The sequence below is a fragment of the Xenopus laevis genome, chromosome 3S (assembly GCF_017654675.1).
Source record: "Xenopus laevis strain J_2021 chromosome 3S, Xenopus_laevis_v10.1, whole genome shotgun sequence".
NCBI lineage: Eukaryota > Metazoa > Chordata > Amphibia > Anura > Pipidae > Xenopus > Xenopus laevis.
In genome coordinates, this window is record NC_054376.1 from 103,844,048 (window position 1) to 103,988,226 (window position 144,179).

Below are 144,179 nucleotides of genomic sequence, written 5' to 3' on the forward strand. Positions count from 1 at the left end.
ACTGTGCTGTCATTATCATTCAGTAAAACATTACTGGACAGTTTTCTCATTACAGGCTTTCTGGGCGGTCTATCGGAAATGACCCCTAATCTGGCATAGATGTGCAGAAGGTGAGGCGGTGCTGTCTGCATGGATGTCTAGCTTTAGGATTATAGCAAACCAGGCATGTTTACCATTGGCTTATTTCCACCTCAAGTTTACATTTGCCCAGTGTTAGAGTCCTGCGCGGGTCCATTTTTTGGAACTCGTACCCGACCAATACCCGCAACCTGCAATCCACAACCGGGACCCACAACCTGCATTCTTACCCGCTTGGACCCGCTACCCGACCCCCAAGTACCTCATCTGCAACCCGGACCCGCTGACCATCAAGAATCAGGAATTGCTGTCATTTTAAACCGGAATTGACATCGTCGGAAGTAGGCGTGATCGGGGGGGAAAGGAGTAAAACAGGAAGTGCTGTCGTAAAACCGGAAGTGACATCATCGGAAGTAGGCGTGATCAGAAAAAAGGAGTAAAAATCGCTATTGAGAAAACCCGCAGCCCGACCTGCAACCCGCAGCCCGACCTGCAACCCGCAGATCCGCCGACCTGCATCTGGAACTTCTACCCGCAACCCGCAGGGTACCACAGGTTTTTGCGGGTAACCCGTGGGTACCCGATCTGCTGCAGGACTCCATACCTCCCAACTGTCCCTTTTTCGGAGGGACAGTCCCTCTTTTGACAGCTCAACCTGCAGTCCCTCATTTGTACTGGGAAGTCCCTATTTTCTCTGCACTGAACTTTCAGAAAAATAAACGAAGTTTCTAACTTAATTGGCTTTTAGCAGAGAGCATATAACAGCTAACAGGTGTAAATAAGATACTTTGTAACAATTTTGAGACACAAAAAACTGTTCCAAAATGTTGGGAGGTATGGGACTCTACCCAGTGTTACTAAATAAAACCCAGTGAGTCCTGTAGCATTTGCAAGATTCCCTAGGCAAGTACCAGAAGATGAAAGAAAGATCTGCTCTGTACGGTAGATCCCCCTAAAGAAAAACAATCGATTTTTATTCTCCATATCCCCTAGACATTCGACCTTCTTCATATTGCAACATGAGCATATTGTACTATAAAACTGGCTGCCTAAAAAGCACTGTGCATACAGCAGTATGTAAACCAGAAGTGTTACCATTTTCATTATTTATATGAATAATATAGACAAGATCTAAAACTGGAATGTTGTTACACAGGCAGCGAAAAAAGTATGGAAACTAGATAAAACTAATCAGAATCGAGTTCAAGTTACTCCTGGGAAGGAGGGAGGGGGAAGCTCACATATTTGTCCCTAGAGAATTTACATCCTCCATGTAATTGAATTCTGGTGCACGGCTGTGATTCTAAGCAGGTGAGCTGCGGAATGTATGCTACTGTGTGTACGTTTAATATTATGGCATGATTATCCATGTATTTAGGCTGAGAAATATGTTTCTTTTCAAAGTGTGTCAACTCGATTCTCTTTAGCTGTAGCGGGGTTAACTCATAAGCAGGTCATATGGCTGCCATTTGGAATTACATGGAGATATTCATGTGTACAAAAAAACCTCTCACAAATGCAGTAATCTCTACTGGAATCTAGCACAGCCCCCCCCCCACCCCGCGTTCCTTCAGCCGTACAATTGCTTATTTGTCCCCACAACTTACATATAAAGATAATCACAGTTTGTGCTGTGTGATTACTAAATTGTTTGTCCCTATGACCACAGGAATCCTTTGGCAGAGGTGAAATAGTGACCCGTTGTTAAAGCTCCAGAAGATGTAATAGATCTAGAAGCAGAGAAGCAAAACCTTACTTGTAGAACAGTCACAAAAGCAAAACATTGTCCTTTTACAGTGGTTATTTTAGTTTATTTTTGTTTTTGTTTTTTAAAGCAAAGTCATTTTATTTCTGCATTTTATGCCTATTTAAAGAGCAGGGACATTTTTCAGCTCATTAATCACTACACTCATATACAGTACCTGAAGAGGTGAATATGATATAGGAAATGTGTGCTAGCCTTTCCACCTTTTCTTTGCCCAAACCTTATAATTATAAACTGTTACTGTATAACATAGGAGGATTAAAAGGCAGAGAGGGGACAGTAGAGATCAATGCCCCATGTGCCATATTCCTTAAAAGCACACTGAATAATTACCACCCCACCCCTGCTGTACTTGAGAAATCTTCTTTAAATGGCACAAGTCTTGTAGCAGCAATTTGGGCCTAAACTACTTCAAACCATCTGTGGTCGCTATTTGCTGAAGGTGCTGCACCCATATATACCAGGGTTCTCATACCTTCATACATGAGTGCAGTACAAAGTGCAAAATTCAGAGACAAATCATTATATTTTCTGCCCAAAATGCATTGTTTGTGCCAGAATTGTGTGCAGGTAGGAAGACAGAAGAGGTTTGTGCCCAGCGCTCCCCTTAAGTTGTGCCCTAGTCCTGCCGGACCTAGGGGTAGGCAGAAGAAACATATGTCTAGGCAGGGTCGGACTGGGCGGCCCGGGGCCCACCAAGCCGCTATTTTAAGGCCCCCCCTCTGACCCTCCTGCCCATACCATAAAGCCTCCTCTGGGCCCCTGCCAAGCATGCACCCCACCCCCCGCACACTAGTACCCCCCACGCGCACGTGTGCTCGCACCCTTTACCTAAAGCGACTGAGCCAGGAGGAGGTTCGGGGCATCAGTGAAAGGTAGTGGGTCTGGGCCTGTGGGCCCATGAGCCCAGTCTGACCCTGTGTCTAGGGAATATTTTGTGAATAGTGTCAATATAAATAGCAGAAGAGCTTCTTTAAGATTCCCCAACATTTTGGAAATAAATAGAGGGGTGAATTTTTTCAACCACGCCCATTTTTTGTGGACACACCCCCTAATTACCATGTCCATTTTACAAAATTTAGCAGGTTATGAAAGTTTGAACATATTTCTGTGTTTTTTTTTCCAGTTATTACAGTTTTGCTAATGAAGGTAAATTGCCCTTTAAGCTGTGAGTCTAACTTCTCCCAAGGGACCTCCTTATCTAAATTGTTACAATTACTTATTTGCTTATCTCAAAATTGTTACAAAAGTATCTTATCTGAACCTCGTGGCTGTTCTGGGCTCTCTGCCAAAAGGCAATTAAGTTAGAAACATTGTTTCTTTTTTTTTTTTTTAGCTGTTTAGTGCAGAGAAAATCAGGACTTTCAAATACAAACAGGGGTCTGCGGGTTGAGCTGTCAAAAGAGGGACTGTCCCGCTGAAAACGGGACAGTTGGGAGTTACAGAACTTTTGAATGTACCTGAAAGCCAAAATATGCATCACACTGAGCAGAGCTTTCTAACACAATCAGTTAAGAAATATAAGTCTGACCAATCCGTCAAATTATCGTGCAGTTAGTGGGATTCGAACGATTGTACATCTTACGATTTTTCGGCCGACATTTGTCCAAAAATTGATCGGCCAGGTTAAAAAATCTTTATGGGTCCCAGTGCAATCTATTTATGTTTGCAGGGACAAGCAGGCAGCTTTTCCTGGAAAATCGTCTTTTTATTTGATGGACAATTCGTACGATCATTTCGAGATTATCGTGGTCTCATGATGACGATCGGATCTTTTAAAAATTTTTACATCTATGGCCAGCTTTAGGAAACATCCCATCATGCATCACATTTGGTGCAGTCAAAGGTTGTGTTATGTAACTGCAGTAAGGGCAGGAGTGCAGAATGCCCTTAAATGGCAGCAAGGAATTAAAAGCCAGTGCGACCCATTTCACGTGGAGAAAGATAACACTGCTCTGTTTATTCCTGTTAACCTTTCTTGTGCCATTACTGTTTCACAATGTATGTGCCAAAAATCTGAGAAATCTGCTTTTATTAGTTACATGAGTTATACAGGCAGAAATAGGCAGACCATTCAAATACTTAACAATAATTATACAAATGAATTGGATATAATTGTCAATTATTTCTCAGGGGCAGATTTATCAAAGGTCGAATTTCAAGTTTATGGGAATTTCTAAAAACTCCCATCAACTCGAAATTCTGAAAAAAAAAACAACCAATCGAAATTTATTAAAAAAATCAAATTTTTTTAAAGGCGGGTAAATAGGATCGAGCTGCAAATTGGAATCGAATTCGAAATGTATTCAATTCAAATTTTTTCACCCAAAAAATGACTCCAAATTGATTGTAGGAGGTCCCTCATAGCCTAAAACACAAATCTGGTAGGTTTTAGATGGCAAATAGTCAAAATCAAATTCTTAAAGGGACAGTACATGATAAATTTCAAAATTCGAATTTCGAATTTTTTTAAATTCGAATCGAATTTGGACTATTCCCTAGTCGAATTACACTAAAATAAACTTAAATTTAGAATTTAAAAATATCAATTTTCAATTCGACCCTTAATAAATCTTCCCCTCAGTGTTTATACCAACATAACAATAAAGGAAAGTTTGAGGGGTACAGAATATACACTTTAGGGGGCAGATTTATCAAGGGTCGAATTTCAAGGTGATAGTTTTTTTAAACTCTCGTCAACTCGACATTCGAATAAAAAAACTAAATTTATTTTAAAAAAAACAAATATTCAACTTTGAGTGAATAGGCTGTACTCAATCATTCGGATCGTAGTCGATTGTTTTCGATTCAAAGTATTTAAAAAAAAACTTGGAGTCCAAAAATTACTCCAAATAGGTTTTAGGAGGTCCCCCACAGGCTAAAGCAGCAATTCGGGAGGTTTTAGATGACGAATAGGCGAAGTCAAATTTTTTAAGTGACAGTACATTTCAGCATTCGGATTTTCAATTTTTTTTCAATTTCAAATCGAATTTGGACTATTCCTATAGTCAAAGTACACTAAGGGGCAGATTTATCAAGGGTCGAATTTCAAAGTAATGGGAGTTTTTTTGGACTCCCAACCGAAATTTATAAAAAAAATCTTTTTTTTTGCGGGTGAATAGGCTGTATTTGATCATTCAAGACGATGTAAGATCGTATTCAATAAAATTAGATTCAAAGTATTTTCAAAAAAACCATAGATTTTTCAAAGTCCACAGGTACTGGGAGGTCTCCTATAGGCTAAAACAGCAATTTGGCAGGTTTTAGATGGCAATGGGTCGAAGTTGAATTTTTAAAGAGACAGTACATGATAAATTTCAATATTCAAATTTTCCAAATTTTCAAAGTACACAAAAATAGCTCGAAATTTGATTTTACTTCTAATTTTCAATTCGATCCTTGATAAATTTGCCCCTATAATTAGCTCAAAATTTTAATTTAAAAATTAGATTTTTCAATTCGACCCTTGATAAATCTACCCTCCTGTGTTAACCACAACCTGGAATACATTTTTGCAGTGATCTGCTGGAGTTCTCCTTCCATTTTTTTGTTTTTGTTTACTGGAGTTTCAAGTACAGAGCCACTACATGGAAGCTGAACATAACATTTAATTCAAATCGTGCAGACCACCACCAACCCCTTTGTTTTTTCCAAGTCCACTAATAACATTGTGCTGGGGAAATGACCCTCTGCTGATCCTATCATTTTAGAGCAGATACCAGGGAAGTAACAGCTATTGGATGATATTGGTAACTAGGCAACCAGAAAAAAGGGGAGGATGAACACCGAGAAGGGGACAGAAAATCATAGAAATAGGAGGAAATGTGAAATTCATTGCCCCTGTCTTAAAGGGAAAGATCACCCTAAAACTAATTGTTCTACATTGTAAGAAACATTAAATAAAAACAATTTGTAAATGGTCTGTATTTTTTGACAGATCTTAAATAGAAATTGCATTTCTATTCTGCTTCCATCTGTCCTGCCTTTCAGTTCAGCCTCACATACCTTTCAGTGTGTCATTCAATGCGCTTGCCTGGTTGCCAAAGCATTGTGCCTAGCAAACACTTAAAATCTTATATGCCAAAAAAACTTCACGGACACTCCGACTGCTTGAAAGGCGCTCAGATTCAGGGCGATTAGTCGCCAGTGACAAGACTGAAGGAAACAAGATTCAAATAATTTATATAGTGTAATTAAAGTTCATTTTGCTTGACTAATGTGATACTATAGGATTTTGAATAATTTTTTTGGGTGACGGGTCCCCTTTAATGTTTGGTTCACTCCTGTACTAAGGAAGATGGGGAGCATACATTTTACATTGTTTTAGAATCAATGTACAGTATTAGCTCCTTGCAAGGTTTATAAGGCAAATGCATTTTTAATCAATTAAAAACCATCTGCCTGCAAAACTAATAGAGGCATATTATTGCTTGGTTTATTTTTGTTATATTATATGAAGAGTATCTTCCTAAACACTTTGAACCATATACATACAATTATACCATCTTCTTTGCTACAGTGCCAGATATTAGCTGGATGAGTGGGGCTATATTTTTTTAATCTAACAGGGGGTATAGCCCCATCTTGACACTAATTTATATTTCAATATTGCCATAGATTTGTACAGCGAAACCTATATTTGTGACCTTTTTTAATTGAACTTTTTTTTCACAGTTTACACGGCATACTGGAATTGCCAGTTCTTTACTCTTTATTACATTTTAGTTTGTTGCCAATAAAGGTCTTTTGATTTTCTTTAGAGATACACATTTTTAATCTGCAAATACTATACGATTAATAATAGATCTATATATAGAACACAGCTTTGGCATCCAAATTTCAAGCATGTCATGTCACACTCTGTATCTGTAATGCCCGTAGGGGATTGCATTCTTAGCATCAAACCTGCTCATGTCTAGTCGTAATCTGAAAAAAGCCACCCAGATGTAGGTCATATTGCCATAGTAACCATGATAGTCAGACACAGCGAGAACTAATAATACCACATATGCTTTTTAAGAGGAATGTTCATGCTAAACATTAGAGAAATGTGTCCTAATTAATGGTAGGGCTTATCTTATTATTCCCTTAAAAAATATGACTGAGAGCACAGCATCTTTATAGGATACTTTTTATCTATTATTAATAATAATAATAATAATAATATGTTTTTTAAAGCACCTAAATATTCCACAGCGCTGTACAATAAATGGGTTTATACAAAGAACATACTGAATGACATACATAGCAACCACTAACCGATACAAACGTGAAGCGTGCCCTGCCCAAAATAGCTTACAATCTAAAACCCTGGTTTATTAATATTTGCATAAATGCAGCAGTACTAGTTGTTATACACAGAATACAAGATAGAATTGTTGTTGTCTAAGAACAGATATGATGTGCATACAGTGTCCTCATACTTAAAATCATATATATATATACCATGTTGTACAAAAACTACATTTTTCTTGGAAGCAGCATGTAGCATATTGAGACTGATGATACTGATGATACTGATGATTGAATTTTCATGGAGATTGTTGCTCCTCACACTATTCCCTTCCACTAACTGACCTATTGCTTCCTTTATAGCAATGTAATTTTTGTTCTACGCCTTAAGGTTGCACTGGAAGAATATTCTACTTTTAAGAACAAATTGTAAAGTGCAAAAAGTGGTGCCTAGTGTTATGCTTTGGTAGCCGAGGATGAGTAGAATATAACAGTGCTCTATTAGCAGGTTCATGCAGCCATTACACAACAGTAGCATGAACAGCAGTATGTCTTGAGTGACATCTACAGGCCATTTGTATAAACAACACACCTAGTGCCCCATTTTTTTAACCTTTCCCCCTTTTTTTATAATTAAAGGGGTTGTTCAACTTTGAGATAACTTTTAGTATGATGTAGAGAGTGGTTTTAATTTTTTATTATTGAAGGTTTTTGAGCTATTTAGCTTTTTATGCAGCAGCTCTTCAATTTGGATTTTAAGCAATCTGGTAACTAGGGTCCAAATTATCCTAGCAACCATGCATTGATTTAAACAAAAGACTGGAATGAATGAATAGGAGAGGGCCTGAATAGAAGGATCAGTAATAAAAAGTAACAAAACAATGCATTTGTAGCCTTACAGATAGGGTTGCCACAAGTCCGGACAGCCGGTATTTTGAAGAGCTGCCCAGGTCAAAACTGTCCGGTTTTCCAAATAAGGAAAACCGGACAGGATTCCCTTGAATGACACAGTGATCGGCCAATCACCGATCGCTAGCACCCCCTGATGTCGAGGCCCCGCCCCCCCGCCTGGTCTCCACCATTTCAAAAGGTGCCAGCCCTACTTACATTTGTTTTTTTAGATGGGAGTCATCGACACCCATTTGAAAGCTGCAAAGATTCAGAAGAAAAAGGCAAATAATTCTAAAACTATATAAAAACATTCGGCTTTTCGCTCTACTGCGCATGCACAGCTGCGCGAATAAAGAAGAAGACTGAGGAGGATCGCTCCGTGGTGCTCACTGGAAGAACCCTGGGTCGGTGCAGTTTTCTGCTGATAGGAGCACCGACCGGGGTTTCAGGTAAGTCAATACAATCACTTGGGGATACCTAACATTTGGCACCCCCAAGTGCAAGACGACTTTCTTTCTCCTTTAAGGCAGATGATGTGCTTAAATTTTTTGTTTAAAGGCCCAAGCATTTTCTCCAGCACTGTGCATAAAACTATGTACATAGTACATGGTGTATATTATTAAAATTTCGCTTTATCTCCAATTTCTATTTTCTTTGAATTTTTGTTGTTAACTAATAGCCTATACCAAGAAAAATCAAGCCCTTGCTTGACTGTCATTTTATAAGAAAATGAAAGGGGAACTATCAGCAATGTAGGATGTATTTATTTCAAGGGTTTTTATATCATATGGCTGACACTACAACAACATTTTGTAACTGACTTATAAAAGATTGCAGTTAGCACATCAACTGACACCCTTATTCCTCTCTACCCTTCTTTACTATTCTACATATACATAGGCACAAAAGTTATTTATATATATATATATATATATATATATATATATATATATATATATATATATATAAATATACATACATACATACATACATACATACATACATATATATATACATATATATAATATATATATATATTATATATATATATATATATATATATATATATATATATATATATATATATATATATATATATATATATATATATATATATATATATATATATCATTATTGACATAGTCAGATCCTTACTGACTAAACCAAAGAAGTTGCTTCCATTTATTTTACCAGTAGAAATACAGATTGTTAAGAAGTGGTTGACCCCTACACTAAGCTTAACAGAGGTCACTGCAAGCAGAGGACCATTTTAAAAACTGGAAACCCTAAAGGGAGAATCAGTTTCTTTCAACTACAATCTCTTGAGATTACAAAAATTGACAGAACACATCTTTGTACCTACAGTATTCCACATGTCCTTCAATCCCCGGAGAGAGAGGGATGGGGCTATTTGATGCACAAATTGAATCTTATTCCTGTACTTAGAGTTGTATTTAATTTTCCTTTTAATAATACATGCCTGGTTTCACATTACATATAATGATCAGAACATTTACAGTATAATGAGAATAGGATAATGCCCTCTCCACTAGATAATGTCCATTTCTTGGGAAAATGAATAATTTGATGTTTTAATCATTAAACTGTCAACACTATGGGGTAAAATTACTAAAGTGTGAATTTTCTCTTCATCTAACTTCACCAAAGTTCACCTCACTTCACTAGGGGGCAGACTTATCGAAAGTCAAATTTCGAGTTCATGGGAGTTATATAAAACTCAGATGAACTTGAAATTCAACCAACTGCAATTTATTTAAATAAAATTAATTTGGCAAACTCGGGTGAATAGGATCGACCAGAAAATTCTAATCGAATACTCAATTCGAGTTTTTTCCCTGAAAAAAACCTTGAATGTCTGCAAACAACTCCAAATTGATCCGAGGACGTCTTCCTTAGCCTAAAACAGCAATAGGCAGGTTTAAGTTGCCTAATAGTCGAATTCGAGTTCTTATAGGGCCAGTGTATGATAAATCTCGAAAATCAAATTTGAATTTTTAAAAAAACTGGAATCAAAATTTTAACAATTCCCTAGTCGAATTTCACAGTTTTGGCCATAAAAAAACAGGAACATCTGAATTAAAAATTTGAAATTTGAAAATTCAAATTTTCACTTCGACCCTTGATAAATCTGACAATAGATTAACTTTAACAACACATCTCACATTTAGTAAAAGCTGTAAGTTCACTTTTTCAAAAGAAATGTAGCGAACTTTCTCCTTTCATAAATTCTCTGTGAATATTCACCAGTTTTTTCCCCATATACAGTAATAGTAGTAGGGAATATTCTCGCTAGAGAATTTTCGCTAGAGAATTTTTCGCCATGGAGAAAATTATCATGGAAAGGGCAATGTTGATTGTGATTTAAAAGTAGCTGCTCTATCTTTACAATAGAACTTTGATAAATTAGTGGATTGGTGCTTCTTCGCCTGAGCGACAATTCGCCTGGTGAAAGGGAGCGAAAGGTCTCTAGCACTGAGGTTTTTTCGCTAGCTAAGTGTCTTATTCATCTTTTAGCAAATATCTCTCCTCATCAATCTGTCCCCACGGTCAGGATATGCCCTCACTATATACTGGGTTCAGTGAGTATATTTATCATGCTTTGCCGGTTGCCGTTATACAATATGTTCCAACATAACAGATTGTTTTGCAATTTAAGTCCTGACTTTTTCTTGCTGTCATAGATCAATTCATTACTGCAGACACAGCTTTTCGTGCAGCCTCTTACTAAAAATCTGGTGACTCTGCAGTCTTTTGTTTATGAACCAACTAGAACAGAAGTTTCTTCCTAAAAGAGAAGTTCGTCTTAGCGGGTTATTTATCAAAATGCAGATTTTTCAGATTTTTTTTTAAAAAAAAGTCAGACCAAACTAGAATCCACGATTTGACTTTATTTATTATTTAAAAAAAAACACGATTTAATCGGATCTGGGGAACACTCAATAAAATCAAGTGAAAACACGAAATTTTACAATTTTTTCGGAGGTTTTTCCCATAAAGTACAATTTATGAGCTAATTCCAGCGCAGACCACAGAAACTTGCAACTAGGACAGGGACCTCTCCCATTGACTTATATACAACCTCGGCAGGTCTGAGATGGCAGATTTTCGGATTCAGACTTTTTGCAGCACTTTAATAAATCCCGAATAGTCGAATTCTATATATATATTCAAGTTTGACATTTTTTTAAATAGCTTTGCACCAAAAAGCCCGACAGAACTTTAGTAAATAGCCCCCATCATGTGATGTCTAGAGTCAGTTTAAGAAGTCACAAATGGTCTTTGTTTTATTAAACGTTCAAATATATAGGGGCAGATTTATCAAAGGTCGAGGTGAATTTTCGAATGAAAAAATTAGAATTTTGAGCTATTTCTTTTGTGTAGTTTGACTAGGGAGTAGTCCAAATTAAATTCAAATTTGAAAAAAATTAAAGAATTCGAATATCAAAATGTATCATGTGATGTCTCTTTAAAAATTTGACTTTGACCATTGGCCATCTAAAACCTGCCGAATTGCTGTTTTAGCCTATGGGGGACCTCCTAGAACCTAATTGGAGTTAATTGGTGGACTTTGAAAAATCGAAGTTTTTCTGGGTTAAAACTTCGAATAGAATTCGATCGAATGCACTATTCCTTCGATTCGTGTGATTCGAATTCGGCTGATCAAAAATTGACCTATTAGACAAAAAAAAACTTCAACTTGATTTCAGTTGGTCTTTTTGAATTCGATTTTCCAAGTTTTTTTCAATTCGAAATTCGACCCTTGATAAATATGCCCCATAATATCTGATGCTATGATCCCTACTTCTAGCAAACCTGATATTTATATATGCAATTTAATAAATTTACATTTTAAATGTAATAATTTTAATTTAGTTTGGGTCAAAACTGACAATTAAAAAAAAAAATACTGACTAATATAAAAAACACTTCTCAGCTCAGAATTACACCCAGTTATTTTTTAATGTACAGGTATGGGATCCATTATCCGGAAACCCATTATCCGTAAACCTCTGAATTACGTATAGGCTGTCTCCCATACACTGCAAATAATCCAAGTTTTTAAAATGATTTCCTTTTCTCTAAAATAAAAAAACAGAAGCTTGTACTCAATCCAATCTAAGATATACCTAATCCTTATTGGAAGCAAACCCAGCCTATTGGGTTTTATTTAATGATACATGATTTTCTAGTAGACTTAAGGTATGAAGATCCAAATGTAATTATCTGGAAAGCCCCAGGTCCTGAGCATTCTGTAAAACCGGTCCCATACCTGTATTGACTACTGTTACTGTAGATCCTAAGATCACAATAGCCTTGGGTATTAAGAAATTATCCAAGCCACTTTTAAAGGCATTAATACAACTTGTCATCACATTATCATTCAGCAGAGATTTCCAAAACCTCACTGCCCTCATCGTGAAGAACCATGAATAATATGGAGTAGTGATGGGCGAATTTCTCCCGGAAAATAAGCGAATTTCTGTGGAAAATTCACGGAAAAATTGTAAAATCAGAAAGTTCACGGAAAAAACTTTGTGACAAAAAAATCGTGACATACAAACGTTTTCACCAAAAAACGTGAAATTCAAACATTTACACGAAAAAATCGTGAAAATCTGAAATTTTCACGAAAAATCTTGAATATCGGAAATTCATTCAGAAATTCGCTGCGAATTTGTGCCAGGCGAATTTATTCGCCTATCACTAATATGAAGTCATAACACATATAGGCATAATACATGCGCAAGCTGCATTGTATAGTTCAATAGCAGTTTATTATTATACTGGCTTGGACCAGCAGCTGGATCTCTATATAGATCAGTGGTGTTCAAACTGCGGCCCGAGGGCCACATGCAGCCCAGGATGCATATGAATGCGGCCCAGCTTGAAACTCTTGGTTCCCGAGGAAATAGGAGGAGGGGGGTCTCTGCCCATTGCCCAGTTAGTAATAATAATATAATAATACGTCTATTTATTATCCAGGTGTCCCATATTCCAGTGTATAGCTCTATCTGGTTATTCAACTGGCATTGTAGTTCTTTTCTTTGTATTTCCTTTACTTTTACAATTAAAAGTGTATTTTATGTGTGGCCCCAGACAATTTTCCTTTTTCCAATGTGGCCCGGCAAGCCAAAAGTTTGGACACCCCTGATATAGATTATCCAGCCATTGTTTTTTTTCATTTGGTTCTGCAAGGAAAGACATTTAGTTCTGCATTAGGCAGGCTGGAAGATATAAGGGTGGTAAAAAATGATCAAAAGAACAGCAATGAAAACCAGAGCAATTATAGAACAGAATAAAGTACGTTACATTTTTTCCAAGCTGAATCAAAGGTAGACAAGATAATAAGAAAGTAATGATAGGTTTCCTTTGAACTTTGCTGAAATTAAAAGGAAAATAAAATTCCTTGAATCCTTTTGGTAGCAAGCACCACTCATCTTTCTTCAACACTATGATGGCTCAGAATATATATATATATATATATATATATATATATATATATATATATATATATATATATATATATATATATATATATATATATATATATATATATATATATATATATATATATATACAGATATATATAAGACATGTACTGAGCTATATGCATATGTTAGTTTATACTTGCTACAGTATAATCATGTTTGTTTTGTGCATGGACACACAATCACAGATCATCTATGTTTCACGTATGTTTCATTAATACTGAGGGAGCTGCTTTCATTTCTAATTCACTTTAGGCGAGGTCATGTAAGTGTTGCTGGAGCTTTAGGGTGAAACCGATCCTCTCAGCTGCTGAAGATATTTTATTAAGTGCCGAGGGCCACTTTCAAGTTTCGTTTGGGAGATACAAGATGGCAAGCGCCTGAGGCTATTTTTAAAACTGGAAGTTTGGGTTGGTTAGTAACACATGTAACAATGAGGTATGTCCATGCTTAGTATATACAGAGGGGCTAATCTCATACAAACCTTTCAATTTATGCAAGGTCCATTTTAGACTGGAGAATAACAAATTAGCCTATTTCTATGGATCACTGTATACAAATGTATTGTCTTGGACCCATGGCTACAGGGAGGCACATTTATCAAAGGTTGAATTTCGAATTCATGTGATTTTTTCTTTTTAACTCTAATAAATCTGAATATACTCGAAATTTGATTGGGAGGTGATTTCATTAAAAAAATGGAATATTTAAAACTCGCATGAATGCGACTCAAAAACTCGAATTGACTTCGAATCGAATTTTATTAAACTCAATTCGAGTTTTTTTCTCCAAAAACAAAATCGAATGTCAAGGCTAGTAAAGTTTTTTCTCCAAAAACAAAATTGAATATCAAGAAGGCTAGTAACGTCCCTGTTTTTTTTAATAGTTAATTAAATATTATAATTATAATATAATTAATTCATTATTATAAGTAATTAGTCCCTGGAACTCTCCCATTGACTTATACATGAACTCGGCAGGTTATAGGTGGCGAATAGTCAAATTCGAATATTTAAAGGGCCAGAGTTTGATAAATCTCGAAATTCAAATTGAGTTTGGATAATTCACAATTCGAATTTGAGAGTTTTGACCATATAATTTTTTTTTAATTTTCAATTCTACCCTTAGGGGCATATTTATCAAGGGTCAAATAAAAAAAAACAAAAAACATTGAAATTCGAATTTTCGGGTGGAATTCTAATCGTACGAATCAAAGGAATAGTGCATTCAATCGAATTCTATTGGACGTTTTTCCCCAAAAAAACCTTACATTTTTCAAAGTCCACCAATTGACTCCAAATTGGTTCCCCATAGGCTCAAACAGCAATTCGGCTGGTTTTAGATGGTGAATGCTGGTAGTTGATTTTATAAAGAGACAGTACATGATAAATTTCGATATTCGGATTTTGAATATTTCAAGTGCCAGAATTTGATAAATCTCGAAAATTCAAATTCAATTTCGGATATTTCACAATTTTAATTTGAGAGTTTTGACCATAAACAAAAAAATAAAAAATTCGAATTTTCAATTCGACCCTTAATAAATCTGCCCCTTAATGTTGAGATGTATGACTTTAATGTAAGGAATTAAGTCACCAAAAGAAGGATTCTGTTCTATCATTTATCCGTCTCGTTATTTTATGATGCTTGCTAATACCAATGACCTTTGCTGGAAATTTCCATCCATGAAGGACACTGCATTTTATTTTTCCATAAACCAAGCACAGAGCAGATGTGCTGTTCAATACAGTGTATTTTAAGACCCCAAAGTGCTGCAGCCTTTTATTTGTAGCAAACGTGATCCCATGTGAGATATGCACAATTTTACAGTCTGTTTTATAGGAAGTATTCACCTTCCTATAGTCTGCATATACAGGAAGTTTAGTTGTTCTGTTCAGTACCCCACAGTGCAGATGAGTATCCCATGAAAGAAGCAGAGCCGATAAGAATATAATATTGTGCATACCCCCACACACAGTCTATCAGTTGCCAGCTCTGTCAAAGAATTTACGTGCAAAGAATGATTTTCAGTTCATCTGAAAAAAGCAAAATAATCTTGTAGAACAGAAGTGTAGTGTATGTTTGTATCAATTTAAAGCTACTTACTGAATATCCTTGAGATCAGTGCTTTAGCTGGACAATTTCAGCTGATTCAGTCTGCAGTGAGTCTCAGCAGGGTACTTCAATATGGCCGACAGATTAGAGCATTTGAGATTTATTTCTCAAACTGTAAGATTTGATTGCCAATGCAGACATGACTGATCTGGGCTCTTTTCTGGCTAAACTGGTGATATTTTAAAAAAAAAAAGAGAGAGAGAATTCCGGGTAACTTTATAATTGAGAACTAGTGCACTAGAGTAATGTAAGCTGCAATTGAGACACAGTCTTGCTTTCCTCTATTATTGGTCTCATTTGCAAAATCAGCCTGTGCTTGAAGGTTAGCGCAGGCATTAGGTTTCAAAGTTTAGCCCATTGTTACTTTTTTGCTGGGATCTGTTTCAGCAACAAAATGACATATTGGCTTCTGATCCCACAAATTAATGACAATGTGGCATTTTCAAGATAGCATGGCCTATTTATACAAATTAGGGATGCACCGAATCCAGGATTCTGTTCAGGATTCGGCCAGGATTCGGCCTTTTTCAGCAGGATTCGGATGCAGCCGAATCCTTCTGCCCAGCCGAACCTAACCTGAATCCTAATTTGCATATGCAAATTATGGGCGGGGGAGGGAAAACGCGTGACTTTTTGTCACAAAACAAGGAAGTAAAAAATGTTTCCCCCTTCCCATCCCTAATTTGCAAATGCAAATTAGGATTCGGTTTGGTATTCGGCCGAATCTTTAGCGAAGGATTCAGGGGTTCGGCCGAATCCAAAATAGTGCATCCCAAATACAAATGTTGTCAACCATGCCCTGCCATTATTAATCTTGTATGCTTTATTTATATAGCACTTTACAAAGATAATTCAGCTTAAAACCATTTTCCCTATTCACACAGGGTACTACAGTACATGCTTTTCCCACAACTACTTCTTTATAGTTCTTCTTGCATGACAAGTCATATGGGGCATCACTGGGGGAAATTACAAAGGGAGATTGTCTTTGGATTCTACAGTTTCCTAAGGCTCAACCTGAGTTTTCAATGAAATATTATCCATCATGTTGTACTGTTAATAGGGCATAGATTAGCAATTCATATTTTCAGATAAGATCTGTTGCTCCTATTCAATATATGCATGATTTCCATATGTATTTATATAGTGAACATTCTCATTCAAACATTACAGTTGTCGTGTATTTGATCTTAGTTTTGATGAACTAAAGCGATATCATGTAAATGATATATCCTGAATTTTTAGGTAGCATGTGTAGTAGACTGCTGGTTTTGTAAACCCACCATGTGTCACTCCTAAGGGCACAGGCACTTACTGTAAGTTGAGGACAAAATCATTTATGGAACTAGCTCCTCCTATGTTTTTTTCACCTAGCGATAATTCACCTGCAATTGCATATGTTACTGAGAGTGAGATTCAGGGGCACATTTACCTAGGGTCGAATATCGAGGGTTAACTAACCCTTGATATTCGACCGTCTAAGAAAAATCCTTCGACTTCGAATGATTTACCGCTATTCCTATGATCGAACTATCGAAGGAATAATCGCTCTATCGAACGATTAAATCCTTCATATCGAATGATTCGAAGGATTTTAATCCGTCGATCGAAGGATATTGCTTCGATCAGGAAATTGTTAGGAAGCCTATGGGGACCTTCCCCATAGGCTAACATTGGCCTCGGTAGGTTTTAGGTGGCGAACTAGGGGGTAGAAGTTTTTTTTAAAGAGACAGTACTATCGAATGGTTGAATAGTCGAACAATTTTTAGTTCGAATCGTTCGAAGTAGCCCATTCGATGGTCGACGTAGCCATATCCGACCATTCGAAATTCAAACTATTTTTCCTGTATTCCTTCACTCGAACTAAGTAAATGGGCCCTTCAGTGTGCAGAGGTGTAAAGAAAACCTGTTCAGGTATAGGATCCATTATTTGAAAACCTGTTACCCTGAAAGCTCCGAATTATAGAAAGACCACCTCCCATAGACTCAATTTTAATACAAAACTCAAAAATGATTGCCTTTTTCTCTCTAACAATACAACAGTACCTGTACTTGATCTCAACAAAGATATAATTAATCTTTTTGTGGAGGCAAAACAATCCTATTGAGTATAAGTAATGCTTTAATGATCTTTTTGTAGAATTAAGGTATGAAGATCCAAATTACGGAAAACCCCAGGTGCTGAGCGTTCTGGATAACGGGTCCCATACCTGTTCTTTACTACTAACGTTAAATAGATGTATAGGGATAGGGAATTATAGGGATACATTTGTGCATTGTACCCATAAGAACTATTTTTTGTCCCTGCAAATCTATATTCAATGGAGGGCTGTGTATGTATACACCCACACCTTGCTCAACAGACACACAACATTTTGCAAGTGCAATATGTGTAAGGTTTATGGATAGACACCAACTCTATTTACCATACCTCAAAAGATGCTGTGCAATGACTTTTAGTGGGAACAATTCTGGGAAAATGCTGCAATGGGGGAAGGATTATCAATTGGGCCAAGCTAAATGCCAATATTACATTTGTGAATTGTTCCCTGAACTGCCAGCTACTCAACTGTACTGTTTGTCCATGAAAAGTATCATATGAGAAAAATGTTTATTTTAATAGTGGCCTGCCTTCATTCTTCCCCGGTTAGCGTTTGATTGCTCGAACAGAAACCCAGGGTTTTCTTATATTGGCACCGTAAATCAGCAGTCTTGCATTTAGATCACGCAGTCTGCCTGCAGCCACACAGTGCCTATTCCAGGAACTCTACAGGAAGGATCGCGTGAGCAACCAACAGAGAATGAGAGAGACAAGATACAATGACGCAGTTGTGTTACAGCCTAGCAAACTGTGGGTGGAAGGCTGGAGTGAAAAGGTTCATTCCTGAAGGCTACCTCAATCCATACAAAATACCTCTTGCTTTTGCAGATGCCACACTGTCAGTAGATCCCCTGATAGCGTACAGTAGCTATTTATACTACAAAACTGGTGCTAACAGGCTAATCAGATGACCAGTGTATAAAAATTTGTCACTGGTCAAAGCTGTTTTCTTTTATCCTTGCTGCAGCAGAAAGAAGGGGCTATAAAATTACACAAAGCCAAGCCATTTACAGGTGCAGTTGCTAGTAATTAATGTTCAAATCAGTACCGCTTTAAGCAGCTTGTGACATTTATTTATACTGAAGGACAAGGAGTTCATTATTAAACATCACACTGCCCACAGCTTTTTTTCCCTTACTTAGCAACAACAGCACTGCAGCAAATTCCCACAGGCACCTTACCAAAGAAGGCTAAAACTCATTTACTAATACTAATACTACCGTTTTATTGCTGATTAAAGGGGCTGCATACCCACTTGTTCATCATGAGTGCAATGAATCGGGCTTGTGCCAAACATACTTTTTGCTTTTAAATCTATACATATATATAAAATCTAACAGGGAAACTGAAGCTACTCCATGTTTGATCCTTGTGATTTAGATAATTAAATTACAAATATATCACTCCCTCTCTTCCCATTTTGTTCTGACGATTTGTTATATAGGAGGGGCTATCTGTACACTGGTGATCTACTTTTGAGGCTAAATATTAGATTTGTTGAACTTCAACTTAAAACATAATTGCAATCCATTATTCATAAAGTGCCATATAAAGTAATGTTTGCAAAGAAAGGGGGAAAAATACACTAAAAGGATTTAGCAAGATTTCCAAAAGGCTTCTGTCATGCAGGTAACAAAGAGTGAAAGGAATTAAATGTCTTCCTATTAAAGCAAAGACATATTTATGAAAGGAATATATTTCATTTATTTTCCTAAAATGGACAGTAAAATATAAGAGCCAAACTGTTTAGGCACAGATAAGATGGTTCTATTGTTGTCAGCTCTTCATCAGGACAAGCTATTTGGCAGCTCCCATGCATATGTATAAATGCAAATATGCTGGAAATCACTATTCTTTACAAAATGGAAAGAAACCATACACTTTTATTTCATTGTAGGTTTTTGTAGGTTTTTCTGGCCTTCATATATCAAAGGGCACACCCTGACCTTACAAAAACAGGCTTATGCCTATTAAACCCTTCAGGCAAGTGTGTATATGAACAGAGGTCACTGCTCTTTATGGAGTTATGGTACAGTAGTTCTTTGCCACAGTAATTATAATTCTCATAATAAAAGTGGACTCGTATTTATTTGGGATTTTCCTCTTACTTTAAAAATATATATATAAATATATATATATATATATATATATATATATATATATATATATATATATAGGGGCATATTCACTAAAGGGCGAATTTTCGCCAGCATCAGCTTAGCACCACTTTGCCAGGCACAAATGCGCTACGAATGCGCTAATTCACTAAAATACAAAATTTTGTCCCGGGTGTTGAACGCTGGCAACTATTCGCTAGGGTTACTTTGGCAGTGCGAGCATTTGATAGCGAAGATGCTCTAGCGTTCATTTGTGCCTACCGAAAATTTGCTAGTGATCTTGCACTTAGGTCAATTTGCATACGGTGGGTAATTTAAAGTTGTATGGAAGTCTTTATTATAAATGTTGGTGCAAATGCTTGAAGTTACAGATTTTTATTACACATGTCCAGGGAACCTTATTAAAGACAAGAGAGTTAATATAATGCCCTACACATGAGCCCACTGTAAAATTAATGTTCCATATGTTAGGAAATGTATAGAGAAAACTGGTTACCTAAAAAAAGTCTAAGTTAGGACTTTTGCAGCCAATCCCGCTTAAAAAAAAGGAAAATTCACCAGCATTTTTTGAACTTTAATGCATTTTCGGCACACAGGATATGATGTAAGTGACAGAAGATCGAGGAAGATCTAACTTATTTTTAGCACTTCGTCTGGCCTGGCGAAGTCAACTCTGGTGAAAGAGGTAAGTAACGTTCAGTAAAATTCGCACTTGAATTGCAGAGTAACGATCGTCCACCAGAGCGAAAAGTCGCCTGGCGATAGAGTGCAAATGAACGCTAGCGACGGTCCCTGCGCCTGTTAGTGAATTGGAGATATCCCTGCCAGTGGCAATGCTGGCGAAAAGTCACTAGCGTTAGTCACTAGCGTTAGCCACTTCGTCCTTTAGTGAATCTGCCCCATTGAGAGAGAGAGTGAGAGAGAGATGCACATATGTCAACCCAATAACCAAGAACATCAAACATTTGTTTCTAATCTTCTAAATTGACTAGTGTGATTAAGGGTAACTGATGGCTGGTTGCTATGGGAAACTGGACTGGGACAAATTTGCACCGTGATGCTGGCTAGCAAATAAAAGAGATCCATTTTATTTTATTATCAATGATTCCACACTATTTTAATACATTTCAGCAGCTTTTCATCACTTCCCAGTAGTTGTCATGGAGAAGGCAATACACTGATCCAAAATAATTACTCAACGTATATTAAAATAGATAACCCTTTCCATCAATCACTTCTAGTAACATGTAAACTATTCCAAATGCTGTTTTTATAAAAGCATCTCAAGCAAGCCAGGGCTGAACCGGACGCTCTCACATGCACAAACACATATTCACATTTACATACTGGGAATATAAATCAAACCATGTAATGTATGTTATGTTAGTAGTGTTTGTTCTGAATGTCTGCAGAATGAAGGATTGGGGTATAGTGTATAATTCAACTTGCAAATTGAGTACAGTACAGCTATACAGCCAAATATATGATGGTCTATTGGGAATATTTTGGCAAAAATTGATGGTTACTCTCAGTAAATTAAAATTGGGGATTTTATTTAGTACAATTGCATTTCCTGCCAATGAGAAAAGTATAAATGGTAATGATTTTGAATACAAATTACCATTTTGTTGGGTTTTTTTTATCTACATTGCAGGAATTATTCCTAAAATTCCAAAATAATTGCATAACAATGAAATTAGCATCCAGTTAGCTGGGCACAAGTCTGGGGCACCTATTGACAGAACCGGCTCTGGGAATCATGGGATTGCTTCCATGTCCATTTCATTTATCTAAGACTAGGTAGTTAAAAATATTTAGGATATTTATTTTGCTTTCTCTGTGAATCTGGATATCACACCATTGTTATTATGGTCACAACATACATAGTTGTCCTAGAGGAGCCTTAGAAAAATCCACAATATATCACCGTAAATTATTCAAACCTAACATCTTAGCTAAATCCTAATTGATCCAGGCCGGCGAGTAAAATGCTTTGTTGTATTTTACATCATCCTTTGCTGTACAAAAGCATAGACTTGGATGGAGGAGTTACAGGCAGTGTCTGTGGGTCAAACAACCATCTAATGGTCTAAAGGACACAACAGAAATGTTATTTGAGCTTGTTTTATTTTCACCTCCTCTTACCATGAATACCTAAAATAACAATTATTTGCCAACAATAATGCTCAAGCGAAACATATATAAAAATACATCTGAATTAATCAGTTGAAATCCTGGAAATAAATTAAATTTTAGGGGTTGCTCTCTTAGCTTTACATGTAATAAAGCTATTGGTAAAAGATTGTGGCTTTGTATCAAGATGGATTTAAAATACTGCCCTATAGCATAAGATTTTAAAACATGTTACTATAGTTTTGGTTATGGTTTCTCCTGCTGAAACGAATAGGAGTTGCTTAAATTGGGGGCAGATGTATCAAGGGTCGAATTTCAAGGGGTTAAATCCCTCGAAATTCGACTGGGGAACAAAATCGAATAGGGAATTCGGGCAAATATACGCGCTGGCGAATAGTCAAATGGGCGAATATTCGCCTGGCGAATGATCGATCGAATGCCTTTTTATTCGATCAAAAACGTAGAAAAAAAGCCTATGGGACTTTCCCATAGGCTTTTAAAGCAATTCGGTAGGTTTAATCTGGCGAAGTAGGCAGTCGAATGATTTTTAAAAGAGACAGTACTTCGACTATTAAATGGGCGAATAGTCGCAGCGTTTTTTCGATCGATCTATTCGAATCATTCTACTCAGGCGAATTTACGCCAATTCGATAGTCGAGGAGCACAAAAAATTTAGAATTCGAGTTTTTTTCCCTCTATTCATTCACCCGAGCTTAGTGAATGTGCCCCTTAGTGTTTGGTTGGTGTTTTTTTCAAACAGAATATTTTGACGCAAACAAAAGCTCTCGGAGTCTTGATAACGAATCAGTGGTGGTAAAGTGGGTCACACTTCACAGACTATTGCTTTCTTACAGCACACAGGCACTTCAGGAATTCAGCCTTAACAGTGAAGTATTAATTTGACAACAAAGATATCAGTCTACATGGTAAAGTAATACATTAACATACATGCAGGTACATGTGAAATTTGATACTTCCTTTATTTAAAGAACAGTGATGCAGAATATAATAGCTGTTGTAAATTATAGCATTCTTCTACACCTCCTTTTATTTACTTACTGAGGGGATATATGCAACAACAGCTCTGACCAATAAGGGGGTTATGTATCAAAATCATAAAATATCTCATTATTTTCTGAAATATACTCTGACCAAATCCGCACAGGCTATTTCCCCTTATTTATCTATACATTTAAAGGAAAACTATACCCCCCAAACAATAAAGGTCTCTATAAAAAGATATTGCATAAAACAGCTCATATGTAAAACCCTGCTTCAAGTAAATAAACCATTTTCATAATAATATACTTTTCTAGTAGTATGTGCCATTGGGTAATCAAACCCCCTGGGATCGTAGGATTCACTGTGCACACAAACATACCAACAAACCATACTTGTTAGGTCACATGAGCCAATTAACAGACAGAGTTGTGTCTTTTGCTTCAACACTTCTTCCTGTTACAGTTACAGCTGCAGTATTTCTGGTCAGGTGATCTCTGAGGCAGCACACAGACCATCACAAAATGGTGGTTCAAGGCAAGAGATGTAAAAGGGAAATATTTACTTAAATATATATACCAGTTTGATAAGATTCTTTAATATGCCACTTAATATGATATAAACTATCTGTTGATTAAGTATTCATTTTGGGGTTATAGTTTTCCTTTAACGGAAAAATTCTATTGTGGGGAAAAAAACTCAAAAAATCATGAAAATCCTAAGAAAATTCTAATCATATGAATTTTCCGCCAGAAAACCACAAAATCTTTGGATTATTGCACGATTCTCCCATTGACTTATGTACAACCTCGGCAGGTCTGAGATGCCGGATTTTCAGATTCTGACTTTTTTCATCCTCGCCACGGGGTATAATAAATCCTGAAAAATTCTAATTTTTTTTCTCAAAAAATTCTGACTTTAATATATAACCCCCTAAGTGTATAATAGGCCTATATTCCCTGAAAGACAATATATTCAACATCATCAGCTGTATTCATGCATCAAATATTTATGGCTGATCAATATGTATAAAACAAACCATGATTCAGATGCTTTTTCTATGATGAATATACATTTAGGGCCCCTAACATAAAAAGGAAGGCTGGGATGCATATTCAGCAATAAGCAAAAGCTATACAGGGATGGGATGCCGTATCTGAAAACCCATTATCCAGAAAGCTCAAAATATCGGGGAGGACATCTCCCATAGAGGCCATTTTAAGCAAATTATTTACATTTTTTAAAAATGATTTCCTTTTTCTCTGTAATAATAAAACAGTACTTTGTGATCCAAAATAATTTGCATGAATCCATATTGGTGGCAAAACAATCTTATTGGGTTTATTTAATGTTTAAACATTTAATAACTTACTTGAGATTTTTGTCTAAGAGATCCCATACCTGTATTCCACAAATAAAAGCAAATTGTAGGCAAAAAAAATGTCCTCCTCAACATAACTGCACTATAGTAGTGTGAGTGTTATTTTCACATTTAGAACTACTCCCTAAATACTGTTTTCCACTTGGAATGGAGGTACTGTACTGAATTCAGTAGGTTGTTTTACTACAGTCAAAGAAAATCCTTCTTCAAGGAAAGACTGCAGAATAGCCAGCTGATTTTGCCCAGTATACAGAGGAATAATGATGCCCTGGGTATTGTATATTACATATTTATAAACATTTTTGTAAAATCACCCTTTTATTTTTAGCAGCGTGAATTTTTAAGGGCAAAACTGAGTCCTCCCAGGGGCTTAAAGGAGAACTAAACCCTAAAAATGAATATGGCTAAAACTGCCATGTTTTATATACTGAACTTATTGCACCAGCCGACAGTTTCAGCTTGTCAATAGCAACAATGATCCAGGACTTCAAACTCGTCACAGGGGGTCACCATCTTGGAAAGTGTCTGTGACACTCACATGCTCAGTGGGCTCTGAGCAGCTGTTGAGAAGCTAAGCTCAGGAGTCGTCGCAAATTATCAAGCAGAAAATGAGGTTGGCCTGTCATATAAGCTGATGCTACAGGGCTGATTATTAAAATCTGATGCTAATTGCACTGGTTTCTGTGCTGCCATGTAGTAATTATCTGCATTAATTATTAATCAGCCTTATATTGTATATTCTAGGTGTACTGTATATTGTGAGTGAGTCCCTAAGCTCAGTAAGTGAGAGCAGCACAGAGCATGTGCAGTGAATCAGCAGAAAAGAAGATGGGGAGCTACTGGGGCATCTTTGGAGACACATATCTTTACTGCTAAATGACTGTGGTTGCCTTGGGCTGGTACAGAAGCACAAAACATAATGTAAAACATTTCTAGCCTACTTCTTTAGTTTAACTTTCCTTGTCCTTTAAGGTGAATAATCTTCTTATCTTTGTCTTGATATGCCTACATAAAGCTATAAAATCTACATATACCAGCAATATTTAAATGCTGCCTGCAAAGGTAAATTTTGTTTTCAATAAACTAAATATTTTTGAGACAGGAAGATAGACAGTTCGGTAGATAGAGACAGGACTGGTACATATTTCCCTTCAGGGGAAAGAGAATCACACCCTGTTTTATAAGCTGTTTCATCTTTCATAATGCCGTTTTCCCATATCCATTAGCCAAGCATGCTCTGTAAAAAAAAATGGTGTTGCAATAAAAGATGACTCATCTAAATTACTGACTCGGCTTCTCTGTGGAAGGGAGGGATCTGATGAGTGGTGGTTACTTTAGCAAGACAGCTAGCTGATTGTCTTCCAAAGATGCTGATGTTAAATGGGGCCTATGATCTATAATTTAGCAGCATCTTTAGAGGCCACGGTCTGTAGAGACTTAGGATATTCAGCTGCAGTACATCAATGTGGCTATCTGGTTGCACATCTACTGTTCAGCCATGCAAAGTGACACTTTCATAAAATAGATCAGATTTCCCTTTTTTTCTACGCTGCTGCTATTTCTAAGGCTAAGCGAGTGATTGCATTGTGTTACCTACAGTATCTGCTCTCCAGATGAAAAAGAAAAGCCTTCTTTGTATTCCGCCGTATATTCATTGCCTTTCTGCTCCAACAATTTTCTAATTAAGTCACTTACTCCAGAGAGATGTTTTCAGATACACTTTGCATATAATATATAATTGCAGGAGAGGGCCTTCATAAGCTTCAGACATAGAATGTAATGGTAGTAAAGTATGACAGGAATTTGGTTATCCTTGCTGCTGTTCTCAGGGAGGGTTTTTAATTAAAAAGTGACAGCGGTGTACAAAACATACAGTAAAGTACATTCAAAAGTCTTTGGCTTCAGCCCAGATTTTAAATGCCTGTGTTTTAGGGCTGTCTGTGCACCTAACCCAAAGCTTTGTACACTTCAGTCATGGAAAGTCTTTGCTGCTAGTACAAGTAGTTGAAAACCCCTTGCATCCACTAGTTCCATACAAATGATGGTACACATAGTAGTGATATGCAGGTAAGGAAAAACTAAACCGGCACTCAAACCTAACCTGTAATGGCTTCACCTGCACCCGCCCTGACACTTACCTGCAAAGCCTTAACCCCCACCTTCCACACCTGACCCTTACCTGCAAAACCTTAACCCTCACTAGACCTGACCCTTACCTGCAAAACCTTAACCCTCACTAGACCTGACCCTTACCTGCAAAACCTTAACCCCCCACTAGACACTATCCTGCAAAACCTTAAAACCTCCAAGGCAGTGGAGGAGTGTACTTCCCCAGTCTGACCCACAAACAACCCTAACCTGCAATGGCTGGCAAAATTTCATTCCTTACCCTCGGGTTATCACAGGCTGAGGTTCAAGCTGCACATCACTAACATGTAGTACTGCATTCAGTAGTAAAGGGCATTACTTCATGTGCCAGATGAATAATCATTGGAACATTCTCAAGTAGTCTGGAAACACAATTGGCTACAAACCTGTTTTCTTTTCTGATGTCCACACTGCATTATGCCCTAGATTTCCTGAGATAAGTTACAAAAAGAAGGATGGAACAAAACTATATTATCCTTACTGTGATTTGCCTTGCCAGATCATACACCATACCCTCGCTCAGGATATCCCTGCCCTTATGCCCCATCAGAAGGACTCTCCCCAAAGACACTAACATACCGATTACAATACATAACTCTGTAAGTACTCAAAATAAAGAACTCTGAACAAGTATTCTGATAAAAACAGAAATTAATGTTACTAACTTCCAAGTCTCTGGTGCTTTAATCTGGGAAATTTAGGTTTGGAATGAAAACCACCACATCTCTATTAAGAATACATCTTTATAAAGTGCCAGCATATTCTATTTATATCTGTACAGGGCCTGTAATACCCATCTTTTATCATCCTTATAACCCCTACTTGTTATATTCTAACATTTTCAAACATGATTTATATTAATAAGTAGTGATGGGCGAAATTTGCGGCGAAGCCAAACGGGACAAATTTGCCCATCACTGTTAATAAGCAAGTATTTCTGAATATATAATAAAAACAATAGCCTACAAATCCCCTAGCACTAAATTAAGCTAGTGGTGGGGCTGGGAGTAGTTTCACAACACTTGACACATTTACTAAGGGTCCAAGTGAAATAGAAGTGAATATTCAAATTGAAAAACTTCGAATTTCGAAGTTTTTTCTGGGTACTTCGACCATCGAATAGACCAAATTCGACTTTGATTCGAATTGAAAATGCTTCGACTATTTGACCATTTGATAATCGAAGTACTGTCTCTTTAAAAAAAACTTCGACTTCGACACTTCGCCACCATAAACCTGCCGAATTGCTATGTTAGCCTGTGGGGACCTCCTAGAATATATAGCCAACATTTGGCTAAGTTTTTAGAAGTAGAAGTGAAAACGTACAATCGTATGATTAAATCGTTTCATTCGAAGTACGATCGTAGTACGATCGTATGATGTTAAAAATCCTACGAATTCGACTTTGAATGTCAAACTAGCCTATTCGATGGTCGAATTTCGAAGTTTTTTGCACTCTGAAATTTGTCCCTTGATAAATCTGCCCCCTGGTGCAGTATCCTTTGCCTTACAGTGGTCTATGATTTACATTTGATAGCTCCCCTATCTAGTTGATCTCTGAGCTAAAAAGCAGGAATAAAGTTACACATCTAAATAGTTCTGTTGACATATAGCAACATCTATAGATATGCATTTATAGATATCCCAAAATATTATCTAAGCGTAACATTAGGAGCACTCCCTCGAAAATAAAACACATGAAAAATATGGTGAGACAGTAATGGAATAGGTTTCTATACTGGGCGTTGTACCCCCTTTAGGCATGACATAGCAGAAACTCTCCATTTCTGTATTTCCTGAAAGGGCCTTTTAAGCAAAAAACATTTGAACGTGTTTAGAGGCTACTTTCTTTCCCCTATTCCACTTGTTTTGGGGTTGACGAAGGCTGCACTATGCTTATGCAAGAACGTGCTAGGGCTGGGGCATAATCATATTCATTTTACTGGAACATGATGTATTCAAGTACTGTCTGATTGCCATGACTGTCCAATCTGCCCATCTGAAAGTAGAAGAATTAGATTCTATAAAAAGTAGCTTTCTAATGCTGGGCACACACAGCATTAAATACATAGCATAATCACTACATTGTCCAACATCTACTTTTCTTTTCCTTAGAATATGACACTTTCCTACTCCACTTGGCTGATTATTGCCTAACATGTGTAAACAGGACACGTATTGGCTGTATGAACTGAAGGAGTCCCCAAATGATCCAGCGAGTCAGGCCACTGGCCAGTCTGCACTAGAATGTTGTTACAAAGGTGACCAGTGATCTCTCTGTGCTTATCCAGCTATGGGGCATATTTATTGCTTATTTATGCTGTGTAAAATAAAAATTGCCACCAAAACACTGTAAAAATCTGTTTAAAATAAATGGAGAACAAGGTATGTTTACACCATGCAAACACCAGATTTGCCACCGTTATTTTATACTGCCTCAGACCTTTGTGAGTAAGTTCTGGCAGAAGTTGCTAAAAGAAAAAGCTTGTAAATAGATAATTGTATGCTGCAATACCTGGTAATGTGTGGCGCTGTGTTTTACACCATATAATAAATCTGCCCCTAAATGTATTCAATGACCCTCATCAGAAAACAAAACACATACAATAACTGCTATGTATAGTACTCCATATAAAGAACAGACTTGATCAGCTATGTCCAAGTAGTAGTAAACGAAAATCTATGTAAAAGAAATTCTGCATCTTTACTTAACAAGGAAATGTAAAGTGAATATATGGTAAAGATAACAAATAACCACTGGGAGCCGTTTGGTCGACTCTGCTCTGAATAACTTGCCAGGACCAAAGCCAAGAATTTGTGGTGAAAAGAGAATAATATTCATAACCAGGAAACAATACAATTATGTCACTTAATGGATAAGAAAAGAGTACAGGAAGTGAAGTAAAGGATATACAGTACAGGACTCAAATGAATTGAGTCTTTTTGACAATCATCTATTTCATTAAATGGTACTGGTTTCCTAATGATTCCTCTGCAGTTAAAGCATTTCACCTGCCAGTTTCTGGAATGTCTTCACAGGGGGTTTAGGAGAGACTGTCGTACCCAATGTATGTATGAGTCCAGCTCTGGGTTTCAATCTTCTTTAAATACTACTGGATCTTCTAACTGATCTCTCTAGTAGCAGACCATGAATGCTAGTGAACACAGTGGGGCAAATTCACTTCGCTGCACTTCGCCGCACTTCGCCGCACTTCACCAGGCGTAGTTTCGCCAGCACTCCGCAAATTCACTAAAATCCGAAGTTGCGCACAGGGGTATCGTAAGGTTCCGAAGTTGCGCTAGCGTTGATTCGCTATGTAAAGCGACGTTACGCCAGCGAAGGCTAATTTGCATACGGCGTGAAATTCAAATTTCAATGGAGGAATACGTATCAGCACTACAAATGCCTAGAAAACCTTCAAATCAGCAAATAAAAATTTTATTTTGCCCTACACATGTGCCCACTGTCTAGGTAAGTTGCCATGAGTCAGGAAATGTAGGGGGGAAGGAGGGGAGCCCCAAAAAAATTTATGATCTTTTTCAGCCTATCACCCATCATGTAGAAAACACGCCAGCGTTTTTTGGGACTTAGAAAAATTTTTGACTTTTTTTGAAACAATCCCTATCTACTCTATTGCGCTTCGCCAGGTCTGAGGTGGCGAAGGAAGTCTAGCGTAAAAGGTAGCGTTCAGTACACTGCGCAAGTTAGTGAATTTGCGTAGTTACATCGCTAGCGAAAATTCGCCTGGCGTAAGGGTGCGAAGCAACAGTAGCGAAACGATGCCAGCGTTCGTTAGTGAATTTGCGCAGTAACGAAAATGCCAAACGCTAGCGAATTAACGCTAGCGTTCGGCGCTTTGCGGCTTAGTGAATTTGCCCCATAGAGAGGGGAAGAGACAACAGTAGCTACAATGCGCTTATATTAAATGTTGCTTGCATGAATTATGTGTTAAACAGCATATTCATTGGCTCCTGATAAAACTGACCCTAAAGGGGTTAATTTAAGAATGCTGAGTAATTTTGCACCAATGCCAACTCATATCAACCAATATGGCATATCAGTCCCTGCCCCCAGAGAAGCTTACAGTCTAGGTCACTATCACATTCACACATGCTATTATTTAATCACAAGCCAATTAACCTGCCTATATGTTTTCATACATACTCCTTGCAAATAGTTCCCTGTCTGGGAATAAACTGAGGACCTCAGCACTGCCACCAACTGAGCCACAGTGTTGCCCCACACCAGCTCTTTTCTGATTGATGACTATTGGTTGGTACAATGGTGAAAACATGGGCAGTGTTGATAAATCTGTCCCAATGTGTGTGTTGAAGTAATAGGGAGCCTAGACTGTAAGCTTCACTGGGGCAGGGACTGATATGAATGAAAAAATGTATCAGCGCTATATGTATAATTGATAATAAATTCATTTATATAACACACAAGAGCCATAAATATCCTGTAAGATATATCAATATCACAAATGATGGTTAGAGATGTCATCAGATGTAATCAGTCCTTACTGATGTCAAACATGTCTTACTGACACTTGTGCATTATGTATGTTTGTAAAACTTTATTTATAAAGCACTACAAGGATACACAGTGCTGTACAATCTTACAATATGCATAAGTACATACAGAGAGGACAAATATTATAATAAATACAATCAATAAATATAGAGGTACTATGTACCATGAGATACAGTAGAAAAGAGGTCCCTGCTCTGTAGAGCTTACAGTCTAAGTAGGTGATTATTAAAAAAAAATATAAAAATACAAAAAGCACTTTGCCTGCGGCCTTATGTTTTTATATTGTCATTAAACATCTCAATGATTCCTTGGGGTGTATTTATCAAAGAGTGAAGTTAGAGATAGCAGCAGTCCACTAGCGTGAAATACCACTTCTCTCCATTAATTTCTAAGGGATTTTTAAAGGCGTATTTATCAAATGGTGAACATTCACTTTTACCCGTTTGATAAATACGCCTTTACAAATCCCACAGAAATGAATAGAGAGAGTGGCGGTATTTCACTCTAGCAGACTGTGGTGATCTCTAACTTCACTCTTTGATAAATATACCCCCATATATTTAATAATATAGGAGGATTAACCTCAACAGAACAAGACAAAAAACAGAAAATGGGTAATAACTGACATAGGAAAGAAAAAAGAAACAAGAGAACAGAGAAATACTCCTACAGCAGCAGGGAAGCATGGCAATTTTAAAGCTGGGTGTTAATCCCCTTCAGTTCCCAAAGTTGTCACCAGAAACGTATTGCCCTTGCATCACCACCAGTTTTCAGATTCTTACATCTGCCTCCATATTCATCCATTACTGTATATTGCCGTTTTTTACTGCAGTTTTTCCATTTGTGCTGCAAAAGCGCTTTAGCATGAGTGCTATTTAATAAATATTAAGTATGGCCATCCTGCTGTAAGCTCTCAGCTCACTTTGCTTGAATGTTCAGATGACTTTGGATATTGCAGTTTTCACAGTTAACTGACCAACCTTGCCTACACAGCATACAAACAAAACAGCAGAGATCTCCATGAACTGGGCATCCATCCCTAGGAGTTTGGGGTTTGTACAGCTGACAATTGCTTATTATCTTATTGCTTTCAAAATCTCTCTTATACAAAGTAAAGCGATCCAGGCTAAAGCTTAATTTTAGTGAGTCCCTTGCTGTGAATTGACAGACTGAACTATGTCAAAGGCTGTGATGCAGAAGTATTTTACTACTATTATTATAACTATCCTTTATTTATATAGAACCAACTAAATTGTCACAATGGTAGCCAGAACACATCACTACTTTCATATCCCCCCTGCATTTCCACCCCTGCCCCCACACACTCTGGAAACCATAATCCTCACCCTCCCTCCATGCAGCATATAAAAATGTGCAAATGTGCTTATAACACACCAGATGAATCATATTTTTGAGATCTCTGGTAAGTAACCATGCAGCATATACATATTAAAGGCATTCCTTTTACAGAGATTAATTTCATAATGTTTGCTAATAGCACACTTGGATTTCAAGTATCATTAAGCTCCTACTGCTGCAGGACACTTACCCAAAATGTAAATAATATCCTCTATAGGTTATTGTAAAAAGGCCATTCATGAAGCTATCTGAATCAACAAGAATTCAATTGCAGTGTTGACACAAAAAGCGTGTAATTTTTCATCTTTGTTGTTAATATTAGGCAACAAACCCCATCCTATTACTGCACAGAAGCCTTGCTAGGGTGGTATTATTTTAACATTTACTTTCAGAAAGCATGTTATCAACATGTTAAGCTGGGGCCTGAAAGTATTTACAAAAAACATAAGGAGAGCCATAGAAGCCTAAAAAAAGACAAATTGATGGCTGTCTTACAGGGGCTATGCATACAGTAGGGTAGCAGCAAGCTGCCTATATAATCCAAAAGCTGTTTGTTTCCAAAACCCAGTGGATGCCATTTCTGAAGAGTTTTTCTGCAAATCAAGTAAGGCCCAAAGGGGAGCTTTGAGTTGTAAAACTATTGCCCATGTCCTGAACACTGTGCTCCATGTTTAACTTCCTATCTAATATGGCAAGCAACTAATCCAGAAACATAAAAGCTAATGCATAAACCATTCAAATGAATGAATGTATATATGTCCTGTTTGTTTAAAAATACTAAACCAATAATGGGGCTGAACTTTTAACACCTGTACAGTGTGCAATCTTTTATTTTATCTGTTAAATGCAAGAGCTGCTATTAAAATGTACATGTACTAGAAGAAAGCTAAACATTCTGTTAACAGAGTGACATATTTTGCATTGTCAGTACTCCCCCACAAAGCTAGTTGTCACAGTGATAAAGTGAGGGGTGATGGAGACAATGCTTGTAGTAACTGTAACAGCTGGTAAACTCAGAAAACCCTACAAACAATGCATGGAATCCAGTTGTTCAGAGCAAGAGGGAAAAAAAAGAAACTCAAACTTTACCTTTGCAGCTTTTAATTAAATGTATAAGGGCAGCTACTGATTAGAAAAATGACAAAATATGGTGCTCTCCTGCTCAAAGCATTTGATGCACTTTAATCTATTGGACAGATTTACAAAATATCAACCTGAGGACCAGAACACAAAAAAATAAAGCTTGGTGTTGTACTAGGCTTCAAAATATGGTGATAACCTACTCAAAGTATTTGATGCACATTAAGCTATGGGACAGGTTTACAAAATATTGACCTGAGGACCAGAAAACAAAACATAAAGCCTGGTGTTGTACTATTCTTCATGTCATTTATACTGTACAGGAGATTGTCCTCTCATGCAGGTCATGGTCCCTGCCTGTTAGCAACCAAATAATTGTGCCTGGAAACTGACTGCTACTGAGTTCTTTTCAGCCTACCCCACACTTACCCTCCACTGGACCCTGCATAGCAGTCAAAATGGTGTCTGGATGAACAGACACTGGGCAGGAGTAGCAGGATTTAATCAGTGGACATGAGTGGGGTGACATAGGCGTTTCAACATTGTGAAGGATCTCCTGTAAGAAGGTTCTATTATATTGTTTTAGAGCATTGGTCCCCAACCAGTGGTGTAACAGTTGGCACCCTAAAGTCAGAACAGATGCCAAGCACCCTGGTCTTGGCTTGTGCTTCCGCCTGCAGCAGCCACCTTTGGCCTCGGGAAGAGCCCTCAGCTACTCAGATGCTGCCAGGTCTTATAACAAGAGGTGCAAGGCGAAAGGTTCTTAACCAGGCAAAAGGGGCACAATGATATGCAAAGTCTTTGGGCAGAAGGTCGTAGTACAAGGCGTTAGGCAATAGAGTAGTCAGATCAGGCCGGGTCGGGGCAGGCAGAGAATAAACGTAGTCAGGCAGGCAAAGGTCAAACCAGGAAGTCAAACAGAGGGGTTAAGCAGAATCAAAGTCGGTAATCAGGCAAGGGTCAGGATTCAGAAGTCAGGATCGTCAAATAGCCAGGCAGGGGTCACAACAGGAATCAAACAGGTTCAAACAGAATAGCACAAAGCTCAAAAAGCACCAGGAACAAACTCCTATAACAGGCAGTGTGAAAATGAAAAATGTCCCTTTAAGTACATTTGAATTTTCGCGCCAATGCGCGTTGACGTCATCATGCCAGCGTGCCTGCGCCTTTAAACCCTGCCATGCCCCCACTAGACCACCAGGGTATGTTTTTACTACAAGTGGCTTGTGAGCAACATGGTGCTCACCAACCCCTTGGATGTTGCTTCTAGTGGCCTCAAAGCAGGTGCTTATTTTTGAATTACTGGCTTGGAGGCAAGTTTTAGCTGAATAAAAACTATGTGTACTGTGAAAGAGAGCTCCCGTAAGCTGCATAGGGCTACCGAATAGCCAATAATAGCCCTTATTTAGCATCCCAAAGCAACATTTTTAATGCTTGTATTGCTTCCCATATCTTTTTACATTTAAATGTGGTTTTAGAGCATGGGCCTTGCATTTGCAGCTCTTGTTGATCTACAACAGCTGATGGCCCAAAAAGCTGTAATATGGCATGATGGTTAGTGGATACAGAAACAGCCATTGATTTTGTAATCTTTTATTAGCAGTACCAAAGATGCACTCCAAAACTGCTAGTTATGACTAATGGCTCAGGATGGCTAGTTTGTTAAAAAAATGACTATAGGCTCAGAGGCGTGATCACCTAAATAAACAGCTTGTTGGATCTAAACAATAACAAAGAAATTGTTGGCAGGCCCCTATTCACCCTCTCTTTTACTTGATATGCTGTAACCAAGACTATTATTGCTAGACCTTTAGAAATATTCCAAATGAAATCTGGAGGTAAAAAAAAAACACATTACAGAATATATATCTGATTCTGATGAGAATGCTTTGAATGAAAAGGTGCAGAATGCATAGTTATTTCAGATAATAAAGTACACAGAATGCTTTCTCCTTGTGAATGTGCTAGCTGAATATAAGCATGCTACAGAGCTGTGTACAGTAAGGCTGGAAATAGCAGGGCTTATTTTAATGGGATTTTTGGCTCTGGGCCCCAGCTGTTCTGCACAGACCTACTTTCCTCGCTCTGTGTGTCTGCTGTATATATACGTATGTGTTCTGTCTCCAGTAATACATCTAATGTATTTCTTAACATGGGGTAAAACTGGACAGAATATTTGCTTGGAGATAGCACCAGCCCTTGAACTGCACACACACAAGAGGATGTTCCTTGAAATACAAACCTCTATTTGCATTTGTAAATTATTAATGGCACGGTGATATAACACTTAGGTTGCTGAACCCATTATTGGCCTACTAGAGAGAGGTCTGTCCTTAGAAACTAAATCCCAAATAAATTGCTATTACACTTTGTGTAATTTGTTTCAAGTTCTTTTTCTGTTTTTGTTTTGGCTAATGTGTATTCCTCAGTGGCAGTTGTGCAGTCATCACAAATACAAGGACACGTCGATGCAAAGAATGCAGTCACTCTTATGAATTTATGCCTGTCCATTCCAACTAGTTGCGTGCAAAGAAATTATGTTTCGCAAATATCAGTAGAAAAGCACAAGTGTAAAAAGCATGGATAAAAGAGCAAAGTAAACTCGAGGAGGGGAACAGTGAAGCTATAAAGAAAATGGTGATGGGTTGGTGGTTTAAGGTGGTTGGGCTAATGTCATACTGGATATTTTAACCACCACTGTCATCAGGCAGAAAACAGCAACAGTGAAAATGTCCCTTTCCGCCTATCACTGCTTCCCATATTAATCTATAGGAACAGCTGTGTCTGATAACACATGTAGCAGACAGACCAGTTCTGAGTGGAGCTCCACCTGTCAAGCACAAAAGCCAAATATAACAGAGGTATCCGAGGAGCCGGTGCAACTGAGCTTTCCATGACAGTTTAAGATCAACCATGACTGCCTTTAAGGCACACATAAAATAACTTTCTCGTCCTTCTCCTGGTTTTATGTTCAGAACATACTTAATGTTAGAAAGTCTCCTTCAAGAAATGCCTTATCTTTATTCTATTAATATTTAAACACATTTTTCGGTAGTGAAAGAAAATGTGATAAGCAGCTTTCTGTTTAAATATTTTCAATGTTTCTTTAAAGTTATTTGTAAATGCAAACTGTTATTAAAATCAATAAATGTCCATCTGTTTACATTCTCTGCACTCCTGGACCTGACTCCTACAACAATGCAACCTGTTTCTACAAACTGCAGCTACGAATCTCATGTGCAGAATCCATCTTAAAGCTACTGTCTGCCAATATACACAAACCTTTTTTTACCAAGGCCTCAAAATTTATCATTTTCAGCTCCTGGGTGTCATCCCTTTGAAATATCACTACTAAAATTACAGTTAGGGATAAATGTGTTATGCATAATAAATGTGCACTGCAGCTTTGGCATATACAAGAGATGAGTTGCATACTTTCAGGTAAAGAGTCACCAATTCTCTAACACAATAGTTACAAGGAACATACAGACTAAGCAAATGCTGGAAGAATGCATATGCTTTCCATCCAAAATTTTCAAATATCTGGTTTCTTTTGGCAGCCCCTTCGAATATGGATGTACGGTATATATCCAGTCAACAAGTGTCTTTCATTAATTGTATACAGTCTGTAATAATAATGGTATATGAACTGTTACAGTGCCTCTGCAAAAAATATATATGTGGCATTTACACAATTAGCAAACTTTACTGCAATGAATACGGAATCCACTTCTCAACAGATTTGCATGTGATCCTCATCCGGGAACAGTGTCATAAATGGATTCTTCTTTTAAAATAACCGCAAGATAACACTCGCCAAGAGTAGTTTTTTTAAGTCGGGTAAGAACATTGAAAAGGAAACTTGAACAGTAAATACAGGAATAAAGGTGTACACACATTTTAAATGTCACAAGAAGTGAAACTAGTTTGTATATGGCCTTTATCGTGATACAAGTCTTAATATGTATCCTCTGAACAGAGATCCAGAAGAACATAACTGTAGTGTATTTAGGAAGTCAAGCTGAGTGAGTTATTCCATTTCTCCAAAATTCCTGTATAATTTTGTAAATAATTATACATAGGCTGTTAACTGATTTGTACCATTGTTCGTAAATAGGAGGTTCAGGGCACTTCCAAAAGAGTGACCCATTTCCTAGCTAAGAATAGGATTCTAAAGAGTTTACCCAGGTTAGATAGGTCTAAGGGGGTGATAATACAAGGTTTAAGATCTGTAGGAATAGAAAGACCGAAGCTGTTATAGATAGAGTAAATAAACCCACATGATCACAGGGAATATAGTAATGTGCCATGGTCAGTTACAATAGGGAGTAACAGAATCAATCTTAGTTTAGTATAGTAGGACCTATGCATAGTCTATAGTTGAGTTATTCTGTAATTATAATTCATGAATACCAAGGAAGGGACACCTAGTGCCTAGCTCGAATTGGCATCTATGAGATGACCCAAATCTGCTTTCTGTTTAGGAAAAGATCAAGATTGTACCCTGTGCTTCAAAAGAAGTTGTATAAAGTGGACATCAGTTCTTTATATTTCATGCTCTTCAATTAGCATGTAGGGCCCTTAAATTGCACTCCCGTTGGGCATTGGATGCCCCAGTCTGACTCTGAATTTAAACAGAGTGGAGCTAATGCTACTGTATGCTGGGAAGCCCACTGATGGACTTAAGGGCATTCAATGGAAGTGATAAGTTGCCTTCCAATAGGTTTTCTATTTTACTGAGGCCCAATTTAACCCAGGCTGGGTTTAATGTCATAAACCTCAAGGGTGGGAAGATCAAGCTATCTGAAATTGGTATAAGGACACACAGGGCTTGAAAATTTATCAGTTTGTGTTTAACAACTAATAATTTCATCTGTAGATTAAGAAGATTAAGTAGATTAAGAAGAGTTATGTTACCCCAGAAGTTGTAGTTTGAGCGAAAAGAACTTAAAAAGGAATGGCATAGGTGCCAAGAAAAGCTTTAGTTTATAATTTGAATATTAGGCTTAGTGGTCTAATATAATAAGCAAAGAGCTCCACAGCATTTTTTATATTACTATGCTGCAGGCAAATAAAACGGGGGGTGTTGTGCTGACAATATTATGTTCAACAACAAATTTTGCATTACAGTGCAGAATGTGAGGGAACCACCATTAATCAAGGCTTGAATCTGGAACATATCGCCAGCATTTCTTGTTGTAAAAAGAGAACCAGCACATTTATTATCCCTCCACCTTGTACAGAGCTAATGTTTCTATTTCAAATCCTCTATCTATATTTACGCAAATGCCATCTGCTTGTGGTGCATGTTATTTAAAGCTAAGCAACGAGGTAATTAAGGTTGTAATGAAAGGTAAAGTTGTGTGCAGGGCTGTAATCATAACATAAGTCAGGCAGACATTTATATCTCATTGTGTGCGATTGTGTATTATCTGAAAAATAAAGTACAATAGAGTTTTTTTCAATCTTATAATACATTCTTAACCTATGTGATGGGACCCAAAGTCAGGTCCCAGTGCTGTTTTCGGTAAGTTTCAATATTCACATATAATTAAGTGAAAAGAGAAAATAGTTATTCAAATAAGATGTATAATTAAATACATGGGTTTTCTCCAGGCGATCTGGTTTCCTACACCATACAGGATTAACTGGTTTATGATAAAATTGACCGTTGTGTTTTAATGTGATTACATTTCAAAGCCCCACTAGAGTAAAGGCTAATGTGATGTAATAATCACAATTTAAAGCAATTATTGGGCCACAACTTTTTTTAACACTTATTTGGTAAATATTTCTTGACTTCTAGATCTCCTGTCAGATCTCCGAGATTTTGCAGAAAACTCTATGGGGCCAAAAGAGAAACTCTATGGGGCCGACTTATGAAATTTCATAGAATTAGTTTAATTAGTTTCTCTGAATTGTACTTATTAGAGCAAACAAACACAATTTTTCTGCAAGTTAAAGCTGTCAAGGTCATGTAGAAGTCAATGGAAGTTCCATTTTTTTTCTTGCAAAAATCAGCCTTTTGTTTGTAGTCTTAGGGGGTTGTGGAGATCAAAACGTTCAAAGTTGTACAAATTTTTCATTTGCTCATAAAAAATTTGGGATTTTTTTTGGCGACTCTTTTCGTTCATACTTTTTGTATTTATATCTTTCATTATTTGTGGTTTTAGAGAAATACAGTTTAACTGTGGTTTTAAAAGCCTCTAAAACCACTAAAATTTTACCTTTTTGGTAGAGGTGTAAAGTGCAGGCCCGGACTGGCAATCTGTGGGTTCTGGCAAATGCCAGAGGGGCTGCTATAAGGTGCCATATAAAGTCAGTATTTAGTGGGCTGGTGGGGACTGGGCGGGCCTCTGTGTTGGCTGATTGGGCCTCTGTGTACCTGAAATGCCAGGGCCTATTTTAATTCTCAGTCCGGACCTGGTAAAGTGCTCTGGTCAGGTTATGTTGTGAGAATGACCCAAAAACACCTGGTGGGTGATGTCTCTGAATCTGACCTATTGGTTTGTTTCCATTGGTAATATAATGTGAAAATATATTTTTCTGACTTCTGACAAATCTTATCAAATCTTATCAATCTGCCCCTTGAAATCTGATATAATATTTCCCACAATGGGCCAGATATAATTCACTGAGAAAACTTTTTTCTCATAGATTTTTCTATGATGTTTTCTATATTTTACCCCATATACTTTTTTTCATGCTTGTGTTGCTCCACATCGCCATTTACATTTGAATGTGGCTCACAGGTAGAAAACAGTTGGAGACCCCTGTGGTACAGCAACCATTCATATGGAGAGAAAGAGAAAGGAATTGTGGGAATATCATAGCGACAACATCCTTTCCTTGTGGGTTAGGACCCTCTTTTCTACCCCCTTTCTAACATCAATTTTCATTTGTCTATGCTCTGAAACCCCCTTAACTTAACTACAAATCCCAACACGCATAGCCAGCCAGCATCTGGAAGCAGGGGTGTGCTTGTTTATGCCAGTAAGGGAAATTGTAAACGGATACTGTCATGGGAAAAAAAAATGTTCAAAGCACATCAGTTAATAGTGTTGCTCCAGCAGAATTTTGCACTGAAATGGGTTTCTCAAAAGAGCAAACAGATTTTTTTATATTTAATTTTTAAATCTGACATGGGGCTAGACATTGTCAGTTTCCCAACTGCCCCCAGTTGTGTGACTTGTGTTCTGATAAACTTCAGTCACTATTTAATGCTGTACTGCAATTTGGAGTGATATCATCCCCCTTCCTTCCCCCCCCCAGCAACAAAAGAACAATGGGAAGGTAGCCAGATAACAGTTCCCTAACACAAGATAACAGCTGCCTGGTAGACCTAAGAACAGCACTCAATAGTAAAATCCAGGTCCCACTGCAACACATTCAGTTACACCAGGGGTCCTCAAACTTTTTAAGCAGAGGGCCAGTTCACGGTTCCTCAGACTGTTGGGGGGCCGGACTATAGTTTAAAAAAATGAACAATCAGCGCCCCCCCCGTTCTGTAGGATCATTTACCACCTAATCACTTACAGTTTTTTTTAATAAAGAAACCTTACAACACATTAATGAATTAAACTTTTCTTTTATATAAATATGTAATGTTAACAAACAAAAATAAAGTACACTAAAAAAATATCATAAAAACCAAAACAGTAGGATAATTTTATCCTGTTAAACAAAGTGCAAATACTAGAATATCCACAACATTTTACTTTTAACACAACTACTAAGAGAAAAGTGCAATCCATCAATTATCCATGCAAGCAGCAGCCAAGATATTCTGCCTGTGCCAACAGCACACAAAATCTGTACCTGTGCCAGCCAGCAGCACCTAAAATATTGCCCCCAATATGTACCTGTGCCAGCCAGCAGCACCCAAAATATTGCCCCCAATCTGTACATGTGCCAGCCAGCAGCACCCAAAATATTGCCCCCAATCTGTACCTGTGCCAGCCAGCAGCACCCAAAATATTGCCCCCAATCTGTACATGTGCCAGCCAGCAGCACCCAAAATATTGCCCCCAATCTGTACATGTGCCAGCCAGCAGCACCCAAAATATTGCCTCAAATCTGTACCTGTGCCAGCCAGCAGCACCCAAAATATTGCCCCCAATCTGTACATGTGCCAGCCAGCAGCACCCAAAATATTGCCCCCAATATGTACCTGTGCCAGCCAGCAGCACCCAAAATATTTCCCCCCCCCAAATCTGCACCTGTTGTGCCAAAAAAATTCATTGCCCCCAGCCCCCCCAAACCTGTACCTGTTGTGCCAAAAAAATTCATTGCCCCCAGCCCCCCCCAAATCTGTACCTGTTGTGACAAAAATAAATGCATTTCCACCCCCCAGCCCCCCCCCCAAGTCTGTACCTGTTGTTGTGTGTCCAATATCAGCAGCAGTTCAGTCGCCACTCACCAGGCACAGGCAGCCACCCACAGTTTTTCAGGAGCCAGGAGGAGGAGACTTGTTGTCAGACGAGTCAGAGGTGCCTCATGCAAGAACGCCGGCCGCACCCATATGATGCGCCAGGGCCCAGGCCACACTACACAGGCGCACAGGTCCCTGCTGACGTCACCGCGCACGCCAGCGCGGCGGCGCGCCTCTCTTTATGTCGCTGGGCCGGTTTGCTGCTGCCCTGCTGCCTCTAGTCTAGACGGATCCAGCCAGCAGGACAAGTAGAGACTGCCTGGCTGGGTCTCGGAAGTCGGAAGCAGAGCGGAACTCTGCAGGGGGCCTGGGGCAGCCGCACAAAGTTTAAAATTTAAAGAAAAAGAAAAATAAAAATTTCCTTTTGTATATTGCGCCCCCGTATGACTGCACCCTAGGCGGGCTTTCTATATTTTTTTTTTTAAAAAAATATGGGGCAATTGCCAGCGTGGGCGGGGGCCGGGTAAATGACATTGGAGGGCCGTATCCGGCCCGCGGGCCGTAGTTTGAGGACCCCTGAGTTACACTGAGAAGGCGAAACAACAGCTTGCCAGAAAGCAGTTCCATCCTAAAGCGTTGGCTCTTTCTGAAAGCACATGACCAGGCAAAATGACCTGAGATGGCTGCCTACAAACCAATATTACAACAACAAAAAAATATACTTGCTGGTTCAGGAATGACATTTTATATTGTAGAGTGATTTATTTGTAGTGTAAATAGTGTAATATAGAAATAAAAACCACATCATGAAAATCATGACAGAAAGCTGATTAGGTCTTGCTAGCTAGGTGAGCAACCCTTTGATAATGGCACCCACATGATGGATTCCATATCCAGTACTAAGCTCCCTTAACACATTCTCTGCTGCACAAAACCCCCAATGCCAGGTCTGTGCTCCTGTACAACCTTTGCCCCTTCCTGAACTGTAAGAGATGAACCACATTCACATTTTTTAGGCACTTTCCCAATATAAAGCTCTACAGGATTTAGTAGTGTAGTGTCTCCAAAATAGATCCCCATTTTCAAGGAACAACATTTCTGCTACTTATAGCCCTCCTTGCACAACCTCCTTGCTGAAAGCTATTCAGTCCAACATAGAAATGATGTTGATAAACAGGTTTTCTTAAAAAATAAATAAATAAATAAATATTGCATTAACAAGTGCAAAAAATAATAGCTCATTGCAGTATTTCTGCAACTTGACCCCATCATGTATACCTACCCTGCCCACTCCTCCCCCATGATCTCTGTGCTGACCAAATGGGGGCCAAAAATAGGCTCTGAGCAGGTGGCATTGGCAGTCTCTTCCAATGAACAGAAGCTACAGGGAGGGATGTTCCTTGAATGGTGACTGGTTTCATCAAATATTTATTTTGGTTTCTGTTTATCTGCAGTGCACTTAGCTGCACAATTCTGCAAACAAGTTGGTTTGCTTTAACTGTTTGCAGACTTGGCCACAACTTGAATAAGGAAATATTCTAAATGTGATGTTCCCCTTCTATAACCTTCAGAATCACACACAGTATATTATACAGTATAACATGGTAATGGTAGAAATGCAGAAATGATACCAAGCTGACCCTTTCTGCATCCCATAGCAGTATGGAGCATATATAATATATGCAGAGAACTCTGAAATTACAGATTTAATTATAATGGGCACTTTTCCTAGTTGGATATATGAATTCACTTTCAAACACAGTAAAGATTTCAACCAGACGAGGAAAGTGTATTTCATGGTTTATTCCATTAAAACTTTATAGAAGTCTAAAGGAATATCAGGAATTCAGCTGGTTCTTCCCATGTAAATGAATCTCGCTAATTATTATGGCTCTGTTAAATTAATGTTACGTCTTTTAATTAAGGCTGGCCCATCCCTGCAAGCATACTAATATTTGATTTGGCTACAGGTTACTTCCAGCTCCATCACCAAAACTGGTTACTCTAGGATAGTGATCCCCAACCAGTAGCTCGTGAGCAACATGTTGCTCTTCGACCCCTTGGATGTTTTTCCCAGTGGCCTCAAAGCAGATGCTTATTTTTGAAATCCCGGCTTGGAGGCAAGTTTTGGTTGTATAAAATCAAATGTACTGCCAAACAGAGTTTCCTGTAGGTTGCCAGACCACATATGCACTACCAGTAGTCAATAGCAGCCCTTATTAGGCACCCCCAGGAACTTCTTTCATACTTGTGTTGCTCTCCAACTGTTTTTACATTTGAATGTAGCTTACAGGTAAAAAAGGTTGGGGAACCCTGCTCTAAGATATAGAGAAAACTGTCAGTTCAATGTGATGGATGCATGCTATATACTGTAGCCAGTGAGTCCAAGAAGCCAGTTTGATTCAAAGCATTATAAAGGTGATGTGAAGGGGATGAGAGTTGCAGCTGAAAAACATCTGTTGGACCTCTAGTTTCGCTCCCTGCTCCACAGCCTATAGAACTCCAAGGTGTTGTTATATTGCAACTCCTAGCACTTTGAGAAGCTGGAGATCTGTAACAGTTGCAAAACCACAGTTTAAGCAGCCCAGAAATACATGTTATAGAAGCAGCACACCCAGTTATGCGCTCCGGTAAGTGTTTTGCTAATTTATAATCTAGTTACATTTAAAATGCTCTGATGACAAAGGAGAGGCAGGGAGGAGTAGAAACTCATTGTGTTGTTCTGTCTGGTTTATGAATAGGTTGCTAAGCAATAGTACAAAATACAGACTTAAGAATAGGAAGAAATAACGTGTCCTTTAATCGGTTTTACACAAATGCATGAGGAACATGATTGTGGTGGTCACACACAGGTGCTGGTGACATTGGCTAGCTGTGTTGTGTGCTAGGCTCACACAATCCAAACAATAAGGTGTTCTATTTAGTAAACTGTAGTTCATGAGATGTATCTAAAACTATTTGTTATGATAGCGTGTCATGTGACAAAACAAAATGTTATTATCCCTGCCAATGACAGGGAGAAAATGCTGTGCAGCCATGTTTGTCTTTGTTATCTATTAGTATTATGATTCATAGGGTGTTATGTCAGTCACTGCAATTTGAAAGAAAACATTGATGGCCACAACATATTAATGACTTAAGTATGAAGCTATGTTGTTGTCCACATTATTATTAACTATTTTATTATTAACATGGGTTTTAAGAGCACCAACATATATTTCGCTAGAGGGGTCTTTCCTGCATGGAAAGACCCCTGGATAAAGAACACGTACAAAAAAGCCATTACAGGTAATGTGATCAAGAGCCTTAGAATCAGCTCTTGGTAATCAATTATATTGTCACTGCATTGCAATGCATTAATCCATACATATGGACACTGTGAAATATGTTGTTGACTCTCTAAAAATACATGTTAGTGGAGCTTTAGCCTCCTTCACATGCTGTCAGTAGCATAGCCAGGGAGGAGAAATCGAGGCCCTGTCGCCTTTACTGAACAGGAGGGGAAGCGGAGTTTCAGTAATTTATTTCTTAATAAAGGCTTTGGGATTTTAAACTTTCATTTGTCTTGGTGGTTTTTTTTTCGTTGTATATCTAGTCAGACATGCACTGTGGCTACTTATTATGATGGAATGTGTCCATAGTCCTAAACTTACCAAGCCACATATAGTCCAACCACCAAGCCACCTGTTTTAGTTGTATACTAACAAATTTAAAAAAAAAACATTTTTGATGTTACTGGTCCTTTAATATACACAGAAGCTGCAGCACTCTATTAGAACTTTATCAAACCTGTAGGCTTTCTAAAGGGCTAATTGGTGTCAAACACATTTCTTAATACATGAGTACCCAAGCCTTTGTGTATGCTGAACCTCTGTGACCCTTGGCAAGGGTTTATCTGTATATGCACCCACCAAAACAGAAATAGCTGCACTCCATCTTACATGGATATTTGGTAGATGTTCTTCATGCCACTCACTCTCCTTTGACTGACAGTGCCACTCATTAATTCTTTGAAAGAACATACATTAGATAACCATTACTGGCAAGTTAATAAAGGTACTGTACATACATCAAGTAAAATAAGAACATAATTTCTTACTACCATACACCCCCTTAGAGTACCTTAAATGCATACTTTTTTCATTTTTCAAGCATTTTTCATTCTCAAGTCTAAAGATGGCCATACATGCGTATAGCCATCTTTGTATTGTTCCATTTGTTAAGGCCAATAACCTAAAGAGCTGAGGCTACTCTACACATCCTTTGGGCTGAAAATTTTTTTTCTCACAAGACCGATAATCCTCAATCCACTAGATGATCGGCAGTATAGTTGAAATTGATTGAACTGCCCAACCAAATCTGAACACGTACATACATTTTATGGATTTTCAATCACTTTTTTATCAAATTATTACATACCTAATAAACAGCCAGATTTCACCCATTTAATGTATAACAACTGAAATAACAACTAGCTTTACAGTTATTAGGAGCTTGCTGGGTTACTGGCTTCCAGATAAACAATCTTGTACCTTTGTAAAAGGAGAAAGAGATCTGTTCAGGCTTTACCAAAATAACAAGCCCCACAGGTGTATAGTATCTTACAACTGGATTAACACTACTTTAGTCCTTAGGAAAGATCTAAGGAGAAAGGTAACAATGATGGAAATAATTCCATAGTGCAGCAAGCGTCACCTCCAAAGATTTTTGAAATTTGAAGATGCTGACTCTTCCTGCAAGGCCTTCAGGTCTGGCCTTGGAGTATTGTCAAGGGGTGCTCTATGTCTCTTGGTATGAGGTGTGGGGATCCTGATGGAACCCCAAACTGTTGGTGCTGGAACAAAAGAAAAATGTGTATTATTTCAACTATTTTAATATTACTGATTGCAAAAATATATTTAACAATCTGATATCAGGCCATCTCTAATACATCTCCTCTCGCAGATACACACATTAACTTTGTTTTACAGAGGAAACTTTTTAATATTTCACTAAAAGATACTGTATCAAATTTGAGCAAATACAGCAGGCTGTGACTGTGACATAGTGACTGTTACTGCTGCCAGTAGATCAGCTTAGGGCAAGGACATATTACACTCATTGTTTTGCTTAAACTCCTCTTGAAAAAAATGATGATCTTTTACAGCACGGGTCCCCAACCTTTTTTACCAATAAGCAACATTCAGATTTAAAAGGAATTGGTGAGCAACACAAGGATGAAAAATGTTCCTGGGGGTGCCGAATAAGGGCTGTTATTGGCCATTTGGTAGCCCTATATGGACTGGCAGCCTACAGGAGACTCATTTTGGCAGTACACCTGTTTTTATGCAACCAAAACTTGCCTACAAGCCAGTAATTAAAAATTAAGCACCTGCTTTTTGGCTACAGGGAGCAACATCCAAGGGGTCGGAGAGTAACATGTTGCTCACGAGCCACTGGTTGGGGATCACTGTTTTACAGTATTCAGTCTATCACAGTGAGCATTCCTGCATCATCAATGGTGGCACCATGTGGGTTTCCCTTGTTGTACGTAACCCTAGCCCACTCCCTGCATTTTTTTTCTAGACTATTTCTCACAAAAGCTAGCTAAATGAGACTGAGTCACAATAGAAGGCATTGTTTCCTTTTCAATTCCAGCCATAACGTATAACAAAAAAGTGGAGGAAAATGCACAAGCCATTGTCAGCATCAATATTTATTCCTGCTAATTGTATGTTTCAGTGAGCACAGTGTGCCTTAAAAAAAACCTGCATTTTGACATCAAGTTAAATCTAAGACCTTTTCCTATGGCCCAACCAAAGCTGTGCCTAACTAGATCCTTACATCCAGTAAAATCGATGAGGGGGACAAAAGAACAGGATGCAGGATTACTGCTAATGTGCAATTTTATTGCAATCCACACATGTTTTGGGAATCATGGGCCCTTTTTCAAGTGTTTTTGCTTACATGCCTAGGACCCCACTACTTCCTATTTCCAGTACAAATAATGACTAATCACCAGCCACTTATATCAAATGAATACAGGGTTAGACTGGGCCTGTGTGAAACCGGGAAAACATCCAGCAGGCCCCACCGATCCTAGGCCCGCTTTCTGCTGGTAATTGTGAGGAACTGTAGGCCCCCTGATTGTGGGCTCAAGGAGAAATGCTACTTCATGGCCCCCCTTTAGAGGGCCACCACCTGAGTTGCGAGCCCCTGCAGTAGTCAAACTGGATGCCAGTCCATTGCAATGCCCTCTGCATATACAGGTACATCAGGGGGCTCATTTATCAACAGTGGGCAAGTTTGCCCATGGGCAGTAACCAATGGCAACCAATCAAATTGCTGCATTCATTGTTTTACTTGCAGCTGGCTTTAAAGGAGAAGGAAAGCTCGTCGGCGCTAACCCCCCTCCCCCCTCCCGTGTATTGCCCCCCCTCCCTCCTGGCCTACCCCTCCCGCTGGGCAAATGCCCCTAACTTGTTACTTACCCTTCTGCGCAGGTCCAGTCCAGGGAGTTCACAGGCGACATCTTCTTCCACGCGATCTTCTTCCTCCTTTGACCGGCGTTTTGGCGCATGCGCAGTAGGATCATTTCGCCGGTACGGATCTACTGCGCATGCGCCGAAAGTCACGCGCATGCGCAGTAGATCGTACCGGCGAAATGATCCTACTGCGCATGCGCCGGTCAAAGCAGGAAGAAGATCGTGTGGAAGAAGATGTCGCCTGTGAACTCCCTGGACTGGACCTGCGCAGAAGGGTAAGTAACAAGTTAGGGGCATTTGCCCAGCGGGAGGGGTAGGCCAGGGGGGAGGAGGGAGGGGGGGCAATACACGGGAGGGGGAGGGGGGTTAGCGCCGACGAGCTTTCCTTCTCCTTTAAAAAGCTAATCACTGATTGGTTGCTATAGGTAACTGCCCAAGGGCAAATTTGCCCAGTGTTGATAAATGAGCCCCAGTAAAGATGTACATATATATGCAGAGGGCATTGCAGTGGACTGGCATCCAGTTTGACTACTGCAGGGGCTCGCGACTCAGGTGGCGGCCCTCTAAAGGGGGGCCATGAAGCAGCATGTCTGGTGGGCCCCAAGCACCCCAGTCCGGCACTACATGAATAATACTAGGTGTACAAACGTTGTGCACTTCAGGATCTGTGCACCAGACTGCTGCCCAAGCCATTTTCTACTATAATCTGCAGGAACTGTACAAAACCAATTGGTAGGGTTGCCACCTTTACTAAAAAATATTACCGGAAAGTGGGGGGCGGGCACAAAAAGGGGGCCGGTCCGTGACGCAAAAAGGGGGCAGAGCTACGTGGCGTGCTGCAAAAGGGGCGGAGCAACATCGCAGAGATGTCCACAACGCTGGAAAAAAGGTAAGTTCTGTGCGAATTGGGGGCAGGCCAGGGGCTTTTTTAAAAGGGTATTACAAATTACCGGTAACTGGCCCGGCCTTGGCAGGTGTTCTACCGGCTACGCCGGTAAAATACCGGCCTGGTGGCAACTCTAGCAATTGGTAGTGTGGGACTGGGACACCAGGGGCCCACCCAAAAGACCAGGGGGCCACTCTCAGTAGTATTATAATTCCTCTCCTCACGCAACCTCTATTCTCCTAGTCTCTTTTCTTTAAATACTATATAATCTATTATTCCATCTATTATCTACTGGTTGGGCCAGTCAGACACCAATTGGTATTTATCTGAACATAAATATTTCTCTAACATATTCTGTAAATTCCTTGGCTAGACTAAAAAAAGCTGCTTTGTAAACCTAAATAAGCAAAGCCCTTGTAATTCCTGCCTTCCTTGTCATTACTGAGTACAAGCCCCAATATTCCCTCAGCAGCTGCCGAAGAGACAGTCCCGACTTCATTTCCCGAATAACCCAACAGGGGTAACAAGGGCGTCCACTCCCATTTCCAAAGCCGCAATTTGACCTTTTTTTTTTAGGCGCGGCATAAAAATACATTGCCGCATTTCGCCCGCCCCCCTTTAGATGATGGTTTACTGTGTGACCTCTATAGACGGCGATTACGTCTTATTTCACTTTCATACGACCTCAATGGGCGGAACGATTTCAGGGCTGCGCCACCTGTTTTCCTTTTTTCGACCTTCAAAGGCGTGGCTTTGTAGCGCGTCAGCGACGTCATCCGCGGGAGCGATTGGTCTGTCTTTTACGTGACGCGTGTGCTCCTTCTCGTTTCGGCCATATTATTGGTCGAGTTGATGTTTTAGAGCTACAGGGGCGGGATATTGGTGAGCTGAAGCTCCGCCTTGTTTTCCGCGAACCGGAAGCGCTTCTCGCTCCAGCTGGTTGTCATTTCACTCTGTGCTTGGTCCTGACTGGAAGGACGGGGAGGAGCGGCGGAGAGACGGGTAGACACACAACAGGGATCAAAGCAGCCACCCTCCCCCTCCTCCGTTCCCAGACACCGGCAAAACAAAATCCTCTCCTCACATTCACAATTGAAATGCTTTGAATTTGAAGCGCCGCTCACGTAATCTACGTTTGGTTTTTCTCAGACACCGGTGAAGGGCTGCTCGCAGGGAACACGAACGCTGTCATTTCAGACGAATCCTACTATCACCTTCTACGCAGAAACATAATCGCACCGATATATATCAAGAGGGAAAACAGCTGGTGTCACTGACATGCAGGTTTCATGAGGTAATTCCCTTTCACGAATGCTATTTATAATGCTGATGAAAGCAAAATGGCAGATCTCTTTTTGTCTGATGCCTTTTCTAGAGTAGTATTGATCTAGCTGAGGTGGAATAGAGCTCACTGCTAATACAGGGCTTCTGGGAAAGACAAATACCACAGAATAATGGGTTAACATGCATTATATTGTCCTGTATTAAAGGTAAAGTGTTGTTATTATATAGGCTTCTCCATCCCTTACCAGCTGTGTATGAACTGCAACTCCCAGCATTGTGATTTCTATTTGTAATAACATTACAGGGCATTCCTGATTCAGCACGTCATGTTTTTTTACTGTAAAATAACATTTTTTTCTTTTTCTTCTTTAATCAACGCGTAAACTAGGCTACAGAGAGAACAACGACCCAGCCAGCTACAGCCAAGAGGAGATCTCATTGAACCCGCCTATAGTCTGCTTGTTGCCTTTTTACTCGGACTGAGCAAGATAAAAAAAAAAAGCCTCTCGATGACAGGAAAATTCCGATTGATCCCTTTGCACTTAATGGATTGAAGCTGAGGGGGGGACAGGCACAACCCGATTTCTGTAAACCAAAGAATATTCGGTGTATTCCACCCATTTCTTCCCCCTCCTCCCTTGCCAAAGGAGGCCCTTTATTCTCTGCTAAATGACTGAAGAAGATTAGCATTCGTGTGTTCAGAGAGATTATTATCAGCATATCAACAATCGTACTGACCCAAGGAGGCTTATATTTATTAAGCACAATTTGGCTTCACCCAGATAATTTTTCCCCCCCCAACATTTGTAATAAATGGGGGATTACGGGTTTGGAGTGCTGGTTCAAAATAACACTGGGAACAAGTCAGCTTTTCCAGTCCGATTTCATCCACATCTGCAGCCCCCTCATCATCATCAGAATACAAGCCCCAGCCCCGCTGCTTTTATAAATAACACAGCTGCCAATGGCAGTAATGCTGGGTCAGCTTGGCTTTTTCCTGCTCCAGCTGCCCATAATATTCAGGATGAGATCCTTGGGTCAGAAAAATCGAAATCTCTGCAACAACAACAGGAACAGCAAGAGTCCTTAGACAAACAGCTCTCTCCTAGCCAAAGCCAGGAAGCAGGGATTCTACCTGACCCTGAAAAAGTGAAGTCGGAAGAAAGCCATGGAGACGGCTCTTCTGAGAATGGCAAAGACAAGATAAGAATAGAATCCCCTGTGTTAACAGGTTTTGATTATCAAGAAGCATCGGGCTTGGGGTCCTCAAACCAGACCTTGACATCTTCTGCATCCCCTCTGACTGGTTTCAGCAACTGGTCAGCTGCTATTGCCCCTTCCTCATCTACAATGATTAATGAAGATGCAAGTTTTTTTCACCAGGGAGGGGTCCCTGCTGCTTCAGCTAATAATGGTGCTCTGCTTTTCCAGAATTTCCCACACCATGTGAGTCCAGGGTTTGGAGGTAGTTTTTCCCAGCAGATTGGACCTTTGTCCCAGCATCACCCACATCATCCTCATTTTCAGCATCATCATAATCAACACCAACAGCAAAGGAGATCTCCTGCCAGTCCCCATCCGCCTCCATTTGCCCACAGAAATGCTGCTTTTAACCAACTGCCCCATTTAGCCAATAATCTTAATAAACCACCTTCTCCGTGGAGCAGCTACCAAAGTCCATCGCCTACACCCTCATCTTCATGGAGTCCCGGTGGTAGTGGATATGGAGGCTGGGGTGGGTCCCAAGGTAGGGACCACCGCAGAGGACTTAATGGAGGAATAACACCCTTGAATTCCATATCACCATTAAAGAAGAATTTTGGAAATAACCACATTCAGATGCAGAAATATGGCAGGCCCAATTCTGCCTTTGCACCAAAATCTTGGATGGATGACAGCTTGAACAGAGCTGATAACATATTCCCTTTTGCGGTGAGGATAACTATATTTACATACTGTATGTTTTGAATGTGACAGATTCCACTTGTGATGCACAAGTGGAAAATTAGTTTTACGTTATTGTTCTAAAGCAAGCACACACAGAATTCTTAATTGTATAAAGCTTTAGACTTGCTGCAGTTGTACTAAAATACCTTCACATGAATATTCTCCTCGTGGAATCTTCTTTGGATGTATTATGTACATAAATGTGTGTAATGGTTAGAAGAACATCAAATGATTTTCTTAAATATATTTTTCAGTGAATTTTTTACTCTGTTTTTACATCAGTCTTGCATTTATGAAATGTAATGCAGAACCTCTGATTAGTCGTTGAATTGTTCATTTAAACCAACCTCATCAAAGGCAGTTTATTTCCAGCAGTATCAAAATGTTTTTTTTTTTTGGGGTGACCCTTTCTTTGCTTAGTGTTTTTGATAGACATTATAGAAATTGTGTATTTCTGGCTAAAAACACAGGCTTTGCAGATTAGAGTAATATTTAAAAATCCATTTTTAAGGACCTTGTTTTATCGAAATCCTTTTTCTCTCGATGAGCTGAATTCATTGGTAGATATTACTGTACATTGTGCAAAATCATAAAATATATTTGTGTATAGCAAAATGGGGATATTTTCTTGCTGCTAGCAGTATTTCGTACATTATGGAATTATCTGCTAGCGATTTGTGTAATGCTTGACCTTGAAGTAGTGCTGCAGAGCTCTCTGCTTGCCTTTTGCTCAATCATTCTGTTGGCAAAAGGCACAGGCAGCATATTGCATATATTATTGCCGTTGTAGGCAAAACAGTCCCTTAAAGGGGTAGTTCATCTTTCATTTAATCTTCAGTATGTTATAAATTGGCCTATTCTTATCAATCTATCAATTGGTCTTCAAAATGTAATTATTTATAGCTATTAAACTCTTCATCTTCATCCTCCTTCTTGCAGTTTAAACTGCCATCTAGTTGCTTGGATCAATGACCACGGCAATCAATTTTGCAAGAATACAATTTTATTCTTATGTTTTTGTAATGGATTATCATTTTTTTGGGCCCTCTGCAAATTATCTTCCAGTCTGCCATTCAAACCACTGCCCAGTTTGCTAGGGTAAGTGGAAACCTAGCAATCAGCTATTGAAATTTCAAACTGGAGAGCTGCAGATCTAAAATTTTAAATGAAAGGGTTCATCACAGGGCTGTGTGGAGTAAGAGTTTTTCTTTTACTGTCTAAGTTCTGAACTTCCTTTAATGTAATTCTGCACTCAGCTCGGGGTTGAGTCCTGCAGCGGGTCGGGTTACCATCAAAAACCTGCGGTACCCGGCGGGTTGCTTGATGCAGTTTCGGGAGTGGGTATAGACACGGGTCGGTGGTTCTCTGGGTTTGCGGGTCGTGGGTCAATATCGAGTTTTACTCCTTCTTTTCTGATCACGCCTACTTCTAATTATGTCACTTCCGGTTTACAATAACAACACTTCCTGTTTCTCGATGGTCAGCAGGTTGCAGATAAGTTACTTGCGGGTCTGGTCGGGTAAAGGGTCCAATCGAGTATTCGGGTAAAGGGTCAGGTTTAACAAATTGGTTCCGGTCAGACGATTGCTGGACAGGAGGCAAGATGCAATTGGTCTTCATTTTTTTATGTTTTTTTCATTTTCCGTTATTTAGCTTTTTATTCAGCAGCTGTCCAGTTTGCAGTTTCAGCAATCTGGTTGCTAGGCTCCAAATTACCATAGCAACCATCCATTGAATAGAATAACAGACTGGAATATTAATAAGAATATAGAATATAGAAAAGTAGCAATAAGTATACGAATACATTTGTAGCCTTACAGAACATTTGTTTTTTAGATGGGGTCAGTGATCCCCATTTGAAAGAGTCAGAAGAAGTTAAATAATTCAAACTATAAAGAAGATAAAATGAAAGCCAGTTAGAAAATTGCATAGAATAAGCCATGGTCACAGCATTCTTTTCCCCTGTATAGATTATGTAGCACAGTTATCATTTATTGTATTATTAAATTAAATGTGATGTACAGAAAAAACGTTTTGCAAAGATAATCCTAAATTTCTAGTACACCTTAAACCCTTTCAGTGGTTTTAAAGTTCATTATAAATCTACCGTAGTTGTAACTGAAATCTGTATCTGTTCATTCCTTTACATTCTCTTGTTCTGCAGAAACAATTTAACACAAGTCGGTTATCTTCAAGGTCTGGCAATCCATTGCCTACATTGTTTCAGTAATCAGTACTGCTTTAAAACCATGATACCAACTAGATAAATGCTGTTTTTAAGTGCAGATACATTTGTAATTAATGTGTACTAGTCAGCATGGTGGATCGGTGTGTAGCATTTGCATTGCTGGGGTCCAGATCTTAATTCTAGCCAGGGCAATGTCTAAAGGGGTTTGTAAGTTGTATGTCTGCATGGGTTTCCTCTGGGTACCCCAATTTCCTTCTACACTCTAAAAACATATAGGCAGCTTAAAGGAAAACTATACCCCCAAAATGAATACTTGAGCAACAGTTTATATCATTTTAAAGAATCTTACCAAATTGGTATATATATATTAAGTAAATATTGCCCTCTTCTCTTGCCTTGAACCGCCATTTTGTGTTGGTCTGTGTGCTGCCTCAGAGATCACCTGACCAGAAATACTACAGCTCTAACTGTAACAGGAAGAAATGTGGAAGCAAAAGACAGAACTCTGTCAGTTAATTGGCTCATGTGACCTAACATGTATGGTTTGTTTGTGTGCACCGTGAATCATACAATCCCAGGGGGCTGCCCTTATTTTTTAAAATGACAATTTTTAAATGACAATCTATTTATGATAACCCAATGGCACACACTACTGAAAAACTATATTATTACGAAAATGGTTTATTTACATGAAAAAGGGTTTTACATATAAGCTGTTTTATGCAATATATTTTTATAGAGACCTGCATTGTTAGGGATGTATAGTTTTCCTTTAACCCTTTAACTGCCAAGAACGTAGCTCCTACGTTCTTTGAAAAAAGGCTTTAAGTGCCAAGAACGTAGGAGCTACGTTCTTTACTAAAACAGCTCTCTCTCTGCACACACTGCAAAATCAGCGTGCAGAGAGGAGCAGCTAGCAGCAGAACCCCCTAGGCAACGAGCTTACCTGAAAAAGATCGGCGATCCTCCACTCCAGAGTCGCAGAGAGTCGCAGCAACAGCAGCAACCGATTCAGCAGCTTCCATGTCCCAAGCATCAGCACAGCACATGTTCCTGCTCTGCCCACGCACTTCCTGGTGCTGTGACTCGGCGTGTTTCAACTGAAAAGCACTGAAAAGGACTCCTCTTCATCTAGATTTGGTAAGTGCCCCTTTTTTTTACTTATTTACAGGTATTTACAGGCATTTACAGGCATTTACATATACACAGTACACATACTAGTAAAAGTAGTTTTTTTTTTTTTTGATTTTCTGATTTTTTTGATTTTTCAAACTTTTGCACATATATTACATACTCAAATACATATATGCAAATATTTATACACTTTTTAGAGCTGTACATCCATGCATACACAAACACACACTTATAGGGGTTTTTTTTTGTTTTTTTAGTTCATTTTCTAAGTTTCCCTTATGTTATTTCCCTAAAAACTTTAGATTTCACAACATGACTACTGGATCAAGCATTCTGACCTCTAACCACGCTGTCGGATCAGTTATTTTGTTATTTCGTTGATTTTCCTAATTGTATTTGCTTTTTTGTGATTTTTATTGCAGTTTTATGCTTGCATTGTTTTTCCTTATGTAATGTTTTAGCCTCATTTACACTTTGATAATTTGGGATAGAAACATATTTTTAGCAACTCTGTGTTCGTCAGAATGTGTACTTTCCAAAAATATGTTGGTTTTGGGGGGTCTTTGTACTGTTAGGGGGTCTTACGGCAAATTATATGCAGTCAGAGCGCTATGTTCACAGGAGGCAAATTGACGGCTGAGAAAATTCTTATGCACTGTTTTTATTTGGGGTCCGCACGTGCCCACCTGCTTTGGTTTATCTATGCATATTGGGCATCAAACTGTTCAGTAGACCCTTGGCGTCAATATTTAGGGTGTTTTCTAATTGTATGTAAGAAATTGGGTGAGATGAATGCGACCAACTGCAATATTTTTAGGCGATTTTCAGAAATATCATAAAAACCACTGCCTTTAGCGTTGCTTTGCAGTATGTACATTTGGAGCAGAAAGATAATTTTAGCAAATTTTTATTCGGCACAAGGTGTACTTTCCAAAAATATATGGTTTTGGGGGGTCTTTGTACGGTTAGGGGGTCTTAAGGCACATTATATGCAGTCAGAGTGCTATGTTCACATGAGTCGAATTGACAGCCGAGAAAATTCTTATGCACTGTTTTTATTTGGGTTCCGCACGTGCCCACCTGCTTTGGTTTATCTATGCATATTGGGCATCAAACTGTTCAGTAGACCCTTAGTGTCAATATTTATGGTGTTTTCTAATTGTATGTAAGAAATTGGGTGAGATAAATGCGACCAACTGCAATATTTTTAGGCGATTTTCAGAAATGTCATAAAAACCGCTGCCTTTAGCATAGTATTGCAGTATGTAAGTTTGGAGTAGAAAGACAATTATAGCAAATTTTTATTTAGCAGAATGTGTACTTTCCAAAAATATATGGTTTTGGGGGGTCTTCGTACTGTTAGGGGGTCTTACGGCACATTACATGGAGTCAGAGTGCTATCTTCACAGAAGGCGAATTGACAGCCGAGAAAATTCTTAAGCACTATTTTCATTTGGGGTCCGCACGTGCCCACCTGCTTTGGTATATCTATGCATATTGGGCATCAAACTGTTCAGTAGACCCTTGGTGTCAATATTTATGGTGTTTTCTAATTGTATCTAAGAAATTGGGTGAGGTAAATGCGACCAACTGCAATATTTTTTGGTGATTTTCAGAAATATCATATAAACCACTGCCTTTAGCGTTGCTTTGCAGTATGTACATTTGGAGCAGAAAGATAGTTTTAGCAAATTTTTATTCGGCACAAGGTGTACTTTCCAAAAATATATGGTTTTGGGGGGTCTTTGTACTGTTAGGGGGTCTTACGGCACATTATATGCAGTCAGAGTGCTATGTTCACAGGAGTTGAATTGACAGTCGAGAAAATTCTTAGGCACTGTTTTTATTTGGGGTCCGCACGTGCCCACTTGCTTTGGTTTATCTATGCATATTGGGCATCAAACTGTTCAGTAGACCCTTAGTGTCAATATTTATGGTGTTTTCTAATTGTATGTAAGAAATTGGGTGAGATAAATGCGACCAACTGCAATATTTTTAGGCGATTTTCAGAAATGTCATAAAAACCGCTGCCTTTAGCATAGTATTGCAGTATGTAAGTTTGGAGTAGAAAGACAGTTATAGCAAATTTTTATTCAGCAGAATGTGTACTTTCCAAAAATATATGGTTTTGGGGGGTCTTCGTACTGTTAGGGGGTCTTACGGCACATTATATGGAGTCAGAGTGCTATCTTCACAGAAGGCGAATTGACAGCGAGGAAATTCTTAAGCACGATTTTCATTTGGGGTCCGCACGTGCCCACCTGCTTTGGTATATTTATGCATATTGGGCATCAAACTGTTCAGTAGACCCTTAGCGTCAATATTTATGGTGTTTTCTAATTGTATATAAGAAATTGGGTGAGATAAATGCGACCAACTGCAATATTTTTAGGAGATTTTCAGAAATATCATAAAAACCACTGCCTTTAGCGTTGCTTTGCAGTATGTACGTTTGGAGTAGAAAGACAGTTTTAGCAAATTTTTATTCGGCACAAGGTGTACTTTCCAAAAATATATGGTTTTCTGGGGTGAACCTAGTTTTTTGTACCTTTGCCTGTTGCAAAATGCTGTATATGTGCTGGTTATGCAGTATCTGGAATTACAGAACTCGTATGGGGTGTCTTCTTTCTGGGGCCCCTATACGCCACATACTTAGGGGTACCTATGCATATTGGGTATCAAACTGTTCAGCGTACCCCAGACTTTCATGTTTAGGGAGTTTTATATTGCTATATATTGATATGTAGGAGATACAATGCTTTAGAGTTGGAGTATTGAGGAGATTTTTGTATATGTCATAAAAATTGCGAAATGTAGGAAAGCTTTGCAGCTTGGTACTTTGGAGTAGAAAATCGTGCCTACCCATTTTAGATTTGTCAGAATGTGTACTTTCCAAAAACATATGGTTTTCTGGGGTGAACATAAATTTTTGTACTTTTGCCCCTTGAAAAATGCTGTAAATGTGCTGATTTTGCAGTATTTGGAATTACAGAACTGTCTTCGTTCTATGGCCCCTATACGCCATATACTTATGTGTACCTATGCATATTGGGCATCAAATTGTTCAGCAGACCCTTGGCTTTCATATTTAGGGTGCTTTTTCTTGGTATATAATGATATGTGGGAGATACGATGCTTCAGAGTTGCAATATTGAGGTGATTTTCTGTAATGTCATAAAAATTGCCAAATGTAGGAAGCTTTACGGCTTGGTACTTTGGAGTAGAAAGACGTGCATACCCATATTAGATTCGTCAGAATGTGTACTTTCCAAAAACATATGGTTTTCTGGGGTGAACATACATTTTTGTACTTTTGCCCCTTGAAAAATGCTGTAAATGTGGTGATTTTGCAGTATTTGGAATTCCAGAACTGATAACTCGTATGGGGTGTCTTCGTTCTGGGGCCCCTATACTCCACATACTTAGGTGCACCTATGCATATTGGGCATCAAACTGTTCAGCGGACCCTGGGCTTTCATATTTAGGGTGTTTTATCTTGGTATGTAATGATATGTGGGAGATACGATGCTTCAGAGTTGCAATATTGAGGTGATTTTCTGTAATGTCATAAAAATTGCCAAATGTAGCAAAGCTTTGCGGCTTGGTACTTTGGAGTAGAAAGACGTGCATACCCATATTAGATTCATCAGAATGTGTACTTTCCAAAAACATATGGTTTTCTGGGGTGAACATACATTTTTGTACTTTTGCCCCTTGAAAAATGCTGTAAATGTGCTTATTTTGCAGTATCTGGAATTCCAGAACTGATAACTCGTATGGGGTGTCTTCGTTCTGGGGCCCCTATACTCCACATACTTAGGTGCACCTATGCATATTGGGCATCAAACTGTTCAGCGGACCCTGGGCTTTCATGTTTAGGGAGTTTTATCTTGGTATATAATGATATGTGGGAGATACGATGCTTCAGAGTTGCAATATTGATGTGATTTTCGGCAATGTCATAAAAATTTCGAAATGTAGGAAAGCTTTGTGGATTGGTACTTTGGAGTAGAAAGACGTGCATACCCATATTAGATTCGTCAGAATGTGTACTTTCCAAAAACATATGGTTTTCTGGGGTGAACATACATTTTTGTACTTTTGCCCCTTGAAAAATGATGTAAATGTGCTTATTTTGCAGTATCTGGAATTCCAGAACTGATAACTCGTATGGGGTGTCTTCATTCTGGGGCCCCTATACTCCACATACTTAGGTGCACCTATGCATATTGGGCATCAAACTGTTCAGCGGACCCTGGGCTTTCATATTTAGGGAGTTTTATCTTGGTATGTAATGACATGTGGGAGATACGATGCTTCAGAGTTGCAATATTGAGGTGATTTTCTGTAATGTCGTAAATATTGCCAAATGTAGGAAAGCTTTGCGGCTTGGTACTTTGGAGTAGAAAGACGTGCATACCCATATTAGATTCGTCAGAATGTGTACTTTCCAAAAACATATGGTTTTCTGGGGTGAACATACATTTTTGTACTTTTGCCCCTTGAAAAATGATGTAAATGTGCGGATTTTGCAGTATCTGGAATTCCAGAACTGATAACTCATATGGGGTGTCTTCGTTCTGGGGCCCCTATACTCCACATATTTAGGTCCACCTATGCATATTGGGCATCAAACTGTTCAGCGGACCCTGGGCTTTCATATTTGGGGTGTTGTATCTTGGTATATAATGATATGTGGGAGATACAATGCTGTAGACTGGACACTTTGAGGTAATTTTTCAAAAATGTAACACATTTTTATAAAAACTGCTAACTTTAGGAAAGAATTGCAACTTGGTAGTTTGGAGTACTAATATATATTTACCCATTTTGAACTCGTTGGAATCTGTTCTTTCCAATGAGGGGTAGTTTTTTAGGGTAAACCTACTGTAAGTGGAATGTTTGGCCTTGAAATCAGATGTATGCTGTTTTGTGGAGCGGTGCTTTGGAAATTTGGTAGTTTACTGCTTCAGAGTTTTCAACTATCGAAGTGAGAAATCTCCATAAAATTATATATATTTGGTATTGGTTTGTTCGGGAGACACAGAACTTTCCAAATCTGCCATGTTCTCATGCATAAAATAAATTATGCTTCTGATATATGCGTTTGTATCATGTGAAACTGTTTTTTTTTTGTTTTTTTTATACACTTAGAAGCCCATATCTTTTTACAGGACTGGAATGACAACTAAATTCTAGCATATTTTGAAAGCTTAGGTTGTCCTGAAAAAAACAATATCTTGTTTTCATGGGTAAACTAAAAGACCCCCCCAGGAAAGTCCCCTAAAGTGAAAGAGCAAAAAATGTTCAAAAACGGTCTGGCAATAGAAGTTCCAACTTGGCCAAATTGGCTGGCAGCGAAAGGGTTAATTGGCTCCTGATAAAATTGGCCCTATGGTGCGCGCACATGATAGGCCTTACACTATAAGTTCCACTTGTTCAGGGACCAATGTGAATTAGGTATAATATCTGTAAAGTGCTGCGGAAATGTATCAGCACTATATAAATACTAGGAAAATACTGAAAGGTTGCTTACAATTGTATTTGCTATTATTATGCAATAACAGTTTCTGGTGAGGGTGTTCCTTTTAAATAAGCATATTCTACAGATCTACATTCAGGGTTGGTAAAGTGTTCTTATTTTTTTATGGTAAATTGATTTAAATACACTGGTGGATAATACAAAAATCAATGGTGCACTGAAATCACCACATATAACTGGGGTATCGTGGTTTATGTTTCAATGACCTTATTATCAGTGCTGACGGTGAATGTTGACCATAAGTAAGAGTGGACCTTTGTTCACATCTGTGCCGTTTTACATCAAGTGCACAGTAGCTCACCCACCAAGTTATTGTCCATAGTTTATTCCTGCAATTAAAGTGGACCTGTCACCCAGACACAAAAAGCTGTATAGTAAAAGTCCTTTTCAAATTAAACATGAAATCCAATTTCTATTTTTTATTAAAGCATTCATAGCTGTTGTAAACTCATTTAAAAATCTCAGCTGTCAATCAAAAATTGCCTGCCCCTCCTCTATGCCTTAGGCATAGAGGCGGGGCAGACAATTACTTTCTCTTTCCATTCAGCACTTCCTAGATGTTACTGCTCTCGTCACATTCCCCCGTTCTCTTCACCATTTAGCTGAGTAGCCAGGACATGGGGATGGACATCAGGTCCCACATTCTGGTGCACAAACAAGATTCTGAGATGATGCAAGGCTTGTCTTAATAACAGAGTCCACAAAATGGCTCCTGCCTGCTTGCTATAATTATGAATTCCCAGACTGAAGGAAGCAAGATTCAAATTATTTATATAGTGTAACTAAAGTTAATTTTGCTTGACTAATGTGATCAAATAGAATTTTTGAACATTTTTGTGTTAGGGAGCTGCTATCTGTTTACCTTCCCATTGTTCTGCTGGGGGGGGGAAGGGAAGGGGCTGATATCACTCCAACTTGCAGTAAAGAGTGAATTAAGTTTATCAGAGCACAAGTCACGACTGGGGGCAGCTGGGAAACTGACAATATGTCTAGCCCCATGTCAGATTTCAAAATTAAATACAAAGAAATCTGTTTGCTCTTTTGATAAACGGATTTCAGTGCAGAATTCTGCTGGAGCAGCACCATTAACTGATGCTTTTTTTATGTAAGCTTCATCAAACATGAAATAAACTTTCTAAATACAATCAATTAAATATTATGCATAATGTTTGAAATAATCAAGTTTATCTTCACTATTCCTCTCTCGGCATCGGTTCCTCTTCATTCTCTCTTCATGCAGCAGTTGGGTGTCAGATATTCATTGACCGATCCAATATATCTTATACAGGGCTTCCTTTCCTAGCAGATATATTCGAGGTCACTCAAATAACTCCAGTACAAACAAAATCTAACAAAATAACTGCTTTTTGCACAAATCCTGCATGTAGAGAGACATCATGGCTTGTGATTTTAATAGAGTGAGCTCTAATAAACCTTCTAGGCAAAAGGATATCCAATATATAGATATATTGGATGTAACTGTCAATAAATATCTGACACCCAACTGCTGCATGAAGACAGAATGAAGAGAAACCAATGCCGATATAGCGATCCTGAAGATAAACTTGATTATTTCAAAAATAATGCAGAATATTTGATTGTATTTAGAAAGTTTAGAAACCCATTAAACACAATCTCAAACACAAGGCTAAAGTTACACGGGCATCGCATTGATGCATTCCATTCGTTGGTGACCCAAAATAGTAAATCTCATTAGCTATTTTGGTGGAAGTACAGCTGCTTTTACCCATTTGTTATAATTACCTGTTGCCCTGTTGTCAATGTAACTGTGTGTGACAATGTTCAATTTTTTTAACTAGTTAGCTGCTGTGGATAAATCAAATTGGCATCATTATATGCACTTAAGTGTACTTTTGGTCTCCTATGTAGGGTTAACCACAGAAAAGAGTAAAGCTGGCCATAGACGCAAAGATCTAATCGTACGAATTGAGGATTCGTATGATTTTCGGACCATGTGTGGGGAGTCCCGACATTTTTCGTCTGGCGGAAATTGGTCGATCGGACAGGTTAAAAGATTTCTGTCGGCTTCCGATAATATCTCTGCATGTATTGCCGATCGTCCGATTTTCAGAGGGAGACTGTCACTAGCTTTTGGTCGTACGATTGCTATCAGAGGCAGAACATCGGCTGATCTGTTCTTTTGTACTTAATTTGATCGGACTGGTTGGTGGCAGGTCGGGAGATGGGAAAGTCCTATCGTACGATAATTCGTACGATCGGATCTTTGCGTCTATGACCATCTTAAGAATTTTCAGCACAGAGCTACTTTTAAGTGTAAGCAAGAAACTTTGCCTCTCCCCAATTGTGTTGTAGGAAATGGACATAGCTTTAGGAAACTTAAATACTTATGTCATTGAGCAGGTATTCACTTCAACAATAGGTGGAGAGCACTAAATGAGTGGATTTAATACTATGTCTCCAGGAGGGCTGAACATAGATTATAATTTATGTCTTCTTAGATGTTGGTAATTGTATGTACAATTGTTAGTAATTGTATGTTAGTTTTTGGTTAAGCTTGATAAATGGAGTGTATGCTCCTGATACATTGCTGCTGTTTTTCGGACTAGTCCCTGGATCAACTTGTACTATGAGCTATCTCCCATAACCCTGTATTCCCTCACTTGCTAAAAAGCCATCCAACCCCTTCTTAAAGCTATCTAATGTATCAGCCTGCACAACTGATTCAGGAGGAGAATTCCCCATCTTCACAGCTCTCACTGTAAAATAAATATTCTGGGCCTAAAGTATTAAAACCGACAAATGGGCTTTGAAGAGTATTTGTGTGGCTGTAGCATCGCTATTGCTAGTACTTGTTTAGGTGTTCAAGTTAGGGTGCATCGGAGTACACAGGCCCCACTTTTTTTTTTTTTTTTTTGATCCACAGAGTGCTCAACATATGAGTACTAGGGAGTGCGCTCTTATGTGCTTTTTTTGCCTCTGGTCTGTGATGGATTTCATCAGATTTCAGAAATACAATCTTGTTTCATAAAAATTATTTATTTAATTTTTTGTTCGAGCTGTTGGTTTCTCTCAGTGTCGGACTGGGCGTGGCACGACCCCACTTTGTCGGGAGTCGTGGTGAAATAAAAATTTTAATACGCGATGCAGCACGCAGGAGCCGGAGGGGGGCCCTGGGTCAGTGGGCCTCTAGTCCCCCAGTCCGACCCTGGTTTCTCTTATGGTGTAATATTCCCAAGGGGAAAAACTAAAGACTGTTGCATTACTGCAAGTCTGCATCCACTGCTGGAATATATATTGGACCGCTGTAGGTGCATTTTCAAAAACAAATATGGTGCTAGGAGCGTTATTCTGTAACACCTAACTATTCTCTCCTAACAACCCCACAACTACTTTAAAACACCATAAAATATCAATAAAAAAGCTGTGGACCATGCACCTAGATGAAATAACAGTAACACAGAAGCTCAAATATTGCTGAGAATGAATTTCTGCTGCATTATAACCACGTCCTCCTACATTGGGGTCCATAGATAATAAATTAGAATTTGTTCAGAATAGTGTTTTATTTTCCCTTTAATTAAAAAAAAAATTTGCGACAGGCTAATAAATGTTTACACTTTGCTTAAAGCACAGAAATACATCTATTTTTTTTTTTTAATTATAATTTTATGGTATGTACTGCTTTGTATGTCCATCTTTTTCTGCCATGGTGATGCTAACAACATACATCTGGACAGTAGGCTATGCAGCACTCTCTGTTTTTACTGGTACATGGGGAAATTTGTTGTCTATGTTGAAATCTTAGATACAACAGTTGTCAGATCTCACCAAAATCTTTTCTCACCACCAATAAAGTAAAATGCTGATTTGAAAACGTATGTGGTGCCTGGGTCAGACTGGGGGGCCCAGGGCCCACCGTGGCTACTTTCCCCCCGCCGCAAAGCCTCCTCTGGGACCGGGCCCCTGCCGCAAGACTGCCCCCCACACCCCCCGCGTGTGTATATGTAAATTTCAGTTTCTTTGACTGGGACAAAAGAGCAGGCAGAGGAGTGTGCAGGCAGAGAGTCTGGGGCAGCAAGGCCCACAGCAGCCGGGGCCCACCGGGTTTTTTCCCAGTGTCCTGCCAGCCCAGTACAACCCTGTGTGGTGCTTTGTTTTCCCAAAGAAAACTTTGGAAAATGGAGGGCCACATCCCCCCGTGCGCCAGTACCCTTAAAGGAGAAATCAACCTTTGGGGAAAAACCCCACCAACCCAGGTAGACATCCCTCCCTCTTCCCCCCCCCCCAGGCTAACTACCCCCCCCCCCGGGGAAATGCCCCATACTCCATAATTCCATAATTACCCCTCGTTGCAGATTCTTCCAGCGAAGTTCCACTCGTCCATCTTCTGCGTCCTCGGTAAGATGGCTGGGAGATTGGCAAATTCCAAGCATGCGCAGTTGTCACAAACCGGCAAACTGCACATGCACAGAAATACCGATCTCTGTCAGCATACAGAGGAGCCGGAAGAGGGGTAAGTATGGGGTACTTCCCCAGGGGGGTAGTTAGCCTGGGGGGAGGAAGCAGGGAGGTCTACCTGGGGGGCAAACAGGCAGAACGCCATTAAGGGTAGGCAGACATGACTTCCGGTTGTCGAAGAAAAGAGCCGGTCTGAAACGGCAATGAACAATCTCACGGGGTGCAGGCAAGCAGATGGCAACCGGGAAACAAATTCATTCAAGGTGGAACCCAAAGTAGGTTAAAACTTCGTCTTTATTAATCCAAATAAAACAATTTGTACACGAGGGCAGGGAGAGTAGCTTGACGCGTTTCGTGACCAATACGTCACTTCATCAGAAGCTCAAGCACCTCCCTTCAAAGATCACATTTATAACCACCACCAATAAAGCAAAAGAGTTCACCAATTAAAAGGTCACAGTAATTGCGTGTTGAGCCAAATCTGACTATACTTGTATTAGTATGAGAGAGTTTTTTAAAACAGTTAAGTAAGGTTAAATGTAGAAGGGTATTTCGAGCAAAAAATAACATGATACAAAAAGTGAACTAATATAATAACAAAATAATACAAAAAATTGCTACATAAAGGAAGGAAGAAAATATCTCACATGATACATAGTATATCAATATTAAAGTTGCAATAAGTTAAGGTAGCAAGCTATAAATATGTCAAAAAAATATATAACCATATAAATATCACTCTAAGTATCTGTGCAGAGGAGACAAGCACTAGCATATAGGGTATATAGACAAAAATAATAATAAATATATAAATATTAAATATTATTAATATATCAAAATACAACCGGGTATATAATGGTTTAGAATAAGTGACACTAAGGGATTGTGATCCTAAATGTATAAAGGACAGAAGTTTCACTCCACATAACAATTAAGTTCCCACTCTCGGTTTAAACCCCTGGGTACAACAGTGCCTAACTTATAAATCCAAAAAGCTTCCTTTCGGAGGAGTGAGGTCTCAATGTCACCCTTACGAGCCCCAACGACAACCCTGTCTATGATCTGAAACGAAAGACACAATTCACCATTGTGGTGTTCCAATACATGTTTGGCCACTGCAGAGCTAGAGTCATGTCGAGCCACACAGTTCATGTGTTCTGATATACGTTTCCTAATAGGCCTTATTGTTTTGCCTACATATTGTAGGCCACACTGGCAGGTAATAAGGTAGACAACATTCTTAGTCCCGCAGTTAGCATAAAAATCAATCTTGAAACGTCTCGGTCCATTTCTACCACCAAAATCCTTGGAAATATTCATAAATTTACAAGCACCACAGCGTGAGACGCCACATCTGTAACAACCTTTAACCTCTAGCCAATGTGTGGGCTTACAGGGCTTGGAATCGGTGAATAGACTGGGAGATATAATGGAGCCTAAACTGGACCCTCTTTTGTACGTAAAACTTGGTTGAGAAGGTAATATATCTTTTAGATTAGGATCCTGAGCCAGAATATTCCAATACTTGGAAACTGTGATACGAACAAAATGACGGGAATAGGTAGTGATGATGCGAGGGAACTCACTGGTCATACGCCTCCTGCCTACCTTGTTGGCGCCCTTGGGTTTCAAAAGATCAGCCCGGTTAGTGCCCATAGCTCTATCATAGGCCCTCTTAATATCCCAAAAGGGGTACCCCCTTTCAAGAAACCGATCCCATAGTAACATGGCTTGATGATTGAAGGAGTCCCAGGAGGTACAGATCCTACGCAATCGCAAAAATTGACCTGTGGGAACACCACGTAAAACAGAAGATGGGTGACAGCTGTCAGCATGTAATAAAGAATTACGAGTGATGGATTTGCAATAAAGATCTGTAGTCACCACATTCCGTTCTGCTGTGAATACAATATCTAAGAATGATATATGTTCAGAATGGTATTCACTCGTAAAGGAGATGCCACAATCAGTCTGATTACAATATCGTACAAAAGCCTCAACCGATGTAACGTCCCCGTCCCAAATTAAGATTAGGTCGTCTATATAGCGAAAATATTTCACAATTTGTCCACGGTCTACCTGGGGGGGGTAGGGTTTTTTTCCCCACAGGTTGATTTCTCCTTTAATTTTATAGGATTATAATACAGTAGAAAGACTTGGGGTGGGGGGCTAAAAAAAAATCTTCCAAGCCAGGTTTACTTTCACAGAAGTAGGGCAACAGCGACTGTTATGCTTAGCAAACATACAGTATCATATTTGTAAATATCAGTGGATGCTAAAGATTTTTTTGTGCAGCCCTCTTCATCTAGTTATACCATGGGCTCTAGTGTTATTTGTTTAACATGCCAGCTAATTAATGTCTTTATGGAGCTAAATCATTTATGGATCATTACATTATCTACATGTCACTGGAAAGAAAAGACATATTTTTTTTTTATACTTATGTGTACATCCACAAACCAGAAAAACTGTGGTGGAGTGGAGAGCAGAGAGGAGAGAGCGACAGTGGAGAGAGAGAACACAAACTAGGGGTTAAGAAGTAGACTCGGCGCCCCCCCCCCATCATTGCACCCGAAGCAGGTGCCTCTTCTGTCTACCCCTAATTCTGGCACTGGAAGCAAGCTAACAAAGTGTTTATTTTTCTTCTCATGCTTTAAGAACACATGCATTTCTGATGGATGTAAAAATGGCAAACACCCTTAACTTTCCTCGAATTTTACTTGCAAAAAAAAAATTATCACTGCAATTTCAAGATAGCATCAGCAATTAGGGATGGGCGAATTTTCAGAAATGACGCCCATAGACTTGTATGGCGTCGTGCAACAATTTTTTTTGACGCCCATAGACTTAAATGGGCGTCAGCGACATTTCGGCGGTGGCAAATTTTTTTGAAACGAAACGGGTCAGATTCGCCCATCCCTACCAGCAATATCACGAGACTGTGTCTATGCATCATTACATGGTAGCTTGTTGTCATTGCATTTACGTAATTATGATTGACAATTTGCATCATGAGGAATGAGTATATACACCACAGAGGGAGTTAAAAATACCATGTGTAGTATTATCTTTAGGGTTAATAAACAAAGGGGTAAAATGAGGCCCTAACTTTTCTTTATATAGTGGTCCCCAACCTGCTTTTTTGCCCCACTGACCAGTTTAAAGCAAGACAATTTTTCTGAGGGCCAAGCGGGTGCATATCAGGCTTAAAAAAAAAAACTGTCCAAACAGTATTTTGGCCCTTGTTAAGATCAGTAGAAAGTTTCCTGGGCTTTGCACAGCTGTTGCCATGGAGATGGTGCATCAGTGAGCTTAAATTGCAGGTAATTGGGGCCTTTTTAATTATTTTTGCAGCTATTCTAGACTGCAGCCAGGACCAGAGGAGGCCTTCTACGACACAGCCCACGGCCTCGCACCAGTCTGCTGCCTGCTGTTTGGGGACCCCTGTTCTATTATATTATTTACTGTCTTACTCTAATCAAAAAACAGGGGAACGGTTTCCTAATGCAATAGTATAGCTTTCTGTAAACACAACAGCTTAGGTTATTTGTTTTCTCTTGCCATAAATCTTCAGGTCCCACTACATCCTTAAAGAGATACTGACACCAGAAATTAAATCTTGTTTGTGCACCAGAATAGGGGACCTGATGTCCATCCCCATGCATTGGCTACACAATTAAATGGTTAAGAGAATGATGGGCAATGTGGGGAGAGTAGTGACATCTAGAAAGTGCTGAATGGAAAGTGAAAGTAATTGCTTGCCCCGCCTCTATGCCCAAGTCATAGAGGAGGGGCAGGCAATATTTGATTGACAGTTGAGATTTTTAAATGAGTTTACAACGGCTATGAATGCTTTAATAAAAAACAAAATTTGGATTTCATGTTTAATTTGAAAAGGACTTTAATTTTACAATTTTTTTGTCAGGTCACTTTAACCAAAGACTTGTGTACCTTAGGGAGATGGTATTGCACTGCTATCCTTGGATTCTCATTATAGAGGAATTTATATTCCCTGTCTGTGATTAGACACTTAGCATTTGCTTCTGAGAGTAATCATTTCAACTCTTATTAAAAAAAAAATGTTGTTGGATCAAACTTTAAAGGGATATAAGTGGTACTTTCCTCCAATAATCACTCGGCTTCTGCAGGGTTGGTTCTATTTTAAACTACAATTCCACTACCTTTATCTGCTTGTCTAATGACAACTAGGGATGCAACGAATCCAGGATATGCAAATTAGGGGAGTTGAGTCCCGCAAGTTTCGGGCCGATCCCTGGCCGAAATGAGCGGGTCGCGTGCGGATGAAACCTAGTGCTTCCGGCGCCAGAATTTATAGACTTTATGACGTCACTGCAGAGCGGGCACGGGTCTAAAAATAAAGGGGAGCAGCGGGCCCGGGTCGGATGCAAGTAGGGAGCGGGCGGGTTAGGGTCGGGTGTGGGTCGAGAAATTCTCTACCCGCACATCACTAGAGGGGACGGAAATCACGTGACTTTTTGTCACAAAACAAAGAAGTAAAAAATGTTTTCCCCTTCCTTCACCTAATTTGCATATGCAACCCTCCTATCTGCCACTTGCATTCCGCCCCAGTGAGATTATGCTTGGAATGAAAAGGTCCCTTGGATAGATTATATCTCTATCCATTACCCTATAAAAACTCCTAATGCAGGAGTACCTCCCATGTCAGCAACATTTTGAGGTGGTACACCACCTACAGCTTCTGCCACACTACGATTTTTAGAGGGAAAGTGTATTTTCAAGGTAAGGGCTCTAGTGAACCTATTCAATTCAGTATTTAATTGGAATCTATTAGCTGAGCCACTAAATAATTGCAAGTGTTACACAACAGAAAATCACTCTGTGTGCAAATCTGATTGTTGCTTATCGAGAAGGGTGTGATAGATAATATGTATGTTAAGGTTTTCATTCCAGGTCATGATATATAGTATCTAGTATTGATGAGTCCATAGCAGCTGGATTTACAGGATAACCTTGAAAATGTTTCACCACTCATCTGATCAACTGTTTCAGTTCAACTGTGGTATTTTTATACATTACACAATTTAAATAGTTTGCCTATGCAATTTACATTGCTGAAATGGGCACATAATTTTGCTTGCGTTGTACACAGGTAAAGAAAAGCTCATCTGACGTGTGGAGCTACATTGGCACTGAATTGTGAATACGTGCATTTGTGCACTGATATCCCCTTAAAGGAACATTTCTGTGTAAAAATAAAAACTGGATGAATAGAATAAAAGAAAAAAAAATCTGATATAGTTTGTTAGCCAAAAATGTAATGTATAAAGGCTGGAGTGATTGGATGTCGAACAGAACAGAACTCTACTTCCTGCTTTTCAGCTCTCTCAGTGACTTTAAGGGGGGGGGGGTCACATGGGACATAACTGTTCAGTGAGTTTGCAGTTGATCCTCCGCATTCAGATCAGATTCAAAAGCAACAGTTATGACCCATGTGCCACCCCTCAAGTCACTTATTGGTTACTACCTGGTAACCAATTAGTGGAAACCAGGAAAGCTGAAAAGCAGGAAGTAGTGTTCTGGCTATTATGTTAGACATTCAGTCACTCCAGCCTTTATACATTACATTTTTGGCTAACTAACTATATTAGAAACATTTTTTATTTTGCATAGTCTATTTATGTACCTAGTAATCGCATCAGGCAAGCAGTGGCGTAACTACCGGAGGAGCAGGGGGTGCGATTGGGCCAGGGCCCGCACCCCCTCAGGGCCCCCCGGCAGCTCGCGCGCCACTAATTCCGCCGGTTCCGGGAGTATGGAGGGGGGCCCGGCTGCACGTCCCGCGCCAGGGCCCGCCCCCCTCGAGTTACGTTGCTGGGGGCAAGTAGGCAATAGACAAGCAATATAGGATTGACAGCTGAGATTTTCATATGTTTATAACAGTTATGGATGTTTTTAATAAAAAAAATATTATACAGCTTTTTATGTCTGGGTGACAGGTCCCTTTAAGTCTGGTAAAAACCACTGAAACAATAAATGAACTCAATAGACTTGTTTTGCCACCTGTATGGATTCCGTATTTACCACCAAGTACAAGGTACTTGTCTCATAAGAAGACAATGACATTTAGTTTTGTTGAACCTCATACATTTTAGAAATTACTTTCTCATAAACTCAGCCTGATCAATATGGACTGGGGAAGGAAGAATAGATTGGAGCTGTTAAGCTGGGACCTTTGCAAAGAATTTAATGTTTGTATTAAGTTAAGTGGATGTGAGTTCCAATGTTAGGAAGTATCTTTTCAAGTTTTTGGTACAGTGATCATGTGTGAAAGAAGCATCTGGCAATTGCATCTTGTTATCCACTTTAGTGAGTATTGGAGTTTTGGAGCTGAAATAAGGAACAAGAATAGGCTGGAAGGTTTGTAGTATATTTGAGTTAAACTACCTAGACATGGAGCTTTATTAGAGGAAATAGAATGGATATCTTTGTCTCAATTTGAGTAAGGGATTTTAAGTTTGTCTGGCGGCTCAGAAATTCAGGCGCAGTTCAATTTTGCAACATTTAGTTGATACATTTCTCAGCAGCATCTCTGGTATATTAGCAACTATTGTATCAATTCTAACAGCTGCCTATAATGAAATCCTCAGCAGGGACAAAGATAAGAAATGTAGCAACTACAGTAAATGTATCCATTTTGAACAGTTTATAGGGTCGGTGACCCCCCTTCCCAGAGCTGCTTCAGAAGGTGAAAAATTACACTTTACACTTCAATATTAGAAAAACGGTCACACATACAAAATCGAAAGTCATTAGAAAAAGTAGTTATTTCTGGTGATCTATCTGAAAACAACTAGTTGTGAACCACCCCTAAGCGTTATTAAGGGGCAAATTTACTAAGGTTGGTAAATGGAAATTTTTGTGATTTTTTTTTTTTTTTTTGGTCAAAACTCACAATTTTGAATTTAAAACCACCAGCTTGAATTTAAATTCAAATGTGAGATTTATCAAACCTCAACCATGGAAACGGTTCTAATTTGATACGTCACCACCTAAAACCTTCGATTTCATGTAGAAGTCAATGGCAGAGATCTGTTGAATCATTTGAAGATGTTAATAGCCTTCCGAAAGTATTTTGGTAATTGGAAAGTATTTTTGGTTGTTTAGTGTTTGTGCGCACCGTGAATCGTAGGAGCCCAGGGGGCGGCCCTTATTTTTAAAAATGGCAGTTTTCTATTTATGATTGCCCAATGGCACAGACTACTAATTATACTATTATAATGAAAACGGTTTATTTACATGAAGCAGAGTTTTACATATGAGCTGTTTTATGCAATATCTTTTTATAGAAATCTACATTGTTTGGGGGGTATCGTTTTCCTTTAATAACAAACTATACATAACAAAGCATCCAGCCCTATGTATTCATAGCTGATAATATATTCATAGCTTATATTCAGCATGTCATTTACTGTTTTTGAACTATCTTTCACTAGTGGACATATGTGGATTTCAGCTTCTCACCTTCAAATGGGCATTTTTTGGTGAAAATCTGCCTGTCAATGTAATAAATTCCAGTGTAATAAATAACCAAAATAATAGACACAATCTGTTGCTTCTATGGGGGCTTAAAAACACTGGTAAAGAATACATGCTACATACCATAGGCCTGAGTAGTCTGTACAGAGGTGCTGCTTTTGTTATGGGAAACCAAGGAAATTCATCTTTATAGCAGAAAAAAACACAAACATGCACAATATTTTCAACCTTTAGTTGAGTTTGGATGTTTTTTAATTTAGCTACAGTATGCAGCATCTGGGGGAAAGCAGCACCTCTCTGTTCTTATGGAAAAGACTGCAGTTGCCTTTGGAGAACACAGAGAAAGGGATAAGTCAGCTTTTCTAGCAACTGGGATTTTTTTGTGTCTTTGCTATGAACATAGAAGAATTGTGACCTGTAATTGTATCTTGGGTTACAAATGTTTCATGAGTCAATAGCCTACCGACAAGCTTTACTCATGTTCTTGCTTTTTGTACTTGTGTACCATGCATAGAGATGCATCATTGATTTTTATAATTACATGATATTTGTATTTTGTCAACCTGTGGGGGGAAATGTTTTAGAATCACGCCTCTTTTTAATATAAATATGTTCTCTGCAGTGCACCGCTGTCCAGAATCTGGCTTTGCAACAATAGTTGCCTATTTTGTTGGATAACTTAGCTTCACTTTATAGGGTTAAATTTTTGCCCCCCAGGAAATGTACATGTAGTTTAAAGGTGTTGTTCACCTTCAAACAACTAGTTCTGTTCAGATAGATCACCAGAAATAATGACTTTTTCCAGTGACTTTCTATTTTGTATTTTTTCTGATATTGAAGTGTAAAGTGTCATTTTTCACCTTCTGAAGCAGCTCTGGAAAGGGGCGTCGCAGACCCTGTAAACTGTTTAAATGGATACATTTAGTTGATACATTTCTTATCTTTGTCCCTGCTGAGCATAATCCCTGAGTTTCATTACAGGCAGCTGTTAGAATTGATACAATAGTTGCTAATATTTCAGAGATGCTGCTGAGAAATGGATCAAAATTGTAACAGTTTAGAGTCTGCACCTGAATTACTGAGCGGCCAGACGCAAACACCAGAGACAGGAACATTAAACTTTAAACTCAGATTTTGGAAAAACAGTAAAAAAAATAAATAATGTAAAGTAACTGAAAAAAGTCTTTATTTCTGGGGAACAATCTAAAAACAACTGAATTGAAAAAAGTGTTTGGAAGGTGAACAACAAAGGGAGCATATTTCTTTTTTTTTTTTTTTAAACAATGTTATACATATATTTGTTGGAGGAAGTACTAGTAACTAAAGTCTGCATTCTATTCCCTCACAAATATAGTTGTGAGAGTTGCACCTTGGAGGCACATTTATCAAAGGTCGAATTTCCAATTCATGTGAGTTTTTTTGTTTTTTAAAAAAACTCGCCTAAATTAGAAATTTAAAAAAAAATCTAAATTTTCAGACTCAACTGAGTTAAATCGACCCAAAAAACTCTAATCAAATTTGATTTGAATTTAAAAAACTTGGTTAAAGTTTTTTTTTCTCTGAAAAAATCTCGATTGTCAGGAAGGCTGCAAACAACTCCAAATTGATCCCTGGATTTCTCCCATAGGCTTAAACTGCAATTTGGCAGGTTTTAGGTGGAGAATATTTAAATTCGAGTTCTTAGGGCCAGAGTATGATAAATCTTGAAAATCAAATAACATTTTTTTTTAAAAAACTCTGTTTTTTAAAAATAACTCCCTAGTCTAATTTAACCAAAAAAAAATTTGATTTTCTAATTTTCAATTTGACCCTTGATAAATCTGCCCCCTTAGTGTTAAAAGTGTAATAAATTACTTGAGAATTATTTTTTTTACCTTAATTTGTGTAAAGAATCTTAGCTGAATATTAATGTGTACTGATAAAAACACATGAGAAAGATAAACTTTTTTTTTTTTTAATAAAACAGGCAATGTTTGTAATTTTGGTCTTTTCCTTGAATCAGAGAGACTTGGGCATTTTTTTTTGTAATGCCAGAGGTTTTTTTTTTATACAGTGTTTATTTTTGGTAGTACTGATCTCATTTGCTTTTAGTGTGCAAATATAATATATAATCTAAACAGATTTGGGAAAGTCAATTTAATTCTACCTTTAAGCCTCCTAACCAGGAGGTATATCCATTTAGTGTCAGACATCTGGGAAACTGCAGTTGAAATGAAATTTAGTCAGAGTATGGGAAATTTTACACAGCACTGTGACTGTTACAGTGTATTAATATTGATTTAGCCCAAATGAATGTTAACTATAAAATGCTTACCTACTCCGAGACATGGTTCATGTTATATTTTATCAGTAGCTGGTCAATTAAAAGCAAGATCTATGTTTTATAAACATGTTTTCCCTGAAGCATATTAGTAACATTACCAGCCTGGTATATAAAGATCAGCCAGAAGGCTTGCAACGAGTACAATTTAACATAAGTTTGTAATTAGCACAGCATCTTTCTTTTAATTCATTTCATCATAACTCTGATTTTTCAAATGATCTAGTAACCTAACATTACAGTCACAAGAAAATGAAGAATAGGTAGCCTCTTCAACTTATGAAACCACATAATAGTTGTCATTCCATCTAGCTGTTGAGGATTAAACCGTGAACTGCCTCATAGACTTAACTTGGCATAACCAAACGAGCCATGTAAAATTAAAGGAACAGTTCAGTTTAAAAATAAAAACTGGGTAAATAGCCTGTGCAAAATAAAAAGTGTTTCTAATATAGTTAGTTAGCCAAAAATATAATCTATAAATGCTGGAGTAACTGGATGTGTAACATAATAGCCAGAACTCTACTTCCTGCTTTGCAGCTCTCTAACTCTGAGTTAGTCAGCGACTTTAAGGGGGGCCACATGGGATATAACTGTTCAGTGAGTTTGCAATTGATCCTCGGCATTCAGCTCAGATTCAAAAGCAACAGAGATGACCCATGTGCCCCCCTCAAGTCACTGATTGGTTACTGCCTGGTAACCAATCAGTGGAAATCAAGAGAGCTGCAAAGCAGGAAGTAGTGTTCTGGCTATTATGTAACACATCCAGTCACTCCAGCCTTTATACATTACATTTTTGCCTAACTATATAAGAAACATTTTTTATTTTGCACAGCCTTATCTATTTAACCAGTTTTTATTTTTGAACCGAACAATTCCTTTTAAGGCGTTCCAAAGTGACTTCATGTTCAGTGATTCTTTCGTAAGATATCTACGTTAAAAAGTTTTAGGGATAAAATTGGCATACATCTCCTACTGTGCAAGCCCAGCTCTTTGTAACTTCATAGCATTAATCGTTAGGGATTCACCACTAATTTGGATTTGGCCGAACCCCTAATCCTTCGCGAAGGATGCAGCCGAATACTGAATCGATTTGTAATTTGTATAAGCAAATTAGTGTTGAGAAGAGGAAAACACGTTTTACTTCCTTGTTTTGTGACAAAAAGTCACGCAATTTTCCTACCCTAATTTGCATATGCAAATTTGGAATTCGGATTTGGTTTGGCCGGGCAGAAGGATTTCGCTGAATCAGAGTCCTGCTGAAAAAGGCCGAATCCCGAACCAAAATCTAGATTCGGTGAATCGCTATTTTGCATTGTAGTTAATTTTTTTTGTAAGTTATAGAATTGCCAATTCTAAGCAACTTTTCAATTGGTCTTCATTATTTAATATTTTATAGTTCTTTCATTGTTTCTTCTGACTCTTTCCATCATTCAAATGGGGGTCACTGACCCCATCTAAAAAGCAAATGCTCTTTAAAGCTATACATTTATTCTTATTGCTACTTTTAATTACTCATGTTTCTATTCAGGTCCTCTCCTATTAATATTCCAGTCTCTTTTTCAATTCAGTGCATGGTTGCTAGGATAATTTGGACCCTAACAATCAGATTGCTGAAACTGCAAACTGGAGAGCTGCTGAATAAAAAGCTAAATAACTCAAAAACCACAAATAATAATAAATGAAAACAAACTGCAAATTGACTCAGAATATCACTCTCTACATAATACTAACCGTTAATCTAAAGGCGAACAACCCCTTTAATCGTATTAGCTAGCATTATGTTTTATATTATGCAAATGATGAAGAGGGAGGCTGTATATGCACAGTAGCAGTAGAAGCTTGTGCTACTCTGGTTGTTTCTATATTGAAAACTTCATTCTCCAATGGAACATGGTAGTCATTGTCCAGCACGGAACATCACAGTGGTGTTAACTTATGGGGATGGCATTAATATGAAATAAAAAATTCTCTTATCAAATGTAAATGTCTGAAATATTTTTTTGATACTTTGTTATAACTTTACAAGTCTCTAAGCTTAACATTAAAGAAAATGTTTGCATATAGGTAAAGCCAACAGATCAACGGACAACACAGAAATTCTACATTTCAGGCAGTCCGGTCCCTGAAGGTCAGCTCTGTAGACTTTATGGCCTGTGGCAAGAAACTGGTTAATTTTTACCTTTAAAAAAAAAAAGGAGATACTCAAAGCTTGGCTGAACAAGCATTTGTTGTTTTTTTAAGAGCTTTTTAGCGTTAAATATTAACTTAAAGGGACTTCATCTGAACATTGCAAACACAACATTAATAACTTTCTTCTATATATATATTTTTTTTGTAGGATCGTACAAGGGCGTTTGACATGCATTCATTGGAAAGCTCTCTGATTGACATAATGCGAGCAGAAAACGATTCCCTGAAAGGTAAGTACGAAATGCTGAAGTTCCTTACTCTCAGAATTTCTTAAAACATTTCCTTCCATTTTGTCAGTTTGGCAAGTGAACTGGTGTATGGGCAATGTGCATGTTCTATACAGCTTTTCCAAACTAAATTATTTTACAGCTGTAAAGGGAAATGTTCAGTTTCCCTTAGACGGAAAAAAAATGTAAATAATATACAAGCTTGTATATATTCTTATTCAATTCTTCATGATCACAGTGGTTATCAAGGGCAAATAAGCCTGCCCTTTGTCAAGCAACAGGGAATCTCCAATTGATACTTATTTGCACAGATACAAATGTGGCTTTTTTTTTTTTTTTAAATAAATCCTACTTTGAAATTATGTACAATTTTTCCCTTTAGTTAAAAACATTTCAAAGAGTGGTAGTGTTTAAAACTACAGTCATGCACGTAAATATTTGTGCTGCTTGGCCACAGAAGTGCTCTTATGAATTGTTATCTGCATATTTTAGAAATGGTGAATGCCAACAGTAACTCAAATGGGCTTTCATATCTAGAAGGATGCTTACTTTGTCACCAGCAAGAAGCAGGGTGTAGTTCGTTTAGATCGTTGTGAAAGCTGGAATTTTGAGTGAAATAAAATTTGGTTAGTATTTTTTCTTTATGGTGTTATGAACAGGCCCAGTACATGTTGGCTTTGTTAGACAGAAATCTTGACTATTTCAGGTTCTTTCAGGCTTATTTCATATTAATGGTATTCCAATGTGATGTCATGGTAACAAATTCTAATACAGCGGAGAAGCCTTCTTTAAAGGAGAAGGAAAGCTATCAAGCTTGTTTATTGCCAATAGAATAACCACAATAGTGCAAGCTATAACACTATATTTATTCTGCAGAATGCTTTGACCTGAGTAAACGGCTCTAGAAACTCTCTGTTTGTTTAGGACAGCAGCTGCCATATTAGCTTGTTGTGACATCGCTTCCTGCCTGAGTCCCTCCATGCTCACTCATAGCTCTGGGCTCACATTACAGCAGAGGGAGGGGAATAGAGGAGCAAACTGAGCATGCTCAAGTCCTATCCTTGGAAGTTTAAGCTGAAAACAGGAAGTCTGATACAGAAACCCATGTGTACACAATAGAAGAAAAGAAATGCTGTGTTTCTTTTGACAGAGGACTCAGAGCAGCATTACTTTGAGGGTTTAATGGTGTATTTATATAGACCTTTCTGATAAAGCTTACTTAAAGGGATACTGTCATGGGAAAAAAAAAATTCAAAATGAATCAGTTAATAGTGCTGCTCCAGCAGAATTCTGCACTGAAATCCATTTCTCAAAAGAGCAAACAGATTTTTTTTTATATTCAATTTTGAAATCTGACATGGGGCTAGACATATTGTAAATTTTCCAGCTGCCCCAAGTCATGTGACTTGTGCCTGCACGAGTCACATGAAGGTCCCCATAGGCTTCCTATCAATTTTCTGATCGAAGGATAATCCTTTGATCAATGGATTAAAATCCTTAGAATCATTCGATTCGAAGGATTTAATCATTCGATTGAATAAATTGAGCTAAATCCTTCGATATTCGAAGTCGAAGGATTTTAATTTGGCAGTCGAATATTGAGGGTTAATTAACCCTCGATATTCGACCCTAGGTAAATTTGCCCCTTAGTATACACTGAGGGGCAGATTTATTAAGGGCTGATTTTCAAATTCAAGTGAATTATTTAAAACTCCCATAAACTCCCTTAAATTTGAAATTCGAAATGTATGAATAAAATCAAATTTTCTCATCTTGGATGAATTTAATCAACTGAAAACTCGAATCCAATCGAATTAGAAAAACTCATTGAATTTAAAAAAACTCAAATGTCAGGAAGCTGCCAACATCACCAAATTGATCCCTGACTTATCAAATTGACTTATACAGCAATTTGGCAGGTTTTAGGTGGTGAATAGTCGAATTTGAGTTCTTAAAGGACCAGAGTATGATAAATCTTGAAATGCAAATTTGAATTGAGTTTGGATTATTCACAATGTGAATTTGAGAGTTTTTTGACCAAAAATTTTTTTTGAAAATTTTAATTTTCCCTTTCACCCTTAAAGGACCAGTAACATCAATTTATTTATTTTATTTTAAAAAATTTGTTAGCAGAAAAAAAAAAACACCAATACATAATTAACTTTAAAAGTCTTTATTAAAAAAATAACTTACCGAAACTCTGCTTGCGCTCCTCTTCAGAAAAGGCTTGCACTCCTCTTTAGGAAAGGCAACGAAGCGACAATACATAGTGCGGCGCTCGATTTCTCCTCCTTGCCATCTATAGGAAATAGCCAGGGAGGAGAAATGAAGTGCCGCGCAATGGATCGTCGCCCTGTCGCCTTTTCTGAAGAGGAGCGCAAGTGGAGTTTCGGTAAGTTATTTTTTAATTAAGACTTTGCGATTTTAAAGTTAGATATGTCTTGGTGGGTTTTTTTCGTTATATACAAACACATTTTTTTTAAAAAATATTTGACGTTACTGTCCCTTTAATAAATCTGCCCCTGAGACTTTGAAGTAAAGTAGAAAAAAAAATGACTGTTACAGTTGATACTTTTGTTTCAGGCATTTCTCTAATGCTGCTGAGAAATCTCAAATTGTAACCGTTTATAATCCATCAAGCTTGCAGCACTTGTCTGACAAAGACAAATAGAAAAAAAAACAGAGGCAATTGTTTGAGTATTACGTTTCATAAAGGTGAACTGTGCCTTTAAAGGGGAAAAAGCAGCTTTCATTCAGTTCTACAAATCCCAAATCTTTCTCCAGTGTTCAGCTCTGGATAAAACCTCTGACCCATAAGGCTTACACTGAGAGCCTGTTTGCAAACCTTTGCTGTAAATTGGAAGAACAACTAGCCAGTCATTATGTGATGAATGTTAATTGCCACATAGAAGTGGAGTCCTACGATGGAGGACAAAAACAGCTTTCACACGACTGCCAAGAGGCGTTACTGTCCCAAGAACGGCAGACAAGGAAGGCAAGCTATTTTCAGCCTCCACTGTGTACCTTGTAATTATTTTGAACTCCTTTGTTTTTTCAAGAGACTTTTCATTTGTTTTTATTTTTACAGTTACACATTTTAAATGCATTGTAAGTCCTTTTCATAAAATGCTTTTTATTTCTGCTAGAATATACATATACCATACGGTGAGACTCTTCTCTATACAAACATCAATAAACATTATCTTCTGGTTGCTGTGGGCTGCCAGAACTGGCAAACATTTGTTTCTACATCACTACTATTGCTCATACATTCAGCTTGATGTTTAAAGAGGAACTAGCGTAAAAATGAAAATTTAATATAAGCTTCAGAATACTGAAATAAAACGTTTTCTAAATATAATCAATTAAAAATTCTGTACCAATTCTGAATTAATCACGTTTATCGGCAAACGAAGCGACGCAAGTGCTATCCCACTGGCGATTTCCCATTATAGCCGGTGGGAAGGCAAGGGAAAGCAATTCGAGGAGATTGTTGCCCAGAAAAAGAGGCGATTAGTCACAGGTGACCAGGGCCGGATTTACATAGCAGGCGCCCCTAGGCCCGCTGTTGTTCGTTGCCCTGTCTCCTCCCTTTTATTTAATCAAATTTTCATCATTGGGACCAGAATAATGGGGATTGGCGTACAGGAAATTTAAAAAACTATCGTATCTCTTGTGCTTCCCCAGTGTTTCTGAACCAATGTGGGTGTGGTTGGTCAGCATGCCGCCCCCTAAAATCCTGCCACCCTAGGCCCGGGCTTTGGTGGCCTCTCCACAAATCCGGGGCTGCAGGTGACTAAATCTCCCCAAATCTCCCAGTGTGAACTTACCCCAATACATCTGCTAGGAAAGGAAGCCCCCTCCATAAGATATATTGGATCTAACTGTCAATGAATAACTGACACTCAACTGCTGCATGAAGAGAGAATGAAGAGAAACAGATTCTGAGAGAGGAATAGTAAACATAAACTTCCTTATTTCAGAAATGATGCAGAATATTTAATTGATTGTATTTAGAAAGTTTAGAATGTTAGAATGTAGCTTATATTAAATATTAATTTTCACGATAGTGATAGTAATGTATTAGTTTAATATGTGTAAGGCCCATATAGAAAAATAGTGGCTTATTTAAAGTGGACCTGTCACCCAGACACAAAAAGCTGTATAATAAAAGTCCTTTTCAAATTAAACATGAAATCCAATTTCTATTTTTTATTAAAGCATTCATAGTTGTTGTAAGCTCATTTAAACATCTCAGCTTTCAATCAAATATTGTCTGCCCCTCCTCTATGACTTAAGCATAGAGGCGGGGCAGACAATTACTTTCACTTTCCATTCAGCACTTCCAAGATGTCACTGCTCTCCAGACATTCCCCCATTCTCTTCAGAGTTTAATTGTGTAGCCAGGGCATGGGGATGGACATCAGGTCCCCCATTCTGGTGCACAAACAAGATTCTGAGATGATGCAACACTAGCCTTAATAACAGTGTCCACAAAATGGCTCCTTCCTGCTTGCTATAATTATGAATTCCCAGACTGAAGAAAAAAAGATTCAAATAGTTTATATAGTGTAATTAAAGTTCATTTTGCTTGACTAATGTGATAAAATAGTATTTTGAATAGTTTTTTTTGGATGACGGGTCCTCTTTAAGGGAGAAGAATATAAAAGGATTTGCCAAGGTATACCTCCTTGGTGTCCTTAGAAACTGTGCCAAGGTGTATCTCACTTTAAGGGACCCATTTACTAACAATCGTATTACATTTTTTCCACAAATCTCAAAAAATTGTGGTTTTCCTATTTTTCTAAAAAAAATAATTCTAAATGTATTAAGTGTAAAAACCACATAAACCTCTTTGGTTTGTGAACCGTTTAAAATTTTCAATGTTCTTAAATGAATGTGACCTAAAACACCATCTGATTTTCAAAGTAGATGAAGAAAACCTAGTTAAACCAATGAAACAAAAATGATTATATTTGGTCATGTATTTATTGAAAAAAGTTGTCCAATAACATATCTGCATGTTGAAAAAGTAAAGGAATCCTCTCCTTAGTATTATCATGTAATATCATATAATTTGAAGGTGAAATCAGAGGTGTTTTCAGTCAATGTGATGACAATCAGGGGTGAGTGAAAGACCCTGTTTTATTTAAAGAATGCAAAACCTGATAACACATACAATACATTTGTGGATGTGTATCATGGCTCGAACAAAGGAGCTGTCTGAGGACCTCAGAAAAAGAATTGTTGATGCCCATAAAGCTGGGAAAGGATACAAGACTATCTCTTTGGACTCCACTAATAAACAGTCAGACAGATTGTGTTCAAAGGGAGAAAATTCAAGACTGTTGTTGCCCTACCCAGAAGTGGTCGACCATCAAAGATCACTCCAACTGCAAGGCGTCTAATAGTCTGAGAGGTTACAGAGGAACCAAGGGTAATGTCTAAGCAAATGAATACCTGTATCACAGTGTTGACTTGATTTTCATGATTCCACCATCATCACTGAACAGCAATGGTGTGTATGGCAGGATAGCAAGGAGTCATTGCTCTCCCCCCAAAAATGTTGCTACTGTCTGCAGTTTGCTAAAGATCATGTGGACAAAGAATATGGATCCTGGAAGAATGTTTAATGGACAACTGAAGCCAAAATATGGGCCTATTCTGCTGTCTCTGGACATGGACAGCTTGCCATCACTGATGGAAAAATGAATTCTCAAATATACCAGAGAATTCTGAAGGAAAATGTCAAGACATCTGTCTGTGAACTGGATCTCAAGAGACATTTTGTCATGCAGCAACACAACGATCCTAAACACACAAGTCATTCACAAGGCAAAGAATAGTTAACGGATAAAGTGAAAGTTCTCTAATAGCCAGGTCCTGACCTTGATCCAACTGAAATGCTGGGTAAAGACCTAAAGTGAGTGGTTCACATGAGGAAACCCACCAACATTCAAGAGCTGAAGTTGTTCTGTATCGAGCTAAAATTTCTCAGAGTTGATGTGCAGCAATGATCAATAGTTACTGCAACGTTTAGTTGCATTTATTGCTGCACAAGGAGTTCACACCAAATACTGAGCATAAGTGAATATGGATTTTATGACTTTAATGACAAGGATCACTGAACAGCAATGGTGTGTATGGCAGGATAGCAAGGAGTCATTGCTCTCCCCCCAAAAATGTTGCTACTGTCTGCAGTTTGCTAAAGATCATGTGGACAAAGAATATGGATCCTGGAAGAATGTTTAGTGGACAACTGAAGCCAAAATATGGGCCTATTCTGCTGTCTCTGGACATGGACAGCTTGCCATCACTGATGGAAAAATGAATTCTCAAATATACCAGAGAATTCTGAAGGAAAATGTCAAGACATCTGTCGATGTCTCGAGAACGATATTCTGAGACAATTTGCAATTGGTTTTCATTTTTTATTATTTCTGTTTTTTATTTAGCATTTTGTTCAGCTTGCAATTTCAGCAATCTTGTTGCTAGGGTTCAGATTACCCTCACAGCCATGCACTGATTTGCATAAGAGACAGAAATATGAATAGGAGAGGGCCTGAATAGAAAGATGAGTAATAAAAAGTAAAAATACATTCATAGCCTTACAAAGCATTTCTTTTCAGATGGGGTCAGTGAAAGCTGGAGTCAAAAGAAATAGGCAAATAATTGAAAAACTATATATATATATATATATATATATATATATATATATATATATATATATATATATATATATATATATATATATATATATATATATATATATATATATATATATAGTTTTTCAATTATTTGCCTATTTCTTTTGACTCCAGCTTTCACTGACCCCAGTGCTATATGGCACAGGTTAAATAGTGGATAACAGATAACATTATGTTCTACAGAGCTTATCTGCTGTGTAGCCTTACAGAGCACTTGTTTTTCGATGGGGTCAATGACCCTCATTTGAAAGCTGGAAAGAGTCAAAAGAAAAAGCCCAATAATTAAAAGAAACAATTTAAAAATGATGACCAATTGAAAAGTTGCTTAGCATTTGCCATTCTATAAAATACTAAAAGTTAACTTAAAGGTGAACCACTCCTTTAATATTACACTATAGGGGGCATGTGTGAGACCTCCCTGACAGTCACATGTATAACTTAAAGCAATAACAGATTTGTGCATGACTTTGGGGTGCAGAATAACTGAAATTTACAATTTACCCATACAAGCATGGCAAGGTATGCATCTGGTTAGTATTTAAACCTCTTTATTTCACTAATAATAGCATTCATAATGGACAAACAGCACTTTTTGGTTACAATAGGACAATTTCTTTTGTAAACTCATGGAAATTGAAAAAAGGCTATGTGGCACAGGTTAAATAGTGGATAACAGATAACACCATTATTAGCTTATCTGCTATTTGCTGTATAACCTGAAACTTTTCTCCTTTGCCCAAATCGCTACACAGTAGCTTGTTTATATAAACAATAGTAGTGTTTCTGAAGCAAACCGTTTTACCAGTGCAGGGCAACACTACATTATATTTTTATGACTTATAAACAATTTAGCTTTTTTGGCATTACTGTTCTTTTAAAGTATCTTACAGTTCTTGTCTGCATTTGATCCCATTTGTTTGTTCGGGAAACAAATTTGTCATGCAATGTCATGCAAGATCACTGTATTTATCACTCTGACATTTCTGAGCAGTCCCTATTACTGTAGTGGCCAAAATGATATGTTTGCTGTATGACTAAAGCTGGCCATAGACACAAAGATCCGATCGTACGAATCGTGGATTCGTACGATTTTCGGACCATGTGTGGAGAGTCCCGACATTTTTCATCCGTCGGAGATCGGTCGTTTGGTCGATCGGACAGGTTAGAAAATTTCTGTCGGCTGCCGATAATATCTCTGCGTGTATTGCCGATCGTACGATTTTCAGAGGGAGACTGTCACTAGTGTTGTCAGACATAAGTATCGTACGATTGCTGTCAGGGGCAGAACATTGGGTGATCTGTTTTATTTGATCGGAATGGTAAAGACTTTGATCTGAATGGTTAGTGGAGGGTCGGGAGATGGGAAAGTCCGATCGTACGTTGATTCGTACGATCGGATCTTTGCGTCTATGGCCAGCTTAAGGGCTGCAGACCCTTATGAGTGTTGGGGACTTGGGCTTGTGAAGGTGCATTTACCGAATTGTGCAAAGTGCGGGTCTAGATGATGCGTGTATGACTGCTAGGCTTCTGTTAATAATTTTGTTAACCGTTAAGCTGGCTGACTACTGTTACTTTGTATCAATCATCTGTGCTTAGCCTGCATCCTCCAAACCCCACAATTCCCTGCACATGTGATTTCAATAAGGAAAGGAACATCACAGTGCAATGCATTGTGGGTTAATTAGTTCCTGTATGCTGTCTGTAAGCTATGGTGAAGTTGTTACAATTTGTAACATCAGTGTTTAGTCCCTCCTTCCCTGCTAGGATTTCAGATGATTCAGAAAGAGAAGAACTGTTAAACAGCTGGATTTCAGCACAGAAAATGGCATTTATTCATACTTTTTGAAGAAACAGGTAACTATGATGGGTATATTAGGGGTTTCTGTGTTATGTGGGGCTCTTTATCAAATTTTGCAAGCTGGAGTTCCCCTTTAATATACATTGCAACGTTGCTTAGAATTACTTTTTTTCTTTTATTAGGCAGCGTTTATTTTTGGGTTTATATTACCTACAAGAATGTATTTTGATAGCAGTGACCTTTCATCCCCTCCCAAAGCTGACTCCGAGTGAGAGACTCCAAATACTTAGCCAGACTGCTGCTCCTGGGCTGCGTAGGTCCATTTTTTTATATCTTTGAGAACTTCTCTTACAGGGAAATGATAAATTAAACATATAGTTTCTGTATGCTTTTTAAATGTGTATACTTTATTTTAGTTGTCAGGGGCATTTTAAAGGGGAACTCTGGCTTCCAAACCAAAATTTGATTAAGAGGCCCACATAACACAGAAACCTCTAATATACCCATCACAGTTATCTGTTTCTTCAAAAAGGATGAATACATTTTATTTGCTGAAATCAGCAGGAGAGCAAAAGGCTAGGCTTAGGGAACTGTTCCAAACCATGAAAAGTCTGCATGTTTTTTAATTGATGTTTATTGCAAAGTTGCTTGAAATTATTTTTACTTTTCAGAAAGTTTAAGTTACGTTTGTGTGGAGTTCCCCTTTAATGTCTCTAAACATTTGCTATGTACATTGCTCCCTTACATTGGACTACTAGACTGTGTTCTGCACCTTATGCTGAAAAAGGGCTACACTAGGGTACATTTGTTGTAGAGTTTAGATGCAAGTGCTAAATATATTGGCCACTTATTGGATGAAAATAATTTTTAAACCATTGGTATGCCTAGCACTTCCACTATGCTTTCTTTAATGAGCCATGCATACTGTGGTCCATACATCTGCAGAATCCATCATCCTTACATCTCTGAGCATTTCAGTCTATTCAACTCCAGTAAAACTCCCTGCACCTACACATGACTGCATACTGGAACATATACTCATGCTACATTGTTGTAAATCTGCAATTTACCCAAACTTGGTTCAATCTTGCCTTTACATTCAAAAGGCATTCTCATTGTATGGTATTTGCTTTGAATGAAGCCGTTTGATATATGAAATTTAGTTTGAGGAATACATAAGCTGCAGTCGTTTGATTTTGTGATAATACTGTCTGAAAGGCTCTTTTCTTTTTTTGACACGCAGCAAGGACATATGGTCGAAGGCGAGGTAATATCACTTTTTCCATCTTCTCATATTGTTTACAAATGTTATGGATAGACAAAACATAACATTGCTGTGTTACTTCTTTAACAGCCTTGTTTAAAGGAGAGCTAAAAATGAATATTGGAAAGAATTTCATAATTTATATACTGAACTTATTGCACCAGCTTGTCAATAGCAGCAATGATCCAGATTTTTAAACTTGTCACAATGGGTCACCATCTTGGAAAGTGTCTGTGACACTCACATGCTCAGTGGGCTCTGAGCAGCTGTTGAGAAGCTAAGCTTAGGGGTCGTCGCAAATTATCCAGCAGAAAATGAGGTTTGTCTGTAATATAAGCTGATGCTATTGGGTGGTATATTAAATTCTGATGCTAGTTGCACTGGTTTCTGTGCTGCCATGTAGTAATCATCTATATTAATTACTAATCAGCCATTTATATATGACATTTCTATTCTATGTGTACTGTATATTGTAGGAGTGGGTCCCTAAGCGTCCGTAAGTGACAGCAGCCCAGAGCATGTGCAGTGATCCAGGTGCAGACTGTTACAAATCGCTCCATTATTTGATACATACTATTGTATCAATTCAAACAGCTGCCTTTAATGAAACTCAGGGATTGTGCTCAGATAAAAAATGTATCAATTAAATGTATCAATTTAAAACCGCATCAGTGACCCCCTACTACCAGTGCTGCTTTAGAAGGTGAAAAATTAAACTTTATACTTCAATATTAGAAAAATGGTCACAAATAGAAAAAGAAAAAAGTAATTGAAAAAAGCTTTATTTCTGGTGGTCTGAAACCAACTGAACTGAAAAAAATGTTTGACGTTGAGCAACCCCTTTAAAAAATCTGATGGATGTATGAATTTGTTGGTGTTCTGTTGTGGGTTCATAAAAACCAGGAAGTGTTTTTGATTGAATGGTGGTGCTTAGACAAATAAGATAACTTTGTGATGCACCGAATCCAGGTTTCGGTTCAGGAGTCGGCCAGGATTCTGCCTTTCAACAAGATTCGGATTCGGCCGAATCCTTCTGCCCGGCACACCCGAATCCTAATTTGCATATGCAAATGCCTTTGCTTTAAGAAATCACAAATCTAAAGTACCCCATATGGAAAATAATTTTATCGATGGGTTCATTGTATTAGCTTTTAGATTTGATATAATATTCCATGTACCTTATCTTATACCTTATCTTATTAAAAAAGTTTTTCAATTACAAAAATTACATTTGTTTGAGTTAGAATGTCAGACCACACAAGAGTTGTATATACTTGGGTTGGAGGTAAAAAGGTAAGATAGGATACACTTTTGGATGACAGCATGTTGACAGCACACAGCTGTGTATCCTAGCTTAAGATATATTTTAATAAAGTTACAGGGATAGTATTGTCCTAATGCTTCTGTATTTGAATTCTAACAAATCTATGCTGGGCAGTTAATTCTCAAAATTGTACAGTGAAATCAGTGGATTTATGGTCAAATCTGTCAAATCTGAATCTGTCAAATGCCAAATTACTGTTTAAAGGGGACCCGTCGCCCAAAAAAATATTCAAAATCGTTTTTTATCAAATTAGTTAAGCAAAATGAACTTTAATTACACTATATAAATTATTTGCATTTTGTTTCATTCAGTCTGGGAATTCATAATTATAGCAAGCAGGCAGGAGCCATTTTGTGGACACTGTTATTAAGGCAAGCCTTGCATCATTTTAGAATCTTGTTTGTGCACCAGAATGGGGGACCTGATGTCCATCCCCATGCACTGGTTACAAAATTAAACAGTGAAGAGAATGGGGAAATGTGGGGAGAGCAGCAACATCTAGGAAGTGTTGAATGGAAAGTGAAAGTAATTGCTTGCCCCGCCTCTATGCCTAAGGCATAGAGGAGGGGCAGACAATATTTGATTGACAGCTGAGATTTTTAAATAAGTTTACAACAGCTATGAATGCTTTAAAAAAAAATATCATGTTTAATTTGAAAAGGACTTTTATTATACAGATTTTTAGGTGACCGATCCACTAGTCAATGGGAGAGGTCCTGGAATCAATTTGAGATGTTTGCAGCTTTCCTGACATTAGACTTTTTTAGGAGAAAAATAGAATTCGTTTCGGGTCGTTTAAACATGTCCGAGTTTTAATAATTAGATTTTAATAATAAATTTCGACTAGTTGAATTTCGAATTTATGCGAGTTTATGGGAGTTTAAAAAAAACTCACAGGAATTTGAAAATCAACCTTTAATAAATGTACCTCTAAGTGTGTTTAACATGTGAAACCGTACTATTTGATTATTAATGGTACATGTGAAACAATACAGTTTAAAGATATTGTTCAGTGGCAAAAATAAAAACTGGGTAAATAGGCTGTGCCAAAAAAAGTATTTTTTCCTAATATAGTTAGTTAGCCGTAATGTATAAAGGTTGGAGTGTCTATTTGTGTTTTTTCCATACAAGTAGTAGTAGACTTGTGTAGTGTGTGTTGACAAAAAGCGAACTCATTTCCAACAAGCACCCGACCCCATGACTGACCCACCCATCTCTGACATCAGCAAAGGGGCAGGGTGAATCATACGCAAAATATATATAAATGCTGACTGTTAATGAAGAAAGTGAGGCATAGTAAAGTTGTGTGTGGGATGGGCAGAAGGAAGAGATTGGCCCGAAGCCACTCATGAAGAATGTGTGGATGCTGGTAGAGTCCTGCGTGGAACCAATTTCTTAAACCCAAACCGGACCCGCAACCCGCATACTTACCCGCTTGGACCTGCTACCTGACCCGCAAGTACCCTATCTGCAACCCAATCCGCGACCCGCTGACCATCTAGAAAAAGGAAGTGCTGTCATTGTAAAGTGACATCATTAGAAGTAGGCGTGATCAGAAAAAAAGGAGTAAAACTCGCTATTGATAAGACCCACAAACCCAAAGAACCGCCGGCCCGCGTCTATACTCGCTCCCAAAACTTCTATCTGCAACCTGCTGGGTACCGCAGGTTTTTGTAGGTAACCTGCGGTTACCCGACCCACTACAAGACTCTAGATGCTGGCACAAACTTACACCAACATGCAGAGGGTTTTGGGCCAGTCCACAGATCACTATGGTGTTGAACACATTGTAGTTAGTAACTGTGTTGTGCAATTTCTTAAGTGGCTTACCCAAAAATCTAACTTTTATTAATGGTGCACTTAGAGCTTTTACGCTCTGAATTTTTTCCATAGGTATTGCTTAGTGTTTGATTATGCAGCACTGCTTCCTAAAAGTGACCCCCACTCCTGTTCTTTCACTTAACATGTGGAAAATAACAGATTGGTTTATCATCTACAGGAAATATACATATTGGAGATGTTGTGGTCCACCCATGGGCTCATGATTAGCACCACTTTTTAATTACAATAGTGAAGGCTCATTACATAAATTAAAAGTATATATAAATTAGCAGCAGATTGCATATCTTTAGTGATATGATCATGGTGACTTTTTATTAATTATTCTATGTTTCCTAGGTCAGTCCTCTCTCTTTCCAATGGAAGATGGATTTCTGGATGATGGCAGAAGCGATCAGCCTTTACATAGTGGCTTGGGATCACCACACTGTTTCCCTCATCAAAATGGCGAACGTGTAGAGCGTTATTCTCGCAAAGTGTTTGTGGGAGGTCTGCCTCCAGATATAGATGAAGGTACACTGTTATATTTCTATAAATGTTCTTGTAAGGGGTCTGATATCAACAAGAAGGCGTTATAATATTGTATGTACACTGCTTCAAAACGTCTGATGTAAAGAATGAATATGAATATATGTTTAAAAAAAAATCAGGACAGTATGTTTATTAAATAAAATCAGGACAGTATCATTATTCTGGGAAATGCTGTCCATCCAGATTAGAGCTGGCATAGATGAGCTCCTTTGGCTTCTTAATAAATAGTATCATAGAAGACATGTATAGATTTCAATAAACATAATTTTGTCAACTCCCTCAAAGATGAAAATGAGTAGATGCTAACATTTAATGCATGTGTATGTTGTAACATATTTCATATTCAATCTGGTTTGAAATTAAATTCATGTTCTAGCCCATGCAGTTTCCATTTCTATCCTCTGTGCAGATCTGCTTTGTTTTCAGCAAGGGATTTCACTAAGCCATTTGAGTATTATCTTGCATTTGAAGCAAATGTTGTATAGATTGGTATAGACCCCTTTATTAAATAATAATCTAGACCCCTTTAATAAAGAAGAGGTGCAGTCTAACCAGTTTTCAACCATGAACAAGGCTAACGTGGGGTGGGTATTTCCCTATATTTCTGGATAATGTTTAGTCAAGTACTAGAAAAAAATATGCACATGATAGGGTACAAACAGTATTTGATGGCTTAAAGGAAAACTATACCCCCAAACAAAATAGGTCTCTATAGAAAGATATTGCATAAAACAGCTCATATGTAAAACCCTGCTTCATGTAAATAAGCCATTTTCATAATAATATACTTTTCTCTAGTGTATGTGCCATTAGGTAATCCTAAATAGAAAATTGCCATTTTAGAAAATATGGTCCGCCCCCTGGGATCGTACGATTCACTGTGCACACAAACAAACCAAACAAACCATACATGTTAGGTCACATGAGCCAATTAACAGACAGAGTTCTGTCTTTTGCTTCAACAATTCTTCCCATTAGAGTTGTAGTATTTCTGGTCAGGTGATCTCTGAGGCAGCACACAGACCATCACAAAATGGTGGTTCAAGGTAAGGGATATATATAGGGATTTTTTTTTGTAAATTATTTTATGTTGTACTGCCATTCCATCTAGGGTGCAGCGGTAAACCGACTATACAGTGTGGCTGTTGATCACAGGCATAGCTGTTGTACACTTGATCATTGATATCTCGTTAAAGGAGAACTAAACTCTAAAAATGAATAGGGCTAAAAATACCATGTTTTATATACTGCACTTACTGCACCAGCCTAAAGTTTCAGCTTGTCAATAGCAGCAATGATCCAGGAATTCAAACTTGTGACAGGGGGTGTCACCATCTTGGAAAGTGTCTGCGACACTGACACATGCTCAGTGGGCTCTGAGCAGCTGTTGAGAAGCTAAACTTAGGGGTCATCGCAAATTATCCAGCAGAAAATGAGGTTTGTCTGTAATATAAGCTGATGCTACAGGGCTGATTATTAAATTCTGATGCTAATTGCACTGGTTTCTGTGCTGCCATGTAGTAATTATCTGTATTCATTTCTAATCAGCCTTATATTGTGACATTTATATTCTATTTTACTGTATATTTTGAGTCGGTCCCTAAGCTCAGTATGTGACAGCACCATGGAGCATGTTCAGCGAATCAGCAGAAAAGAAGATGGAGAGCTACTGGGGCTTCTTTGGAGACACAGATGTTTACTGTTAAAGGGGTGTGGTTGCCTTGGGCTGGTACAGAAGCCCAAAACATAATGTACAACATTTGTAGCTACTTCTTTAGTTTAACTTTTCTTGTCCTTTAAAGGGATCGTTCACCTTTAAATTAACTTTCAGTATGATGTGATATTCTGAGACAATTTGTAATTGGTTTTCATTTTTTATTATTTGTGGTTTTTAAGTTATTTCTTTTTTTATTCAACAGCTTTCCAGTTTTCATTTCAACAATCTAATATACAGTTATCCTAGTTTTAAGAAATGAGGAATAAAGGTTTCTTGATAAATTTTTAATATTAGATTTAGTGGTGTTGCCTGAATGCTTGGCAAAACATCAGTTGTAAGCACAAAATAAACTGAATTAGGAGACACACATACTTATAAGAGCCTTAACCCCTTTATTGAGATCCACAAAGTGTGACCACCAGCAGGTTAATGTTTCAGCAGATAACCTGCTTGAAAATGTAATTTTGTGGTCACACTCTGTGGCTTTCAATAAATGGCTTAACCAAAGTTAATCCTCTTCCTTTAAAAGCCAGTATGAAAATGGGATTTGAAAAAAAAGATGATTTTAAACAGTTTACTTTTATTTTAGCATCATTTTTAGTATCATTAGAATGATCCAAATGAGGCAGCACCTTTAATTCACGGGTGTGCATTTTCTTACAACTCTTGTGACTGGAATGGTAGTGAAGAAGGCTTTTTTCCCCCGATATTTGTTTCCCTCAGTGAAGCAGAGTTAACCTCTCCCCACCTTCGTAAAGAAAACTTTAGGACTTTTGCCTGTTACCAAAGACTTTGTTTGTAAAACACTACTTGTCGATTAGCAGGAACGGCGAAATGATTTCATTAATGTGTCCAGAGATTTCAAACAAAACTCTGATTCCTTTATATCTAGGGATAGTCGACACGATAGTAAAGAAAAGTAAGACTGCATATAATATACAAGTTTCAATGACATTTATATACAGGGTAATATTTATGGCTGATAAATCCCTGCACGACAGGGTACATTGCTCTTCTTCGCAACCACCAAAAGATAAATTATTGATAATGAGAATTCTGCTCTGAGCAAGTTTTTCAGTTATCTAATACCGATATTCGGAAACCCATTATCCAGAAAGCTCTGAATTACAGAAAGGCCATATCCCATAGACTCCATTATATCCAAAAAAAAATTTTGGATTTTTTTTTCTGTAATAATAAAACAGTACCTTGTACTTGATCCAAACAAAGATAAAATTAATTCTTATTGGAAGCAAAACCAGCCTGTTTATATGATTTTCTAGTAGACTTAAGGTATGAAGATCCCTTATCTGGAAAACCCCAGGTCCCAAGCATTCTGGATAACCGGTCCCATACCTGTATTAGTTATGACTGTCATTTTCAAAGCCAGATAATAAGTTTCAGTAGTTTTTAGCAGAGTCTGTAGGATTGCTGCATGATGTCAATAACCTTGAGCCGGGTCATGCTTGTTTAAAAAGAACAAAAAAAACATTGTCTGTGTCTAGGGTTACCACCTGGCTGGTATATTACCAGCCTGGCCAGTAAAAATGATGCTTGATGCCCATGTTATTAATAGGAAAAAAACGCAAGAATATAGGAAGGCCGGTATTTTTTTCCAGAAAAGGTGACAACCATATCTGTGTCCAATCATCTTGCGCATGATAGATTGTACAACAGTGGCTATGTATGACTGTATTGGAAAATAACACGTGAGTGGGTTTCAGTAAAGCACAACCAAGCATTATGTATATAGCAAGGTTAGTAATATCTTGCATAATGTTACATAGAGTTTTCCCAATATGATGCACCCTTGGCCTCTGCAATTTGTAGCAATTCGTAAACGCTGTGGTTTTTGTAAGGTTTTGAGATAGTAATGACGGTCCCTTAAAGTTGTGGCTCATTTTGTAGGGTGCGGATAATTTTCTCCTTCGTGACTTAGTTTTGTTGCAAATAAGTTTGAAAAGAGTTGCAAACATCAAAATAAACAGTAATTAGTTTTTTATTTCTATAAATAATTAGACAGCACTTTGCATTTGAGGATAACTAAGCTAGCTATACCCTTATTGCCATGAAACTGTTACCGCGATGGTTCTTCAGATTACAGAAAACTCAGATATTATTATTATTATGTACAGTATTTACATATCGCCAACATATTTTGTAGCACTGTAAAGTAAATGTGTTTATACAACTAAGTCACATGAATTACATACATAGAACATATGGAGTTACATACATCACAACCAATACCGGTACAAAAGGTAAGGAAGGCCCTGTGCAAAAAGAGCTTAAAATCTAAAGGGAAGGCAATGCAACACATGGTGTGGGAGTGGGCAAGATCAGAATTAAGTGTGGGAGTGGGCAAGATCAGAATTAAGTGGGTGAGAGATGTAGTACTGTATGTGGTATTGCATTTGGTAGTTAAGCAGAGGTGAGGGTACGCTTCTCTAAATAAGTCCGTTTTAAGAGATACTCTGAAGGCAGAAAGGATGGGAGAAAGTCAGACAGTCTGTGGGAGAGAATTCCAGAGGAGGGGTGCAGCCCTTGCAAAGTATTGAATGCGAACATATGAGGAGGTAATGAGAGAAGAGTTAAGGAGCAGGTTATTAGAGGAGCGTAGTAAGCAATTGGGTGAGAATATAGAGATTAGTTCAGAGATGTAGGGTGGGGCAGAGTTATGTAGTGCTTTAAATGTCAGGGTCATTATTTTTAATTTTATTCTGAAAGGTAGTGGAAGCCAGTGTAGGGATTGGCAGAATGGCATGGCAGAGGAGGAGCAGTTGCTGAGGTTAATGAGTGAAGGACAGGTGATAGTGGAATTGTTAGCTATGATGGATACCTCTGGGATATTTCTGGTGTTAGTTGGAGGAAAGAGAACCATTTCCGTTTTAGAGAGATTTCATTTAATGTGGCGTTGCGACATCCAAGTAGAGATAGCGGACAGGCAGGAGGAGACCCGTGTTAGGAGTTCTGGGTTGAGATCAGGAGAGGAGAGATAGATCTAAGTTTTGTCAGCATAGAGGTGGTGTTGGAAACCATACAAGTTGATTAGTTTGCTGAGGGAGAGTAATAAGGGGCCCAGGACAGAGCCTAGGAACCCCAACAGAAAGAGGTAGGGGAGAAGATACTACTTCATTGCAGGAGACACTGAAGGAATGATTAGTGAGGTAAGAAGAGAACCAGGACAGGGCTGTGTCACGAAGGCCAAGCGAATGGAGGGACTAGAGGAGGAGAGGGTGTCAAATGCAGCAGAGAAATCAAGCAGTATTAGCAGTGATAAATGATTGTTGGCTTTAGCTGTTAAAAGGTCATTAGTTAGTAGTCCGTGTAATCGATCCCCACACCTGTAGTTCTAAGATAAACAGGTTACACCTGTATTTGTTTTGTCTACCTTGCATGGCTTTACTGTTTGGTTGCATGCAAAATTATAACCTTTTCTTTTCTCCCCTCACAGATGAGATCACAGCTAGTTTTCGACGTTTTGGACCTCTTATTGTAGACTGGCCACATAAAGCAGAAAGCAAGTCTTACTTTCCTCCAAAAGGTACTTTCTCAAATTATTATAAATTTGTTTTAAAAATCTAATCCAAAAATTATAATCTTCCGGGGTTGTGTGTGCATTTTTTTTATATGTAAAGTTTGAATAAAATGCTATGAATGTATTCAGGGATACTTTAGCTATTCATTTATTAGTTAGTTTATTAGTATATGTAAAGTTTGAAGAAAAATGCTATGAATGTATTCAGGGATACTTTAAGTGATACTGACACAAAAAAAAATCCTTTTTAAAATTTGAATGTACATTAAAAGTTACCTATAGGTCATGTTCATTGTTTTTTGCTGAGAATTTTGTTTTTGTGAGTTATTGTTAGTTGAAGTTTCTAAACTTGACTGTTTTGCCAACCGGACTGTCCCATCTCAGCCTGTCAGTTACAGTTTCTATTGCTAACTCCTGCTGCACAAATATGGCAGCCCCCTCATACAGGAACATGGGGGATCAGACAGGTAATGTAAAAGCATCCTGCAAATATTTTATGGCAAAATTATAAGTTGCTTTCAAAGGCAATATTATGATAGATGTGAAATAAAGTTTAATTACTGGTTTCAGTATCTCTTTAAGCTATCCATTTATTAGTTGTTTATTCTCTGTTGTTAATATAGACATATCTGTGCAGTGCCTCCTACACCTAAAGATCTGCTCATTTGGCAAGGTCTCAAAAGACATAAAATAGTGGATTTCTGCCAGAGATTAAGAACTTTTCTGGGCAAAATGTGACTCATACACACATTTATCAAGAATCAAATTTGTGAGGGTTTTTATACCTTGGATAAATTCGAATTTAGAATGTTTTTGTATTTATGAAAATACAAACTCCCATTGACTTCTACATGACATCTCCAGCTTTTAGATGGCGAATGTTTACTTATTAGAATTTTCAACAAATTATAATATTATTTATTTATTTTTATTTTTTTGCTCAATAAATACCAGACAATCAAGTTTTCAAAAATATAAGTTGAATATGTGAGTTTGGGCACAAACAAATTCAAATTGTGGAAAAAAATGAATTCGATTTTTGATAAATTTGCCCCACAATAATCTCCTTCATGCCTGTTGCTAGTAAAATAGTAAGCTAGGTTGAAAAAAGACACGCGTCTATCAAGTTCAACCTTTTAACTCTATTTCAACCTGCCTAACTGCCAGTTGATCCAGAGGAATGCAAAAAAAACCAATTTGATGCCTCTCCAATTTGCCTCAGAGAGGGAAAATATTCCATCCTGACTCCAAAATGGCAATCAAGCTAGTACTACTGTGGCATCAGTGTTTTCTCTGTTATACACGATAATGAAGTGCTCAACCCCTGTGTTCCGTCTCGTCAGACCAGGTGCTTAGTGGTCAATTACCCTCTCTGCCATGGGTTGAAATCATATATTCAGTCCATACGACCATAGCACACTGACAAACAGGTTTCTGTTGCGTTTCAAGTGTTTTATTGGCTCATTACAGTAGAAAAAGGCAACGTTTCGGGCCGCACAGGGCCCTTTATCAAGCTTTATCAATCATGTTTTCTCTGTTATGTGACACTGGCCTTAGACAAGCCGTGGAATGACATTTAAGGACATGGGGGCAGTAGATTTTGCACATAGATCATGGAGGTTTTTAAACGTTGCCTTTCTGAAACGTAACACCGTTGGCTAGATTTTCAATTTACAATGTAAACTGTAAATAATATGCTCATGTAAAACTCTGTAAGCATAGATCAATTAATGTTTGTGTTTTTGCTACTTGTCTAGTAAACTATAGCACCCAATAAGTAGGGAGCAATTACAGGTCAGCAGTTTAAAAACACATATCTTAGTGGTTGTTATGGGTTACTAGATGTAGGCAAAGCTCAGACTGTATATTATATTACCCCATTTGTGTTTAAGAAAATTTTACTGACAGGGTTCCTAGTACCCTGTTCCTACTCCTGTTAGGTCAAGTAATATCATAAACCCTCTTCCCTGTGTTTGTTTTTCAGCAAGAGATGATATTGGTGGCATTTCCAAACAGTATAAATGGGGATGTTAGCAATGCAGTTACAGTTATTGCTACAGTTAGCAAACATATTTTAGTTTGAAAACAGAAGCAACCCATTTCGGAGACAAAACAAAATGTAAAATATGAATGGGTTATGTCCATCAAAGTTTTGGTCTTAAAGGGGAAGTAAAGTCTAAAATAAAATAAGGTTAGAAAAGCTGTATTTTGTATACTAAACATAAACATGATCTTACTGCACCACAAGCCTAATTAAACAAATTATTTATGCTTTCAAAGTTGGCTACAGGGGGGTCACCATCTTGTAACTTTGTTAAACGTCTTTGCAAGACGAAGACTGTGCACATGCTCAGTGTGGTCTGGGCTGCTTAGGGATTGTCATAAATGGTCAAAATAGCACAAGTCAAATATCTGCCAGAATCTGATACAGCAAGACTGATAATAATCAGAATATGCAGACTGCACAGGGTCCTAGGTCATGTAATCAAAATAGAATCTCAGTTTATCTGTTTAAATCTGGCTCCATGATCTTTGTCCCTGCAGCTGGAGTTGGAAACAAGGGGATGTAAAGGCAAAAATAAAATCTAATACAAATCTCTACACAGTCGCCGACTGCTCTACAGGGAAAAACAAACAAAGCTGCTTCAGTTCTGCACAGCTTGGAACTAAGGCTGGGGCTCCCCCTGCTGTTCATAAGTATGCCTCAGAGCAGTTTCCCTGCAAGGCAGTTAGGGACCGTCTGACAATTCCTATCCACAGCAGTAACCGAAGGGAGAATTTCACTGCATACATTCAGGTTTCTTCTAAAAACTTTTTTAATTAAAGTATATTGGAGATAGGTTTCTTTTTCATTAAAGAAAGTAAAAATGGGATTTTATTTTGTTAACTTTACATGCCCTTTAAAGCCATTTCATTATTTTTGAATTATTTTTAGGCTATGCATTCTTGCTGTTCCAAGATGAAAGCTCCGTACAGGCCCTGATTGATGCATGTATCGAAGAGGATGGAAAGCTTTACCTGTGCGTCTCAAGTCCTACAATCAAAGACAAGCCTGTAAGTTTAACCCTTGCCATATTTTGGTCTGCACTACAAAAAATAGATATTTAAAAAAATCTTTTGAATTGTCTATCACAGTTTTTAGATATTTTCATATAGTTTGTACTACCTGAGAGAGAATTAGACTATATTAAACTGACTGGCATTTTGCAAGTGAGCAGTGGAATAGCATGTACTAGCCTCTGTGAAGCCTGAGAAATGAACTTCTGATTTTAACAAGAAAGTCTTATAGCAGGAGGCACGTACGAGACTGTTCAGTGCTTGTCATCCCATCATCTTTTTAAAACGCAGTAATACAACCGGAAGATTGATTTTTTTTATTATTTATGTATAAAGCATTAAGGTAATTTAATTTATCAAGGCTAAAAGTGTTGTTGAGGGGGTAAAAGGGATTTTTACTCGTTAGTGTCCATTTCTGTTATTTTATTAGCTTTTAGTTTTTTTTATGTATAAATAATGCCAAGTCTTGGACACTTGGTTTTTTTGCCACTTTTATGGAATTCTTACGTTGTTCCACAGGTTCAGATCCGTCCCTGGAACCTCAGTGACAGTGACTTTGTGATGGATGGCTCACAGCCTCTTGATCCTCGGAAAACCATTTTCGTTGGAGGTGTTCCACGACCATTACGAGCGGGTATGCTTTTGTAGCGATACGTTTTTAACTCTTGAGGTTTTTTTTTTTAACTCACGCAAAACATAATGCATTCCTTCCTCATTATACTTAGCAAAGTTTTCCTTGACACCAATGTGCCTGTCAATACTCAATTGTAGTTCTCTTGTTTAGGGGAAGGATACTCAGATTTGTTAAAAATGCTGGTTATTAACAGACACATATAGGGCATACCATTTCTGATCCTATGGTAAAAAAGGGGCCCTGTCTTTTTGATCTGTCTAATAGCCTAGGTATTTTATGAGTAGTAATTCAGTGCTGCCATTATTTTATAGATATCCTTATTAGATTGCCACTTCTCCGGTCCATACGCTACTGCCAGGCTCATACACTTTAGAAATTGCTCCTCCTTTGCTATGCCACTCTACCAGTCTCTCTACCTTTCCACCTAGCTTTCATGATAAAATTCAAACTAATGACTGACATTCAAGACGGTTGAAATAGAAGAGAGGGATGGTGGTTAGCACAGCTTTTCCAAATGGCATGTGTCCAATTCCTTAATAGTTGCTCTGTGCTGCAAATGATCCAAGTATAGGAGAAGGATAAGGAACTCCAGCAGTATTACTGCAAACAACAAACAAGGCAGGGGTAAACACAACATGTTTCGGGTTCAAATCACTTGATAAGGGGTATTGAACCTATACCTATAGCAACCAATCAGTGATTAGCTTTTCAAGGCCAGCTGCAAGTAGAACAATTAAATCAGCAATTTGATTGGTTGCCATGGGTTAATGCCCATGGGCAAATTTGCCAAGTGTTGATAAATGGCCTCCCTTGTGTCTCATACCCCTCTTCTCTTGTTGGAATGTAAACACTATTGAGCACTCTTTAATTCTTGTGTATGTAGTATTTTTTATATGCAACCTCTATGTTTGAGAATGCAGAATGTTTTGGTGTTTTATAAGTACAGTATGGGTTCCATTATCCAAAAAGCTTTGAATTACGAAAAGGCCATACCCCATAGACTCCATTTTATCCAAATTTTCCAAATTTTCAAACATTATTTCCTGTTTCTCTGTAATAATAAAACAGTACCTTGTACTTGATCTAAACAAATATATAATTAATCCTTATTGGAAGCAAAACCAGCCTATTGGGCTTATTTAATGTTTTTCTAATAGACTAATAGATAGGAAGATCCAAATTACGGAAAGCTCCATTATTCGGAAACCCCCAGGTCCCGAGCATTCTGGATAACAGGTCCTATACCTGTACTTGATAATAATTATAATAATATGGCACATGGGGCATATTGGGAGCTTCTATTGACTAACAAAGACACTTTTACTCACTGTGGGTCATCACTGAACAAGTTATCACTGGTGTAATTTTGGGCAGTACCCCAAAGCATACTTCTCATTGATACTTTCTTGAATAACAGGATATGAAGCACACCTTCCTCTGGCTTTGCCTTTAAAGCATTTTATTACAGCGGGAAAGTAACACAAACTTTCAGGGAGACCCCCTTCCTCAGGTGCAGAATGGTGTGCTTCAGATCCCGTTATTCAAGAAAGTATTTTGGTTGGCTTGGAGGCGGCTTGGGAGTGAATACACCCAAAAAGAAGTAAGTGGTGTGCTGGTGTGCTGATGTCATTATTGATTAAAATACCCAGCATGACATTCCGCTAAGGAGATGTTTGAATGCTGAAACATAAGATGGCCATTGTCTTGCTAAATAGATCCTCCTGTTTTTGAAAGATCGTATTATATGATCACTGCACAAATAGCCTTAACATAGGAAATAAAATACCTCATTAAAAATGAAACGCAAACCCTATAATTAATTTAGGTAGGCCGTTGATAAGCTGAATCTTCTAAAACAGAGAGGCTTTCTGCATGAGCACGGTGATAGCTTTTGGAGAGATACCCAAGTGTATAATGCTGGGTCTTTCAAATTATTATACATTACATGTGCCAAGTAAAATATTTTCCTTTTATTTTCCTTTTTGTTTATGTAAAATAGTCAGTAGCATAAATTTTCATCCTGTTCATCCACATTTTGTTTTTACATAATGAATGAAAATGTAAATTAATGTGATACTGAAACTAAAAGAGCTACTCCTCAAAATATATGTTACCTATAGGTCATGTTGATAGGGATCTAATAGGTCATTTAAAAGCATTGGGCAAATGCTTTATGGAAAAATGATAAAGCGCACACAAAGACAGTGTTATAATAGTTGTAACACAAAAAAAGATTTCACATTTGGTGTCGTCCATATCTCTAATCCGCTTTTCCATATGTATGAATTAACATTTTTAAAGTTATTGATCGGTATATGTCTATATTTTGCAATTACCATGACTGCTTGTGTGACTACATAAACAATTCAGTAAAAATCAGCCAAAAGTCAATGCCTTGCATTTTTCTGTAGTACTTCTCAGGTTTGTTAATCATGGAACATGCCAGGCTGAATACCAGTTCAAAGTTTCAGTGGTATGAGTAGCCAAGCAGTGGACATAAATGTGTATTGGAAAGTTGCTTAGAATGTCATTTTCTTTTATTCTGCAAAAAAAAAAGCTTAACTTTTCTGTACTTCAATCAAAATCTTTGGTGACTCTTTCAGTGGAATTGGCCATGATAATGGACCGGTTGTATGGAGGAGTATGTTACGCAGGCATAGACACTGACCCGGAGCTAAAGTACCCAAAAGGAGCTGGGCGTGTTGCCTTTTCAAATCAGCAGAGTTACATAGCTGCTATCAGTGCCCGATTTGTTCAGCTGCAGCATGGAGAAATAGATAAACGGGTGAGTTTTCAATCTTATTTGCTGCAGTTACCAAAAATAACAAAGACCAATTTCAAAGTTGCTAGGAATTGGACATTCTATACATACTAAAAGTTACCTCAAAGGTGAACCACCCCTTTAATGTTATAAGAGAAAAACAATCTGTGCTCTAGATTGCTGCATGGAGTGGTCTGAGCAGCTGCAGTTGAGAACACAGTTCAATCCATACCAGAGTTTGGCACCTCCACTGCCTCTATATCTCACTTGCACAGCTGTTCTGAAGTTGCTCCGCAATTATAGAAGCCGGTGAAATATGAAGATGAAATCCCCTACATTATGAATTTTCATATTAGGATCTTGTGAATTACTTTTCACAAGACACTGACTGTGTCTTCTTGCTGGTTTCCCTCTTGGTGACACTGTGTTACATGCTAGATGTTTATGGAGTTTATTTTCTTGCTGCCCATCCATGTGTTGTGCAGGAGATTTCCTAGTGCAGTTGAGGGCTGACAAGATTGTTCCAGTGCTCTTTATCAGTATTCTTGGAAATTATTTCCAGCAATACGAGCCAAGACAAGCTAGAAGGCAGGATATATCAAAGGAACAGTTCTGTGTAAACATATATACTGGGTAAATAGATAGGCTTTACAAAATAGGATGTCTAACATAATAGCCAGAACACTGCTTTTCAGCTCTCTAACTCTGAGTTAGTCCGCGACTTTAAGGGAAGCCACATGAGACATAACTGTTCAGTGAGTTTGCAATTGATCCCCCCACGTTCAGCTCAGATTAGAGTCCTGCGTGGGTCCATTTTTTGGAACCTGTACCCGACCCAGACCGCAACCCGCATTCTTACCAGCTTGGACCCACTACCCAGCCCGCAAGTACTTTATCCGCAACCTGCTGACCATCAAGAGTCAGGAAGTGCTGTCCAACCGGATGTGACATCATCAGAAGTAGGCATGATCAGAAAAAAGGGAGTAAAACAGGAAGTGCTGTCATTGTAAACCGGAAGTGACATTATCGGTAGTAGACGTGATCGGAAAAAAGGAGCAAAAATCACTATTGAGAAGACCCGAGGCCTGACCCGCAAACCTGCCGACCCGCGTCTATACCCGCATCCGGAACTTCTACCCGCAACCCGCAGGGTACTGCAGGTTTTTGCAGGTAACCCGTCGGTACCCGACCCGCTGCAGAACTCTAGCTCAGATTCAAAAATAAACAGTTAAGATCCATGTGCCCCCCCACCACTAGACACTGATTGGTTACTGCCTGGTAACCAATCAGTGGAAACCAAGAGAGCTGAAAAGCAGGAAGTAGTGTTCTGGCTATTATGTTAGACATCCAGTCACTCCAGCCTTTATACATTACATTTTTGGCTAACTAACCATATTAAAAACATTTCCTTTAAAGAAAATTCTAACTATATAACTATTGCAACTGTATGACCTGGGTTGGGGTACAGAAACATTTCTGTGTTGCTGAAGACTTCTCTAACTGTGTTATCAATGTTTGTTCCCGTACAACCGATGTTTGGCTCACACAATTATTATTATAATAATTATTAGTTATTGTTGTGTTTTGACAGGTGGAAGTGAAGCCATATGTCTTGGATGATCAGCTGTGTGATGAGTGTCAAGGGGCTCGCTGCAGTGGCAAATTTGCTCCGTTCTTCTGTGCTAATGTTACCTGTCTGCAGTATTACTGTGAATATTGCTGGGCTGCTATCCACTCACGTGCTGGACGAGAGTTCCACAAGCCACTGGTGAAGGAGGGAGGAGATCGCCCGAGGCATATTTCATTCCGCTGGAACTGAGCAACCCATTGCTTGGCTCACTTTGCAAGCATCCAAATAAGTGCACTCTTCTGTTCTCTTAATCTCCCTCCCTCCTACCATCTTTAGGAACGCATGTCCTCTTGTTGTAGTCTGTATTTTAACAATAGTATAATGAAAGAATGGCCGACACCATAGGTATTTTGTAGAGTCTTGTGTCATTGAGAACTGTATTGGAACGCCTCTTGTTCATAACAATATTACTCTGATGCATGCAAGTTTCATGCTGTCCTTTTCAAATAGCAAGGGAGCAGGGGGACTGCAACAATTATTATTATTATTATTATTATTAATATATTATTTTTTTTATATATAATTTTATCGGAGAGCAAAGCTTAAAAGCAAGAAAACTATTGAGCGAGAAATAGAGTATTTTTTTTTTATTAAATTATTGTTAAATATAAAGTAACGTAAGAATACTGTTAATGTAACCATGCAACCACAATAACACTATGGGTTTGTTGAACAGATTTTTTTTTTAAATATATATATATATATTATTAGAGGGGATTTTTTAGCATCTATTTATTTTGTATTTTTCCAGACTTTATTGAAAATAAAAAGTCAGCAGTTGCCTATTAAAAACATTGAGCAGTAAACGGCATGGGCAAACAATATATACTTTTCCAGTCATATGAGATGATCTGAAGGTTTAGAAATGGCAGATGCCTCCAATTTCTCCACATCTTTTTAGTTCTAGTTTATGTCGACCTCTTGTAAACTGGCTAATTCTCCTTAGAGCTCCAAATTCTTTTGACCGTGAGCTATTTGCATTAAGCTTTTTAAGAATGTAAATGTTGAGTGAAGTTACTACTGAGGGGAGTGCACTTATTTATTTTTTCAGAGAAATAAAAAAAAACTTTAAAAAGTTTTATGAGAAAAACACAAGTTCAGTCATAGCCCCTTGTTTCCTCTGAAATCCTACCAAAGCTCCGTAAAAAATAGGATAAATACCCGAAAGGCAGGAATTTCCTCTCTCCGAAAGAACAAATGTATAGATTTTTATTTTTTTGAAGCTTAATATATATCTCTATAGTTCTGATTTACCTAAACCTACATCAGGTGCCAGCTTTTGTTCTCCATTTTGACACACAAAGCTTGAACGATACCTCCAGGCATGGTAGTCGGTATTTTCCTTTAGCAGTCTTAAATCTTGACTGGAGCAGGGGGAACCTTCTATTTTGCATAAGCCTTTGAAACCTTCACTGAAAGTTACTGTGAATGGCAGCAATCTACGCTAAGATCTCCACAGCCGTCGGGGATCTGTTGAATCCGTTGGATATGCTCCCCGCAGCATACAGTCACTTTATACTTCTGCATTGTCTGTCCACCAAAAAAGTTTTCACTTCAAATTGCAGTGACTTTTTCATCTTGCTGCGATGAGAAAGCAGCGGAGAGTAGTGATGTACTGTAAAAACTGCAAACCATAATTGCTTTACACATAGTTTAAGAAAGTAACTCTCAATGCAGAATTTCTTGTAGCGGCTGCTTTATTTTTTCATAATCCCTTTCCTGTTCTTAAATATCCACTTCTTTGTCTTTCCATTAGTTAAGCAAATGGTTGTCATGTCCATGTACAGTTTAACGTGGATTTGGAAGCAAAATCGTTAAACCAATCACTTTCCCGGCCCAGGCTGAACATACAGGGGCAGTTAAATGTAAGTTGTGTTAGGGTAATGGCACATAGTGTTTTGATTGCTGCATTGTTTTTGAATGCTCAAAATCCCTGAAACCTCCTTGTGTGCCATTATCCTTAGGGGTGCAATACTAATTACCACAATAAGCTGCTTATACCAGTAACGAATCTCTTGATGCCTTAACCCGCTTAGTGCCAGAGATTTTACCAATCACATAGCAGTACCCTTTTAAACAGAACTATCTCTCTTTTAAGGGAAACTATTGCCACAATGAAAATTTAATATAAGCTTCGTCATACTGAAATAAGAAATTTTGTAAATATAATCAATTAAATATTCTTTACGGTTTCTGATCATCACGTTCATCTTCACTATTCCTTTCTCAGCATCTGTTTCTCTTCGTTCTGTCTTCATGCAGTAGTTAGGTGTCAGTCATTGACAGTTAGTCAGTCATTGACAGTTAGTCAGTCATTGACAGTTAGTCAGTCATTGACAGTTAGTCAGTCATTGACAGTTAGTCAGTCATTGACAGTCAGTCAGTCAGTCATTGACAGTCAGTTAGTCAGTCATTGACAGTCAGTCAGTCAGTCATTGACAGTCAGTCAGTCAGTCATTGACAGTTAGTCAGTCAGTCATTGACAGTTAGTCAGTCAGTCATTGACAGTTAGTCAGTCAGTCATTGACAGTTAGTCAGTCAGTCATTGACAGTTAGTCAGTCAGTCATTGACAGTTAGTCAGTCAGTCATTGACAGTTAGCCAGTCAGTCATTGACAGTTAGTCAGTCATTGACAGTCAGTCAGTCAGTCATTGACAGTCAGTTAGTCAGTCATTGACAGTCAGTTAGTCAGTCATTGACAGTCAGTCAGTCAGTCATTGACAGTCAGTCAGTCAGTCATTGACAGTCAGTCAGTCAGTCATTGACAGTTAGTCAGTCAGTCATTGACAGTTAGCCAGTCAGTCATTGACAGTTAGTCAGTCAGTCATTGATAGTTAGTCAGTCATTGACAGTTAGTTAGTCATTGACGGATCCAACAGATCTTATAGGGGGGCATCCTTTCCTAGCAGATGAATTAGAGCTCATTCAAATAACGGATTTCAGTACAAACAAAATCAAACAAAATAACTGCTTTTTGCACAAATCCTACATGTAGAGAGACGTGATGTCTGGTGATTTTAATAGTGAGCTCCAATACATTTATATCAAAGGAGCCCCCCTATAAGATATATTGGATCATTCATATGACACCCAACTCCTGCATGAAGACAGAAATAAGAGAGAGGAATAGTGAAGATGAACTTGATTATTTCCAAAACAGTAAAGAATATTTAATTGATTATATTTGCAAAATGTCTTATTCCAGTATGACGAAGCTTATATTAAATTTTCTAGATCGTTCCCTTTTAAATACTTTTATCTGGAACCAAATTCTACCCTTCTCACGAAAAAATAGTGTGGTGCCTGTGAATGCATGTGCATTCTTAAAATGGTTCCCATGAAAAGGGAATACATTTCTGTACATATACACGTACCACATTGGCCTTTATGGACAGCAATGCATTTGCAGTTGTGTGTTTATAAATATGCTCACGTGACTTTAGATTCTAAGTCATCTTTACTGCATAACAGGTGGCCATGCTGCTATACAGGGCTTGGTAAAGCCTTATAAAATGATTGATTAGGAGAATATTCTCTGGGTGTTGTATGATTATAAAACCCGTGATAGATACATTGAAAAACCACACTTGTATAGTAATTTTTGCAAGGGTTTGCTATGCAGATTTTTAAAAATATATAAAAATAGAGCTTCTTTTTGCTGTGATGCAATGAGCTGTACAAAGTTCTCGTTATGGGTTTTGAGTAGTGAGCCTGTGTATATAATTCAGATGCACCACAAATGAGGGGTTTGCCCAAAAGACCCCCCTATAGTGTTATACAAATGTGGGGCCCCGTTTATGATAACCTCAGTTACTTATGCCTAAGTAACTAGGTTTATCACCAGATATAGTAATGTAAGGGAAACCAATTATGTTAAGCAGATGTGACAGGTGGACTAGTGATGTGCTGGCCGGCCCGATACCCATGGGTTTTCCCTGCAGGTCGGCCCAACCTCACACCCCTCTTCGCGGGTACGGGTTGAGCTCTTCTCCTACTCTCCCCACCGCCGCCTTCAAATGTCAGCCTCTGACTTCCGGCTTTATAACCGCTCGTCTGCTTTCCCCGCCTCTTTTCTGGGTCGGCGCGGGTCTATAAAAGGAGCCCGGATTCAGGTGCGGGTCAGTAAAAACCCAACCCACACATCACTAAGGTGGACCACTGCTCCGAAACATAAAAGTAGTGGGCTGCCATTTTTGTCATAGCACATTTTTTGTATAGTTCTATCGAAAACCGTAAAAAGCAGATCGGGGGGTGATTTGTTTTCAGCCTAAGCACAGTGGATACAATCTACCTTGGGTGCCGCTTGTCTTAACCCTTCAAAATCAACACTGTACTATGCTTGATAACTATTGCATGGAATGGGGTTATGTGAAAATAAAGTTCAAAATGGAGACATTTGCTGGAGAATACTGAAGTCTAGGCAAGGGAGCTGCTTATAAAATCAATCCCTCAACTATTTAAAAAAATAAAGAACTTCTATGTTGGGTGCTCTTCATTTGGTCAGGAATTCTCCCAGATCAGGAGAGATTGTTTAAAGGCTTTTTATGCTTTGGATATGTATATAGGTGGCATTGGGTGTGTGCTAGAGTACCATTCCTACCAGTAAACAGTGGCAATGATTTCATCTTTTCACTGCCAAGAACCAACAGTTCATTGTAGACTGTTCTGCATATAAAGGAATGGACCACATTATAACTAGGGGTGGCTGTTGCCTTCTCCCCAGCATGGAAAAGGTTAACCCTCCAGAATAAACAAACAAACGAATAAAACACTGTTTGGAAACTAGCTTTGAAGAATATTTTCCTTTACTTTCCCCTTTGTACATGACCTGCTGAATTTCGGTACAGTGTTTTTGTAGCAAACTTATTTTTGTCATGCACATATTGTACACTTGTTATGCACTAATTTTATATATATATATATATATATCTCTTATGTTTCCAGCAGTGAGCATTTAGGCCCACTTTTCACTGGCGGGATATCTCTTTATGCAATACCTCAATTTTTCATATTGCAAAGAGTAGCTTTTTGTACTTTTATTACGGAGAGATCTTCATATAATTCATTTTTTAAGATAAATAATTTTAATAAATTTTTATTTTCTTATATTCTGCTTTTTATACATTTCAGTGCTCTGCATACATACGGTACGATGGATGTGGCACACTGGTAATGCTGCTTTAGAATCTGCAGAGATACAATAACACGCGGCTTTTGACATCTTGGCCTGCACCAAATTTTTGGTGGAAATTCTCATTCAGTGTCTGACTAAGACCTCCTCTGAAGAGTTTAAAACGCAGCATGAATTTGACAATTTAATCTCATCCTTTAACAAAAATAAAACACCCCCCCCCCCAAAAGTAGCATAGAAATGAAATGGTAAAAACCAAACCTATATTCAATTTCCATATGTTTCTTTATGTTTAAAGAATTTAATATATATAAATAAATATATATACGCACAGACACACAAAATCGCAGACTTTTTCAGTGAATGTTTAGCCATTTTCAATATTAACAAAACATTAATGTTCGGTGTTTTTAAAGCAGATGTAAAACTGCGGTTTTGATAAAATGAAAAAAAAAAAACTTGATTTGGGGAAAAAAACAAACAAACAAAAAAAAAAAAAGAATCCAGTAAATTTAAAAGCCAGATCGTCTGGTTCCAGACATGTAATGTTAGTATGCATGAATAATATAAGGACAAATATTGTTATTCTACTAATATTCACTTGTTGTTATTGTGTGAAAAGCGTGTTTACAGATAAAACTTCAATTTACAGAGCATAAAGTACCATGAAATCCCTCTGCACTCAGAGCTGCCATTACATGGATATGTGGCTTTCGTATAACGTATGCTAATTAGATAATCGATTGCAGCTGTTGGCACCTCCGTTTATTCGCTGGGAAAAAGCATGTGACTAATAGCGTAATCCCTTTGAGTCTCTTCGGCATACCCAGAATTTTCTGTTTTTCTAACCACCCACTGAGTGGAACCCGATTCTGTGGCCGCAGTGGGCAGCGGGAGGTTCCGAACGTCACTTCCTAGGGTGTTAAAGGAGAAGGAAAGCTACCAAATCAGTTTATTGCCAATAGATCAGCCACAATAGTGGAAGCTATAAGTCTATATTTATTCTGCAGAATGCTTTACCATACCTGAGTAAACAGCTCTAGACCCTCTCTGTTTGTTTAGGATAGCAGCTGCCATATTGCCTTGGTGTGACATCACTTCCTGCCTGAGTCTCTCCCTGCTCAGTCATAGCTCTGGGCTCAAATTACAGCAGGGAGGGGATGAGGGAGGGGGAAAAGGGAGAGAGAAGCAAACTGAGCATGCTCAAGCCCTAGCTCTGGAGGTTTAAGCTGAAAACAGGAAGTCTGATACAAAAGCCCATGTGTACACAATAGAAGGACAGAAATGCTGTGTTTGTTTTGACAGAGGACTCAGAGCAGCATTACTTTGAGGGTTTACGGGTGTATTTATATAGACCTTTCTGATAAAGGTTACTTAATGTTAGCATTTCCTTCTCCTTTAAAATGGTTCTTTTCTGTGCTGTAAAACACACTGTGTTACGGATTGTTTTAATGTGATGAAATACCCCTCACTGCCCAGTGCTTTGGCCCTAGTATATATTTATATACTTCTCCATACACAGACCTCTGCATATCGCAAGTTAAACTGTTTGCAGTGAATGACTAGCATTTTAGAGATAATGCTGTTGAAAAAACTTGATCCCGCCTTCTTTTTTTTTTTTTTCCTTTTTTTTTTTTCTTTTATTGTTTTGAAGAGTTTAAGCCTTCTGTTAAAAGGTGATTTAAAACTTGAATGTGATAATAAATTGTGGTGAGTTGAACTTTCAAGCTGTTTATGTGCAATACTTATTTCGGACTTTTGGAAGATCTTTGCGGTGTAATTCTTCATTGTTTTTAATTGCAGGCATTTAAAAAAAAAAGATGTTTTCTACTGTTCTAGTAATCCTCTTTCTTGCTGGCGTTTCTAAAGAAAAGAATCGGAAATCAATCTTTCTACTAACGTAAAACTGAAGATTATTTTTAAAAAAAAAAAAGCGGAATAAAAAGTTTTTTGGTCATTGGCGTTATTTTGTTACCTTCATTTAACCTTTGGGAACCCTGGACGAGCCCGATACTTTACACGCCTATCCCGCTCCTTCAGCTATGCAAAGGTTAAAGCTACTGTGATTGATAACATTGTAAGAATTGGGACAATATTGTATTCAATGGTTTTATTTTTTATATTTTTAAATTTGAAAAGTACAATTAGTTTTTATAATTTTCATCAGATTCCTTTTGTTATATTTTTTTGGAAGTGAAACTATTAACAAGTGGGTGTCTAGTTTTTAACTAATCCCTAATGTTCTCTTCTTTTTTCCCCAGTGTATTGCTCATTTATCAGAAGAAAAAAAAACGAAAAAAAAAAACAAACGTTATTTAAGTATGTTAATTGTACCACTTGGCTGAATTTACACATAGTTTTTACTGTGTATGGGGAGGTTGTAGTATTTATTATAGCATTTTAAAAGAAAAAGTAATTCATTTTTTTTTTTCTATTAAAGTCATTTTCACGTTTAAGTTCCTATTTTTGTATGTTCTACTCTAAGTTATATAACACAAGTTCCTTTTTTATTTTAAAGAGTTCATTTGTTGAAGTGCTAGTGAAAAAATTAATGTTATTAAATAGTTTGCAAATTACTATTTATACCAGTATGCATATAATTTTTGAATATTTGTAATGTGAGATGTTGAATGAATAAAACTTTTAACTCTTAAAATGAATCATGTAAATTCCCTTTTTTCGGGGGGGCAGTTGTGCTGAGAGAGATGAATTCTAATCGCTTTTACAGGTAGAACAGGCCTTTAGGGTAATGGCATTTTATTCCATACTAAGTACCCCTCACTACTCCAGGGGGCAGATTTATCAAAGGTTGAATTTCGAATTCATGTGATTTTTTTTTTTTATTACTATAATAAATTCGAATATACTCACAACTCGAATGGGAGGTCATTTAAGTAAAAATATGATCGAATTCAATACGATTGAATAGGAATGATCTGAAATTTCGATTCGTAATAGTTTTCTCTCCGAAAAAAAAACTTGATTGTCAGGAAGGCTGTTAAAGGAGAAACAAACCTTCCATGCCCCTAACTTTTTACTTACCCCTCGATGCAGATTCTGTCCCCCGAAGTTCACTGCAGCCATCTTCTTTTCTTCGTTAAACTTCGGAAGCAGACCTTAGTTTTCGGCGCATGCGCAGTTGGAGTAATTTTCCGATCCCAAACAACTGCGCCGAAAGTGTGTGTATGGATACTGTGTTTTCATTTGGAGGGGTTGAACTTGATGGACTTTGTCTTTTTTTCAACCCGATTTAACTATGTAACTATGCGCCAAAAACGAAGGTCGGCTTCCGAAGTTTAATGAAGAAAAGAAGATGGCCGCCGTGAACTGTGGGGGACAGAATATGCACCGAGGGGTAAGTAAAAAGTTTGGGGCATTTGTCCCTGGTACCACCTAAGCTGGGGGGAGAAGGGAGGGGGGTCTACAAAGAGTAGATGCTAGGTAGAAGACACGACAAGCCTAATCAAACAAATAATTTATGCTTTCAAAGTTGGCTACAGGGGGACACCATCTTGTAACTTTGTTAAACATCTTTGCAAGACTAAGACTGTGCACATGCTCAGTCTGAAAAACGTTTTAAAGTGGAAAATCTCCCCTCAGACAGATGTACTCGATGCTCGGCCCTCAAGGCAGACCTCCTACACATGCTCTGGCGGAAGTACAAACCTTTTGACAGGAAGTAGCCTTCTATTGGACACAGATAGTATATAAACCGATCCAACTAAATATTGATTGGGCATTGTTTAGTATTGTAACAGCATACCCAAATCTAGACAAAGGGGAAAAACCTTTGGCTGAGAGATTGGCAGTGGCGTCTCGTAAAACAATACTTCATCAATGGCTCTCGACATAAACCCCCTCAATCACACTTACTAAACAGAAATGACACCACATCTGTCATATGGACTGGCTTGAAGCCATAACAAAAAAGGAGCAGCAAGTTAAATTTCTTTTCTCTATCTGGACTACATATATCAATAGTCTCCCGCAACCACTTCGATACTTAACTACTCACACTTTGCAAAACACAACATGGTAGGAGTCGGGAACCTTGAGGGGTAATACATTATTACTAGACACAAATCAATATAATCAAGATACATTTCAAAGGATCAGAACGATCAAAAGATCCCCCCCCCCAGGAGTCACTGCGTCAATAGACTTTTGGCTTCTTACTTAAGGGAAATCTAACCAAACCTGTGAACACTAATAGTTAAACTTGAAATGCTATTTCTTTTTCATGTTTTAAACATTTTTTTTTCTTTTCTTAAGATTTAACACATGTAACATTAATGATCGTTAATGTGACAAGGAAAGTTAAACTAAAGAAGTAGCTAGAAATGTTGTACTGTACATTGTTTTGTGCTTCTGTACCAGCCCAAGGAAACGACAGCCCTTGAGCAGTAAAGATCTGTGTCTCCCAAGATGCCCCAGTAGCTCCCCATCTTCTTTTCTGTTGATTCACTGCCCAGTTAACCAGAAAGTTCCAAATTACAGAAAGGCCTTTTCCAATAGATTCCATTATAAATAATCCAATTTAAAAAAAAAAAAAATGATTTCCCTTTTCTCTGTAATAATAAAACAGTAGCTTGTACTTGATCCCAACTAAGATATAATTAATATTTATTGGATACAAAACTAGCTTATAGGGTTAATATGATTTTTTAGTAGATTTAAGGGATGAAGATCCAAATTACAGAAAGATCAGTTATCTGGAAAACCCCAGGTACCGATTCTGGATAACAGGTCCCATACTATAGTGGCTCTTTAAAGCCTAATTGTCTGGCATCAACATATCCATGTTTGCTTAAAATGAAGTGGCCATTCCAGCATAGAAATGTATAATTGTTAATTTTATATTATGCTTTATAATAAACCACCTGCAGTGAAAGCAGATAATTACAGAACAATGATTTCTCAGCCGTGTTGGAGCCATAAAACTGACAGTCGGACAGCCCTGATCTAGAATATCAGTACACGTGTTTATTGCAATGGATCAGTAAAAATCTGTTGTTTTTTTTCCAGTATTTATGCTTCCATCCTTTATCAAGCAAATGTGTTGGTAAATCACTTGCTACATCTCCCATGGAATGACACGACTCTGAAATGAAGCTTTGTCTGTAACAGAGGGGCAGCCAGAATATACTCAATTAATCACTTAATTAACCCAGTATGGGTTGTGTTTCAGGAAGGAAATTGCTACCCTACCATTTAAATGCACGTTTATTTGGGGTGCTGCTAATTTGACCACATGTAGATATATCATACAATTCTTATAGAAGTATCTCTAGTGCGTGATCAATAGTGTAATTGAAACTTTTGCTTAAAGAAAGTCGCCTTAGTACCAATCAATGGCACCCCCCACCACAAATACAAGTTATACACTAAATGGCAGTGTGCTGGGAGTTTCCTTAAGAGGGATATAAATGAACTGGAGAGAGTGCAGAGAAAAATTTGTGTTTTTTTTTTTATACAATCAGACTTTTAAAAAATTTCGGAATTTATTAAACACAAAGGATAGAAAAGTCTGAATATGAAAATCCGGCATCTCAGACCTGTCGAGGTTGCATATAAGTCAATGGGAGAAGTCCCAATGATTTTTTGATGTGCACTGGGTTTTGTGCAATACCCTGAAGTTTTCCGAGTTTTCGGGTGAAAATTCCGAAAAAATCTTGAAAATCGGATGGGAAAACCCCCAAAAAATCTTGAAAATCTGATTATTATTTTTTCCCGCAAAGCAAATTTTCTGGAAAATGTAATAGTGTGATAAATACTGTAAGTGTAAAAAACCCGAGCGGATTTGATCGTAGTTTGTATCAGAAAATATTAATATCAATTCAGACTTTGATAAATAATCCCCTCTAATTATGAGGGTAGTCTGTCAAGGTTGGAGTTGTTTTCTCTGGAGAAATCTGAAAATCCAGCATCTCAGACCTGTCGAGGTTACATATAAGTCAATGGGAGATGTGCGCTGGGTTTCGTTCAATACCCCAAAGTTTTCCGAGTTTGGAAAAATAGTGAAAATCGGATGGAAAAATTCATATAAATCTTGAAAATATTATTATTTTTCCCCCGCAAGGCAAATTTTCTGGAAAATGTAATAATAAATAAGTGTAAAAAACCCAAGCGGATTTCATCGGAGTTTGAAGCAACGTAGGTGGTTCTTCACAGTCAGGACAGTGAGGTTGTGGAATGCACTGCCGGGTGATGTTGTGATGGCTGATTCAGTTAATGCCTTTAAGAATGGCTTGGATGATTTTTTGGACAGACATAATATCAAAGGCTATTGTGATACTAAGCTCTATAGTTAGTATAGGTATGGGTATATAGAATTTAATTAAAAGTAGGGAGGGGTGTGTGTATGGATGCTGGGTTTTCATTTGGAGGGGTTGAACTTGATGGACTTTGTCTTTTTTCAACCCAATTTGACTATGTAACATCCTCCTACTTTGGTGCAGAGAGTGCCCTGAGACACTGTCGTGTAGATAAAGATGCACAGAATAAGGTTTCCCTTCCGCTGCAAAATGTAGCTTGGCCAATTCATCTTAACATTTCCTACTGATCTGACCAAAATACACTTAAACATGATTTATTTGACAGAAAACAGCGTCTATAATATGTCGTTTCTCTTGGCTTTTACTCTGCTTTGTTCCTCTGTGTTTTACATTGCAGTAAGCACATTCCAAAGTGGGGCTGATTAAATTAGCAGAAAAATGATACTCGGAATCAAAAAAGCCTTTATTTAAATCCAACATCCGCTTTCAGCTTGTTCCTCCTCCCTCGCCTTATTTGTTTTCTATTGAACAAGTAATTCATATCTTATGCAGGAAACATACTTTTAGTTTTTTTTTCCCTGTTTGCATTTATTCAAATGTAATAAGGTCATAAATATATTGCATTGCTCTTTTTAGAGGAAAAGCAGTAAGTGAGCCCCAGCTCATGTATTAACGGAAATATGCAGATAAGGAATGTTCCAAGCCCACAGCGAGCCAAGCACAATTTACTGTTGGTTTAAGGTAAAATAAACTGGCCATTGCTCTTACTAATACAAAGTCTATATTTTACAGAGAACCAACAAGGTCAAGAAAGGTTTCAGAATCCAGGCAAGGAGCCAAGTTAGTAATAGTGGATAGTAACCTATTTGGGAAAAAACCCATCTAATTCAAGATACAGATGACATGATATCTTGTATATGTGCAATTCAATATATCCAACCCAGTTATTAAAGGGGTGGTTCACCTTTCATTTAACTTTTAGAGGCACATTTATCAAAGATCGAATTTCAAATTTAAGTTGTTTTTTTTTTTAAACTCGCATAAATTTAAAATTCGACTCGCCGAAATGTACTAATAAAGTCGAATTATTTAAACTCGAATTCGAAAATTCGAATCAAATTTGATCAGACTCGATTCAAGTTTTTCTCGAATGTCAGCAAGGCTGCAAACATCTCCAAATTGATCCCTGGACGTCTCCCATTGATTTAAACAGCCATTCGGCGGGTGTTAAGTGGTGAATAGTCACGTTCTTAAAGGGCCATCGTACGATAAATCTCCAAAATCGAATTTGGATTTTTTTAAAAAAAAACTCGAATAAGTTGACAGTTTTGACCATAAAAAAATCGGAAAATTGAATTTTCAGTTCGACCCTTAATAAATCTGCTCCTAAGTGTGTTGTAGAGTGACTAATTCTAAGCAATATTTAAGTTGCTTATTTTTTATAGTTTTTTAACTATTTGCCTACTTCTTCTGATTCTTTCCAACTTTTCAAATGGGGGTCCTTCAGGGGCGATTTTTGCCGCCTGCAATGCCAACCCCCCTCACTCCCCAGCGCTTACCTTTTTAGCCCACTTGCCTCGTGGCAATAGCACCCATGGGGTCACTGACCCCCATCTAAAAACAAATTGCCCTGTAAAACAAATGTATCATTATTTCTTATTATTATCTTTTTTTCTATAGAAATGTATATTTCTATTCAGAATCTCTTCTATTCACATTGCAGTCTCTTATTGACGTCAGTGCATGATTGCTAGGGTAATTCAGACCCTAGCAACCAAATTACAAACTGGAGAGCTGCTAAATAACTGAAAACCGCAAATGATAAAAAATGGAATTTGCTCAGAATATCACTTGCTACATCATATTAAAAGTGAACCTTTTTAATTAGTAAGGAAATAGTGATTCACATGAACAGACTTCTATGGGGACCCAAAATAAGTTAGTAATGGGGATCAGCTGCTTTAAACGTGATGATTTCTATGTAGTTATTCTTTTGTAATAATTCTAATTTGCGTAACCTCTGTTTGAGTGTTAATGGCACATTTTGGCACAAAAGGCCTATTATTCTAACTGAATGCAATGAAAAGGAAGCATGACAAGAACTGGTTTGAGAGCAAATAACAGCAGGTACAGGGAATCACTGAATGAGGCGTGGATGTTTGCTTAGGGTCCAAGATACGGAGCTGTTACTATAGACACTTAGAAAAGAACAGTTTTTTTTAATCTTTAACCACCCAGGTAAAGTGAAAATAAAATGCATTATTTTACAGAATATTGGTATTCTTAGCCTTTAGTGCTCTATGGACCATTCCAACTAAACTGCTTGAGATTCAAATAATTCCAATATTAAATGATATTGCGCATATAAAATGCTAACACTCTCTATTGGGACATGCAGAGAGAACGGTGCCCACTGAATGAAATAGTCGCTCAGTCAGACCACTGTCCCAAAGCCATTCTGCTGCCCACAGGAAATTAAAGTGGAATAAAAGCCCTCGATGGCCCAGATGAAAGAAGCGGATGACATCATGTCTTCTACTGCATCAGATAAATAGACACAGCTGAGCTCACTCTGTTCGTTGGCAGAAAACAGTCTTTAACCCCTTGGCTTGAATTCAATGCCCTTTTGTGCCAGTGAAAGCGGAATAGGTGAAATGAGCTACAGTTGCTGAGCTTACTGTCAATAGTAAACCTTTCCCTGGGGAAAATGCAAAGATATTTTTAATATGCCCTGACTTTAAAGGGATTCTGTCAGGATTTTTATGATGTCGTTTTTATTTCTAAAAAATATTTATGACACTGTTTACACTGCAAATAATTCACTCTACAATATAACATTTAATTCCTGAACCAGCAAGTGTATTTTTTCTTTAGTTGTAATATTGGTGTGTAGGCAGCCATCTCAGGTCATTTTGCCTGGTCATGTGCTTTCAGAAAGAGCCAGCACTTTAGGAAGGAACTGCTTTCCGGCAGACTGTTGTTTCTCCTACTCAATGTAACTGAATTTGTCGCAGTGGAACCAGGATTTTCCTATTGAGTGCTGTTCTTAGATCTACCAGGCAGCTGTCATCTTGTGTTAGGGAGCTGTTATCTGGTTACCTTCTCATTGTTCTGTTGTTAGGCTCCTGGGGGGAGGGGTGATATCACTTCAACTTGCAGTAAAAATGACTTCAGTTTATCAGAGCATGTCACATGACTGGGGGCCGCTGGGAAACTGACAATATGTCTAGCCCCATGTCAGATTTCAAAATTGAATATAAAAAAATCTGTTTTCTCTTTTGAGAAATGGATTTCAGTGCAGAATTCGGCTGGAGCAGCACTATTAACTGATGCATTTGGAAAAAAAACATGTTTTCCCATGACAGTATCCCTTTAACATGCCACTGGTTTCTAGTGCCGCCCTACAATTAGCATATCTCATTATTACTGTTACTGATAATGAATGTTTCACCTCTGGTAGTGAGCCACAATCATTTTGCCCGCAAGTTCCTTAGGCTAATGGCACACGGGTCATGTCTGAACCACAAAATTCTGCCACCCGTGTTTACTGACAGTTGCGGGATCAGTCTAAAATCCTCGCTGTGTGCGAGCAGACAGAAGATCGTGGATATAGATGGTGTACCAAGTAACTTACCACTACAAAGGGGCCACCGCTGCTTTAAAGTTTTCTTCTTGATTGAAGGCTGTAAGTTAGAAACCTTCAGGGCACCCTCCTTTGGTCAGGCAAAATACTATGTGCATTTTGGCTTTAAATGCACCATTTTCCCCATGACTTGATAGATAACATTAGTGCTAAACACAGAAGCAAATCTGACTGTGCCATGCAACATGAATTACTTTTTTCCCTGTGCAAGTGTAAAAGCATGACAGACAGGTTTGCATCTATATTCTATAGCAGGGCAGTTTGTAATGGTGTACATGGTGGCCTGCTAGAGTAATGTATGCAGATAGAGGTATGGGATCAGTTACCCGGAAACCCATTATCCAGAAAGTTCCAAATTACAGAAATGCCATCTCCCATAGACTCCATTATAATCAAATAATTCAGATTTTTACAACTGATTTCCTTTTTCTCTGTAAGAATAAAACAGTACCTTGTACTTGATCCAAACTAAGATAACTAATCCTTATTGGAAGCAGAACCGGCTTATTGGCTTTAATTAATATCTACCCAATTTTCTAGTAGAATTAAGGTATGAAGATCTAAATTACAGAAAGATCCGTCATCCAGTCATTCTTGATCTGTGCTGTATACAGTATATCTGTGTTCAAATCCATATGAATCCATAATCCTTACTGTGCTGCCATATTGGGAATTCTAGTAGCACAGAGCATGGCACGCCTTGTGTAGAGCCTGTACAAGCCTGTCTGTAAGGAATCTGCTCGAACTGAAGATCATTTTAAAGCTCTCATGCTTAATACTTTTCCTCTCAGTCACTGGCAGCACGTAGTTATCTATTAGGTCTAGCATGACTTGTTATTGATTTCTTCTTATAGCTTAGTCACAGCATTTGCCACGTTTTTGCCTGACTTTATTCCAAACCATTGCTTCTGCTTGCTGTGGATGGGATGTGACATTATGTACACATACATCTTTGTCAATTACAAATGAAGGATGAACTGAAGGAAACGGAAGATTTACAGGGCGTGAGCTGCCATTCCATCATAAAGTCTTCATGGACTGCTATCTTCATTTGGTAGACTCCAGCGAGGAACTAAAAGAGAAGCTGTACCTCTCGTAAATACATATTTATCTTATATGTTCTGGAGGTTTCAGTGAGTACATATTTAAATAAGCAAAGCAAATTCTATTGAGCTGACTGCATTTGTAGCTCTTGCTCTAGGACAATAAGAGCACAATACAGGAAAGTGTATGGCTGTGGGCTGCTGGTACAGGAATCATGACTACGGCAGTCCTTCATATAAATGTTTAAATATAATCAATGAAGATGTATTCAAAACATAATAGAAAAAGACCCGGTAGAGCCCTAAACTGAGACATTTGTTTCTAGGGGTATATGACAATTTGTGTGCAGTGAGCCTGATGTACCCTTATGAATGACCTATTACGCTTGTGAAGATTCTCATTCATCCAGGTCATGGAATATCTGTAGCAATAAGTCAAATTAACTGGACTTGCTGTGTATTTTTTTCTTGAAGATGTTTCACCAGTCATCCAACTGGCTTTCTCAATTCAGAATAACTTGTAAATAACTTGTTTAAATTTTTTTTTTAAAAAAAAACTTCCAGGGAGAGGTGCCAAAACAGTATTGTATGTTATAGTCCTGCAGTGGGTCGGGTTACCCACAATAAAAGCATGAACCCTGCCGAAGGAGGGTAGGCTTTTCAGGTGCGGGTATAGATGCGGGTCTGCAGGGTCTTCGGGACGTGGGTCGGGTTGTGGGTCTTCATGTTGCAGGTCTCTCCGTGCAGCTTTGCCTCCACTCACCCCCCCCCCCACCTGACTTCCGGTAAAGCTCTCTAACATCACACGGCACACTTCTGTCTCTCTCCTTCTCCCTCTTGACTATCTGGCACGTTGGATGATGTCACTTCCGGTTTGCAGCAACATCACTTCCGGTTTGATGAAGGTTGGCAGGTTGTGGGTCGGGTTGCGGATAAGGCAGTTGTGGGTCCGGGTCGGGTAGCGGTTCAAAGTGGGCAAACATGTGGGTGGCGGTTCGGGTTGCAGGTTCAGATCAGGTCCGGGTCTTAGAAATCGATTTCCGCGCAGGACTCTGTTGTATGTGCCACATACAATGCTGTTTTGGCCCCTGTCCCTGGAAGGTTTAATAACACCTCAAAGCTCCAATCTTGCTACTACAATCAACACCTAACTTCATGACATCCTTGTGGATTATGATAAACAGAGTATGCTGATTGGAGCAACATTCCAGAGGATATATTCCCGAAAAAAAGATCCTATTTACAGGTTGTTCTGAATTGAGAAAGCCAGTTGGATGACTGGTGAAATGTCTTCAAGGAAAAAAACCACAGCAAGTCCAGTTGATTGGACTTATGTCTACAGAATGACCTATTACATTTATGATTATACTGGCAACAAGAAAAGCGAAGCACCGGGAGAATTCAGTAAAATGTAAAAAAATGAAATTTTATTCAATAGACATGTAAAAACCAGTTACAGCAGCAATCCGTGGCTGCCCGCTTAACGCGTTTCGTGGCGTCCTGCCACTTCATCAGAAACCTTCTGATGAAGTGGCAGGACGCCACGAAACGCGTTAAGCGGGCAGCCACGGGTTGCTGCTGTAACTGGTTTTTACATGTCTATTGAATAAAATTTCATTTTTTTACATTTTACTGAATTCTCCCGGTGCTTCGCTTTTCTTGTTGCTGGAATTCTTGTGACCGTGTGGGATGGCGGCTAGCTGTACAGCACGTCTGAATTCAGTGTCCGGTAAGTGCTCCCACTAAAACATACTTTTTCTGGATTTATGATTATACTGAAGTTCTTATAACAGAAGGGAAACATTTACAGTGTTTCTTCCAATAGTTTTTTTTTAATGTAGCTCTTTGCCCATGCCACCACCCCAAGGGTGCAAAACCGTGTCCTTCTATAGCCCCCACCCTAAGTAGGCAGTCATTACAGAGGGCAGGGCAAACTTTCCATGGGCTACAGCCCCAATGCTTCATTTTTTGGGGTGGTAAATTTCAGAAGCTAACAAGGGGGTAACCATCATAAACTACCATGATAATAATAATAGTAAATATATATTTTCTGTCCTAAAAATCAGTTCTTTCCCCTATGAACATCACTACTCATTCACTACAGCAATGCAAATTAGATATCCATTTAATCAGAGGCTTATGAAAACACACATGCATTTATTGTCATGTGACTTATTCTGAATGGCAGTGATGGACTTTATTTATGTGAATCATTTACTCTTTGGGATTCATTACCAAATATGTGATTCTATAAATGGAGGGATTAGGAGGGCTGACACTCTACTCAATGAGGATGGAGTGGCTGAGCAAATCTGCTATAGACAGCTCTGCTGTGACAGATGTTGTTCTGCAAATACCTTCACAATGGTAACTGGCCTACAATCAATAACATGCTCAGCGGTGGATGTGCTGTGCCCTCAATCCTGTGATCGAGAAGATTTAACATGTCAGGCTGCTGTGTCTATAATCAGTTTTTATCTCTCATGTGAAGCTGTTCATACAAATCACAATGTTGTATATACAATATAAGGCAATGGAGTTATACAGTATAGCCATCAAAGCAGCTGCAAAAAATGAAAATTTCCTATGATACCGTTAATTTCTTTTCCTGGCCACTTATCATGTCAGCAATACTATGAGTATTTTCCCTGCCCCCATACCCCGGTTAGCTCTGTCCCTACCCCAAAGAAAACGATAAAGGACCCAGCCCCATCTCACTTAGGTACTTGTCTCATAATTTAGTCAATAGAGGGTGGGTTTGCTGACATGATAACTGGCCAGAAAAATACATTTATGGTAAGTATGATAGGAAATTTTCATTTTTCCTGGTCACTTCATGTAAGCAATACTACGGGTTATACCCAAGCAATGACAACCAATCAAGAGGGAGGGCATAAAACAGTTTTTAATCAACAGAAAAAGGTAGCAGAACTGCGGAAGCAAAATTATGTTGAGAAGGTTTCTTAACATTCAAACAATAGAACTTAAAGAAAGTTCGGGCCAACGACCATACTGCCGTCTCACATATTGCTGATTCTGAAACCTCTGCCTCTGCTGCCCAGGAGGTAGCTACAGCCCTTGTTGAATGAGCTTTTAGCCCTGCTGGTGCCTACTTGCCTTGAAGATTGTAAGTTTTTTGTATCAAAATCACAATCCATCTAGCAATTGTAGACTTCGCTGGCTGTTCCCCTTTTGGAGAACCTGCCGGTATCACAAACAGACGTCCAGACTTTCTCAAAGAGTCATAGTCAAATAATGTTTCAACATCCTCACCGGATCTAGCTTCTGGAGCTTCGAGGAAAGGTTGGGATCGTCTGGTATGATAGGGATTATGTCCCGTGCAAGGTGAAATGTGGAAACCAACTTGGGTAGAAATGAGTCTGGAGGCTTTAAAATCACTTTATCCGGCCAAAAATAAATGTCTTGCTCTTCTACAGACAGAGCATGCAGAAGACTGACCCTCGATGCTGAAACTATTGCCACCAAAAATAAAGTTTTTAGGGTCCCCAACCATAATGATGCCTCTTGCAAAGGCTCAAATGGAGGCTCACAAAGGGCTTTAAGCACCATTGGTAGATCCCAAGCAGGAGATAAAGTTCTTTTTGGAGGCCAAATTTTTAATGTGGTCTAGAAGAAACATTTTACTAACGGATCTCCTGCCCATTTTATCTCCGTCATAGCTGAAGTGCTGCGACATGAACTTTTAGAGTTCTGTATTGCAATCCTTTGCTCAATCCTTCCTGTGGGAATTCTAAAACCTGAGGTTAAGGTGGTGTAAAAATGGGATTTGCCTTCTCCAATTGCCATAGGACACATGAGCCAATTAACAGACAGAGTTCTGTCTTTTGCTTCCACACTTCTTCCTGTTACAGTTAGAGCTGCAGTATTTCTGGTCAGGTGATCTCTGAGGCAACACACAGACCATAAAGACATGGCGGTTCAAGGCAAGAGATGTAAAAGTGCAATATTTACTTAAATATACAGTATATACCAGTTTGGTAAGATTTCTTAAAGAGATACTGACATAATTTAATAACTTTTTTTAATATCTATCATAACTGTCTTTGAATGCTATTTATAATTTTGCCATAAAAGTATTTGCCTGATGCTTTTCCATAACCCTTCTTACTACCCTGTTCCTCTATGAGGGGGCTGCCATATTTGTGCAGCAGGAGTCCGTTAGCATTAGAAACTGTAACCGACAAGTTAAGAAGGGACAGTCAGGTTGGCAAAACAGTCAGGTTTAGGTGACAATTACTTACAAAAGCAGAACTATCAGAGAAAAATGATCAACATGACCTACAAGTAACTTTTAGTGTAGATTAATATTTTGAAAAGTAAATTTTTTGTGTCATTATCACTTAAATATGCCACTTAATATGATATAAACTAGGGATGCACTGATTACAGGAATCGGTTCAGGATTCGGCCTGTTTCAGCAGGATTCGGATTCGACCAAATCCTTCTGCCCGGCTGAATCGAATCCTAATTTGCATATGCAAATTAGTTGTGGGGAGGGAAATTGCGTGACTTTTTGTCACAAAGCAAAGAAATAAAAAATGTCTTCCCCTTCCCACCCCTTATTTGTATATGCAAATTCAGATTCGGATTGGTATTCGGCCAAATCTTTCGCGAAGGATTCGGGGGGGCTGGTGCATCCCTATCATAAACTATCTGTTTCTTAAGTATTTTAAGTAAGCATTTTGAGGGTATAGTTTTCCTTTTAAAGGGATGATATTCTAATATTCTTTGGGTCATTGCTAGTTTTTTATGGCAGGTAAACTGGAGTAATTTTTACCCAGAGAATATTCTGGATCTTAAAACAGGACCTCCAGATGTATCCAGGTCACAGGGAGTATTCATACTGCAGAACATATCTGAAATCAATGCACTCATGAATTATTCAGTTTTCATAACAGCAAAGTCTTTTACAGCATAGTTCTGGAGACCCAACCTAAAGAAGTGAGGAAAACATCAAGCGTTTTGTTGAAGGTCAAACTAAACCCAAATAAAGGATTTTCTTTCTGTATCAGTGACGAGGTGCCCATGAACGGCTGTGTGTGATATCAGAGATGCGAAGATATTAATTGTTAATTGCAATTCCGTTCTCTCTGGAGCACTGCAGGTTGCCATAGTGATAGGGTCACATGTGAGCCGTAAGCCAACCAAACCTCCATTAACATTTTATGCAACACGGCTATGCTGGAACATTTCACAGAGGATGACACCGGTCCTGTTATATTCAGCAAGGACATTCCAAGGTGAAAAACTGTTGCCTATTAGGTATGAATGGAGCCTGATTTATAAACATAGGCACCTGATCAGGACCATTGGATTCATTGTGTAACATGTAGTAGACTGTTCCAAGCTATTTGCTGATTGGTTGCTATGACAACCTAGCTTGTGCAAGTTATTTCCAATGTTAGTAATTGAGCTCTATTGTCTGGAATCTATGCTTAAGTCTAAATATCTCCCCAGTCCTTACTTGTAAATAAAAACAGCTATATCAAAAGACATATTTAATTAAGATGCGGTTTTTACTGGGGACTCAGCACTACCCCTGTCAGCTGACACTTTTTCTAGAAGTTTGCTGGAATGCTGTATCACAAAGTAAATTCCTAAATTAAGAGCCATACAGTAGCTTCACCAAAAGCCCTTGCAAGGACACAGGATGAAAAATGGGGCGAGAGTGCTGACAGTTTGGCAAGAGTGCAAAACAAAGCTGTTAATGGCACTTGCAGGGGATGGCAGCTGGGGTTGCTGTAGGGGGGTCAGTGAATGTTATACATGGAGGAGGGGGAGCAAATGTTTTGTCTTTAGTTTAATGTAACAATATTGAGTCCTCCTGGTCTCTGAGCCACTACCTGTCTTGTTCCCTTTAGGGCAGGGGCACTCAAAGCTACTAGGGGAGATTAGTCGCCCAGCGACAAAACGTTTTTTCTTCGGGCAATTAATCTCCCCAAACTGCCTTCCTGCCAGCTAGAATGCAACTTGCCGCCGGGATGGCACTTGGAATGCTTCATTTTCCGAAGTCACCGGAAGTTGCCTCACGTGGACACTTCGGGCGAATTCGGAAAGCCGAAGTAATCCGAGTGCCATTCCACCGGCGATTTACATTTTAGCCGGCGGGAAAGCAGTTTGGGGAGATTAGATGCCTGAAGAAGAAGCGATTTGTCTCTTGGCTACTAATCTCCCGAAATAGCATTCTCTTGTAAACCTAATCACTCCATAGATTTAAGTGAATATGGGGAACCTTCCAAAGCTTTATAAGGCATAATTCATCTGATCGTTTATACTGTAGGGCTGGCACTCAGGAAGGTCTAAAACATTGGAAGGGGGGCTGACCATGAACTGCAATTATGTTGAAATTTGGTTAATTGCTGTTCCAAATACCTAAAGCAACTACAGCTAAACAATGTTTTTATGTAACTTTAATATGGGTCTGCTAATATGTGCTGGGGTCATGTTATTGCTGTCTATGTTAGGACTGAACTAAATATTAAAGCATAAGAGCTTCTGCTTTATAAGATTGTGGGACCAGCTGAGAAAACAGGAACAATGGGAGAGGAAACATCCAGAAGAGGAAGATAAACAACAGAGGTAAAAGGAGGACAAGAAGTTAACTAGATAAAGGCCAATATAATAGTTGAGATAAACTCGGTACAAGAGGAAAGGAACAGCAAGTATAAACAGTGCCACATTTATTCTGCCCTGCAGTGGGGCCATACAGCCAGCCATTACTGTTTCAAATGAATCCATTACGCCCTAAAACCATCCAGAATGAGCAAAGAGCAGTACCCTTGAATGTTATATTTGGACATCGTCTCTGCTATTTTTAGGTGGGGCCTCACAAAAATATTTTGTTTCATATGAGGTTTGTATTATAGCAGCAGTTCACTTAAGTCCCAACTTTTAATCTGTAGTGCTTGCATAACCAAGGTGTGGAGTTAAACCACTCTCTTTCAATGTCAGATGTTTTTGGGATTCAGAATCTGAGCAGATCAAAAAAGGCCCCTGCTGGCCAGTTAATGGAGAACTAAAGTTTAACTAAAGAAGTAGCTAGAAATGTTGTACATTATGTTTTTGGCTTTTGTATCAGCCAAAGGCAACCACAGCCATTTAGCAGTAAAGATCTGTGTCTCCAAAGATGCCCCAGTAGCTCCCCATCTTCTTTTCTGCTGATTCACTGCACATGCTCTGTGCTGCTGTCACTTACTGAGCTTAGGGACCCACTCACAATATACAGTACACATAGTATAGAAATGTCACAATATAAGGCTGATTAGTAATTAATACAGATAATTACTACATGGCAGTACAGAAACCAGTGCAATTAGCATCAGAATTTAATAATCAGCCCTGTAGCATCATCTTATATTACAGACCAACCTCATTTTCTGCTGGATAATTAGTGACGACCCCTAAGCTTAGCTTCTCAACAGCTGCTCAGAGCCCACTGAGCATGTGAGTGTCACAGACACTTTCCAAGATGGTGACCCCCTGTGATAAGTTTAAAAGTCCTGGATCATTGCTGCTATTGACAAGCTGAAACTTTAGGCTGGTGCAATAAGTTCAGTATATAAAATATTACATTTTTAGCCCTATTCATTTTTTGCTTTGGTTCTCCTTTAACATGCCTGGCTCACTGACCATGACGTTTGTGGGTGTTTTAGAAATTGAAGATGACTTGAGAAACTTCATGGGAGCACCATTCACAGTTGGGCAGGTATAGTCAGGTGCCTAATGCCCATTTATTTAAAGGGCATGTAAAGTCTAAAATAGAATAAGGCTAGAAATGCTGTATTTTGTATACTAAATATAAACATGAACTTACTGCACCACAAGCCTAATCAAACAAATAATTTATGCTTTCAAAGTTGGCTACAGGGGGTCACCATCTTGTAACTTTGTTAAACATCTTTGCAAGACTAAGACTGTGCACATGCTCAGTGTGGTCTGGGCTGCTTAGGGATCGTCATAAACAAAGCTGCTTGAGTTCTGCATGGCTGGGAAGTAAGGCGGGGGCTCCCCCTGCTGTTCATAAGTATGATTGTTTCCCTGCTCAGCAGTTAGGGACCATCTGACAATTCCTATCCACAGCAGTAAATGAAGGGAGAATTTCACTGCATACAGTCAGGTTTCTTATAAAAATGGTAAAAAATTTTTATTAAAATATATTGGAGATAAGTTTCTTTTTCATTAAAGAAAGTAAAAATGGGATTTCATTTTTTTGCCTTTACATGCCCTTTAATGGCAAAGGGACATGGGGCAGCCTAGAAATACTCTGCATACTACAATACTGCAGTAATAGCAACTCATAGTGCATTTAGTACACAGCAGGATAGTCTGATAGTTCTTTCATTCTTATTCCATGACAATAGAGTGAAATGACTGATTTGTCTGCTTTAAGTATAATACTGTATGTGCTAAGCCACAGAGGTACTTGTAAGGTTATGGCAGTTGAAAAATATCCCTCAATGTCCCAATGACATCTTGCTTACAAAGAAAACAGCAGATTGCATACAATGAACGGGGATGCTGCTTTTTGTCCTGCCCACTACATTTTAATGGATGTACTAAATCAGAATGGATATAGACAGCTCTCCAGATTTCCTCCACGATTAAACCATCTATATTAAGGTCAAGGACACAAAGCACGTCACATAGTGATGTTTCAGGCCATAGCAGACCTTTATGTATAGATGTAGATAATAACACTACCCTGATGCTCGGCAGCACTAGACATCTGTCCCAATATACAAATTACATTTTTCTAAATATAAACAATGTATGTTTTGTTTCAAAGTCAAATACGACCAGGAATTTAAGTGAAACATAGCTCAGCTTGTTTTACACTTTTTCTCCAAAAAAGTTGCACTGTATCCTATTATAGAATCCCACACAAAAGTTATAGCTGGGAGTGCTGTGAGTCATAGTATTAACCTTGTAATTGTGCTTCTATTCCAGTACATTGCCTCATAACATATAATCTTGTAAAGCTTCATTTTCCAGGCCATGTGATGCTTTTACAGTCATTCCGTGACGAGCGAGAGATGAAAGATCTGGTTTTAGTAAAGGAAATGTTTACATTATTGGAAGTGATTGCGAGGAATAAAGGTGTTCTGTCCAATATACTTGGCAAAATATATAGAGATATAGATATAGAGAGAGATATAGAGAGAGAGATAGAGAGATAGAGAGAGAGAGAGAGAGAGAGAGAGAGAGAGAGAGAGAGAGAGAGAGAGAAAGGAAGTTCCGGCTAAATATTTGAAATGGGTTTTTCAAAAAGGGTTGGATGGCTTTTTAGATAGTGAGGGAATACAGGGTTATAAAAGATATAGTACAAGTTGATCCATACATATACACATACTTAGCAGTAATGCTGCTCATCCTATAGTATACAAGCAAATTTTGGGAGACATGGTTAAATTATATAAAATTTCAACTTTCTCAGCACTCCAAAAACTATTTATGCCACTTTATGCTTTTTTTTTATGTATACAGTATACATATAATATATATATAAATTAGGGATGCACCGAATCCAGGATTCGGTTCGGGATTCGGCCAGGATTCAGGTTTTTCAGCTGGATTCGGATTAGGCCGAATCCTTCTGCCTGTCTGAACCGAATCCAAATCCTATTTTGCATATGCAAATTAGGGGCGGGGAAGCAAATTGCGTGACTTTTTGTCACAAAACAAGGAAGTAAAAAATGATTTCCCCTTCCCACCCCTAATTTGCACATGCAAATTAGGATTCGGATTCGGTTTGTTATTCGGCCAAATCTTTCGCGAAGGATTCAGGGGTTCGGCCAAATCCAAAATAATGGATTCGGTGCATCCCTAATATATATATTGTAGAGTTTTTCACTTGATTTTTTTTTCACAGATCAAGCCTGCATCTCCAAACTGTTTTTAATGTTACATTAGGGGATCCAGGAGAGCTTTATGAAGAGCCCATTTAACATATTGGGAATGTTTTTACATAATTTAATCCTAAATCCCTTCACTACCAATGCTTTCAATGTAAGGTCTTGCTGCTGTAACAGCATCACTCGAAATTCTATATCACAAGGTTTCAGTTCTGATACAGTCCTGTTCTGCTTCACCATTTTACACTGTGGGGGTTATTTATCAAAGTCCGAATTTATCTCAATATTTTCTGCTACACATTCCATTCAAATCCGCTCTGGTTTTATTCCCATTTTTTAATTACATTTTCCCAGAAATTTGCTTTGCGGGAAAAAAATCTGATTTTCACAAATTTTTCAGACTTTCTCATCCGATTTTTTCGTAATTTTCACCCTAAAACTTCTGGATATTGCCTGAAACCCAGCACACATCAAAAAATCATTGGGACTTCTCCCATTGACTTATATGCAACCTCGACAGGTCTGAGATGCCGGATTTTCAGATTCAGACTTTTCCATCCTCGAGATTTAATAAATTCCGAAAAATCTGCGATTTTTTTTAAAAGTCCAATTTTATAAAAAAAAAAAAATCAAACGTTTTTGATTTGCATTCGGAGTTTATTAAATAACCCCCTGTTATGTCTTAATTTAAGAATTCTGCTGTTAGCTGTTGGCAGACACCTTTAATTTTAGAAGAAGAAAGCATCAAATATTACCCATTCAGGTATTCTGCACTATACTTATCACTGGCCAACAACTGCACCTTTGCTGGCACAATTAAGGGCATATTTATTATGCTGTCTAAAACTAAATTAGATGAAAAAAACAGTGTAAAAAGCTGATTAAAATAAATGGAGCTGGTGTGTATAATTTAACTCCATGAGACCATCAGATTTGATCCTGTTATTATACATTGCTTCAGGTGTTTTATTCTGTTTTTTTACACAGTGAACCCTGTGTGTTATATTATCCTGCTGTTTGCTCATCATAACATTTTCAACAATTGCTACAAGTCACTGAATGAAGTATTAGGAATCTTAGGATGAGGGGCAATGAAGATACCGACAGAAGGCAGAGAAGAAATGTAACAGTGTTACACAACAATGTACAAAGGGAAGTTATTTCCAAACACATACAAATAAAGTATTGGGACCTGTTATCTAGAATGCTCAGGACCTGGGGTTTTCCAGATAATGGATCTTTCCATAACGTGGATCTTGATATGTTACGTCTACTAGAAATTCATTTAAACATTAAATAAACACAAAAGGCTGGTTTTACTTCCAATAAGGATTAATTATATCTTAGTTTGGCTCAAGTACAAGCTACTGTTTTATTAATACAGAGAAAAAGCAAATCGTCTTTTAAAATTTGGATTATTTGATTATAATGGAGTCTATGAGAGATGGCATTTCTGTAATTTGGAGCTTTCCCTCCCATTTAGACTGTAAGCCCTATGGGGTAGGGTCCTCTAGCCTTTTGTTTCCTTTACACTGAGCACTTAATCTGTATTGTAATTATATTTTTTATATTTACGTGAATTGCATTTCTAATAATGCACTTATTGTTACTTTTTACTTCAATGACCCCTTGTTTGTTACTACTAATTTTTACAATCTACAATTGTTCTGCTGTACAGTGCTTTGCCCTCAAGGAGCGCTTTACAAATAAAAATATACATACATACATACATACATAATGGGTCTCCAGATAATGGATCCCATTCCTGTATATGGTTTTGATATGCACAGCACACCAGCATGTGTTTAAAAAGAGTGGTAAGTAAGCAAAAGTCTACATAAAGTTTGCTTCATCTAGAGGTAGCAAAGTAAATGTATAGGTACTCTATACAACATTAACATAGGTCTGCTTGTACAGGTATGGGATCTGTTATCCGGAAACCCGTTATCCAGAAAGTTTCGAATTATGGATGGCTGTCTCCCATAGACTCCATTTTCTCTGTAATAATAAAACAGTAACTTGTACTTGATCCAAACTAAGATATAATTAATCCTTATTGGCAGCAAAACCAGCCTATTGGGTTTATTTAATGTTTACATGATTTTCTAGCAGACTTAAGGTACGAAGATCCAAATTACGGAAAGATCCATTATCCGTAAAACCCCAGGTCTTGAGCATTCTGGATAAAAGGTCCCGTACCTGTATTTCAGCGGAGTTCCCTTTATTGCTATTTCTGAAGCAATAGACACTGCCACAGAGCTTGACTAAAAGAAATGTTTGAATGTCAACAATTACTCTCAGAAAGTTGGATGCACTGAAATGTTATTGTGTATGGGTTATAAAAACAAAACTGATGGACAGATATAATTGCCACATAATTAGATGGCAGAGTAGCAATTAATGGCTAAAACAACAGACTAGACTGTAAGTAGAAACAAAAAAATCAGATATAATTTTCCGTTTTCTCCCAGCCTTCTGTAACCTCTGAAAGCACTGGCAGTCTCTTATCTGAGCAGATACAGTATTTGTTTTCCTGACTCCAGATTTCTAACATATTTAAAAAAACACTTCCAGGAATAGACTATCATTAGTGATGGGCGAATTTATTCCGACACCGGCGACAATTAAAAGCGCCCATTGACTTTAATACGCGTCAAATTATCGCCGGCGGGAAATTCGCTAATTTTTCAGGGAATCGAAACGGGAGAAATTAGCCCATCACTAACTATCATCGATTCTTTCAGCATTTATACTATGTAACTGCAAATGGGAAAGAAATTCCTCTGCTTTCAAGTCAATTCCTATAAATAAAAAAGATTTTTGTAGAAGGAGATACAAAACAAAGAAACGGCAGAAGACATCAACTTTTCTAGGTTAGTGCATGCCCAGGCTGGCATATTCAGCAGACTGACAGAAGGCTTGAATCCTTCAAATAAAAATGATAAACAAATATCACTTAAAATTGTATCAGTCAATAAAGAAATAGCTCAATTCTGGCCAGACTGTAGCTCATGGGAACACTAATGGTAAAATTCAAATTGATCTGTGTTTAAAAGGTATTTGGTGGACCTTGTACAAACGGAGAACTGCATATCGTTGCACTTTACATCACTGTGCAACAGGAAGTGAACACTGCAAAGGAAAGTGCTTCCCCAAGCTTTATATCTTAATTGCACTTTCTATTAATCATCAGGTTAAAGTGCAGGTAAATCCAAAAGGCAAGGTTAAAGGGAAACTTTAGCGAAAATGAAAATTTAATATAGGCTCCCTCATACTGAAATAAGAAACAGTGTAAATACAATCAATTAAAAATTCATCAGTGTTTCTGAAATAATCAAGTTTATATTCCTCTCTCAGTATCTGTTTCTCTCCATTCTGTCTTCATGCAGCAGTTGGGTGTCAGATGAATGATCCAATATATCTTATAGGGGGGGTCTCCTTTCCTAGCAGATGAATTAGAGCTCACTCAAATAACTGATTCCAGTACAAACAAAATCTAACAAAATAACTACTTTTTGCAAAAATCCTGCATGTAGAGAGACATGATGTCTGGTGATTTTAATAGAGTGAGCTCTAATACATCTTCTAGGCAAACGGAAGCCCCCATATAAGATATATTGGATCATTCATCTGACACCCAACTCCTGAATGAAGACAGAATGAAGAGAAACAGATGCTGAGAGAGGAATAGTGAACATAAACTTGATTATTTCAGAAACGTTAAAGAATTTTTAATTGATTGTATTTAGAAAGTTTCTTTATTTCGGTATGCTGAAGCTGATATTTCGTTTTCATTTAATGATTTTAAAAGCAATTGATGAAGAGAACGATAGATGTTACTTTTGCAATCAACACGCAAACTGTTTACACATTAGGAACAAATGAGCCCCATTTCCTATACAATAATGCTCAGAAGCCATGAAGAAAAGAAATGACTCACAAGCAGGATACAAGAGTCCAAGCTGAAAAGGCCGTTGCAAAATTCGGAACAGAACAAGCAATGCCAAAAAAAATTGTATCAAGCTCATTCCCTTTCAACCAAATCAATGATCCTATACACTACTAACTGCTATACAAATGAAGCTGAAGAGATCATTAGTTTGTTTCCATAGGAACTCTACACTCAAGCATTCAGTACAGTATGTATTTCTGTGCCGTCAGAGGGACAAAACTGCCACCTGGTGGAATCATGCGCCACTCTTACTTATTATGGTCAACATGCACAGAGAATTCATTTGATGACTACAATTACAATTAGGGCTCTTACACACGGCCGGTTTTACCTGCGCTCCCCTGCGATGCACTTTCTTCTGTTCAGCCACAGGGTAGCGCAGGAGTAGACGCACTCAATTATTGGCGCATGTATGCGCCAAACGCAGGTGAAATGCAACATGCTGCGTCCCACCTGCATTTGCCGCTTATATGCGTCTCTGTGAGTACAGCCCCCTTGACAATAATTGAGTGTGTCTACTCCTGCACTCCCCTGTGACTGAACGGAAGGTAAAACCACCCGTGTGTAAGAGCCCTTAGGGTTACAGATATATGCACAAGTATTATGGTTAAAGTATTAATTCCCTGCAGAGAAACAATTGTACCCAGGACCAATGCTGAAACGCTATGGTTAGGAATATTGTATATGCAGCAGTTGCTTTCATGTATGGAGAAGTAAGAAGCCAGCTGAAATGCAGTGATGCTGATTCTAGAAACTGGCACTATTGCAACTGAACATTCCTGTTATCAGGACTTTAGAATAACACCATTATAGCATCCGTCTTGTGACCATGAAATCATCATCATCATTTATTTATATAGCGCTGTCAAGATACGCAGTGGTTATCACAGTAATACTGTCACACATCATCTGAGATAAATATAATAAATATTGTTGCACAGTAACTGAAAGTATTGTAATGGGAAGGTAAGTCTCTCTCAGAAAGATCTATGAGACAAAGCAAATATGACGTATAACAGGAGTTGTGTTCACTAAGACTGGGAAAGCCAATACTCTGTTGGAAATGAAGAGTCGTCACCTGGGGAAAGGGGAGGGGCTGTGAGCGAGCTCTCTATTCAGGGAAGTAGTGAATTATAGCAGTATAGCAGTGAGAATAAGGTCTCCACCTTTCATCCCGACTAGGCGGGGCCATGACCTATCAGCCGGGCCAAGATGTAGAGGGGGCGCAGTGTGGTTTAGAGGGGGGCGTGCTGTGCCATAGAGGCGAGGTGCTGTTATGAGGTGATCAGCGATTGGTTGATCACTGCGTCAATCTCAGGGAATCCTGACAAGTTTTCCTAATTTGGAAAACCGGGCAGGCAATTTTGACCCTCACAGCCCTTCAAAAAAAAAAAAACAGGCTGTCCTGGTCAAACTGGACAGGTAGCAACCGTAAGTGAGAGATTAGAGGAAAATCATTTTTTTTCGGAATAAGTTACACTAATAGTAGCCGACGCACTGTTATACAGCAGTTTCTGTGTTATCCAGGCTGTTCCGATGACAGAAGAATGAACTTTACTTTTATTATTTCACTGTGTTATTTCAATGTAAACATGCCCTGTTTGTGAAAAACCTTGCTGTGAATAAAACACAGATGCATATCTGCTGAACAATTGCAACTTCTGCCATTTGAGTGAAAGTCCACAATATGTGTATGAAATAGGGTTGCAGTTGCCACTTTCTGCCAACTTCTGAGAATCTGGGCTGGTTACATGGGAGTAGGGATGTAGCGAACGGCGGAAAAAATGTTCGCGAACATATTCGCGAACTTGCGTCAAAAATGCGAACGGTTCGCGAACGTCGCGAACCCCATAGACTTCAATGGGAAGGCGAATTTTAAAAGCTAGAAAAGACATTTCTGGCCAGAAAAATGATTTTAAAGTTGTTTAAAGGGTGCAACGACCTGGACAGTGGCATGCCAGAGGGGGATCAAGGGCAAAAATGTATCTGAAAAATACATTGTTGACACAGCGCTGCGTTTTGTGCTGTAAAGGGCAGCAATCACACTACGTCACTCAGGTGATGTTTCTGGACACGGAATGTGAAAAAGCTCACACAGCTAGGTGGCACTTGGTTAAAGACTGGGCAAACAATGCCTGCAAGGGCAACGTATACAGTAGTGGGTACGGAATATATTATTGCTGCTGTAAAAACATCACTCAGATGATGTTTACGGACACGGAATTATTATTGTTATTTAGACAGAATGTGAAAAAGCTCACACAGCTAGGTGGCACTTGCATACCTCCCAACTGTCCCTCTTTTGACCACTCAACCCCCTGTCCCTCTTTTGTACTGGAAAGTCCCTCTTTTCTCTGAACTGAACAGCCAGAAAAAAAACAGTTTCTAACTTAATTAGCTTTTGGCAGAGAGGTCAGAACAGCTAACAGGTGCAAATAAGATACTTTGTAACAATTTTGACTCTGGTTGGTGCTGGTAGTGGTGAACTACTAGGAGGAGCAGCACACCAGTCCCACTCCCCAACACAGCTAGACTAATAGCACTGGGCTCTTATAGTAGCAAAGTAAAAAAACAAAAAAGAAAATAAAAGCAGTCCTTACAAGGACTATTGGGTTACAGGCAGCAGTCAGCAGATGAGAGATCAGCAGCAGGACAGCTGCCCACAGCAGCTACATACAGAGCACTGCAGTAGAAGGTAGATTACTAGCCAGCAAAGCTACCTAACCTAAAATGTCCCTCAAATCCCTGCAGAGTTCTGTCCCTACAATACAGAGCAGTATCAAGTAGATTACTAGCCAGCAAAGTTACTATCAACTGTCCCTCAAATCACTAAACAGCTCTCTCCCTACACTAGCTCTTCCAAGCACACACAGGCAGAATGAAAAAACGCTGCAGGGCTTCAGTTTATATATGGAAGGGGAGTGGTCCAGGGGGTGTGGGGGTGGTCCAGGAGGGAGAGCTTCCTGATTGGCTGCCATGTATCTGCTGCTCTGGGGTGAGAGGGCAAAAATAAGCGCCAGCTAAGGCGAACCCAAATTGGCGAACGTCGCGCGACGTTCGCGAACATTCGGCGGACGCGAACGGTCGATGTTCGCGCGAATTAGTTCGCGGGCGAACAGTCCGCGACATCCCTACATGGGAGTGGGTGGATGATGCAGGGGGCGAGGTGGGCGACAGTTCAGTTATGTTTCCATGATGGATGGGGGGGGGGTTATGATGTAGTGATCAGTAATTGGTAGATCGCCATGCCATTCACTTTAACGCCCTGTCCAGACTTCCAAATTAGGCAGGCAGTTTTTACCCGGCACAACCCTTCTGAATACTGGAGTGTTTGGGTGAAAACCAGACAGGTGCCATCCATAGTATGGAATCTATTATACAGGATGCTTGAGACCTGGGATAATGTGGGTCGACATGCCTGGAGGCTGCTAAAACACTTTCCAACATTAACACAACCCTGTAGGATTTTGTAACCGTCAACATGTATTTATGCTAGTAGCAAGGCCCTGCCATTCATTACAGAGAGAATACAAATCAGTCAAACCAAACCTTCCTGTACAACTGATTTCTGGTTAATAGACCCCATGCCAGCGTTTTATTTTATAATTAATCTAGAATGACTGCAAAAAGACCAGCGCTTGTTGCTTACTTACACAAACTGTGTTGCAAAATAGCTCAACAATCAGCAATGAAATGTAACAAGAGATAACCTAAGTACTTCAACAAGATACGTTTCCTATTACTTGGGTGATCATTTCCAGGACCATTATATTTAATGCCTAGTTGAGAGCTTTCATACTATACTTGGTTTCCCTATTCCATACAGTTTTCAAACTGCTGTTATTAATTCTGTGAGCCGTGCTCTCTCCTCAGCCAAGCTTTGATCCTATCAACACCTTGTACTCTGCATTTCACACTCTAGCTATCTTCAGTGACTTTTTTCTCAGCCGCAGTGCAAAGATTATTCCTGCCACACTTTCATGTTATAGCTGACAGCATTGAGTGTTATAGCATTTTAGGATCTAGCTGGATTTGCAGATGGAACTTGATTAATATACAAATCATGCTGTGTAGCAGCTTCTGACAAAACAGCTGGACTTCCCTTGGATCAATGTCTGTGCTTGTATGTAAGTGGCTAGAGAGAGCAAGCTGCCTTAATACTTTACCCAGGGCTTTGATGGACTGGTCATATTGCAAAAAAGGGAGCACATGGGTGATGCTGTCAAATCTCCTGCCCTCATTGTCCCCTATGCAGTTTCCTTATTTGTGAGTGAGCTAGCATCCAGCATGCACAGTGGGTTGGTTGAGTGGGTGGCTCATTCTAAGCAATTTTTCAGTCGGTCTTCTTTTTTTCATTCTCATAGTCTCATAATGATTTGCCTCCTTCTTCTGTAAGGCTACACAGTTATTGTTATTGCTACATTTTATTACTCATCATGGTAGTTCATATTCCAGTCTTGTGTTCAAATCGTTCGTTAGGGTAATTTGGACCCTAGCAACCAGATTGCTGAAATGGCAAACTGGGGGGCTTCTGAACAAAAAGCTAAATAAAAATTTAAAAAAATGGAAATCAATTGCAAATTTTCTCGAATTATCACTCTCTACAGCATACTATAAGTTAATTCAAATATAAACCAACCTATCTCTACCTATAAAAAAATGGAAAGCAATTGCAAATGATCTCTGATTATCACTCTCTACAGCGGTGATCTCCAACCAGTAGCTCGTGAGTAACATGTTGCTCTCCAACCCCTTGGATGTTGCTCCCAGTGGCCTCAAAGCAGGTGCTTATTTTTGAATTCCAGGCTTGGAGGCAAGTTTTGGTTGTATAAAAACCAGGTGCACTGCCAAACAGAGCTTAAATGTAGGTTGACAATCCTCATAGGGGCTACTAAATGGCCAATCACAGCCCTTATTTGGCACCCCAAGAACATTTTTCATGCTAGTGTTGTTCCCTAACTTTCCTTTTATGTTCCTTTTATGTATGAATGTCGCTCATGAGTTCAAATGGTTGGGGATCCCTGCTCTACAGCATACTAAAAGTTAATTTAAATGTAAACGAACCTGTCTCTACCTTATAAAATGTAATGTTCTATACTTGTCGCTCTTATAGTCAGCAAGGGGTGTGTGGGATGTACCATCCTTTTAAATGCTGAAAGGAAAAGTCTGTCTAAACGCAAATTACAGCAGTCATTAGGGTATGGTGTACAGGGAATGCCAATGTTTAAATACCCAATTTAATTACACAGTATTAGCGAAATTTCCAAATAATGTTGATGCACAACATTTCTGACACAATCGGCTTTTCTGACTTGTATCCAAAATTTTTTGAAGCCGGCGATTTTTCACGGCAGTTTCGCAAATATAGTCACCGGCCATGACACACAAAAATGCCCTGCAAATTTGTGCTTGCCAAATTTATTTGCCCATCGCTACACAGTACAGTATATCAATATTTCTAAATTTCAGTTTCCAGCAAACAGCTCAGTAAGGCACTACAGGGTTTGTGCCAGTAGGCGGCACGCGGGAAGTTTTCCTCCTCACAGAGTGCCCAGCAGCGCAGGTGTTATGGAAGGAAGTATAACCGAGTTAAAATTGCAAAAAACAAAAAAACATTTGCAAGATATAAAGGAAAAGTAAACCCTTTTTCATAGTTCCTCCACTGGATCATCAAATCAAGATACAATTATAGATCAGCACCACAGACTATGGAAAAACAAATAAAAGAACCTAGTGCAATATTATTAATATTCAGTGCAGTCACCAAAATGTTACAGCACTAATCTGTGTGTGTGTCTTGAATCCTAGAAAGTCTATGCGCAGATTTTTTGTGTGTGTTTTAAAGTGCTACAGTGATTTCTACAAGGTGCTATCTCCAAAATAAAATTATAATTAGAAATTAATTATATCATTAATTATAATTAAGTCAAATAAAGTGCTTTTAGTGCTTGCTTCAAAAGGTAAAATGAATTAAAATAAGGTGCAGTGATGTTTTCTTCAATTAATAAAAATCAGAATGTGGCTTCACTGCTCTCTGGTGTGTTTGGCAACTTATAAGATTCCTGATTTCAAAACAGCATATCAATATCAACTCCAGGATATTGCTTTTTCTGTATGGAAGGAAGGCGTGGCCATAAGGTGAAGGCTTTTAAAGTTAAAGAACTTTTTAAAGCGGTTTATTCGAGTCACTTCTGAAAGCACAGCCCGGGCCTAGTTTTACAATATGGGCTTCAGTGCTGAGACAAGAAGGTCCCTAACGTTGAGGTTTCTGCACAGAAGGTCCCTTCTGCACAGCGGTATTCTAATCACATGCAATATTTATAGAATAGAAATAATCCTAACTCATTATTCACTAACAACTTTTAAGTGATAAAAGAATAAAATAGTGCGATAATTACTGGGAAATGTAACACTTCCCAGGAGTAGGCGTTACTAAAAACATCAGATGGATTAATAGAAGAAGATGTAGTGAGGAGCTGTAGTTCAGCAATTAAAGACCTTTATGAGGAGCTGGAGAATTATCTACAGCCACTAATACATTTTCATGATCCCTTGGGCATGGAATTATATTAAATTTCCCAGGGAAAGGAATGACTAGAATAATGTAAAAAGAGGCTTCTACTTCTGCCAGTGGCATCCCGAATGTCTTAGGTGCTATACATTGCACTAATAATGTGTGACTATATCAAATGCCCTAAAATATTGCACAAAATAACGCATGCTATAAATACCGCACACTATTCAGCTATAATGAACGTAAAAATATCACTTCTTAAGTTAGACAAGTGAACTTTTAGTGAATTGATCGTCAACTCTAAAAACACAAGAAGTGATACATTTTTTACGCCATTCTATAAATAACACTCACTTTATCAACCTTTAATGAATCAGCCCCCATTGTGTGTTACATATTATTGCAAAAATGTGATTGAAAAAAATTAAAGACTGAGACTATTTCAATGCCGTCAAAAACGCAGCTTGGGTAAGTACCTACTCTATAAATTGTGACGATTGCATATCGCATTTTGGCACAATACATTCAGGTCAACTGCATTGGTGGATCTCACTCCCCATTATACTGAATAATTGTATTATAGTTATTGCAACATTGGGTTCCAAGCTCTCTACCTCCTCATGGTGGGACCTGAGCAACATTAAGTAATGGATTGCCTGTTGGGGTGAAGTATGGTGGGACCGTGTATGCCCAAGTGTGCCCGAGCCGCTACGGTAGCCATGAAGGCCTGACAGGAACCCCGAACACGATGGCTAAGGCGAAGCGAAGACTGTGTGGAGTTGCTGTCTCCCATCAGAAGCCTCCATGGGTGGTGATTCAAGGCAGGCGAGATATAGAAATTACTGGTGTAACCAGGGCTGACCAAAAACTAGCACCGCTGCCTCTGGTGGAAGTGGAATTCCAAAGGCTAAGGGAAAGAACCCAGACAGAAAATCAGTGTTCCTGGAAACTTTAGGTGGCAGCCCCACCACCAGGATCGGGTGCTGAAGGCTAATAACCTACACACCTTAAATCAAATTATTACTGAAACTGAAGTGAAGGAAATCCGGACAGATCTTACATTGACGAGTTTTGGTATAAAACGGAAAATGAAATTGGATTTTGGAATGTTAAGACCATGTGGAAAACTGGTAGACATAAGCAAGTGGTAAAAGAGGTGGATGAATACAAACTTGATATATTAGGTCTTAGTGAGACAAGATGGACTATGGGGAAGTAAAGTTACCAAATGACTATACCTTTATTTATTCTGGTACAACTGAAGAAAACGCTGAACATATAAATGGAGTTGGAATCCTCATTAGCAAAAATGCAAAGAAAAGTCTGATGGAATGGACACCTATCTCAGATAGAATGATGAAGGCCCACTTTAGATCACAGGTGAGGAATGTGACTATGCTCCAATTAATTCATCAGACACAGAGAAGAAGGAAGACTTTTATCAGCAATTACATGAAACACTAAGGAAGGCTAATAGAAGAGATACTATAATAATAATGGGAGATATCAATGGCAAAATTGGAACTGACAACGAAGGACTAGAACATGTTATGAGAAGACATGCACAGGGAGAAAGAAATGAAAATGGAGAAATGTTTATCAATTTTTGTGCCAGCCATGATAAGGTTATCGGAGGATCTTTGTTCATGCATAAAAGATGTCATAAAGTTACATAGGTATCCCCAGACCATTACACAGAAAACCAAATTGATCACTTTGCAATAAGCAAGAAATTCAGCAAAAAGGTGTTGGGTTATAGAGAACCCTTGAAGAAAGAATGGATAGCCCAAGATACATGGGAAAAAATACAAACCAGGAAACAACTCAAAAGTAAAGTTAATTAAAGCCAAACAAGACAACAAAAAGCAAAAGCGCAACTGGAATATAAAAAAGTGGACAGACAAATCAAAATAGGAATAAGAAGAGATCAAAGAATTTGGATAGATGAACAAGCACAAAGAGCAGAGGAGGCTGAGCTAAAAGGAGATATAAAGGAGCTCTATAGTATTACTAGGAAACTATCAAAACAATTTTAGAAGATCCAAACCAGTAAAAGATAAACATGGGCAAATCCTAACAACAGAGATAGAACAACTGGAAGGATGGAGAGAACACTTTGCAGAAATATTGTCTCAAAGGGAGAACCAAAATGCAGATGAAATATATGGAAATGAAACCATAAAAGAAGGTTCAACAATAAATATACCTCCAACACATTCAGAAGTAAAAATCGCAGCTGGAAGATATCAAGGAAGGCAAGGCGCCAGAAGTGGACAATATTGCTCCAGATATTTTAAAAGCAGATATTGAAACTGATTTATTACATCTTATTTTGGTGAAGACATGGACCGAGGAAAATTCACCAGCAGAATGGAAGGAATTATTGTTAAGATCCCGAAAAAAGGTGACCTAACGAAATGTAGTAATTGGAGAGGTATTACCCTCCTAAGTATACCAAACAAGATATTATCAAGGATAATATTGAACAGAGTAAAAAATGTCATTGCTTTAAAAAAGGAAAGGAACAGGCTGGCTTCCGCAAACATCGTAGCTGTGTCGATCTCATAAACACCTTAAGAATAATTATAGAACAAAGTGCAGAATGGAGAACTACACTATACTTAACATTTATAGACTTTGAAAGAGCCTTTGATTCCCTTAATAGAAGATTCATGTGGAGCACGAAAGAAAAATATGGAATCCCTAGGAAAATGTTGTCATTAATAAAGGGCATGTACAATGGCTTTAAATGCCAAATTTTGCACGAAGGTAAGCTCTCAGACTACATTGAAGTAACACAAGGGGTGAAACAAGGCTGCGTCCTGTCTCCTACAATATTTCTGTTGGTATTGGACAGTGTAATGAGAAGAGTTCTAAGGGAACAGAAAAGAGGAATACAATGGAGCATGATGGGAACACTGGAAGATCTAGAATTTGTTGATGAAATATGTTTACTCTCTCAAAGGCATAAGTGTAACTTGGAAAGTCACAC

General features: G+C 38.4%; 1 protein-coding gene across 3 annotated transcripts; it reads left to right on the top strand.

The window, feature by feature from the left end:
* The first annotated feature begins 50,037 nt into the window (after positions 1–50,037).
* Positions 50,038–106,692, top strand: cpeb4.S (cytoplasmic polyadenylation element binding protein 4 S homeolog). 3 transcript variants are annotated; one of them, XM_041587488.1, is made up of 10 exons: positions 50,038–50,458; positions 50,837–52,380; positions 77,879–77,960; positions 87,706–87,729; positions 91,229–91,402; positions 96,592–96,681; positions 99,611–99,729; positions 100,252–100,366; positions 102,970–103,151; positions 104,719–106,692. In XM_041587488.1, the coding sequence occupies exons 2-10, from the start codon at positions 51,262–51,264 to the stop codon at positions 104,944–104,946; spliced, it is 2,133 nt and encodes a 710-aa protein (XP_041443422.1). In that variant the 5' UTR covers positions 50,038–50,458; positions 50,837–51,261; the 3' UTR covers positions 104,947–106,692.
* The last annotated feature ends 37,487 nt before the right edge of the window (positions 106,693–144,179 follow it).

Coding starts and splice junctions, on each gene's coding strand:
- cpeb4.S (XM_041587488.1), top strand. CDS start 51,262: ATGGGGGATTACGGGTTTGGAGTGCTGGTTCAAAATAACACTGGGAAC. Junction 91,403..96,591: donor GCCTCCAGATATAGATGAAG/GTACACTGTTAT, acceptor CTCCCCTCACAG/ATGAGATCACAGCTAGTTTT. Junction 103,152..104,718: donor ATGGAGAAATAGATAAACGG/GTGAGTTTTCAA, acceptor GTGTTTTGACAG/GTGGAAGTGAAGCCATATGT.